The sequence below is a fragment of the Arvicola amphibius genome, chromosome 10 (genome assembly GCF_903992535.2).
Source record: "Arvicola amphibius chromosome 10, mArvAmp1.2, whole genome shotgun sequence".
NCBI lineage: Eukaryota > Metazoa > Chordata > Mammalia > Rodentia > Cricetidae > Arvicola > Arvicola amphibius.
The window spans coordinates 2,952,944-3,097,122 of record NC_052056.1 but is presented as its reverse complement, the minus strand read 5'-3'; the positions used below and the strand labels follow the sequence as shown (position 1 = coordinate 3,097,122).

General features: G+C 47.6%; 1 protein-coding gene across 2 annotated transcripts; it reads right to left on the bottom strand.

Moving 5' to 3' along the window:
* Positions 1-28,593: 28,593 nt before the first annotated feature.
* Erg (ETS transcription factor ERG) lies at positions 28,594-124,727 on the bottom strand. 2 transcript variants are annotated; one of them, XM_038346432.1, is made up of 10 exons: positions 124,599-124,727; positions 75,878-76,095; positions 60,294-60,445; positions 50,195-50,398; positions 49,383-49,463; positions 47,399-47,470; positions 39,923-39,991; positions 39,228-39,284; positions 38,558-38,605; positions 28,594-29,902 (listed from the first exon to the last, which is right to left on the bottom strand). In XM_038346432.1, the coding sequence occupies exons 1-10, from the start codon at positions 124,614-124,616 to the stop codon at positions 29,382-29,384; spliced, it is 1,440 nt and encodes a 479-aa protein (XP_038202360.1). In that variant the 5' UTR covers positions 124,617-124,727; the 3' UTR covers positions 28,594-29,381. The 2 variants fall into 2 exon arrangements, with proteins under 2 accessions (XP_038202360.1, XP_038202361.1); XM_038346433.1 differs by lacking the exon at positions 47,399-47,470.
* Positions 124,728-144,179: the final 19,452 nt, after the last annotated feature.

Genomic DNA, 144,179 nt, shown 5'->3' with positions numbered 1-144,179 from the left:
CAGGGATCTTGGATCTTAGCAGAAGCATAGCTATGATTATGGTTATTTTGCATGTTAATGTGTGTGTGGTATGCCATTCACGCGTGTGCTTGTGTTTCCATGTGTGTTGACGTGTTTGTATGAGGGTGTGACCATGTGTTTGTGTGCTGAGGTGTTGGGGGTCTCTCTCTTTGTTTCTGAACCTTGCGGTTGTGTAAGCAGCTCAGTCTCATTCTCAGGTCTGGTAGGTTCTCCATAAAAGGAGAAGTTTTGTGGGACTCCAAAAAAGATGCTCTCCATGGCAACAGCCATCTCTGTAGTCAGTTGGTCCATAGACCAACATTTGAGCTAGGAAAAGGTAATAAGACCCCCTTCCTTACCCATGATCTTATCGTTGGTGTCAGATCATGGCTGGCACCTAGTATGAGCTACAAAACATGGATGGGCACATGATCATGTTGACCTGAGAGAACATTTATTGAGCTCTATATTTTGCCCAGTACACACATGAATCCATTGGCTATCATGCGGAGCTGGCCAGCATTCCCTTACAGAGTAGCATTACCACGCAACGAAGACAGGGCTCTTATCCTCTTCCACTTCCTCTGTTCTCCATTTCCTCACATGAATCCATGATGCTGCTCACAGACCCCATGCTGAGCTCTGCCAAGTAGTCCATGGGAATTTGAAAGCGCCCCCTGCTGGTAGGCATGCTATGCTTATTCCCATTTGCTCATCCGAGGACAGAAGTTTCCCTACATCCTGCATTGCTCCCCAGGGCTTGTCTTTACCTTCTGATGGGCCAGCCTCGGAGTAACTCCAAAGGCCGATGTTGGCAAGTCTTCTGTCCCAGGATAAAACGTTATTTCTAGATGGCATCTCTAAAGATGTCACTCATTAGCCCCCCTCTCACTCCTGATTCTCTAATCCATTCACTTCTGTTTTCCCAGTTTACATCCAAGATACTCAGTTCTAACTTTTCAGTCTAATATTTGTTCAGTTATCAGAAATACATGGGCAGATTTAACCTGGCAGGCCCCACCACCGTAGGAGAACACATTCCCCTTACAATCACCTCTTTATCTTTCACGTTTTCCCCACATCTTAGAGACTGACATGAAGCAGAGCATGGCTTCATATTAAATGATCTCTATAAATCACCCAGGTTGCCTATGGTAACGCTTGCTGTATCCACTGTCACCAGCCTCTGTGTGGCAGCAGCTAAGAAGCTCTGGCCCCACAGGACTTCCGTGTTTGTGGCTAGTTCCCAAAGTATCAGTGCGAACAAGAGGAATGAGGGCCCTCTCGAAACAGGCAGGATGTGGGAAGACTTCAGTGCAGCCTCTCATTGGATAGAATCGGTTACGTGGGCTATAAAATAGTCTATCTGTTTATTCTTCCCAAGTTTATAATAACCACAGGGTTCCTTCACCCTCGTGTGACAAAACGCCCTTCCATTCAATGAAACGCCTGGCAGAGTGTCACCTTTGGGGACTCTGAGCCCCACGAATGCCCAGATGTAAACAGTTATTTCTCCGCAGAACACTTCTGTTATCAAGTAAAGTGAAGCCAGGAACAAGTAAGTGATTCGAGTATTCGTGAGGTCGTTGAGTGTTGATACAATGTTGGCCATTACAGAATTCTGAACATAGACATCACACCACAGCCTGGCCAGTCCCAAGCACCCCAGAGACGAGGAACAGGTGACAGCACTCAATAATAGCCAGTCCCAGGTTTCCAGCCCAGTGTTTGTTTAGTTATCCCAAATGCTTGAGTCGTGAGGGACCATGTTTATGCTGAGTCTGTGCCCTTGTCCTGGGTTACTTTGGTCGAGTGGCATCCACTGGTACAAGTCCCATAGCAAGAGACTGAATGCCAAGGGAGATTAAGAGCCTGCTCAACAGGTTAAAAAAGGAAAGGACAAAGGAACAGCAACCTCAAGTCAATGTGGCTTCCAGGTGGCTGCTCTGATGGGAGCCTTTCTCTTTGCCCAGTTGAGAGGATCTTCAGATCATCTGAAAGCTGAAGCCTGTGGCAGATTAACAGACAGCTCTGCAGAGGGGATGCAAGGGAGCAGAGCATGCTGGTTCAAATAGAGCCAACTTCCCACTCCCTCTGGTGAAACCGGAGCCTGTTTTTCCAGAGATGCAATAAAGTAAATAGTAACAACCTTAATTATGTCGGTGATGATGGTGACGCATCAATAAACTCCAGCGAGCCCTGGCTCGCTTCTGCGGCTGTTTGGGCTTTCCGCTACCCTTGAGGTTTGCTGGAGCAATGTGGCGAGACTGGACTCTAGCCTCTCTGGCTCCAAGAGGAAAGTAAATGATCTTACACTTTATAACATGAATAATCCAGTCAGACAATAAAGGACTCCAGGTATTGGCTGAAACCATCACACAGAAGGGTGTTCTCTCTAATGGCCTCCTCCCAGAACAAGAGTGGTCTAAGGGAAGACATGTATTTCTCTCTTGCTTTACAATGGACTGGGGCATGATCTCCAGCATGACACCAACCTTTCTGCTTTGCAGACTCAGGAGCAAGTTCCTGCCTCCTGTGCCTGCAGCCACATAGGGAACGAGGCACACAGTAAACCCACGACAACACAGAGCAGAACAGACATGAAACCTACCATGAAACATGAGTCCATCATTGTAGGTTGAGTCCATTGGTGTAGGATTAGCCTGCTGCTTTCGGTCTATGGCTGCAGGGTAAGTCTGTGCTATGAGGTAGAACCATATGAGAGGTGGGTCCATTTCTGAGGGGCCTGAGTCCATTACTGGGGAGGATGGGGTGTCATCGTGATATGTGCTCATTGTTATGGGATGAATCCATTGCTGTGACACAAAAGTCCACTGTTGTGGGGTTTGAGTCCATGCTGCCTGTGTTCAACTTTCAAATTTCAGTATCTCTACCTGAAAAGAGACATCATACATATGAGTGCTAGCCTGATGCTCAATCAGCAGGCCGTGGTATCAGCTGTCATCTCTAGGATGCTCTTGACAAGGGCTCATCTTGGTAGCTGCTCCTGTCCTCACTTGGGTCTCTGATCCTATAAGAACTGTGTTGGTCCCCATATACCGTTCCTCTGTTAATGCTGGGATTTCTCTTGCCAGGCTATGACCCTGAGCCATGAAGAGAACTGTGAACAGGACTTCACAGGGTGGAAAAAGACATTTACCTGACTGGAGAGGGTCACTGAAACAGAAGGGCCATGCTCTCTGCAGACAACAGATGGCCTGATCTCATTGCACAGGTTCCTCTTCCTTCCTCAAAGTCAGGTCCCTGGGGAACATGGCCATACCCACTATCATCCCTGAAGAACCTCTCTGAAAACCTTTGCTGAAGATTTCTGAAATTCAACCCATCTCCAAACAATGGGTCCCAGGGCTGTGGAACCTTGGAGACTATCACAAATCAGGAGACACAAGTTACAGATACCCAGGATATGTGTCTTCTCATTGAGGGCGAGGGCACGATTCCTGGATACACACAGCCTGTTTTATGAGCCTGTAGGGGGCACAGCCATGCCTGGTCAGGAAGCAAGACTTCCTTGAGAAGGGTTCTTCCACAGACTGGTCTTCCCTCTCCTTGGCCATCTTGGGAATAGACAGTGTCTGTGAAGATGCCTCAAGGTTCTATCACGAGGCAGAAGCAAGCACCTACGCTTTCCAGACCCTCTTACCCTATGGCCAAAAAGGAAGGAAAACCGAAACTCGAGTGTGATCAATTTGTAAAGAATCAAATCAGATGGCTCAGTCACTAAAGATGGGATTAAAATTCGGTGCTCACAACTCAAGTAAAAAGTCAGGCATGGTGTCATGGATTTGCAGTCTCAGCACCGAGGAGGTGGAGAAGGGAGAGTCACGGGGGCTCACTGGCCAGTCAGCTTAGCTAAGTCTGGTGTCACAAAACAGGGTGGGTGGCACCTGACCATCACCTTTGGCACCCACATGCACATGCACCACGTGCTGCTCACCTGCACATACATACGAACACTCTCATACATATGTAGACACACAGACAGAGGAACAACAATCACACTTTCTTAATGGTAAACAGCAGAAGCAAAGCTAAAGAGACCTTGTACGTGACAAGGAAGAAGAGCAAGCCATGATGGCACCTGACCTCTAACCCCTGACCCCTGACTACCTTTTGTCAGAGCGGGAAGGTCGTGTCTGAAAACCCACAGTTGGGTCCTCAACAGGCACCTCTGTTTCCTGGAATCTGCTAAGAGAACACGGCAGATCAGCCAAGACATTCAACTGAGGTTATTTTTTCTTTTTTTTTTTTTAAAGAAAACACATTCTCCATTTGGGTTGTTTTTGAGGGATTTTTGGAAAGATGTGGTTTAAGGAGGAAAATTGTTCTCGGACAGCTATGGAAATAATGAGTCTCTGCCGTTCCATGAGTTGCTGGCTATGGTTACAGAAGCAGAGTGGGGCAGGATTTGTAAATTACCTGGGGAGCATGGACAGGCTGGATCTAAGAGGCTGGGGCCAAAGAAGCACTGTCCAGTAATTCCCCAGCCAGAACATGCGGCTGGTTGGCTGAGGAAGGTTGGAACGCATGATTTCTGGGGCCTGGCCAGACTTCAAAACGAAAGAGGAGAAGCCACTTCCTTTGACCTGCTGCCCACGTTCCTTGGAGAGGGACACATTCCGGGTCTTCAGTCTCTACCCGTGTAACCCTCAGCAGACAGACAAGCAGGATCTTGGTAAGGTCAACCTAATATTCTCCAGCCAACATCAAAGTGTTGGTCTTGATCTCAAATATGGCTTTGAATTGCAATCCTTTAAAAATGTATATAGTGGCCATCAGCTAACCTGAGAATCCCAGTCCCAATTCCAAGTCAAGGATTATTGTAGTTGATTGACCATGGAATCTCTTTGCTCTTCTGGGGTCACCCTCTCTCTGTTTCAGAAAAGGTAAACTGAGGACATAGTACATGTTCTACATTTGAAGTAAACAGTACAAAAAACCTTCTGCATTATCATCTTTGCCAATCATAAAAAGGGTATTCTTGGGGCATAGATCTCAGGTCAGGTTGACCATTCTCATGTGGTCATTCTTCCTCTCACCGGTCAACCACTCACCTGCAAAGTAGTTGGCTTTAGGATGGATCCTAAAGGTCCTGAGGCAAGTGGACCCCACCCATGAATGTTCAGAGCCTTCCAGCTGTGAGGTGACATTCATGATACCATGGGGAATCAGAGGGGGACTGATGGCAGAGAGGGTGAGTAGCCATGTTGGTCCTAAGGATGGAATAGATTCTAGCAAGAAGAAATAGAGAGTGAAGGAACTCTAGATGGGGAATCCCAGGATGAGGGAGCTGGAGAGAGTAGCAGCCGCAGGGCATCACCCAGGAGACGCAGGACTCCTGGGTGACGCTGGCATTAAGGTTGTTACCGGAAGGTCACACCGGTTCTTTACATGATAGGTGTTTGGATTTTCTGGGTAGATTTTTCTGAGAACCAAAGAAAGTGTGGGAATGGGTCAGAAAAAGCAAAAGTAATCTGCTTTAAGATGTTGATCCGCTGAGCATTAAAAAGATGCCTGACAGATGGGACAGAATCCACGACGAATTAAGGAGAGCTCCAAAGTACAGCAGCTGAGTCACGGAGCCAGCCTAGGTGTCCGACAGAGAACTGGGTAAGGGAAACGTGACTCACACGCTGAAGAATAAAGCTACACCATTTACAGGAAAACAGATGAAACCAGAGATCATTACAGCGAGTGAATCAAGTCACTCTCTGAAAGACTAATCTATTTTATCTTCCGTGTGGTGTTTGAACTTTAGAAAGCCACATAAGACCGCATGTGTCCAGATCAAGGTAGAGGTGAAAGTGTGGGAAAATGAATAAAACCAACCGGAGCAGGAAGTGGAAGAGAAAAGGGTGCAGCAGGTGGGTTGCGAGGACACAGACCGGGGAATAAGGAAGCTGCTTCAAGTATTCTGACATCACGGATAGACAGACAGAGGGACAGCGGCGTGACGGGGGCTCCAAGGAATGTTCAGGCCCCAATACCAGAGGTGGTCTCACTTGAAGGCCGTGTGAGACAAGACTTGTGAAGAAGGAGGAGGTCCTTAGCGGTGGAGGTTATTAGCAAGAGCCACAAGCCCACCCCAAGGCTCCCTGATTCCTAGGCTGGAGGCAGGGAAGGAGGTAGGAACAGGAAACAGCATCTCTTTGATGTAGACCCTGTCCTCAGGTAAGGTGTTGTGGCACCAGGAAGCCTGCTGATGGGGCCACCAGGAATGTACCTGTGGACTGACTGTCAACATCTGTGAGAGGAGGCCTGGGAGGCTGGATTCTTAGTTCTTACAGGGAGGATGGGGGAAACAGGGCATGTGCAGGCTGGGGGACGTGTTCTACCTGTAATACATAGCTGCAAATAAAAAAATCATAATATTTTAAAAGAAGGTACTGTTTAGGTGACAGTGCTCAGAGAGAAGGTGGCTGCCAAGAGGGTCCAGATCCGATACTGGGGTTTAGAAATGACCCACACCTGAAGCAATGGGACCAGGACACAGTGTGGGGCCAGTGCCTCTCAAGGGAGGGAGGGGCAGGGTAAGCTCAGAGCTTTGTCCAGCAGCACCTACAGTCCAATGAGTCCAGTTGAAGGAGAAGCCTCCAGAGCCTGACTTCAGCACTTGGTTCTCAAACATCACTGTGAGTGTAAATCATGCAGGCTGTCCGGAACTCAGACCCCAATATCAGATGAGTCCATGGCTGCCCCTAAGTCAGCCAGCCCTGTAAAAATGAACCCTGATGTCCACCATAGTGTCAACTGATGCAGTTGAGGGGACACGGAGGCCTTTCCCCACTGCTGTGACCTGAGTGTGTCCTCTAAGTGTGCAAATGTCAGGGTCTTGACCTCAATAAAAGGTGTCAGGAGACGGTGACACCTTTAAAAGGCAGGGCCTTGTGGGATGCAATTACATCACTGGGAATTCTGCTACTGAAAGGGATTGGTGTGGTTTTTCTGGAACCATAATTGGCTGCCAGGAGAGGGCTATTGTAAAAGACCAAGCCTTTCCCTTCCCTGCTGTGGCCTTGGCTTCCTCTTCTCACCAAGCTCTCCTGCTCCTGCTCCTGCAAAGAACTTACCTACCACGTTGTAATGCAATGCAGCTGAGAGACTGAATGCTCACCAGAGCTGAGCCCAGGCTATTTAGACCTACAGCTTCCTGTTGTGGGATATTTGTACAACTGTGTGAAGACATGTTGTTGTGATTAGTCTAATAAAAGCTGAGTGGCCAATAGCTAAGCAGGAGAGAAGAGGCAGGACTTCCAGGGAGAGAGAGGAACTGGAAATTAATCTAGTGGGAGGTGCCAACAAGACACTGAGCAAGTGGAACACACAACATGGAAGAGAGGTTAAAAAAAAAAGTCACGTGGTAAGGCATAGATTAATAGAAACAGGCTGATTAAGTTATAAGAACTACTTGGGAACAAACCTACGCTAAAGGCCAAGTTTTCATAATTAATAATAAGTCTCCATGTCATTATCATGGGGTTGGTGGGCGAAGAAAAACTGGCTGCAGCTTCCCAACAAACCTGTTCCCTTCATAAAGATACCAGTCTAAGGTATTTTATTACACTAATGGAAAATTAGCTGACATATCCAGCACCCAGTGAGGGAACTCATAAAATCGTGCCAAGTGTTCACCCCTTTCTTCCCATGTTCTCTACTCTACCCGACTTGATGGGAGCTCGCTGATCTCCAAAGGTTCCACAGCTTGAAGCTGCTGGATTTAGTGCAGGGGTCTAAGGTAGGTCAGGGTCTAGTCATCACAGAGTCCCTGCCCCTCTGTAGAGCCAGCCTTCCTTACAGTCAGTCTGCAGCCCCCAAGGCCCCTGACCAAGGCGGGACCCACACCACAGTTCCTCCTTGGAGAGCACTAGGCACCTTGCTGCCCAGACTGCTAGGGCAGTGGCATCCAAGAACTCCTCAGACAAGAGCAATCTCAGGCGCACCCAGGACCCAGGCTGTATTTTAGTAAAATCTTGCAGCAATTTCCCTCAGGGCACATTAGAATCTAAGAATCTTTGGTCTTTACAGTGTCAATTTGTAGTAACTATGCCACAGCCAACAGGCAGAGAGAGAGAGAGAGAGAGAGAGAGAGAGAGAGAGAGAGAGAGAGAGAGAGAGAGAGAGAGAGAGAGAGAGAGAGAGAGAGAGAGAGAGAGAGCGAGAGAGCACTCACACTCAGTTGCCAGAAGTTTTAGCAGGCAGAGGACTTGCAGGCGTGGCTAAGGACTCAGAATGAGACGCCTCCTCTTCCTGGCTGCCAGGTCTATTCACAGTTCCTGCAAAGTCCAGGTTCTGGAAGATCACAGGTGCTTAGTCACTGGGGGGTTGGGAAGGGGAGGGAGCACACTAAACACCGAGTTGGCCAAGTGCAACTAATTGAAGCCCTCAATTAATCGGATCAGCTTCCGCCTTAAGGAGAAAAGCAAACACTAAGAAGACAAATTAGCACCCGGGATTTCCCCTCTTCCCCCTCGGGTGACATACTGAACACAGTGACTATAAGGGACATAAGGAGCTTTGCACCATCTGAGGAAAAGGGGCTATTAACGCTGGACTGGAAACACCAGGCTTGTTACCCCAGCTCTGGGCTGTCACCCTAGCTGGCTACGTCTGAGCTTATTTCTGGCCTGTGCAGTAGGGATTAAAATAACCATCTATTCAGATAGTCTGGAGGGGAGGAGTTAGGCTGGCTCCCCAGGCTCCAGATTTCCCGGTTAAAACACTGCTTGGGTGTGCTGTGTAGGGGCGGGCTACTGTCGAGTTCCGCCAGCAGAGGGCATGTTTTTCCCGCAGCCTGGATTTGAGGTGAAGGGCTTCTGGGTTTAGAACCACGCTACCCACACAAGAAGGCTTTGGGAGGGGCTGAGCTGGCTCGGCTTTAGGAACACTGGCGCCACCTCCTGGAAGACTGCAGTATTGACGTCTCCTGTGGAAGTACCAACCTGGTCTCCAGCAGGCAGTGTCTTCTGCCCACCTTGAAATCCCAAGGCTCCAACAGTTTCCTTTTCTTTTTAATTTCTTTCCTCTTCTTTCTCTCCCCCATCTTACTTCCTCCACTCACCCTCTCAGTTTTTCCAGACAGGCTAACAAGGAATTCACTATGTACCAGAGGGTGACCTTGAACTCCCAATCCCCCAAGTGCTGGGACCATGGGCATGTACCACCATATCTGCTTTTTTTTTTCCTTTTATATTCTTGTATCTCCTGGGATAGACACAGAGTCTAATGCACACTGGGCTAGTGCCCTAATTCCTCATGTGCCCTAGCCCAGTCTCTGGAAATGGTCCTTTATTGGGGTGTTACACATCTTCTGTTCCTCATGCAAATCCTTCCCCCTCTAACTTCTTTGACCAGTCTCCCCCGACTTTGATCCCAGTTTCTGAGGAGCTGACTCAGGGCAGCCTCTAAAGAGGGTACTTCATGGGTGCTGTACGCTTCCCCTTCCAGAGGGAAGCCCTTCCTGCTGGCACTCTGCACAGGCTGTGTGGCAAAGCGGTCAGGTGCTGACCCCTGAACTGAGGGCCAGCCGTCGCTCTGTCTTCTGTTTGGACATGGTGCCTCAGATGAGTCACAGAGTCACCCTTTGCCTCAGTTTCCCCGCTCATAAGGAAGCTGACTCCACAGGAGCCCCCTGGGATGGTGGGTGCGTCATCTTGTGATGCTATACCCACAGCCTTTGGGTCAGGCTTGGTGTACCAAAGGCTGAGCATGTGCCCTCAGGCTTTTGTTGCCAGTGGCCCTCTCGTGCACTTGCGTTGCTGGGTGTGGCTTTATACAGTAGACAGGCTACATATTATGTTAAGGCAAGAGCTTTCAGGGCAGTCTGAATGAATCGTGCCCCACTCCTGTTTACTCCATTAGATATTCATGTGTGAGCATTCCCCCACTTAAGTTAAGCTGATTGATGAACTCTATCCGTAAAAGAGATAGAGTAATAAATGAGTCGCTATACAGACACAGGGAAATAGATTCTTATGTGACACCCTGAACATCATGGCTCTTTACTCGAGGAGGGTCTCCTATGTACCCACAGACTCAGATGCACAGAGAAATCGGTCTTTTAAAATGTGCAGACATCTGACAGAGAAGGGAAAATGAACCTGCACAGACTGAATGATGCTGGGAGCCCAGTGCCACCCTTTGTGAAGAGTCACAAACTTGTGACCACAGAGAAGGTGCTCTGCACGCTCTTCCTGGGGACCTCAAGGCACAGATCTCTGATGTTACCCAGGGAGCCTGAGGGCAGCACCCAGCCAGTCACCTGCACTGGCTCTTTTCCTCAAAGACCGTCTGTCTGCCCTGTGATTCAATTGGGCAGAAAGGCCCGTAGGTGACGTGGGATGCCCTTCTGTATATGTGCTGCTTTTATTGGTTAATATAAAAAAAGCTATTTCGGGCAGTGACTTAGCAGAGTAAAGCCAGGCAGAAAATCCAAATGGAGATAGAGGGAGAGAAGGTGGGGGTGGGGGGAAGAGATGCCATGTAGCTGCCCAAGAAAAGAGATGTCAGAACAGAGGTAACACCACAACCATGTGATGATGTGTGGATCAGTAGAAATGGGTTAATTTAGAAGAGAGAGCTAGCCAATAAGAAACCCAAGCCACTGGCCAAGCAACTGTAACTGATAATAAGCCTCAGAGTGGTTATTTCATAAGCTGCTGCTGGGACCCAGTGGGCAGAGAGTAACCAGTCCGCTGGGACCACAGGACAGAGAAGAGCCTTCCCTCTACACACAGGGAAAGTCGAATGATGCAGTCTACACAGCACCTGGTCCTGGGAGGCAAGGCTGATGCCATCTGCAGGAGGCATCAGCTCCAATAACCGCCATGTTCTCCTCGCAGCCCAGTGACCAGAAGCGACTCTGCCCAGGCGGGGCTTCTCATCGCTTCTTCTTAGGGTCATTCTCTAAAGAGAAACTGTGTTCGCACTCCTGCCCCACAGGGCGCGAGAGTACTTACACAGTAACACACGGAGCAGATTCTCACAGGCAGGAGCCCAGGGGCACAAGTGTGGGGACACGCGGTGACACACAAAGCAAAGCCCGCGTTCTCATCCGGTCTCAAGGGTCTGTTTCAGGCTCTGCCCAGGCTCACAGGAAAAGCCTAGTATACTCAGAGCAGAGGCGTCCTCTCCACCACACAGCTCTGATCAGAATGAAGGAGAGGCACTAAAACCGCCGGTCAAGCCCTATCAGGCACCCCTCCTAAGTGATAAAATGAGTTTTCTTTTCTGCCAATTTTAGATGAGGAGGCAGGAAGAGGAGGGAGAGAGGAGGGAGGGAGGAAAGGAGGGAGGGAAGGAGGGAGGGAGGGAGGAGAAGTGGGGATAAGGGAGAGGATGAGAGAGGGAGGGAGGTCACTATAGAGAAATAAAAAGTGCACAAGATTAATTTTTTGCAACATTTGATTTTTTCCTTTGGTGCTGTGTTGAGATTTGTGTACTCTTTTGGCCTCTTTGTGTTTTGAGACAGGGACTCATGTAGCCTTTAAATTTTCTATGTCGCTAAGGATGATCTTAATTTTTGATCCTTCTGAGTGCTAGAATTATAGTTGTGCTCCATCATGCCAGGTGTGTGCAGTTCTGGGGACAGAACTTGTCTTCAGACAAGCTAGATAAACAATCTACCAACTGAGCCCTATCCCCAGCCCCTAAGCTGTCTTTGTTTAGAGTAAGGAAGAAGCTTGGGACCTGGGGGCCAGGGGGAGAGGAAAAAAATTGGAGCACAGGCTGTCACCTGGCTCCTTCTGGGACTCATCAGGTAGGCTGAAAGCTTTCTTAGACATGTTTAGGTGCTTGTCAGGTGCCACACAAATTCATGAACCAAGAACGCAAGGGGTAAGGGGTGGGGGACGGAGGAGGGAGGAAGAAAGGGAAGCTGGGCTCCAAGATTGAACATGGATTCGGAAGATGTCAGTGGGCAGCATAGTCTTTGAGCCAGGTCCACACAGTGGGTCTCTGGTGGGTTGTGACAGAGGAGGGGACTCCAAGAGTCTTCAGCAGCATTGACAGATGGTGCACACACTTATCTAAGAGATCTTCAGCAGCATTGACAGATGGTGCACACACTGACCTAAGAGATCTTCAACAGTATTGACAGTACCGTGCACACACTGACCTAAGAGTCTTCAGCAGCATTGACAGTATCGTGCACACACTGACCTAAGAGGCCCAAATCGGAACAGGTCTTTGCCCTGGGGACAGTGGGCATAGCTGATGGAGTCATCTAAAGTTTGTCTTTTTCTGGTACTGGGCAAGGGAATGGAAACAGACAGGATAGGGCATGGGAGCCCTGGGGTGAGGTGTTCCTGGCAGGAGGGTACACTTGGACATGGAGAAACTAGAGTTCCTGAAGCAGGGGTCTGTAGATATGGATTCTGTAGTGTGGATTGCTGAGCCTGGTGTCTGCTGCAGGTGGCCTTGAGACCCCCTCCTTTGTTCCCACAGGTGGCCTTGAGAACACACCCCACCTCCCTTTGCTCCCAGGCTCTGAAGCTAAGTAGGTTTTATGCTTCCTAAACCCCAGGGCCAGCTGAATCCCTGCTCTCACAGATGAAAAGCGCAGGTCCCAGGATTAATTGTACAATACCCAACTTGAGGGAAGTGGAAATGATGTTATAGAGTGATTTTTAAGAAACTGTGTTGAAGTTTTTTTCAAGGTCATGATAATTCCATCTGAGCCAATGAGCTGTGTCCCACCAACCCCATAGCTGGGTCTCTTTGCAAACACACATACAGCGCAGTTGAGAGTCCTAGGGTATGCCATGATATACTGATACACTGTTACAACCAGCCTCTAAAGTACTCCTGTGTGAATTGATTGCCAAGCCTTAAAGCCACCCGCAGCTGAGTTAGAGAAGCTCAGGCTGCAGTGACAGGTGCGTGAAGCTCTGGCGCCACCTAGTGGATCCACAGGATTTATCCCATTTCAGGACCTCCCTCCTACGTAGAGCAGGATTTCCCCAACACACCAGTATTGATTCTTCTGCAGGGGTCTAAAGCAAGATAAACATAAGGAAGGAAGGAGTGTGATCTCCAACCGCCTCCCCAAGACAGCAAGTGAAGTAGGGTTTCAAAGGAATTCAGGATTTACTGCTCAAACACAAGCGCGCGCACACACACACACTCACACTCACAGGGACACGCACCCAGGGAAGTTTTAAGCCAGGCCCCTGAGGGCCACCAGTCCTCTCTGGGGCTTGCTACTTTCCAGCCGTGGATGGAATGTTACATCCCTTCGTCCTTTTGTCTGAAGCTACCTTTTCAAGGTCCCCTTTCCTTAGAGCCTCAGCAAATCTGCACCAGCAGCCCAGAAAGGAAACAAATGGGACCACGGGACCGGCCCAGCTTCTTCCGCTGCAGGGGTGGTTTACATTCCAGCCCTGGCTGCTGGCCTTATCAGGGTGGAAGGAAGGCCCTGGCCCGTCAGACACTCAGCAGCTCTCCTGGGGTGGGGGCAGGGCTCCCAAGACCTTCCTAAAGGAACAGCTTGGAGCAAAGATGACAGTTTACAGAGCCAGCTCGCTGCCCCTCCTGCAGGGAGGGAGAAGCCCTGTCTCCTGTGCTTCCCTAGGGTTCCAGGGAGAGCAGTTCACCTGAGGCAGGCTGGGAAGTCAGCCCCAGAGACTGAAGAGGGAAGAGGACTTAGAAAAGAGGAAAGAAGGAAAGTCTTCGAGCCCTTGCTTCTGTGAGAGAGGAAGTCAGGCCCTGCTGGCTAAGTCTCCCGCCCTCGACCTCTATCAGGGTGCCTCCGGGAGGCCGTGGAGCCTGAGGCCTCACCCATACCTGCTCGATGAAGACTCCTGACAGCTCCTGTGTCACACACCTTACTCTGCCCATTTTATGTAAGCCTTGGGAAAGAGTGAACTTTTATTAACTGGTCGTTGAAGTCAGTAATCTACGGAAGGGAGGCTACACACCATCCTATAGCCCAAGGCACGAAGAAAGAGATGCCCCTTGCCCACACATCTTGCTAATGCCCCTTGAAACAGGCAATACCCTTCACCTTGGCTCTCTCTACGCTTGCCAAAACGTCTCCAAAACTTGGTTTTCATTGAACAAGGTCTCTGCCGTTCTTCATACTAAGCTTGGGAACTTGGCATCCATTAGGTTTAAAAAGGGCTTGGGCCCTGCCTTAGACTAGTAAAATCTGAACAGCCAACAGGACTGTGGCTGGGGTAGTAGTTCCATGTAACTTTTTAAAGCAATGGACATAAAACCTACTGTTCCAGATATTTGTTAATGGTTCCTTTGGGATATAAATCTGCCAAGCACTCCTATCTTCTACTAATTACTTCTCCTCCCTGGGCCCTTAGTTACTCACTCCTGTATCATTTGCATAATCAGTAGATTGGACATGACCAAAACATTTATCAATGCAGAGGAAAATCAAGGAAAATAGGCACAAATTCTCACATTGATATATGATGCACCTCAAGAAAGACATAGAACTTTCTATGACCAGTAGAGAAATGCTCAGAGAATAAGGGGGGAACTATCAGGTTCCCTGGGCAGAGAATCTTCAGAGCGCAGATTCTTCTAGATTCCTGTTGGAGCAGCTGAGACACCATGCTATTGGCCAATGGTTGCCAGCTGGGGTTATCTGCCCCCTAGCAGATACCCAGGAATGTCTGCAGACACTTTCGGTTGACGAGTCTAGGAGTACCCAATGGGAGGCGCTCAGGTGGGAACTAAGGTAGTGCTAGACATCCTAAAGATGGGGTGCAGGCCTGCTGCACCCCAATGGAAGATTATTCAGCTCAGGATGGCAACGAAGCCGAGGTCAAGAAAGCCCACCTAAGGTGAGAATTTGGGTAACGATCTTGACATTGCAAAATTAGTATGACCAAGATGGAAGTTCTCAGAGGAAATGGAGCTGAGGGATGGGGAAAAACGCTGAAGACAACCCTTGAGACCAGGACGCATGTCTGCCTACGTCCAGATCTGGCCTTCCATGGCCTATCCAAGGAACAGTGCCATGATTCAGAGGAGACTTGTGTTCAATTAGGTCACAATAACTGTAAGAGTGTGGATGAACACAAACAATGAAGTAGAGAACAGATCCGGCCATGTGAAACCCTCCAGCTACTGAGATTAATGAGGTGAAGTCAGGGAAAGACTCAAGGGGACCCCAGGATGCGCACAGCCACGCTAGGACCTGTAGGAAGAGCACCCAGGCCGCAATGATGCCTGGGCAAAGAACTTGGGGTGCAGTGGACCTTGGGTGTGAGGAAAGGAAAGAAGCAAGGGGGGCTGTGGAGAGAGGGTGCCACAGGGCCACATCCAGCAGAGCCTTTGCGGCAGAGTGAGTTTATTCTACTGTGATAGGAAGCTTCCGGAATCAAAAGTCCCTGGCAGCTTGCCGGTGGGGAGGGACAACAGAAAAGCCTCCACGTGAGCCTGTGACAGTCCCCATGCATGAAAATACAAAGGGCCTGGGACTGGGCTCTCTTCGTTGGGTCCGCCTGCTGCCAGAGTCACAGAGTCCAGGTAGCATAGCCATCAAGGTCAGACCACTCCTCTGGGATGACTCTTCTAGTGCCAGGGGTGGGGGGGGGGGAGTGGCTTTGATTTCCAAAGAAACAACACGTAGGAGCATGTTTTCAAATGGCACCTCACCTCCAGGCGGGAGGCACAGGGCTCCCACATGCTGCTAAGGACAGCCCCCCACACACACTTCCTCAAATGCTTGTCTCAGTTTCTGAAGCAACCTGAAAGCTCCCTCGTCTTGAAAAGAGAATAAGTGGTTTATGCAGTGAGCCATAAACACAGGCACATGGCTGGGCACAAGGAGTAACCGCTGGCACAGATCCCAGGACTGGATCTGAGCACCCTGCCAGTGTGCAGCCCAGTATCCCTTTCCAGCAGAAAGTGCCCAGCCCCAGATGCCCACCACTGAGGTTGGGAAATGCCATGGACGTTCAGTTTCAGCAACGACCCTGCTGTTACATCAAATGAGCCTGCCCAAGCCTGAAGCCCACGGGGAGGAGGAAATGGAGGTGAGAGATGGGGAAAGAGCAGGCTGTGAAGACATCCTTGGAGGCCCAGGAGGTGCCTCTGACTTCAGTCTAGCCTGGATTTCCAGGAGGTTCAAAGGGAGCCTAGACTCCCAACGCCAAGCTTTGCAATTCAGGGCTGTGCCTCTTTAGTGACCTTGTTTTCTTTCTTTATGTAATTACCAAACAACACACCAGGTTTCTTTTTACACCATTTTTGTACATGTGTGTCACTGTACTTTATTGCTGTCACCCTGACACCCTTCCCCCCTGTTTCTCTCCCCTCCTCCGTGGTCCCTTCCTCCCTCGTCTGCTTTCTTATCACATTCGTTTAATATACATTTAAGTTTAGATTCTAGACATGAGAGAAAAAGCTTTTTCTTCCTTCCTCTCCTGCTACTCTCTCTTGATGCCCTCTCCAGATCCTTATGATCCATCTCTTTAGCTTAAAAAAAGAAAAGAGAAGAGAAGAGAAGAGAAGAAAAGAGAAGAGAAGAGGAGAAGAGAAGATAGAAAAGAAATCGCAGGGATCCACAGGAGAGAGACGCTCCCAGCAATGACCACCAGAGGGCACTGGCGGAGGAAGCAAACCTCTTACCACCCACCCACTCCTTGCCCCCAGGAATGAGGAAACTCTTGGCTTAGATCTGCCCCTAAGAGGAAGTGCAGAAGGTCCCAGAGTGCTTTGCTTCCCGTTGTGCCACTGACCAGAGCTCCTTTGGGCTTTGCTTCTCTGCGGAGATGTTGCCTAACCTCCCTTTGAATCGCATGTGTAAACCATAGAAAAGCAGCTCATACGTAAATCCTACACAGGGAAGCAAGTTTTAAGTGTGTGTGTGTGTGTGTGTGTGTGTGTGTGTATGTGTGTATACACATATTGTTTAGCATTCAGGTATTATGCTGGCCTGCCCGTAGGGTCTTCAATTGTAGCCACTAAGAGCAGTCCTTGGGCACAGGCACTGGTTATTACTCAGGCACCTACACTGGCCAGCCCTAAGGGTCCTGACAGAATATGTCACTGAGCTACATGCACATGCTCTATACCCACTTATAAAAACCAGACCCCTTCCATGTCTCCCTCTCTTGGGCCACTCGCTTCCTTTTCCCTCTCCCCGCAATAAACTTCCGCGTGAGCTCTGTTGTATGGTATAACTTTCTTTCTTGCCCCCACACCACAAAACACACACACACACACACACACACACACACACACACACGCATATATATGCACATACATGCTCCTACATGTATATATACAGACACGTGTGTGTTCCTACACACATATACACACATATACTCCTACATGTATATATGTATATATTATATACGCACATATGTCCATGTGTGCACACATCTCTCCCCTCACCCTCTCTCATCTCTGCTTTCCTATATTCCCCCCCACACACACTTTCTTTCTCCTACTTTCCCTTCCTCCTGAACCCTCTCTTTCTCCCTAGTGGAGCTCAAACAGGACCTTGTGCACACGGACAGAAGTCTTGTCCCTCTCTACCCCATCCAAGTCTCATCTGCACTTTAAAATAACCATTTTTTTTTCTTTCTTTTCTACACTGCCATCGAATGCTCCTTAAAGAATGTCTGGATAGGATGTATCCAGCTGCTTCAGCTCCTGTTGATGGCCCTACAATAGAGAACTGGAACCTGGGATTGTGAACTGAAGAACCCCTCCCTTCCTTTAAAGTTGCTTTTGTTGAGGTATATTATCTCAGAAATGGGAAAAAACAAAACTATAAATGGGACCACTGCTGCGACAAACCTGACCATGGCTTTTACTGTTACTTTGTGAATGGACTGTAGAAGCATTTGATACACTAAGCTAGAAAGTCACTGGATGCTGAAAGCAGAACTTTTCTTGTTAAAGATTTATTTACTTACTGTGGATACAATGCTCTGCCTGCATGTTTGCCTGCATGCTTGAAGAGGGCACCAGATCTCATTATAGATGGCTGTGAGCCACCATGGGTTTGCTGAAAATGGAACTCTTAACCTCTGGAAAAACAGCCAGTGGTCTCAACCTGTGAGCCATCTCTCCAGTGCCCCTGGAAGCAGAATTTAGTTGGTATTCTGGTAGGAGCTTGGGAGACAGGGGTGCTGAGTGCCAGTGAGGGACTGTAGATCAGGCTAGCCTGTGTACGTCTGTGGAGGGCCATCTCGGTCAGCTGATGCAGGAATGCTCAGGCCAATACAGGTAGCACCATTCCCTAGGCTTGAGTTATCAACTGCATAAGAGTTGAAAAAGACTGGGATCCTGAGGCTTTAGAGGAGACAAGAAATCAAGATCTTGACTTTATCATGAATTGGGGTAGAGTCCATTGGTGTGATATTTGGCTAAGAATCTGGCATCATTTTGACTGTGTCCTGAGACTTTCTGTGGGGTTAAGTTTGAAGGTCATGGACTGGCTTGTTTGAGGAAATCTCAGGAAGTGCGAGCATTCAGGCTGAGAAAGTTGCTGTGATACCAGCACCTCTGAAGTAAAAACTCCTGTACTGTCCTGGGGCGACAGGAAGGCTGTCCTGGGGGTAAGGTCCAACCCATCAGAAGTTCCACCCTGAAGGGATCTGAACTCATTTTAGGAAAGTCCAGTCTGATGGATTCCATGTTCCTCAAAAGCAACTGCCTGGGAAAATGTCTCCTTGGGGTCAGCACACAGAAGTTGTGGTCCAAGGGGGCCGGGCTACAGCACAAAGTACAGTGGCGGTGTACTGAGCACGGTCTGAAAAGATGCAAGACTGAGAACCATGTGGGACAGCTGAGGGTGGGCACTATATGCCCCGAGAGGTCACTGTGTGACCAAAAACAACTGAGGGTGGACACTGTGTGAACAGAACAGCTGAGGGTGGGCACTGTGTGCCCCGAGTGGGCACTGTGTGCCCTGAGAAGCCACTGTGTGAACGGAACAGCTGAGGGTGGGCACTATGTACCCCGAGAGGCCACTGGGTAAACCTGTAATAGTGAAGCTTCAGGTGCAGCAGAGACGCCAGGATCCTGGAGATGCCAAGAGCAAGGGACACCATCAAGGAAAACTGCTACAGGGGTGCAATAGAGCCACCAAAGCCAAAGGCAGGGCTGAGAGCTACAAGAGACAGGGGTGCAGGAGTGGAACAGCCCAAGACCTTTGGAGCCCAGAGCATGACATCGCAAGCCCCAAACGCTGGGCACAGATCCCTGGTGGGTTGGGGTTTTGTTTTAATCTCGCTGTTCCCGAGCCTCGACACTTCCCTTTTGGAAGACGACTGTTTACTCTGTACCGTTGCATGTTTGGACTTTTAAGTATCAGAATTTTTAAAGACTGCGGGACATTTTAAAGTTGGACTGCACTTTCCATTTTGAGACCACGGAGACCTTGAGAACGAGAAAGAAAGGTTGTGCCTTAAAAGTGATGTGCTTGTGAGTCAAGCTGACTTGGGTGGAGCTGTGGTGGTTAGTTTTTGACTGTCAGCTTGATACAGTCTAAAATGCCCCAGGAAGAGAGCGCCCACGAGGGACTGCCTAGGTCGGATCGGTCTGTAGGCATGTCTGTGGAGGACTGTCCTAACATGGGAAGATACAGGGCACTGTAGGTGGCACCATTCTCTAGATTTCAGTCCTGGAATTCGTCAAGAGTAGAAAGAGCAAGCCAAGCATTAGGAATGCACACTCGGATTCTTTTCTCTCTGCTCTCGGCTGCAGATGTGCTTTGGTTAGCTGCTTCAAGTTCCTTCCCTGGTTTCCCTGCAATGCTGGTTTGTAGCCTGGAAGCATGACTCAAACACACCAATTCTCCCTCAAAGCTGCTTTCTTCTGAGTATTTAATTCCAGCAGTGGAAATGAAGCTAAGACACCCAGGGTAGCCTTGAACTTCTGATCCTCCCACCCCTACCTCTCAGTTTCCTGGGATTACAGGCGTCTACCTTAGTGCTCTAATGTACCCTCTTTTTAAATACCCTATGACTGACACAATCAAAGGGACAAAGGCAGTCTGAGGAGAACTGTCACACTGGTCACTCTGAGACCCAGGCCATTGCTGCACAAGGCACTATTGCTCCTTGCTAGCCGTGTTTCCACGGGAGCGCTCCTGTAGCGCCCACGCCGGTTCTCTCCCACACCAGTCCCCACTCTCTCCTACAGGAGAAGGTGAGACCTACATGGAAATGCCCATCTGCTCTCTGTGTTCCGGGAGCCACCGTCTGCCCTGTCTTAACCAAGCACAGCAATGAGAATCACGTTCTTTTATTAGCGTGGTGTTTGTCCATTGTCTGTGCAACTCCTGAATACCGATGGGTAAAGCGATGCCTGCCCTAGAGGCAGGACCTCAGGTGTGAGCTGGCTTCCATCTCTGACAGCAGACAGCAGATTGGTGAGAACACCAAGTCACCAGCCTGGGAGGGCAGGATCATCTTCCCTGTCACAGGCCATAAACCCAGCCACTGGCGCTGCAGGAGCCCCAAGCTTCCAGCGCATGCGCTCTGCAGCAGAGGCTTCCAGTGCCTGAGCCACAAGCTTCTAGTGCATACGCTCTGCAGCAGGGGCCTCGCGTGTCGCCGGCACCAGCAGCCGCTCTCTCTCTCCAGCATGAAGACTAAAGGGAGGGATGAGGAAATGGGAGGACTGTGTTTTCTTTCCTGTCGATAGCCTACCACCAGGCAGGCTTCTGAGCAGAATTCCAAGATACGGGTTATGACACCCTGGACAGGCCATACCTCTGATGGTCTAAAGACACTCTGCAATTCTGAGTCCTGGAAAGTGTTCACGTAAGGTAGGCTGATTTCTAACCTTGTCTCGGAGCTTCAAGTTTACGTACCAAAGATAAAAAGTGAGAATATTTCTGTGTTATTGTGCAAGTTCAATTAAATTAAAAGGCTCATTTGTATATATATATATATATATATATATATATATATATATATATATATAACCATTTCTCAGCTAATAACATAAAAAAGAGTAGCAATTGGTTCAGAGGAAGGAAATGATATTCATGAAGAAGTTCTTTTCTGAGGCCTGGCAGTGGTGGTGCACGTCTTTAATCCCAGCACTCAGGAGGCAGAGGCAGGAGGATCTCTGTAAGCTCAAGGCAAGGTCTGCCGAGTGAGTTCTAAGACAGCCAAGGCGACACAGAGAAACCCTGTCTCAAAAAGCCAAGCCAAACCAAACCAACCAACCAAACAAAAAACAACAGCAACAAAAGAAGTTCCTTTCTGGGCCCAGAACCTGCACTCATGTATTCTGTAGGCTGGACATCAGCCTTCCCGTGGCACCAGCAGCCTGTTCCCATGTTGATGCGGCACCTTCAACCACAACCTCCCTAACACCATGGCCTGGGAACCTCATCCTTCAGCCTTAGCCTGCAATCATAGCCTGCCATGCTGACTTGAGAGTCATGGCCTGCAACCAAGGACCATAGCCTTAGCCTGGAACTATGGCTTGGAGCTGTGTTCTAAGAACCACGGCCTGGAACCTGGTCTGGAGTTAAGGCCTGCAACCATGGCATGGACTCATGGCCTATCCACCAACCTGGAACCACAGAGAAGGAGTGATTGACTTTCTCCTTCCCCTTTATCTGTAACGGGAAAAAACTTAGACGTTACCACTCTCCCTCTTCCAGCCTTTTCCACGGCATCCCTACCAAGAAAGAAAGAAACTAAAACTTACTTAAAATTGTTTCTACCAGGGCCAGGGAAATGACCCAATGGCTGAAATGCCCACTGTGTGCAAGACCTGAGTTCGTATTCTCAGCAGCCCTGGAAATTTGATGGCCACGGTGAGAGTATCTGTAACTCACAGGGTGGGTAAAAGAGACAGAGAGGATCATGGCCGTGCAGGCTAGCCAAGCTCTAGGTTCAATGAAAGGCGAGCTCTAGGTTCAATGAGTAGCCTGTCTCAAAACGTTAAGGTGGGGAAGAGATTGAGACACACATCTTGACATCAGTATCTGGCCTCCACGTGTACCTGAACAAGTACACACACACACACACACACACACACACACAGACAAACACATACACATGTACACAACACACACATGCACACACACTCTCATATAACACACAGACACATTCATGCAATACAGACACACATGTATACAACACATAGATACATGCACACACTCATACAATGCACATATGTGCACACATATGCGCATATAACACATACAGGTATATAACATACATATGCACACACTCACATAACATATATAAGCACACATACTTATACAACACACACATGCATACACTTATACAATACACAGACACACTCATACAACACAGACACACACATGTATACAATACATAGATATATACACACGCACTCATACAATGCACATATGCACACAGTTATATAACATACATATGCACACACTCACATAATACGTACTCAAGCACACATATTCATACAAAACACACATGCATACACACTCATACAACACACAGGCACACCCTCACACACACACAGCCATCAACCTCCCCCAGCTTGGCTAGTCAAGACACTACAAGATGGCTTCACAAGCTCCAACCCACGTCCCTCTCTTTCTTATCCTCTAACTCCGGGGCCCACGTGGAGAGGCAGCCTTGGCTCACAGCCAGCCTCCTCTGCCAACTGAGGTGGAAATGCTTAGTCTGGAGACGGGTTGAGGGTCCCCGTGGCGGGCTGACACTCTTAGGCAAGCCGTGTCTAATGCTGAGCAGGCTGTGACCAACAACCCCCCAGCACGCGCTGTCATGCATGGGTGCTGCAGGAGGCAGGCTTCCTGCTGAGCAGGAAAGGGCCCAGCAGTCCATAAACCGGCTGCTTCTGTATTTGCCTGGGCCTCGCAGCTCTGAACAGTCAGAGATGCTCTTCATGTCTTCATCTCAGGCAAGAGGCCTGGGGTCACCTGGGAATGTTCCTGAGCCTCTACTACCTTCCTGACCTTCTGGTCCAGCCTTGCACACAGCTGTGTCAATCCTGAGTGAGTGGTGGACACCTGTGATCTTATTCGCAGGATGACCCTGGCGTTGGCTTTTAGGTCAGTATGAAGCCGATCAGGGTGAAAGTTGGGTAGCAACCGTGTTAGTTTTGCCTCTGACCTTGGGAGATCCAGGTAAATGGCGTAAGTGGTGTTAAATAGTTGTCCTGTAGAAGACCATCACAGAAATCTACTACAGTCAAAACTGCAGAGAAAAGCTCTTGGAGACACGCACACACCCTTGATATAGCACCTATAACACAACCCATCCACCTAAGACGCAGGCAATGTGGAGGAAGAAAGACCGTGAGAGCCAGATGACCAGGGTGTGTGCTGCGAGGCTGTGTCTCCTGAATACTACAGGATGCTCACCCATGAAGTCCTCAATAACATGGCTGCCTAAACAAAACCCACTCAGTGACCACACCAGCTGACATGCCAGTATGGATGGGGGAAATCTTACAAGACCCCACCTGTAGATGAACAGCTACAGGCAATTCACGGCTGCTGAGAGAGGGGGATTGGTCTTCTCCAGCAACCAGCCCCAATGGGTTATCTAATTCCGAGTTGTCAGCCTTAAACGTGTGTGTAGTGTGAAGCGGCGGGGCTGCGTCCCGCCACCCGCCGCTGGCTAGCTTTACACCTGAAATAATTACACGGAAACTGTATTCTTTTAAAACACTGCCTGGCCCATAGTTTCAGCCTCTTATTGGCTAATTCTCACATCTTCCTTTAACCCATATTTAGTAATCTGGGTAGCACCACGAGGTGTGCCTTACCAGGAGAGATCTTAACCTGTGTCCATCTCGGAGAGGAGCAGCATGGAGACTCACTATGGCGAATGCCTGAAGCGTCTCTCCAACTCTACTTCCTTGTTCCCACAATTCTGTTCTGTCTACTCCACCTACCTAATTTTCTGTTCTTAAAGGGCCAAGGCAGTTTTCTTTATTAATTAACCAATGAAAGAAACATAGACAGATAACTCTCCTCCATCACGTGTGTACATATGCACAACACTAAATGGACTCAGCATAGTGTGTGTATGTGTGCGTGTGTGCATGTGTGTGTGTGTGTGCGTGCGTGCATGTGTGTGTGTGTGCGTGCGTGCATGTGTGTGTGTGTGCGCGTGCGTGCATGTGTGTGTGTGTGCGTGCGTGCATGTGTGTGTGTGCGTGCGTGCGTGCATGCGTGTGTGTGTGTGACTAAAGAATGCAAGATCAGGAGGAGGCAAATGGAGAAAGACATGAGGGGGTTGAGACAGTGGATATAATAGAAATGAAGCAAACACAGTACTCATGAAATTCTAAAAAACATTAAACACAATAAATGCAAAGGCAAGTCTCATAGGAACAGTTGGAAGAGACAAGAAGACAATACAATGTTTAGTGTTTCTTCTTTTGCTCTGGTAAAATGCTCTAACCAAATGCAGCTTACAGAGTAAAGGTCTTATTTGACTCACCCTTACAGGGTACAATCCCTCATCAATGAGCAAAGTCAGACCAGGAACTCAAAGCAGGAACCTGAAGTTAGGATCACTCATCACTTAACGCATCATTAGCTCCAATCAGGGGATTCATTCATAACCAGCGCAACAGAAACCCGGGAAGAGGCTGCCTGCTGGCTTGCTTGCAGCTCATGCTAGCTACCTTCCTTACACAGCCCAGGACGACCTGCCCAGGGAATGGAGACACCCACAGTGGTCTGAGCCCTCCTACGTCAATTAACAATCAAGACAACCTCTCACAGATGTGCCCACAGGCAACCCCTCATTTAGACTCTTTCCTCCAGGGGCTCTCGCTGTGTCAAGTTGGAGGTCAAAACCAACTTGCAGAGGAGTTGGAGAGATGGCTTAGGGGTTCAGAGCACTCACTGCTCTTGCAGAGGGCTGAGGCTCAGCTCCTAGCATTCAGATGATAGCTAAGGACTGCATGCTGGTCCAGGGAATGGAAAACCCTCTTCTAGCCTCCATGGGCTCTGCACACACGCGATGCACACACATACATAGCCTCCACGGACACTGTACACATGTGATGCACACACATACATAGCCTCCACGGGCACTGCACACACACGATGCACACACATATATAGCCTCTACGGGCACTGCACACATGTGATGCACACACATACATAGCCTCCACGGACACTGCACACATGTAATGCACACACATACATAGCCTCCACAGGCACCGCACACACGCGATGCACACACATACATAGCCTCCATGGGCACTGCACACATGTGATGCATACATACATAGCCTCTACAGGCACTGCACACACATGATGCACACACATGCATGCAGACAAACACTCATATACATAATATAAACCTATTTTTAAAGCTAACTAACTAGGACCCATGGATTGTATATCTTCGGTGCTGGCTCTAATTCCTGTCACCACTGTCATCGCCCTGACCCTGGTCCACACACTGCTTTTTGGTCCTACCTCTAGCTGTCTGTGACTTGGATGGTATCGTAGCACACTTCTAATGTAGCCTAGAGCCTCGTGCACGCTAAGCCCGTGATCCATCACCAGGCTGCAGCTCCAGTCAACACAAACAGCGCCAGGGAGGATTTATTGGGTCTTACGGCTTCAGTCCAACGTGGGAGGATGAAGTGGCCAGGAAAGCGGCTATTACATGGCTTGCAATGATCTCCTTACATGGCAGCCAGAAGACGCAGAGAACTGGACTAAAACCCTCACTCTGTTACCCACGTCTGCCAGTCAGCCGCTGTGTTCTATAGTATGTATCTAAGCTGGCATTTATGAAACTTACCTTGCTCTTGGCCCAGCTGCAGGGTTAGTTTGACCTACAGGACACAAGTGTTTTGCTGGTTATCCATCACCTCCCCAGTTGGCAGACCACAGTCTCTGCAGATACAGCCCCTGCCTCTGAGGGCAGCTGCTTGGGATCTAGCTCCCAGGGGCTGGTGAGCCAGCCGCCAGCCGCCGAGAGGGAAATAAGATGGCAAAGCATGCCATCCGGAACCTTCTAATTTGCAACATCTGACCAGAGATGGTGGTGAGGTGTGGTGTGATATGGTATGGCTGGTGTGGCGTGGCGTGGCGTGGCATGGCGTGATAGAATCAGCAGGGTCAAGTCCTGACTGAAATCTGGAGATTGTATTCAGTACAAAGTGCCAAAGATCACTGGCACATCTTGCCAGCAGGAGCAGTTCATGCAAGGGCCACATCGAGCAAGAGGCAGAGACAATGAGGGGAGGAGGGTAGGTCAACACTCAGGAAAAGACCTTGGACTCCAATTAGCACAGACCCAGACCTTAACCTTGACCATTAGTTCAAGATGCCTGAAGCTTTACTTAAGCGAGAAAACCAGCACCACTAGGTTGTCTCAAAACAGCCCAGCTGTTCAGGCTAGTCCTTGGGCTGGCTAAGAACCCAGGTGGGTGGAGGATGGGGACCTGAGGGATCTAACTAAAAACATCGGTTAGGATGGAATCTGACAGCCATGGTTCGCTTCCATGATTTCCCTCACAATGCAGTCTTGAAAGTGGGAATTGAGTGATTATCCAAACGAACTTGTACATTATACAAAGAATGTAGGTGTGCCCCAGCTCTGCACTGCAAGATCAAATCACCCGTCGTCCCCCCCCAAAACCATGCGGTCACCCCCCAGCCTCCAGTGCCAATGCTTGGCTGTCATTAGTCCCAAGGAGATGCAGGCCATGTGTGGCGTCTCCCAAGCTGCTCAGGATGACTGATGTCTGGACTCCTCTCAATCCCAGTAATGAGGGGCGTCTGAAGCTTTGGTAATCATATCCTACTGAGTTCATAGACCGTTGCCAAAATATCCACAGTGCAGGGCTTTGGCAAGCGCAGAAACACAGCGAAGGGGATTACAAAGTGTGAACTGAGTCCTGAAACTCCTAAGACGTGAAACGGCTTATAAGATGAAGCCAAAAAACTGACTCAGGCTTAGAAGGGGCCTGGCCAGCCGTTCCGAGCAGGTGGCTTGAGTCACAGGGTCACATACTCTATACTGCTACACCTCAGTCCAGGAGGACAGCATTTGTAACATGAAGAAGGCAAGCCCTGGGAAACTGATGATCCATCATAGAAAACACAGTGTGTGCTAAGGAGAACGGGGATGGTCACCCCAAGAATGAGGATTCCCAAACGGAAACTTTCCAGGGATTCTGGAGTGTTTAAGTCAGAACCCAAGTTGAGATGGGGAGTCTTCGGAATGAGAAGCCAAGTGGCAAGCTCGGAAGCTTGTATGTATGTATGTATGTATGTGTGTATGTGTGGGGGTGGGGGCGTGCACATTTATGCACACATGTACATATATGTATGCACAAAGATGTCAGAGTATAAGTAATCTCAGGCTTTAGTCCTCAAGTACCTTACAAAGCTTTTTTGAAACCAGGTCTCTTGTTGGCCTGGAAGCTCACAAAGCAGGTAGGCTCGCTGGCCAGTGCGTTCCGGATCTGCACATCTCTGGCTGCCACCCTGCCATAACTGGGATTATCCCGGTGGGCCTGCACACCTGACCGTTTACACAGGCTTCCATGTTCACTCCCAGGTCCTCACACTTGCAAGGCCAGCGCTTTAGCCAGCCAGCCATCTGCTGGGCCCTCCCTCGACACTTTGCAACAAGAGACTCCAGCTGTCCATGACTCATTTACCAATCACGAGGACAGAATGTGGCTTAACAATGGCTTGTTCATCACTCAACAAAAGCCGTACGATCGCGACAGTCATCCGGTGACCATGGCCAGTGCAGAACTGGAATTACTCAATGACAACCTCAGCCGAAGAGGCTCAAGGGACAGTCACAGAGGCCCCAAGGGGAAACCTTTGCTCTTTCTGCTGTCGAATCTGATGAGAATGAGAAAGAGCGGGCTCTTAGGAGGCAAGAGGTCCACGCTGCTTGTGTGTGCAACACGCTGTCTGCATTACTCATATCTGATTTTGTTCTTGGGCACATACTCGTGAGATTCAGCTCATGTTTCTGCTGGCAACTGTTCATCGGTAAGGAACTGCAAAATGAGACCACTGCCATTCTGGTTCGCCATGAGAGGCCAAGCTCGTTTTTATTACATACATTCTGCATCTAAGAACTAGTAACTTCATATTGTAAACAATTAAGCATTGCAGAGTTAAAATTCAAGGCCACATCATATATCATTGATTGTCTCCTCTTTTGTGTGTGGTGTGTCTTTGGCTGGCCGAGGTCAACTCGTAGTGTATAAATGCATAAGTTATATAATTATTATATAAAAAGAAAAAAAATCCCATTGGTTTGTAGACTTCGTTCTAACGAACGCACAGCGTTCGCGACTCACTAAGGAAAACTGGAGCCCACCTACCCATAATGCCTGCTTGGTCTCTGACTGTGGTGGCCACGAAGGTCACCTCTCAGCTGCTCCCATGAAGGACAAAGCCTCCAGCGTGCAGAGGTCCCAATCTTTTTTGAATATTAGACAATTCCAGTTACAAAGAAATGTTTGGTTCTGAATACTACCGCTCCCAGCTTTCCATCAAACTGTGTCCTTTCTCACAACATGACAGCATCAAACTTCGCAACTCACGCTCTTTGGTCCCAAGACATCCTAAATTCAGCTTTGATGGCTTGAGTGACTGCCTTCTATTCCTTTTCTCCTCTTCACCCTCTTCTTCCTCCTTCTTCCTCTTCTTCCTCCTCCACTCCCTCCCCAGTCCCCTCCTCCTCCACTTTTTCCTCCTCATTTCAGCCTTTCCTCTAAAATCACATACTCACACGCCCTATACACATCCCCCATCCACCATGAGGCTCACAGTTCCCATGATACTGAAAGGAGCTGAGACTTTGGGTCATCTTCACAGTTTAACAGAGCTGGTAGCCACTCCCCCTATCAAATGGAAAGAATATAATTTCAAAACAGCAAATGCCAGCCAAAAAAAAAAAAAAAAAAATCCACAATGTGGTTTGTGGAGGGGCCGCCATCTTTCCTGTCTTCTTATTTGGTTTTGATATGTTTCTATTTTTAAACACAGGTAGTTCCCCTTCAAATGACATTCTAAATGGTATGTTAGGCCAAGACTGTGTTACTGTTATCTCTATTGCTTTCACTGAATCCTGGTTGGTACAAGCAAGGCCTCACACTCTACGGCTTGTCCGCTACTGAAGGCCACTTTCTTTGGCAGTTGTCCTTACCGTGCCATGCTTCTCTACAATACAATGTCTTTGACAGGGTGGCCCACAGGTTATATGTCCATGTCCATTACAGTTTGAGCTTCCTCTACTTCTGCAGTAATACTTGGGTGATGCCCACCCTCCCCTGTGAGTCTTTGGTTTCCAGCTTCCTTCCCCAGCTCTGGTCAACCTTTCTCATTCCTCATGAGGCACTTCCGATTTGTGTTCTCTGGGTTTGTGGTGACTGCTAGGTGATTTACGCTGTTGGGAAAGGCCTCCATCTGGTCTCTAGTAGTACGTACCCAGGTGAGACGGCATATGGCTGGCGGGGAGCCTAGTGTTCGGGTAGATGCCCCCGGTCGGTGAATTCCAATACGGGTTTGGGGCGGCAAAGAAACTAGATGAGGTGACTGGGAGGGCGGGAGGGTGGGGAGCCACAAAGTTCATCTTCTGGGGGTGGGCATGATAGGAGCCCATGTACGGGAGGTCGGAAGGGTACTTGTACAGAGAAGACTCCGGAGGGTGGGGCTGGAGGGCCTGCGCAATGCCATGGAAGTCAAACTTGTAGGCGTAGCGTTTCCCGTGCACCTTGGTCATGATGTTCTTGTCATAGTAGTAGCGGAGGGCGCGGCTGAGCTTATCGTAGTTCATGTTGGGCTTGCTCTTCCGCTCCCCCCAGCGCCGCGCCACCTCGTCAGGGTCCGTCATCTTGAACTCCCCATTGGTGCCTTCCCAGGTGATGCAGTTGGAATTGGAGCTGTCAGACAAGAGCTCCAGCAGGAACTGCCACAGCTGGATCTGGCCACTACCTAAGGATGGGGAGGACACAAAGCCCGTGAGAACCAAGCGCAGGAGAACCAGTCCCTAACCCCCGCCCCAGATCCCTGCTCCTGGGATGGCACACTGTTTTTATCTCTTGGCTGCTCACTTCCCCCAGAGCAAGCCTTGGCTAGACAGGAGCTGGTCCACGCCCAGATATTCCAGGTCACACTGATGAAGGAGGACTACAGGACACCCCAATGCTGCATGCTCCTTAGGGACCATGTTGGCACACGAGGGCTCAGCTTGAAGGAGCCTGGAAGCTTCTTCAGCATTCCTCCTGAGGGTGATCCCCTGAGGAACCTTGCCTGGAGTGCCCTCATCTCTGTCTCTACTTCTAAGAGACTCGCCCTTGTATGGCCCTCCCCGATCAGTCTCAGATTGACCTCATAGATCCATGTTTTCCACACAAAATAGAGAACACACAGAGGGCAAAGTTCAGGTAGGCTCCTTCCACTTGGGACATCTTTCAAAGAGCAGCCCAGTCCCGCTTGTTTCAGGGGGAGTGAATGAGCTACTTTTTCCCATTTTTGTGAGGCAGAAAAGGCTATGGATGGCAATGACGGCCCAACACCATTTATATTGGCTGGGTCAAACAAAATAACAAAAGTCAGGCTTAGGAAATGAACGTCGACAAGTTCATGGAAAACCAAACGGAGAATTGAAGCAAACAGCGGTGTTTCTAACATAACATCTGGCCGGTTCTGTCAGAAGTGTCCCTAGCACAGAATTAACCTACTCAGAATGAGGAAGTGTAGAAAAAGAACTGGTTCTGTTCCAAGCCAGGCATGGGCCAAGTGCACCAGGGCAGAAATCCATGGGCCATGTGTGCCACACTGTTGTGTCACGGTGCTTCCAAAAGACGACTGTGTGTGTGTGTGGGGGGGGTGTATGTGTGGGTGTCTGTGAGTGTGGATATATGTGACTGTACATGTGTGTGCTTGTTCATGTGTGTGTGTGTGTGTGTGTTTATATGTGTGCTTGTATATGTGCGTGTAGAAGCAAGAAAAAGACCTTTGGTAGTATTGTCCCATTTTTTTAGACAGGCTGTCTTGTTAGCTAGGAGTTTACCCTTTAGTCTAGGCTGCCTGGCCAGTGAGTCCCAAAGATCCCCTACCTGCAAACCCACACCGCTGGGATTACTGGCGTCCACAGCCACACCGAGGTTTCTGGTATTTTGGTTGCCTTTCTTTCTTTCCCACAGGTTCCGGAGCTCAAACCCAGTTCCTCGGGTTTGCAGGGCAAGCACTTGGCTGACTGAATCCTCTCTCTGAGCCTCTGTGTCTTCAGTCAGTGAAAATCTAAACATATCGCTCTAGCCACTATGTTACACTGCTCCAGGGGATCTCTGGATGTGCAAAGGGACCTGGGATGTCCTGAACGGGGCCTGTGCTCCCACCTTCTGCTTTGTCCCTTGGCTGCCCATTTCTCCCACTTGCCCTGGCTGGGTAAGAGCCTAGGCATACCCAGACATCCCAGGCCAGACAGACAGACAGAACTATAGGACACTCTGGTTCTGTCTATTGTTTGTGTCCCATTGCTGCTTAGTGAAAGTTATGTTGGGTACAAGGAGAAACAAAATTAACTAGCAAAGATTTTAGTTTTAAAAGTGAGTGGGAGGCATATATATTCCCTGCCTTCAGGGCAGCACACTGCCTTGGGCTCATTACCAGAGATATTATCTTTTATGATATGGTAAGTAATATGAATAGATGTGATCAATGATTAGAGCAGCTTGGACTATCATCCATTCAGGGAACTGATGGGATGTAAAATTCAATTATGAATTCGCTTTCTCTGCAGCCTTCCCACTAGCCCCTCCCACCCCCGCAGCACACTGTCCAGCCCTTGTCTCCACGCAGGCTCCGTGGAAATGGAGGCCTGTGGATCCACCCACGGAGGCAGCAGCATCATGAGAAAGGTCAGCCTCTTTGGACTGTACCCTGGGAAGGGTTGTTTTCAGTCAAGCGACACATTTGAGATGTATTAACAGCTTGTAGCTTGTCAGAATGGAAGCCTGTGCTGCTCCAGAGCCGCACAAACTGTTCTCAATCAAGGGCCGCTGCCTCCGACATCTCATTAATATGCATGGAAAAATATAAAAGATAGAACAAGAGAACCATATGGTTTTGGTATATATATTGTAACTAAAGGATTAAAACTTGAAAAAAGAATTTCACGGATGACCTGGGAATAGGAGAAGCTGTGGGCTTGGGGTTTAGCAGTCTAACATATGCCTCACTCTCAACATGGACAGTTGCTGGGAAATAAATATTTAGTGTCAACTTCCTCCCACAGGGAGGGGGCCACTCTACAGATTTCGTGCAAATGCACAGACCAAATTAACACTTGGTATCTGTTCAAACGTTGGCATCGTCTTTGGGAATTTATCCCTCACCCACTTTCCTTATGAGCATGTGTAAGAGGGAAGGACGGGGGGGAAAAGAGTCTGTCTCCCTTGTTTCTGAAGAGACAGAAAACATGCAAGCCCTACATGCATGGCTAGAAGCTCATGCAAGCCCTATGTGCATGCCTGGAAGCTCATGCAAGTCCTACATGCATGGCTGGAAGCTCATGAAAGCCCTACATGCATGGCTGGAAGCTCATGAAAGCCCTACATGCATGGCTGGAAGCTCATGCAAGCCCTACATGCATGCCTGGAAGCTCATGCAAGCCCTACATGCATGGCTGGAAACCCATAAAATCCCTCCATGCATGGCTGGAAACTCATGCAAGCCCTACATGCATGGCTGGAAGCCCATGCAAGCCCTACATGCATGGCTGGAAGCTCATGCAAGCTGATATGCATGACTGAAAGCTCAAAACGCAGAGGACTGATGCGCTCACATTGCCCTAGGCTCTTTGCTTTACTCCTTAGCTAAAAAGACACAGGGCTCAGGACTGAGGACAAGCCTGCCAAGCCTTCCCAGAAGAGCTCAAGGAGCAAAATCCCCTGGCCTCCAAACTGGAAAAGGAAACTGGCTGTAAAAGTCAACAACCGCTTAGGTGACCCTATAAATAGCAGCAGTTCCTGAAGCCCTAAGTTGTTTAGGCCACACATGTTCCCACTGAGCAAGAACTCTCAAGGAGACGACGGGGGTAGGGTGCTGAGAAATCCATCACAGGTGAAGTTATTAAATAGCGATTACTGCCTGAACTGTAATGGTCATAATATGACGAGGTGCATTGCAGGATGTAGAGAAGGACTCTGACAGGAAGTGTAACGAGGATTCGGGGAAGTCTAAATGTGAATTGGCCTAACCACTCACTGGCCAAACCAGTATTTCGGAAAGACAAGACTGTGGTTGGGGAGACAGCTCAGTGCTCAAGAGGTTGCCATGCAAATGTGAGGAGTGGAGCTCAGATGCTCAGAACCCACGCAAGCACCAGCTAGGGGCAGCCCCGTCTGTAATTCCAGCATCCCTTCTCGCTGTCTGGGAGGAAGCAGCCAAATGCAGCTGGGCACTCAGGAACACCACACTGGCTGGAGGTTGGCCTGGGTTTGTTCTCGGGGCTCGACTTCATTCTGAAGTTAACTATATAAATCCTCACATGGGACAGTGTGTTGAATCCCTGCACAATCATGTTTAGCTCACAGGCGACCTGAGAAAACAGGGGTGCACACAGGTGGCCTGACGTTTATGCCCAGTGCCAGCAGAGGCTAAACTTCAGGCTGCTGCTCTTTGTCCTCCATGGAGCAAGGCTCTCTAGCCAGGTGTCTAAGCCTCCCAAGTCCTTCCTAGGCTGCCCTCCCTTGAGCCTCACCTGAAAGCCACAGGTTCCCACTTCCTAACAAGTGACGAAACTTTTCTGAAGTGGCTGTCCCTTCAAGGAGCTGAATGCATCATCATTCCCACCAATTCAGAATGCCTGGACAGAATCCAAGAAGAGTTCTTCCACAGAAAGGGGCTTGGACTCCATCCCAGGAACTCGGTGCTCGACAATTCTAACGGAATCTAGAGCGGCTGGTGACTCATCACTGACTCGTGAGGTGGGAATGCTCGGGCACACCTTTCTCAGCAGGAGACATCGTATTCCAAGCACACATCAGTGCATATTCGGAGTGGAGATATGGGGATGTGCACACACTGATGCCATCTGTGCTTTCATATGTATGAGAAGCCATTGAGAGATGACTCAGCAGCTGAAGGAATAGGGGCGGCTCACAGCCACCTGTAACTCCAGTTCCTGGAGAGACCCAACACCCTCTTCTGGCCACTGCGGGTGCCTTTATGAACATGGTACCCATAAACTTATATGCTATATACATTTACACTTTAAAAAAATCATATTGCATGGCAAAATCTTTCCATTGAAAATGGACAGAAAGATTTTAAGAAGGTTCCACGTGCTACTCAGAAAAAAAATATGTGTGTTCCCTTTCTGTTGGGTGGAATATTCTGTACACACACACACACACACACACACACACACACACACTCACACACGTCCAGTTTATCCATAGTACATTTTAGTTCGGAAGTGCCTTTGTTTAACTTTGGGAGAACCATCTAAAGTTAAGAATACAGTATTGAAGTTCCCCACTGCTAATGTGTCAGGACCTGTGTGGTCATTGATGGTTTTAATGCTTGCTTTATGAAATTAGAGACTCCAACACTTTGTGTACGCACGTTTACAGCTGATGAATTACTCATCAGTTCATTCTTTTTCTCGTCTAATTAGTTTAGTTTGAAGCTTATTTTGTCTGGTGCAAGGATAGCTACATTTGCCTGCTCTTTTACATGTCCTGTGTGCTTGGCAGTTTGCTTCCCATCCTTTGATATTAAGTCCTGGGGCATCTTTACTAGGTAAGTGTGTTTCTTGGGGAAAACATATGGTTGGTTATTGTTTCTTAATTTAGTCCATTAGTCGGCATCCTTTTAAATGTGCTGAGATCGTATGTGTCTAAGATAAGCATACAATGGGGTTTGTTACCTCCTATAAATGTGCTAGGTGGTGTTTTATTTCTGAATTATTGGATCTCTTTTCCTGACAGCATATTAGTCTTGAGGGTTTAATGAGAAGACTTACATAGGAATTGTTTTTAATTTTTAAGATTAAATTTGGGTGGGGGAGCAATATTGAGGACTGAACTTGAAGCTGCCCAGATAACAGGTAAGTGTTCTAAGACATCTTCTATGTCTTAGTTACTAGCATGTCTGTGTATTAGTAGAACACGTGAGCTACACATTCGACACACATCCCCAGCTAATTTATCAGAGAATAGAAAGAAATATTCAAACAAGAAGCATTTTTACTAACAGAAGATGGGGATATTCTGGTGTCAAAGGTCATGTGAATCAACTGGCTCAGAGCCTGGATGTGTATGATGGGAAGTCTCCTTCCTTATAAACTAATTGTATCTTACAGTCAATTGACTACCAATCAATCAAAGGCTGGATCCTGCCATTGCCCCAGGTTCAGCAGGAATGGTCTCAGCATAGGAAATGTGGTCCTTGACACTGGACCCTGGGGCCATGGACCTGTGATGCCTCAGGATGTTGCTCCTAGGACCAGGGTGGGTTTCTGTCTCCTGGCTCTGACTTGGTACCCTTGTTTACAGAGAGCATCCTAGGCTGCAGCTCTCAGGAAGAGAAGGGGGCACTCGGGAAGCAGGCACTTAGCTTAGGAACAAAATATTACCTATGGCTCCATTTTTTAAACAAGCTGGGCAGTCCCTTTGTGTTGGGACAATGAGGGCACGATGGGCATTTAGGCCATGGGCATGAGCAGAAAGGCTGGCATGGTCTTCTTGCCTAAGGCAGCTAGCCCCTCTCTTCCTCCTCCTTCCTCTTCCTCTTCTTGTTCTTATGCCTCATCCTCTTCCCCTTTCTTCCTCATCCTCCTCTTCCTTCTCTTCCCTATCCTCCAAGACCTAACAGCTGCACAACTAAATCAAAGTGTTTCCTTTCTGACCCACAGCTCATATTTTTCAAAGACCCCTTCAAGCTCGTCTTCCGGAAGTGTCGGGGAAGAAAACAAAGTCAGACTTTGGAGACCCTCAGGTTCCAGACTGAGCCTCCTTCCTGTTTGGTTGTGACCCAGGGAAAGTTCTTTGGGATTCCAAGGCTTCTGACTGCTCTTATAGGATGGAGATAACAAAAGCTGGAGGGGAACCACAGGTGTGGTCAGTCCCTGTGAGGTGAGCACTACGCGGAGCGGGAGCCAGGTGCCCAGCTCACAGCGTGTTGGTGTTCGCAGAGCCTGGGCCCTCCAGGCGTGTCTACTGTCTGATCTATCCTGAACTGTGCTGCCAGACCAGCTTTGCTGAAGCTTACTTAACTCCACCTCCAAACACAGCCGTGCAAAGTCTTCATGTGTGAGTACACGTGCATTCATGGGAGTGAGTGCGGGAGCACACATCCGGACGCATGTGTGGAAGTGAGAGAAACCTTGGGAGTCTGTTTGTCCTGCCTTCCACCTTGTTTGCGGCATCTCTTCTTCACAGCCATGTATGCCAAGCTGTTCTGGGAGCCCCTGGGGATTCTCCCATCTTGGCTTCCCCTCTTGCAACAGGAGGACTAGAAACGTACAAGATTCATACATATCTGAATTTGTGTGGTGCTGTGCTGGGGACTGCGGACCCTCAGACCCTGAATTTTCTATGACCCCTTGTCTGCTGGAGCAAACAGCTTGTTTTCCTGTGCTTGCAGCAGCTCTGGGCATGAGTCCCTCATGAGTTCCTGACGGCAGGGGAGTGGTTTCTGGTGGGCTTGCAGCTGAAAAATCTGGAGAACATGGGTGTGCCCATTAGTCAAGAAAAGCCTTATATAAGCTGCCCTAGACCACAATAAAACTGGCATTCTTGTTTCAAGAGTGATCCATGGCTCTGTGTGCTTTTTAATCTCCAGACCCTTGCTTGATCGCGGTTCCCGGTGGTGCAGGCGCCACAGTGCTAGGATTCAAAATCAGTCCTCACACCTGCGTGGTAAGCACTGTGTCCACTGAATGATATTCCTTCTGCCTCACGGCCACTGTGGTCATTAGAACAGTTACGAGACAGTTGCTGGAAGGAAGGTAAGGAGGGAGAGCTTGCAAGTCCTGGCCTCTAAGTGACTGGTCACAGAATAGACAATGGGCTGGGATTTCATGGGCTAGAGAGTGCTGTATCTACCTGTGCCCACCTCTCTACTGACTGACAGCGCCCTGAGGCCAACTGTATCTTTCCATCTCAGGGATGAACTGATAAGCAAACAAGGCGCTGGTCACCCAGTTTATGTACTGGGCTGATATGATGAAGAAAATAACCTCCTCTATTTGCAGAGCTGCTTAGGACATATTTACGGAATTCATCAACATTAATCAGAATTTCACGGCAGACTCCGTTGTTCAGTGATGATGGTATTTCATGTTCTCAGAGTATAGATTCTCTTGTGGGGATGTGTGCAATGGCGGCATTCGAATTACTGTGTTTTCCAACCCTGTTTAGCTTACAGCTTGTGAAACAGAGATTCCTGCCTGCACTTGATGTGGCTGTGACATCCTGGCATCGGATTTACAGCTGAGAATACGAAGCAGATGCCGCAGAACCCTGGAGTTTGTGCCAGCACAGCTGGGTCTGGTCTGAATACAAACAAACAGAACAAGCTCGCTGGCACCGAATTGTGAGGACAGGTGATGGTCCTCTGCCAGGGATCACGGGGAGTCTGTTCTTCCTGCATCGAAGCTCAGAGACACAGCCTCACGATGACCACAGTTGGAATCTGACGGTTGTGAGATTATCATTTTAAAATGCCAGTTATTGGGTTTGGTTGGTGACAGGTTAGATTATGTCCCCTTAAATCCATGTATTGAAATATGAATTTAAGGAGATCTGAAAGTGACCTGTTTTAGAGGCAATGATTCCACGGAGGTTATCAGACTAAGGCCACTAAAGAGACCCATACTCCAGAACGATGAGGCCCTTACTCCAGAATGACTGGTGTCTTTTGAAAAAGGAAAAGCTGCAAACTGAAGTGATCTCTGAGTCTGATCTGATGAGGCCGAGACAGATAGATCCTTAAGGCTCACTGAACAGCTGAGTTAGCCTACCTGCAGAACTGCAGGCTGGTAAGAGAGCCTGAATTAAAAAAACAAAAAAAAAATAGGTGGTGTGATATTAACTATGGATTGATACTCTAACACCCAAGGTTATACCTTAGTTTCCATATACATGTATGATCACAGTCACATGGGCACGGACACACACACACACAAACACACACACACGGGGTGCGGTGTGGACATAGAAGCATAGAGAGGAAAGACAATAAAAAGAAACACAGGGAGATGATGCCATCCAGAAGCCAGGGTGGAAGGCCCCGAGTGGAAAGCTCCCAGCCACCAGCCTCTGTTTCCCAGCCTCCAGAGCTACGTGTACGCACTGGTGCTATTAAGCCATCCACAAGCTGTGTTACTTTGTTGCAAACATTATAAGTATAGAGAAATATTATAAGTTCAACTAGGTTATAAACTTCCTTGGTGAAGCTAAAAATTCTTAATTCATAACCTGATCCATTTTTTTTTTCACGCAGACAAATAGAATAGCTCAGTGAGATGCAACTTGAAGCCCAGCTCCCTCTGTTGGAGAAGTCTGCCGCCAGCACAAGTTCTCCTTCAGGTATTGTCCCAGTCCTAAAGGAGAAGATCGTTAAGTGACAACTCACCGGGATTCGCCAGGCGGCTACTGGTGGGTCCCAGAATCTGGTAAGGATCTGTGACAGAGGGAAACAAGTCAGACCCTGGAGACAGAGCGGGGGGCCTGGTAAAACGCCACGTCAGGCTGACGACTGTGTTTGCAGAGGTGAGACTGCTCCCTACCCCCAGATCCCTGCCTCTACCTCCTATGTGACATAAGCGGTCACACCGGAGATCAGGGGAGCTTCTTACTGGAGGCATCATAGTTGTAGAGGTCCCAGATTCCCACCACCAACCGACAGCCCACACAATGCCAGGGTCGAAGTCGGGCAAGGCTGGGCCTGGGCCACAAGGGCCAGGTTGTTCGAGGTTGGTATTTCACTCACTTCTGTGTTGGCACCAACTGGCACAGGCACTGTGACGCACACCAGGGAACGTCAGAGCAACAGAACCCATAGATCCCAGGGCACAGCCTCCAGCAACAGGAATGGTTTGCTCCCATTTGCAGGCTTCAGAGATGTCTTAGTAGAATCTCAGGATTTTAGCAAAGTCCTCCCAACTGCGAAACTAACGGTCTAGATAGACTGTGTTTTAGGTACATGGAGTTATGAAGTCCATTTAAAAAGGGACACCCTTTAGGACTCCCGGCTGAGCCTGTAACCTTTTCTTAGGGTTCCCAAGATGGTTTCTGGAACACACCTAACTGAGGACGTTGGTCTTCAGTTTTGGGCACTGTGGAAGGAGATGGCTGAGCAGCTGAAAGAAACCAAGAATAAAAAAAAAAAAAAAGACAATTAGCAACAACTCAGACGGGGCTGCACGTCTTTGATGGCTTTCACTTTCTGACCAATTAACTGCCAGCTTAGTAATCCTACTCTACAACTAGGAGCATTTGTGGTAAGAAGAACTGCCCCCTCTAATGAAATTAAATACAAACATTTTAAAGCGTTTCCCACGATTTAAACAATCTACTGCAGCCATTACTTCTAAACATCATGAAAAGAAACTTGAGCTGGCTTACAAAAGAGAATGAAATTAACTACAGTGTAAATATAAATAGATTCGGGGAACATGCCAGGGATGAAATGGAGCCAAGCAGAGCCGCGGCAAAGGGAAGCAGCCGCTAGCTCATCAGTGGTCCAGCATCCCTCGAAACCCACACTTGTGCACAGCGACAGCCACAGTTCTGCTCCCTTCTTCTCGTTATGAAAGCAGGTTACATCTCAAACAAAGGAGTCGTCATGCTTAGAGACTGCGTGTGCTTTGTTGCCAATGGAAGGACCCCTCCCTATGCTGGAAAGACCGCAGATCAACCACTGAGGTTATCATTTACCCTGGCTACAGTCACCCCTGCCTTCTGGCATGCAGTTCGAGGCAGTGGGGTGAGCCTGTACCTTTGGATTGAGGGGCGGGGTGGCCATGGCCAGTCCAGGCTGTTCTCCTAGGAGGCTCATAAGGTAAATCTGTAAGAAAGAGACAGATGTATGAACTAAAAGAAAAACAAACAAAAAACAAATAGCTATTTTTATAGCAGATTTGTTTCTTAGAGTAAATACTGAATAAAAATTCAAACATAATAAAAATAAGTGTAGGTTTTACCTATAAATTGCACCTTGTGTATTTTATATAGTTGTATATTTTACTATCTAAAATTCTCATTTCCATATAGCTGAAAACTACCATTGGTAGATTCTTCTAGACTTTGTTTTCTGGTGTGTGTGTGTGTGTGTGTGTGTGTGTGTGTGTGTGTTACATGTATTATACACTGCAGTGCACATGCATGTAGAGCTAGAAAGGCCAGCCTTAGAATTGTCCTCACGTGCCATTCACTTTTTTTTAAAACAGCTTTTGACATTGGGTCATGGGGGCTCATCTAGGGATTGCTGCTTTAGTTAAGCTGAAAAGCACATGTCACCAGGTGCAGATCTCAGCTCTCTACACGGAAACTGGAATCAGACTCAGGTCCCCAGGCTTGCATAGCAAACGCTTTCCTGGCTGAGCATCTCCCAGGCCTCTCCTGCTCACGGCCTACAGCCTTTTCCTATGATCAGACTCAGCACCATAGGACTGCTTCTCTCACAGTCTGACATGTTACAGGACTCATCGGAATCTACACTTCCATCATCTTCAGAACCCAGAGCCCATGATTGGCAAGAGCCCATTGGTTCTTGCCTGGGATCACCCCAAACCCACAACTGGCAGGAGCCCATTGGTTCTTGCCTTGGATCACCCGAAAGCCCACGACTGGCACGTATCTATTGGTTCTTGCCTGGGAGCACCCAAATCCCATGACAGGCACGTATCCATTGGTTCTTGCCTGGGATCACCCCAAATCCCATGACTGGCATGTATCCATTGGGTCTTGCCCAGGATCACCCCAAATCCACCCAGCAACCTTCATGCTCCTGTTTTCCATCCTCTTCTTGGAAACAAGAACGGCCTTCTTATCCTCCTGTGAGCTGCTTCCCCAGGCTCCCTCCACTTCCCCTTGATAATCTTAGCCATTAATATTGTCAGTCTTAACTGGCTTGGTTATTTATCTAGGCAAAAGGCCTCTCTTTTTTGTTTTCTAAGAGAATTTAATATCTCTCTAAGATGAATTGCATGAAACAAATTCAGGACTGAAATGATTGTCCTACAGCATAATTAACAATAACCCTGAGCATAAGTGTGTGCCAATTCTTTGTTAACTGTTTAAACATAGTATTACTTGTGCCATGAGCCTTCATTGCACACCACATTTGCAAATTTAATAACTACAGTTCTGTGTTCTCAGAGAAGGATCTGCCACTGAGCATCAAGCGTAAGTCACTGCAGTTTTCTTTCAGAACCAGATCCCAGAAGCATGGCTGTGCTCGCTCCTACTAACCATGCATATAGGATGCCCATTTCTGCATGCACTTATACTGCAGGGCTGTTTCAAAACTGCCATCCAGGTGTGGTGGGACAGACCTGTGAGCCCAGCACTTGGGAAGCAGAGGATCAGCTCAGAGCCTTCCTCCGTTGCATAGAAAGTTAGAAGCCAACCTGGGTTACATGACACGCTACCTCCAAAACCAAACTAGATCTGGGTGTGATGGCTCATGTCTATGATCCTGGCACTTGGGAGGCTCAGGCAGGAGGATTGCCGTAAGTTCTAGACCAGTCTGGGCTCTGGGGTAAGACCCTCTCTCAGAACAAAAGCAAAATTGTAAATGAAATTAAAAACAAAACTTCCTTGTTTGGTTGGTGGGTCTCGGTACAATGTCAAGTGCCAGTGTAGGCCACTGAAAGCCACGGCCCCACCCCTCAGCCGGCTTGCTTCTGCCAGACAACAGGGACTGCACGGAATTCTCACTTGGAGGACAGAGTGGTGCCATTACTCTGGGTGTCTCTTTAAGTAAATCATTTAAGCTTACTTAAACCTGGCAATCTGCTGGATCAGCTTTCAAAGAACCCCACTGTGCTACAGAGTGTGCACCCATTCCTATGTTCATACCCCGAAGAGGACAACATGAAACCCGACACAGAAAGCCTTAATTCAGTCAGCCTGTTTGGCTGCAGGCATTGCGACTGGTGTGGCCTGTGAAATTCTACCCTCCTGGGCTTTGCAGAGTGAGACAGTTTCCTTTTGGAAACCCTGCTGCTGCTCGCTCTCCTCTCAGGAGCACTTCTGCATTCTGGGACCCTCAGCTTCTCTAGAGTTGGGACAACTTGTGGGAATGAAATCTGTAGCTGCCATCAATTTATAGCTAAATCTCGTCTTACATCTCTGGAAACATTCTGAAAATAGATTCTCAACCTGTTGCAGTTTTCTTCCTAAAACGAAAAATTAAGGTGGGACATGGGGGCTGGATTCAGTTGAGAGGCCTCCGTAGGCAAAGGTGCTCACTTCCAAGCCTTGTTTTCGGACTGGATCCCCAGAACCTGCACTGTGAAGGAGAGATTCAACCCAGCTACGCTGTACCCTAACTTCCACCTGTGTGCCATGCACGCACCCCACCAAAACACCTCAAAATAAATACAACATAGTAATAGTTATTTTTTTAAAAGCTGGTTAACCAGAGTATTATGACAGAAATCATCCTAGAAAGAAAGCAAACTTCCTCCCCAGTTCAGAGGCAGAAAGACACACAAACAGAGGCCTGTTCACCTAGTGGAAACAGTAGTATCACAGAAGTGTGTCCTAAATCCTTGCTTCTCAAAGTGTGATCCATGGATCATCAACCACAGACACACCTGAGCGTTAGGGATGCAGGCTCCAACCCTGGACTTACAGAGCACAGCCAGAAACCTGATAAGGTCCCAGCCCAGGCATATGCACCCTGAAATTTCTCACTGTAAGAATTCTTATAAAATTCACCATTCTCAAATTGACGACTTCAGGAATGCTAGCCTGATTGTGCAGCTGTAACTACAACTATACAAGAGACTGGCACGGAAGGTTCTAGAGGGACTAGAGAGAAGGTTCTCTAGGGCCTGGGCTGGAAGAACACAGGTAGGAGTACCAGAGAGCCGCGAGTTTGTCAAATGTACCCAGAAAAGCGCTGCTCGTGAAGCGGGGTTGGAAAAACACCAGCCACCGCTGTAGAACTCATATGGGGAAGTTTCTTATTCATAAAATCCTTTGAAAGATGAATAGCCATGTCCACCCGTCCCTCGGAAATAACAACCACCAGGCAGAGTTCATCTTCCAGCCAAGAATTTGAGGTGTCTGCATGGACAAGCAATTACCATGTTCACAAACACACTGCTCTGGTAGATACGCTGGTCTTGTTTGCTTTCACGAGAGTCTATGCCAATATTTCCTTATCAGCTACTGGTCACACGCTGTGACACTCAGCCTCCTCCCGTGGGAGATGACCTCGGGAAATGCTGACCTTGGAAATTTCTGGGGATGGGGAACAATCAGGATGGTGGCAGAGCCAGCACCTCATACCCCTACCCCTGACTGCTTAGAAGACCATTACCCATGAGCCTTTGCTGCTCAGCCTAATAGAAGAGCACAGGGGTTTTAATAAAAACTAAATTACTTTACATTTAAATTTGATGAGAAGTCTAATGCCCATACCACTTTCTTTTGAGTTGTCTTCTTCAAAGTAGTTGGCTCACACACTTGTGCATAGGAAGTAACTTTCTGGCACAATTCACTCTGCTGTGGCAGCTATTGAAAATGATCGAAGAGCCTGAACCTATTAAAGCAATCCCATGGGCAGTCTGGGGTAGCCATGGAAGCATGGTGTATGCTATGATCCATATGAAAACAGCAACGTGAAGATACAAAGGGGGTGCTTGTCTGGTGGAGACCCTCACACACAGGAACTTTGTGTGTTTGGGGGAAGCTGGGATCTGTTTCTAATTCTGAATGAGGTTCTTTCTACCACATTCTTCTTAGGACATCGGAGAACCATTCCAGCATCCTGCCTCCCTTCCCAGTGAGGGGTAAGTTCTACTAAGTTGCTTTCTCCCTTGGCTCAGATCACTGGAGGGGCTTGCCAGCTCCTGTGGCCTCCACAGGGACACTTTGCATTTTAAAGGACCAAGACTTGGCTCTTAGAACAGTCTCCCTCATTCTGCAGAATCTATACCAGGTCTACAAGATGTCTCTGGTGATCTCTTGGAGGAAGGAAGGGCATGGGAAGGAATGGTTGTGCCTCGTCTCATGCATTTGAAGCTAATGAGGAAGACAAGAGTTACTTGCTAGAACGGATCTATACAGATCTGAAAAATAGGAGTTTTAGATTCAGCCTTGGGGTAATTAACCTGCATCTTCTTCTTCATCCAGATCTTTCTAAATTCTTCCTCACCTCTATTTCAGACACACAGAGACTGTATTTATGGATGACGACTGTGGGCTTTTAACTATGCTTACAAATTTCTGCAGCTGTAGAGAAACACAGGACAAGCAAAGAAGGCAATAAGCCAACTGCTAAGGCCTGAAGTTCACATAGCACCTGACAGAGGGGTGCAGCAGCTGTGGGCTCACCTAGCTCGGTCATGCTCAGCAGCACCAAATTTCAGGGTTCTATGGAGGAAGGCCCCCAAAGGCACTAGCTTCAAGGTCATAGTCCACACAATGCTGTGTGTGGTGGTTACACACTCCAAATGATTTTGGTAACACCCTGGGTGTGTATCATACTATAGAGTTACCATGAGGATGAAGGAGGAAAGGAAGAGCCTGCATGCTATCTTCCATGTAATAGACCAGATTTCCCATGACCAACCCATGAAAGAACAGGGTAGGTTACACTGCCTACGAAGATTCTGTCACTAGTGCCTGTCTCCAATTTTGACACTTTAACCCGAGACCCCAAGGGTCTGTGGCTTCCAAAGAAGTAGACTTAGAGAGAGAAAAACTGTGTATAGAGGAGTTGGGAGAAGGGTTTGGGGTGACTGTAACTACAGAACCTGAGAAGCCCAGACATTGTGAAAGACTGATCACCCAACCACAGAGCTAAGGATGTTGCCAGCATCCTAGCAGGGAACCAATCCAGGTGCTTATTCAACAAAGATGGGTGGGGGAAGCTGCGGTCTCGATCTGGAACTGCGGAGAGCAAAGTAACAAGCACAGAAGAGATGGCTAAGACACAAAAGAGGGAGAGAGGATGGAGCCCACAGGCCACGATGTATGGCCACACAGCTCTTGAATAAATAACCCTTTGCAGAAGTTTGACCATAAAAAAGAGAGGAAATAAGGAAGGGAGGAAGGATAGAGGGCACAGTGGAGGTGGTAACTTAGAAGTAGGTGACTTGGCTCAGAAGGAAAGGAGATTGGGTGGAGAGGAAGAATTTGGCAGCGGGATTCAGGGCATAGGAGGTGTGGGTGGAGACATCCTGCCAAAAGGATGAAAATGCCATTTAATTTGATCTCATGAAACACAGAAGTCTTGCAGTTTTCTGTTTTTGTTTTGTTTTGCAGGGAATCTGGAGAAACGGCTCTAGAGTAGAAAAGTTTGGAAGAGAGTGGACTGACGACCTAGAAGCCTGGCTTGCTCTGAGGCGTCCACCAGCTTCTGTCCCTAGTGCTGAATTAGAGAACTGGGGTGGATGTGGACACACAAGGGGCAGCCCCCTTGCCCCACCCTGCTGCTTCTGTCTGCTGGGTCCTTCCTTCTGTGCCTTGCGGGGTGTGTGTCTTTCCCCACAGGCTGATTCTGTCAGCTGGGTTTGTTACTTGCTGTACCCCTACCTTTTCATTTTTTTAAAAACTGGTTCAGAAAATGAACCTAGACGTAACACCACCACCCTACAAACAAGGGAGCGACAGGGCCCCTCGTCCTGTCTCGCCAACCAGCTTACCACAGTGGCTCACAAAGCCTGGCCTTGAAATCCAGCCAGCAGCATTCCTGAGGTGGCTTTAAACAAACATATCTTTTAAATTGGCTAATGGATCTTAAAGGGCAAATGTCCTGCAGGGAGCGTTTCTTTATTTATTTTTAACTAAATGTGTAGAAGCATTTTTTGAAAGAGCCCGGAATCATTCATGTGCATTTCTACCCTCCCTTGGGTATACCACAAGATTCACTGGTAGGCATCAAGTCCAGGAAGTCCTGGAGCAGGAGAAAGGGCATCTGCTCTGTGCTCTCAGTGCTCTTGGCAGGATTCTTTGGGGCTGTTTGAGTCAAACAGACACTGGGTCTGATCCATTACTTCAGTGACCTCTCACGTGACAGGGGACATTGGCTGTGCATTTTCAGGAGGTTTCTGGGAACAGAGAGATAAGCTTTCTCTCCCAGACCAGAGAAGAGAAAATCACTAGCCTGACATTGCCATGGCAGCTACAGAGAAGGACCAAGCTACAAAAGAGCTCCAGGAAGTGTTCCTATTGCTACCATTCACCCAGCTCCCAGCCCTGGTCTAGCTTCCTCCCTCGAAAGAAAAAGCTTCTGAGCCTGGAGACCAGGCCAGCTAGACTCATGCAGGCTGGACATGCCAAGAATCAAGGAGAAGCAGTCTGGCTGGGGAAGACATGTATGCTGGACCAGGGCAGGAGTATGGGAAATTCACTGTGCTTTCTAGGACTAGGATTCCCTCAGTGTTGAGGAATTCTAGCCTACAGGGTAGTCCTGGCCCCTATGAGGGGGTGGTGTTTAAGAGGAATATATCCCCAGTTCACAGTGTTCTCTCCCTGGCCAGTCCCCTGAAGGCTTCCTGGTTGTGTTCATGTGGGCCTACTCCCAGGCCTCCAGATTCTAGGCAGTGCCTTAGTAGCCTGCTCTAGCAGTTCACCTGAAACCCTGACCATTCTTGGCTATCTCTGGCTCCAGGTAACACCATTAAAACATCTTGTAGAACATTGTGCTAAACCTCCCTACCAGCGGAATGTGCAAGCAAGCCTTCTGAAGACAGACAGTTGTTGGAGCCTGGTTCAGTTTTCCGTTTCCAGAGGCTAACTATGTGATTGACATTAAACAAATGTTCATTTTTACATGAACAGTAAGTAAATAAATTCCTTAATTAAATCATCAATAAAACCCATAAAGTGTAACTCTGATGTTAGTATTCAATGCTGGATGCTTCTCCACTGGGGGAAAAATGGGCGCTGAGAATCCCTGATTTTGGAACTGCTCTTCTCTCACAAGGGACAGGTTGTACATCAATCCTTCCCTTAACGTGATAGAGCAAGTGTTCCTATTTTAGGTGTTGGCCTAAATACTCAAAGCTATTACATAAGTCCCTTATCTGTTTCTGCCTCCACAGCTTGGCCCCTCTACTGTGGTCTCTGAATGCAGCAGCTGAGGCATCAACAGGGACAGAGAAAAGGCTGGCACAATGCACTTCATTCTGGATCTAGGACACGCTCCTGGGTCACGGGCGGAGGTCCTGGATCTAAGCTGAACATCTGGGACTCTCTCTCTCAATGACGGAATCACCCGGGGGCATTAGCGTACCTGGCCTAGTTGTAATTCTTTGCGTAGCTTCGGGATATACTGAAGTATTTGGGAAAATAAAAGCTGCACCCCCTGCAGACAAAAGGAAAGACAACGTGTGAAGGTCCTTCGAGGTGACTGTCAACCTGAGCATCAGTGCCAACCTTCCTTTCCCTGCACTCTTGGGGAGGCCTTGCAACATCAGTAAGAGCTTTTGGCGAACAGGAGCCCCGGGTCGGACTCGGACCCTGGATGTGGACTTGAGTCTCCCATGTGTATGAAATACTATGCTTTGTTTATTATTCTTTTTTATTTCTTTGTGGGCTTCTTGATGGAGCCCCACTGTGTCCCCACCAGCAATCTTCTTATTTTATTAAATTTTATTTTATTTTTAATTTTTTTTTCCGAGACAGGGTTTCTATGTAGCTTTGGAACCTGCCCTGGAACTCGCTCTGTAGACCAGCCTGGCCTTGAACTCACAGAGATCAACTTGTCTCTGTCTCCCAAGTGCTGGGGTTAAAGGCATGCACCACCACCACCGCCTGGCCTCACAAAATATCTTAATAGGTCTTGGAAAGCAGATCTTGAAAGGAATTATACATTTTTTTTTAGTAAGACTCTATGGAATGTATTCAGAATTAATCAGTATCTCTATTCAAATACATGATTCTCCTTATTTTCCTTAATCAACAGCCATCTTCCCCAAATGAGGAAATTTCCCCTTAGGCATTAAGTCCTTTGGAAATTTATCATCTTTGTCTTTGGAGTGCCTCTAGGTACAGCTAAAATAAAATTAATGAATTCTGAAGTTTTGTGGAATATTCAGTCACTGTTAAAGAATTTCTAAATGATCACGCCATGAGTCTGTGTGTGGCTCAAAGGTGTTTCCTACGAGGGGATGATTCTTTGCTAATTTTGGCCACAGGTCATTAGCAGGTTGATAGGTTCTCTGCAGACTGAGAAGAAACAACTTAAAGCACTTCACAGTACTTTTCGGTGGCCGAAGATTAAGACAAACCAATTATCTACTATGAATACAAACTGAGGCTCAGTTCATGTGAGATTGGACACTTGAAACTAGAAGGAGCATAAGTGGTAAGCTGTTGCCTTGCTCAGTCGGGGAGACCCGTGATAGTGCCTGCTTGCTTGCTTACAAGGAGACAGAGGTTTCCTGGCTCTTACTGCTCTCAGCCCTAGCTCAGCGCTGGTAGAGCATGGTAGGGAGTGGTTCTACGCTAATCCAGGAGGTGAGCAGCAAGTGGCCACGCACCCCCTGGGACACCATCAGGAGGGGGAGCTGGATCTGTACATGGAACATGAGTAACACATTTATCCAGAGAACCCCAAGTGTACTGAGAGCAGGAAGGGAGGTTAGTCAGGACAAGGGCCATTGTAAGCCCTGCTCGGCTCCAGCATGCAACAGACACAAGTGTAGACCCTGTAGTTAGAGACAGAAAGGAAGGCGGTGAATCGGGGGCCAGTTTTATATTCTCCAATATTGTAGCAGGGTTTCCCTTGGGATAAGGTTAAGGGTTTGCAAAGTATATGAAACATTCCTTCCATGGCCCTCTGCAAACATATAAATCTGTGCAGAAGATCAAATCGAGGCAAGTCCAATAGGCCAAACCTGTCTGAGAAACACCAAGGAATCCTAGAAAGCACCGCTTTAGAATGAAAACAGAGACTAAAAGATCTGGGGGTAGGGTTATAGCAGGGAGCTTTGCATCTCCATAGGCAATGGGACTGGTGGATTGGGACTCAAAGTGGCACATGTAGGAGGATTTGTACAATTGGTCCAAAAGCAAAACAAACAATCAAAACGAAAATCCTTTCATGGCTAAGGGGCTGTAGTGGAAGAAATGGCTGAAGTGTTCACATACCCAACACCCCCTCTCTTCACCTATGTGTCTGACTTCTAACTCTAACCTGTGGATTTCACTCGAAAGCATGCACCTGTGGACAGGGCCCTACGCTTTTCCTGGGGGTGGGAGAGGGCTAGCATTACCTGTGTTTCTAGCATGCATTAACCGTGGAGAGTTTTGTAAAGCCTTATCAACGTCATCGGAAGTCAAATGTGGAAGGGGAGCTACAAAACAAAACACAGAGCAACATTGAGATGAGAAGAGGGAGGACGACCTTTCTTAAAAATAAACGGAATCAAAGAGGAAAGAAAAGAAAACATACCTCCCCACCCTCACCTTGGAGTGCTGGAAACATCTAAACCCTGCGATACTGGTTAAGGCATTAAATATGAAAGGGGGCAACTTCACACGGGAGAAACAGGCATGGGATGCCAGGCAAAGCCACCAAGGAGACACCCTACACACTTGTATTGGGATCCTCTGGGGCTGTGTTCAGAGCTGTAGGCACTAGGGCATGCAGCATTTTTCAGACATATGCCGATACTGGCCGACAGGAACCTATGCTCTCAAGTGAACAACCTCCCATTTGGTGTTCAGGTTGGATGCAGAAGGGGTTTCACACAGCTCTAAGCAAGGTAACTACCCACAATCCCACCCAGGAGGAGGCTTGGCTGCCTTCCAGCTTCGAACATCATAGACTCTGTGGAGGGTGTGGTTACTTCTCTACAACATTCCATTTTCCTCGGAGGAGGGAGAAGGCTGCGGCCCTGTCTCCAGAAGAGTCTTCACTGTTGTCTACATCAGGAAGCGCTAAGCTCTACTGTGTGGTTTACTCAGGTCAGACATGGGCGCTCAGTGAGAGCAAGAGGATGCTGGGGGCCACCCTGTCTGAACCTCCTGAAGTTGGGCCTACGACCATGGCAACAAGCGTGGCTACTGGGGGCAGGCAGCTTACTCTCTCTGAGGTAGTGGAGATGCGAGAGAAGGATGTCGGCGTTGTAGCTCGGAGTGAGCCGCTGGAAATCATCTTTTGTCATCTTGCACAGCTCCTTCCCGTCAATATTCTGGAATAACAAGACGTCCACGTCTAGGAGGCCGTATTCTTTCACTGCCCATTCCAGCCACTGCCGGACGTGGTCTGTGCTCCATAGAGTAGGATCTGAAAGGGAACAGGGACAGACTCAGTCAGCAGCTACAGGCTAACTACTACAGCAGAGTGCACGCCAGTCACAGCTCTGGAGCAGCCTCCCTCCTGGACCGGTCCAGAAGCACCAGCCTGTGGCCAAGCTCAGTAAGTCACAGCAGGAGAAACAACATCCTGGGCAAAAGAGAGCCAGATGCACTGATCTCCACCCTCAAGTGAAGCATCCTCCAAGTTGAAGAGAATTAGCTCTGCCACTGCTGTGGCTCAGACTCCTGTAGATATTTGGGTTCCGTTTCAGTTACTATCACTTTTACTTATTAATTTAAAAATGTATAAAATTAAAACGTATCCCTTGAAAAATTACTGATGTGCTTATATAAAAGATTAGAGTTATAAAAACATCATCAAGAGCGTGCTAATTACAGATCACAAAAGGATGTAAATAGGGCTGGGGAGAATGCTCGGTCTATAAAGTATCTGCTTTGCAAGCAAAGAGAGGGAGGAGGGATTATACAAGCAAATGGGGGGGGGATGGTCAAGATCATGATGGGGAAATCCACAGAGAAAGCAGACCCGAGCTCCTGGGAGCTCATGGACTCTAGACCAATAGCTGGAGAGCCTGCGTGGGAGTGCATGGGACTGAACTGGACCTTCGCATTTGGGTAACAGTTGTGTCTGTTTGAGGGGCCCCTGGCAGTGGGGACCAGGATCTATCACTGGCACATGAGTTGGCTTTTTGGAGCCCATTCCCTATGGTGGGATGCCTTGCTCACTCTTGATGCAGGGGGAAGGGGCTTCGTCCTGCCTCAACTTAATGTGCCAGGCTTTGTTGACTCTCCATGGGAGACCTTACCCTTTAGGGAGGAGCAGATGGGGGGATGAAGGGGAGCAGGAGGAGGTAAAGGAAGGGGAACTGTGGTTGGTATGTAAAATGAATAAAAAGTTTTTTTAAAAAAGAGCACTGGGCAGCTACGGAAATAACTAACAATGTTTGCCGGCTGCAATAAGGAAAAGTACACAGAAGGCATTCTGCTGCCTCCCGGGATTACGTGGATACCTTCCTAAGGAGTTCCGCCATCATCCTGGGATACTAATGTATGGTTGTCAATGGAAAGGAAAATAAAATTCTGTATTTAAAACAATGAAGACCTGTGTTCAATTCAAAGAACTGCACACATACACACACACACATACACACTCAAGAATAAATTAATAACTATATTTGTACAAGCTACTAAACAGGGAATTTAAAATAAGGCATAGGGGACTCAAAACACTCTTATAGTGAATGTGACTCAGCTGTCAGTAGGTTTATTCAAAGAGACAGGGAATGGAAATGGGGGCTGGAGAAGAAGAAGAGGGATTCAGATGGGGCGTTAAGATGCGGGTAGAAATGGAGGAGGAGGATGAAGAATGGACGTGGGAGATGCAGATGGAGGATGGAGAAGAGGAGTGGGCAGGGATGCTGAGGTCAGATGGAGGAGAAGCCCGAGCACCTTGGTAAGGCCAAGCTTTACACTGTGGAATTTTAGAGTCATTAGGAATTTCTGAGGCGTGCGAAGGCGTCTTTAAGTACAGCAAGCACAGAGAACTCAGTGATGAAAATGGAAGGCCCTCTTGGGAGTCAGCGCATGCGTGTTTGGGCTCTTACCGGGGGGTAAGCACTGCCTCCTCTGGAGTTACTCTTATTTTCCTGTGACTAATTAAGTGAACTATCGCAGAGAGGAGGCAAAAAGTCAATGAGATAATGTGTGTGGAAACACTTGGCCAACAGTAACAACCCGGAGAGGAAAAAGCACCCACACAAGAGGGTTTGCGGAGTCAACTCTGCTAAAATGAAATAATGAATTCAATTTCCAGGGCTGCCTCTTCCTGTGTACAGAAGAGCTTGATTTATCTTTTATTTTAAGAGCCTTTTGGAGGTGCTTCTGTTGAATAAATCATAAGCCAACGAAGATAAGACACTGTGTGTTCAGCCTCCTCCTGAGAAGCTGATCTGTAGGGAAACAGCCATGTTGTGTCAATATGGTTCCAAGAACAGCAAAGGGGCGAGGGGCCAGAGACCCTCCTGCCTTTTCTGTATCTTATACCACATGATTAATAGCCCATAGGTTTAAAAATTCTATTTCAGCCAACTGGATCCTAAAACATATAAGTACACCACCATATAGAGTTCCCAATTATGTTATTCTTAATGCCTATGTGTGGAAGAGACACACGTGAGCAGGGTGGGAAAAAGTCATGAAGACTCTGTGTCTGGGGAGATGAGTCAGTGGGTAAAGACACTTGCTGCCCAGCCTGACAACTTGAGTGTGATCCTCAGGACCCACATGGTGATGGGCGAGAAATGACACACCCAAGTGTCCTCTGACTTCACACACTAGCTATGGAGAGCCCCCATCTGCCTACACAATAAATAAATTAACATGCAATTTTAAAAAACCAGAAAACCCTCTTCTAGTTCCATAAAACAAGATTCTGATCCAGTTGAGTTCATCGGTTGCCAGGAAAATATGAATGGATAGTGGCTGAAATTAGGGAAAAGGGTACTGTGCTGTCAATACCAGACTACACCATCATTGTACACAAGCCCTAGCATGGGCCAACATTTCCAGTTCCAAAGCCCTTCTAGAGGGTACGATTCAACATGAACTGAACTGATGGAGAATACCTGCAAGATGCCTCCACAGCAGAAGAGTAACTCTTGGCTATGAAAAATGTGGACTATATAATAAAATGCACCCCCAAAGCCACATCGAAGGCCTGTTGTAAAACAGGCCTGGGGCAAGTGAGCCAACCTGTATCTAAGACTACCTAGGGACTCAACATTTGGCCTCCAGATGAGGGCAGAACCCTGTTTACAAAGCAGGCCCAGCAGAGAGCAGGAATTTCAGAAGTGCTCAATACCACAAACTGAAATTTGACCCCAAGCAAAGGACTTCCTCAAAGCTGTTTTTGAAACTTTCAAATTTATAATTGATGGCCTGCGGCTTACGTTAATCTACCCTCTTGGCATTTGCCTTTAATTCTATTCAGCTTGGCTAGAGAGCAAGGTCTACTACAACACTGATCTTTAACACTCTGCCTTGTTAGCCTTTGAGATGGCAGACACCAAGGTGATATTTGTAAATGTCCCTTTGCGTCCCTAAAAGCACGTTACCTGCTGGCTGCAGAGTTCTAGAACTCACGTCCACACGTACATGCGCACACACGCGCGCACACATACACACACACACACACACAATTCTGTCTTTGACTTACCAATTACTGAGAAAGGTAAATCAGACTCACACACTGAAATGGATTTGTCTGTTTCCCTCATTGTTGTTTATTAATTTTGAGGCTACGTTACTAGGTACATGTGTTTATCATCATTATGCCTTTTCTATGAATTCAATATTACATAATAAACCTCTGTCATCCCTAATAGGGCTTTTTGCCTAAAATCTTATTTGTCAATGTTTTATTTTAATTTTTTTAGATTCTTGTTAGCTTTTGATTAATATGTCTCATTCTAGCTGTTTATTATCAATTATTTCAGTGTGTGTGAAATATTTTATCAATATACATAATTGCTTGGGTGAGCTATTTCATTGCACCCTCTGGGTTTCATACTTCCCGTTGTTCTTGCTTTGCTAGCTCTGTTTTCACCTCCTTCCTGGGATCTAATTTAATTCATTTTATTCATTATTATTTTATGTGCATGGATGCTCCTCCCCACATGCCATGTGCCATGTGTGTGCAGTGCCAGTGGAGACCAGAAGAGGGCATAAGATCCCCTGGAGTTAAGAGGTACAGGCAGCTGTGAGCTGCCATGTGGTGCTGGGAATAGAACTTAAGTCATCTGCAAGAGCAGCCCGTGCTCTTGACCACTGTGAGCCGTTGCTTTAACCCAAAGGTGATCTATTTTGTTTTTTTATGTTCATCACCTCTCCTACTGCCATTTGGCCATTCCCACGCTATTTCTCTTATTTCTTGATATTATTTAAAATAAATTTCAAGTTTTATCATCAAAGTTCTCTTTTTTCTCAAACAACAAAAGCAAAGCTTCATTTCCAATCCCTTCTTTTAGACGATAGCACCTGCCACTCCACCTGCTCCCACTCCCCACCTAGGAGGCTTTGATGGCTACTGACCTGGGACGAGAGTCCCAATGAAGGGTCGTCTATGTCGGGCTGGCCCATGAGTGTATGGATGAGAAATTGCATTAATTATGCTGACTGATCTGAGAAGTCCCAGCCCCCTGCAGGCAGCACCATTCCCTAGGCAGCGTTCCTGAACTGTATACAAGTGGAGGAAGGGTGCTGAGAATAAGCAAGCAAATAAGACTGCTATATGCATGCAATTCTCTCTGCTCCTGACTGTGGACGCGGTGCAAACATGCTACATGTATACAGTTCTCTCTGCTCCTGATTGTGGGAGTGATGTAAGCATGCTACATGTATGCAGTTCTCTCTGCTCCTGACTGTAGACATGATGTAAGCATGCTACACACATGCAGTACTCTCTGCTCCTCACTGTAGACGTGATGTAAGCATGCTACACGCATGCTGTACTCTCTGCTCCTCACTGTAGACGTGATGTAAGCATGCTACACGCATGCAGTACTCTCTGCTCCTGACTGTGGGCATGATGTGAGCATGCTACATCATGAGTCTCTTGAGTCACTTTTGCCACAGCAGCATAGGTGAAACCAGGACAGAGATGTGTCTGTTGCTCTGTGCCCATCTCTCTCTAGATTTATACTGATCCGGCTTTTGGTTAAGGCCCATTTTTAAAACGTTTTTCCTGAAGGGAGGGACAGTTATCAACAGACTCCCTTCTGCTTGGAAATCTAATTCCACCCTCAATTTACATAATAAATGAGAGTAATTATGTACACCCTTCTGTGTATTCTCACGAGGAGTCTCTTCTTCACTTTGAACTATTGGAAAGGGTCATTGCAGAACCTCACCAACTCAGCAATTATGCCATCCCCTAGCTCTTCTGGGTGTTTCCGCTGGTTTCATATGGGATCAAGAGCTTGCATGGGAGTCACACAACACCGGGCTAGAATTCTGGTTTTTCATGACACTGGCTGGAGCACCTAGGTCAACTCTCTTGGTGTTGTAAGTTTTGTTTCTTCAGTAGAGTGAGAGCAATGGATATTCCCTGCATCATATCTTGGCAGAGTCTCCACCATTTCTAGAAATGCTGTGTCTGTGTGCTTGACAATCAATCCTGCATAGACAGCAGATGTCAAGTTGACATCTTGTATACAAATATAGTAAGTGTCACTTGACAGTCATGTGTATACAGTAGGTGTCAGGTTGACAAACAAGTGTATACATATATAGTAGGTGTTAGCTTGACAATCGTGTGTATACAGTAGGTGTCAGGTTGACAAACAAGTGTATACATATATAGTAGGTGTTAGCTTGACAATCATGTGTATACAGTAGGTGTCAGGTTGACAACCATGTACACAGCAGGTGTCAGCCTGACAACCATGTACACAGCAGTTGTCAGCCTGACAATCATGTATACAGTAGGTGTCAGCCTGACAATCATGTATACAGCAGTTGTCAGCCTGACAACCATGTACACAGTAGGTGGCAGGTGCCATCCATTTTCTTTCCTAACATTCCAGTCTTACATATGACCCCCACGATTCCCTCAGCCACCAGCAGCTGATAACTTTACAGATAAAGTGGTTTCAGTTCTCACTTGTCTGGTGGTTTTAGTTGGGAGAAACATGACCTAATGGGCAAGGTCACCAGGAGATCCTGGCGGGGTGACAGTGACAGAGAAAGACCAAGCGCTGATTATAGGGGTCTACCAATGGGTTCTCTGCAGACCCGGGCCCCACTCAACTGTGTGGGTGCCTCTGGAACAGCGTCTTCGTCTCTCTGAGTATTTATCTTCTCATGGTTCATGGGAGACACTGAACTGTGATTTCCAATCACCACGCAACTCCCATGATCCCCTGGTTCCTGCTTAGTAAGTGACAAGTATTGCCAAGTCAACATGTGGCCTTTCCTGTCCCTACCTGCAGCTCTGTGCTTAGGACACCATGGGTGCTGGGCACAATTTACCATCTGGTCACACACAGCCTCGTAAGTAACAGACCTGGGTCGAGGAAAACGTGTGGTCGAGGTATCGGAGCCTTGGGGGGGAATCTAATCCGTGCCACCTATCTGCTTCCTGGTGCGGCTCAGCAGCGCCATTCTAGGGAGGGTCATGTCAGTCCCTTATCACTCTGAGAAGTCACGGAAGAGTCCCGGGAACCTGCTGCTGCCCTCCCCGGGCTGACTCTGTGTCACTAACTCAGCCTTTCCACGACAGTCAGAAGACCCAGGCTGCTGAAGGGCTGAGCCACAAGTGCAGCCGGAGGCGGTCAGGTCTGCGGGCCCCAAGAACACTGCTTCTGGAGTCTGAGCTGAGATAAGCGTTACTTTTCCTATGAAACAACTTCTTAATTGTTTCCCCCAAATTGCAGTTTTTATCTTGACTACCAGGAGCTCGAAGCCACACTAGGGGCTTAACCACAGTGTCTTGGCCGGACCTGCCATCAGCGTGACTTCATTCTTCTCTCGTGCACTTTAGTCTTCCATGTGTATTGTGATCACACCGCACTGAACCTGAATTTTGATTTCGGGTCACACATCCTGTAGTCAATAGTTTACAGCTCATAAAGCACCGCAGATATGTTTTAGAAATAGATCCATTGTCTCTATTTATATAAACGTATCCATGTCTTATATAAGCATATAGACTGAAAAAAAAAACTGTGATAATGATTGGTCAGGTGTCATAAGAATAACAATTGCTAGAGAGTTAAGCACATAGGTGGGGGGCACTGAAAAGAGGTCTTGAAGGATGCGCAGAGTTCATTACCACAGCCGCACACACAGCACAGGCCCAGGCACTGAAGATGCAGCGTACAGACAGCAGTGTGCCTCGGGGTAGCGTGTGACTGAGGAGGAGCTAAGGAAGCACAGGCTGAGGTAAAGGCAGAGGCTGCAAAGGGGCCCTGATGGCTATAAAGGAAACTTTCACAACCTCTCTTTTGCACTGACCCCCTTTGCTTGGATATTCTAGAACACACGTCAGAGTCATTAATTTGAGCTCTGTACATTCTCCAGTCACCCGCCTGGGTGGGTCGTGCTATCTGAGCGCTCTCTGACCTCTCCCAAGAGACTGGCAGGAGTAACAGATGCTCAGGGGACATTTCCTGGGTGATCCGACATGGGTGGGCTTGGTAAGATACCGAGCAGGGGCTTTGCAGCCTGAGTGTTTGGAAACGGAGAAGAAAGAGTGCAGTCTTGTAGGCGCCTTTGTCCATGGTGATGGAACACAGGAAAAGGTTAGAGAATGCCGAGCAAAGGAAGAGATGGGTGTGGCCACTCAGGCTCTGAGATACTCATATCAAAGGGTTTGAGCTGATTGTTTGAAAAACAAAACTAAAATGTGGGCAGAAAAAGAGATTGGTCTGAACATTTTAGCACCTATTTTAGGGAAGAAACAAAAAGAAATGCTATAAACCGCTAAAACCAGAGGTCCTATTACACTGGTTCAGCATTTTGCAACTTTTAAGAATGTCATGAAGGCCGTGACCATGCCCCGCTCTGTAGTAACCCACACCATTAGCACACCCTGGCATGCACCACCAATAATGAAATAGCAGCCTCGGTTCCACATGCTTCTAAGAAGCACAGAGGTAAGCCAGGTGGCTGTGGTGGCGCACACCTTTAATCCCAGCACTTGGGAGGCAGAGGCAGGTGGATCTCTGAGTTAAAGGCCAGCCTGGTCTACAGAGTGAGTTCCAGGACAGTCAGGGCTGTTACACAGAGAAACCCTGTCTCAAGAAAATACAAAAAAACAAAAACAAAAAAAGAATCATAGAGGCACACCCATCACACAGAGGACACAGCCTTGGTGCAGGAGATTGTGAGATGCATGATGCTTACATTACACAGAGTACCTGCTCTCTGTGTGCACTGGGAATCCACTGTTTCTCCACACAGATCCATGGCCACAGCCTTGGAAACACCTGGAAATCAGACTTCTGAGTTAAACCTACTAGATTCGGGCTGTTGTTAGGAACCAAGGAGAGGAGACAGCTCTGGTTTGGGGCTTTGTGCCATCTGTCACAATGGAAATCTGAGCTGACACCAAATAAAGCTGAGGAAATATATTTTCCCAGACTAGGGGGCAAAGAACAATCCTTCTGGGTTTCAGTCAACACATCACCTGAGCCGCTCAGCACTTTATTATAAGTGGGCTTTGGTGTGATGATTTTTGCTAGTGCAGGTGTTTAAGAAGGCTTAAAATGGGTGAGTCTAAGCTAGTATGCCTTCTAGAGGAGTGCAGTGAAAGTGTTTGCTACTAAGTGTCTCAGTGTATAATGAACCAATTGGTATGCAGTCTCATAACAAGTAGAGGAATGCACACGTTCACGTTTACATGGATACCATGTGTACCACATGTTCACACGGATATCATGTGCACCACATGTTTACATGGATACCATGTGTACCACATGTTCACACAGTTATCATGAGTACCACATGTTTACAATGATACCATTTGTACCACATGCACACATGGATATGTGTACCATGTGTTTACATGGGTATCATGTATACCACATGTTTACATGGATACCATGTGTATCACACATGAGTCTCCTTCTATGTTAAATTCTTCATTTTGGCCACACACCTCATCCCTTTACTCTTAAAGTTGAGTCTATCCTGCCTTTGTGTATGTCTATCTCTGTCTCTCTCTCCCCCACCCCCATGCTCTGTCTGATATGAATGTCAGCTGGCAGTGACGGAAAGAGCAAATGCCTGACAACAATTAAGGTTTCAGCTCACACCGTTGGGTACCAGGCACTACATCTAACCAGCAGGAGCTCCAGGAACCAGACACTTAGGTCTGGAGATTTCAATGTGTGCAGAGCTCTCCACACGCCGAGTGCCTGAGTGAGGCATCTAGAAAACCTGTATTGCTGCTGTAGGGATGGATACAACAGCTTCTGCTACTGCTAGTGTGTGTGTGTGTGTGTGTGTGTGTGTGTGTGTGTCCCCGTCTGTGGACGTGTGAACACACATACCTGGAGCTTGACCAATAACTGAAAGATTCGCAACTTGCAAAACCATCCACAGCTCACTGTCGTACCAACACCATTAACTGAATAACTGCCTACGCTGGCATGAAGCAACCCGAGGAGGGCACAGCTGAAAGCAGCTTTCTTCAGAATGAAGAAACAGCCCACTGCTCTGTGCAAGCCGGACGCCATCTGCAGAAGCACCTTTTGGTCTGTCGGGCCATCACTGAACGAGTGCCTCTGAACGAGACCTGCTGACACTCATGGAAAGTCCACCGAGCTGATTCCTCACCCCACGTTCCTCTGTGGAAAGGCCTAAGTCAGGCCCCTTCTCGCTCAAAAAGACTTTGCTAACATCGAAGCACCCTGATGACACCTCAGAAATATGAGATAGCCCAAAGTGACACCACGCGTCATGATTCCACAAGGATAAAATGGACGCAGGCAGATCTCGGCTCAGCCTGGTCCTCCATCTTACATGGCTAGAACTTGGTTTGCCTCGGGTGAAGAAATGAAGTGGGAAGCCAGAGGCAGGGGTGGCTGGGGTGGGCTCCCCTTGGGTTTCTACATCCTCTTGTGTGTGCCCAGCCACGGAAACTCTATCCTTCCACCCACTCTCAGTCTCTGGTATAGCAGGCACTCACGGAGAACAAGGAGACAGACTGACACGGGGCTGAGTGACATGGGGTGAAGCAGAGAGCAGACCCAAGCAGGAATGGAGGCTGTATCATCCCTGACAGAGATCTGTAAACCACAGGAATGGCCCATCTTTCCTGGGAGGAGGGATTGTTAACCAGAGTGAGACTCCAAGACTCTGACCTGCGGGGACGATCACTCTGCGCTCGCTTGTGGTCATGTTGGGGGGCGGCATGTGCTTCTCCTCCATGTAGCTGCTATAGCTCATCCCCACGGGATCAGGGCTGTCCACCATCTTCCCGCCTTTGGTCACGCTGCATGCGTCAGGAGAGTTCCTGTGGGAGAAGAAGACAGGTTCTGCTGTCAGCAGGGTACCCAGAGGGCAGGGCTCGGGGCTCGTGACTCATGGAGGGGTCCAAGGACAGGCGAGGTGGGAAAGACCATGAAAGCATTACAACTTGGGAAGCTGAGGCAGGAGGATCTCTGTGACTTCGAGGCCAGCCTGGCCTACAAGAGCTAATTCCAGGACAGGATCCAAACCTATAGAGAAACCCTGTCTTGAAAAAACAAACAAACAAACAAAAAAGGTCAGAATATTATGGCACCCCAAATTCACACACTGAAGCTCTAAGCCCCATGCAATGGTATACGTGGGTAACCAGATTTATCTCAGGTCAGGACGGTAGAGCCAATGACAAAAGGATGAGAAGTTGGTGAGGAACTGGGGCGCTGTCTCAGTGGGCGAATCGCTTATCAAACATAAAGACTGGAGCTGGACCTGAGGATCCACTAAAAAGCCCAGCATGCAGTGTGTGCACCCATGGTCCCAGCGCTGCCCAGCCAGTCCGACCTGTCGGTGAGCTCCATGCTTCAGGAGGAGACCTTGTCTCAGAGAATAAAGTGGAAGTGACGGAGAACCACACCAGGCACTGAACTCTGGCCTCCACGGGCAAGCGCATGAATGTGTATACCTGCACACACACATGCATACACACACGCATGAGACAAACAAACAGGAACAAAGAGAAAGAGAGACTTTCCCCATTGTTTCACTCCCTCCATGTGAGGATGCAGCCACCCCTGACCCAAAGAGAACGCCCTTGGGTCAGTGGACATGGCGCTCTCTGGCACCTGACCTTGGCTGCCCCATCTTCAGAACCATGAGTAAAGTGTTCCTGTTGTCTAAGCAGCCTGCACTGCCGCCTGCGACCATGCTGGGGCCCACGCTCTGGAGAAACACGGAGCCCATACGTGGGAAGCCAAGCTGCTGTCTGGCTTCTATTTTGCTAACCAACTCTTTCTGAAACTGTCGTGTCCAGACTCCCTCTGTGACAGCTGACTGGGAACACTCAGGGAACAGCGAGCTGGTGTTCATTCTTGCAGAGTGACAGCAAACAGGGCTAGCGGCAGAGAGACACCAGGGCCCGGACTGCTCAGCCATGCTTTCCTGGGGTGATGCTTCTTTGGAAACCTCAGGGAAAATCTGCTCTTGGGTTCCCATCCCTGTGCCAAACACAGGATCTGGGGGACTAAAGACTGATGGTGATGGGGGTCAGGGCGCAGTGGGGAAGCTGGAGAAGGTAGGGGACCGAGGTGAGGAGGTGCTGAAGAGTGGCCTGAGAGAACCAGAAAGTGACCTGAAGATAGCACTGCATATGAGAAGAGCTGTCCCCACTGACCCTGGGGATAGGCCACAGGGACCATCAGGAAGGCAGTCACTGTCTTTGCAAAAAGATTAACATGCCTTTCCCAGGAAAAGTGTCCGTGTGTGTGTGTGTGTGTGTGTGTGTGTGTGTGTATGAGTTTGTGTGTGTGTGTAGTGTGTGTGTGTGTGTGTGTGTGTGTGTGTTTAAGTGATATTTGAGAGCTATAGGAATCAGGCCTTACAGGTAAACAGCAAGTAAGAAAACCAGATTTAGAAGCTAAAGAGACAGTTCAGCAGTTAAGGGCACATGCTGCTCTTGCAGAGACCCCAAACTCAATTCCCAACACCCACATGGTAGCTCAGGAGATCCAAAGCCCTCTTTTGACTGCTAAAGGCACTAGGTATGCACATACATACATGTATGCAGAACATACATATACATAAAACAAAATAAATATTTTCTAAAACAGAAGAAATCTACCTTCATCAGGGAACAAAGAGATATATGGCCGTTTTCTCAGATGGTTATCCCACAGGCGATGGCTACCCAGGGATGAAGGCTAGCCCAGGGATGAAGGCTAGCCCAGGGATGAAGGCTAGCCCAGGGATGATTGCTCCCCTACAGAGGAAGGATGATGGCTAGCCCAGGGATGATGGCTAGCCCAGGGGTGATGGCTAGCCTACAGATGGCTAACCCTGAATCACCTCAGCAATGATATCTCTACATTCTGGTTATATTAACTAAAGTAGAATTTAGGAAGCGCTTCTGAAGCTCTACCCAGCACATGGATTCGCTGTGGCTTGGTTTCCATTTTCCATATTCCTGGAAATCTTAGGCACCCCAAGGACTCCTGACTTTTAATGTTCGATCCAGTGTTGAAGACTTTGATTCCGCCTCTATAGGACCTTTGTCTCTGCCAACGCTTGTTAGCTGCATCTTTGGAAGGTAACTTGCAGAGTCACCAAACTTCAGGCTTACAATGGACTTGAGCTTTGAGTTTGAGAAGGGCAAAAGCACCTAAGGCAGGCAGGTGTGCAGGGCTACTTTCTGAGCAAGACAGAGCTGACATGGAGTCGTGAAATTCATTTCTCATCCAGAGGCCTTGACAAAACTGTCAACAGGAAGGCCTGGCCAAGGATCCATTGCCCACGGACTCTGAAATACAGATTTCTTCTCGGCATTACTTGCCAATGCATCCAGAACCACAGAGGAGCTCAGTGCTGGCACCAAGGAGACAGCGACAAGCTATCTGTGCAGGTCACACCAGGGTTACACACCGAGTTCCTACCAAGACCCGGGGAAAGACAGCCTGTCATCTTATAAAGTTCTCACGGCTGTGGCAACATGAAGGTAATTTAAATAATAACCGTCCACGTTCCCACAGATCAGTGCCTGTGTGCTTCCAGTGCTGTCGACACAGCCATGATTTCTGCTTGATGTTATAATATTTTCCTGGCTGCAAACGATTATCTCTGCGAGACTCATCCTAATATCAAACCACACAGTATCTTTGCTGGAGACTGAGTTTCCTAATCCTTTGGAAAAAATCCGTCAACCTAGTGTTATATGAATGGTTTGGTATGTTTGTCTCAAAGATGCTTGGGGAGCGAAGTTAAGGGTTTGAAGGGAATTTTTTTGACAGGAGATGGTACCCAGGGCACAGGAGCAATATTAGAGATGACGGTAGAGTCTCTGCTCGTCCATCTACTGCAACTTATTGAGTGCCTACTGTATACGAGGCACTGACACCAGAACGGTGAAGGCCAGAACGAGGTGGCACTGGGGTTTAACCACCTCTTTGTCTATCGCCACATAAGTGTGTGTGTGCGTAGACACACGAGTGCCACTGTGTGCTCACAGAGGCCAGAGCACAACACCGCGGGTGCTGCTCATCACCTACTTCCCTATTTGAGATAAGGTCTCCGAGTGTTTACCATTGTGTAGATCATGCTAGCTGGCCCCGGAGTTTCTTAGGAATCTCATATCTGATCTTCCTACAGTGCTTTAGAACAGTAGAACAACACACACTCGTGGGCACACACACTCATACACACACACACACCACACACACACACACACACACACACACACTCTGCCCCATCTGGTTCTACATGCATTCTGGGAGTCTGAACTCCAATCCTCACATTTGTGTGACAAGTACTTACCTACTGAGCCACATCCTCAACCCTCCTCTAAGTCTTGATAGTTTAATTTTCCTGTCTGAGGACAAGAACTCCATACACGGATTTTGGGAGTTTTTCTACCAAATGAAGCAGACCCCCCTCACCAAATATGGGTATAATAAGCTGTCATGTTGCATTATGCCAGTATGTGCCCAAACTATATATAACTATTTAAAGTACAGTCAAAGCCAGGGGTAGTAGATGTTGAAACAGAAGGATCATGAGTTTGAGGCTAGCCTGGGCTACAGGGTGAGTTTGAGGCCAGCCTGGGCTATGTAGTGAGACTCTGTCTCTATACAAGCAAGCAAACACAACATGGGCGCCTTTAGTAAAGCTACTCTGCATTCAATTTATAACTGGCAGGCATAATTCATGTTAATAACAAGTTTCTAATCCCATCTTTCATCATAAAAAAGACCAAAATGAAACCGTCAGACCCATTTCCAAAACTTATATCTCTAGAATAATAGATAAAATATATAATGTCTCACCCTATTACATTTAGTTATTAAAAGAAGAAGAAGGGATGAGCCATGATTTTGACCGTTATTCTTTTTTCAATAACGAAGAAACTCTTAACTCTGAGAGGAAAGATCCTCCTGCAAGGTTCAATGCCCAGCACAGCTTTCCAGCAAACACTGAATAGGTAGAGTAATTCTCATTATCATCTTGCCTTGTCAGCTCTTAGAGCTTGCCATAGGAAGACCTGGCACCGACGTGTGGGGCCCAGCCTGATGGCAGCCGGTCCTCACAGGAGCTCAACAGATGTCTCCTAAATCTTACAGAGTAGAGAGCACACAAGAGATGAGGTGGGGTGGAGAGGGGGCTTAGAGGGCAGGAGCAGCACTGGCTGCTCTTCTCTAGACCTGGCTTTCATTCCCAACATACGCATGGCTTCTCACAGCCATCTGTAACCCCAGTCCTGGGAGATCTGATGTCCACTAGCTTCCTTGGATACTGGGAATATAAGCAGTGCACAGACATATACACAGTGCAAAACACCTATACACATAAAATAAGATTGGAGACAGGGGTAGAGGTTACCAGGAGCGACAAGCTAGAATGTCAGGCACAGTGGCCTGAACTCACCATGCTTCTTCACCTGCAGAGAACAATGATCAGAGTGAAGGGAAAAGGTTCTGCTTTGAAAGACAAACACCCTAATTTGAGGTAAACTCCCGGGGCTGCATGTTATTGTAGTTTAAAAGTCTACAGTGCAGCCCTGGCATGCTATTCTAGCTAGGGATCTAACTACTCCCTGGCATAGCCCATGCACACACACACACACAGACACACATAGAGACACACACACACAGAGAGACACACATACAGACACACACACACAAAGACACACATAGAGACACACACAGACACACACACATACAGATACACACACACACACACACACACACACACACACACGAACAAGGGCCAGAAGAAAGGAAACCTTTTTCAAAGTCATCAATTGAGATATTACTTTATTTAAGAAAAAGAAATCTTATCAGGATCAGAAACAGGACAGCATTCTTTTAAACACCTCACGGAGCCTGGAGAGGTGGCGCAGCAGTTAGGAACACTGGCTGCACTTCCAGAAGACCCGAGTTTGGGTTTTCAACACCCACATCAGTCAGATTATAACAACATGTAAGTTCAGTCCCAAGGGATCTGACACCCTCTTCTGGCCTCCACGGGTGCCCCCCCCAAAGCATAGACTTGTACAGACACACATACACGTAAATTAAAAAAAAAACCCACAATCTCACAGTTCTCTAAGCGAGCTCATTCTGTCCCCATCGTAGTAAGCCACACTGTCACAGATAAATCGTGGAGTGATGGGACGGCTCGCCCAAAGCTACATGACCAGTCCTGAAAGAACTAGCATCCAAATTCTGGCAGCCAAGGTCCTGAACTCAAGCTCTTTAGCAGCTACAACATCACTGGTTCATTCGCCCAAGCAAGACGTGGTCGGGTGATCTCTCAAAAGACTCCCTTTCCTCAGTACTGAATATTTTCCCAAGAGTCTCCTCCTCGGAGTGGAGCTGGCTAGGGAGGGCACGCTATTGTGTTGACTGCATTGGGGGTGCCCACATGGAAGGAAGGCAGAGCTTCCGGGAGAGCTCTGAAGAAGGCAGCGCCCATGTGGACATACATATGATGTTGACATTTGATTGGAAGGGTCACTTGACTCTGCAGTTCAAGGCCACAGGTTCTTCCCTGGAAGATTCAGGGGCTGCACTGCAGGGTGCACGTTCCTCAGAGATGGTGGACAAAAGGAACCCAGAGCAGAGAGCCCCAGGCCAAGAGAGCTGAAAGGGCATGACCTGACTCAGATCGTCGACCAGTGAAGAGACGGTTGAGGACCAGGACAGACAACAGGCCGCTGGGAAATGGCGTATGGCCCAAGAAGAAAGCCTCTCTCAGTTGTTACCATACGTCCTTTTTTTATTTCTTAAGAGAGGGTAATAACCCTGGAAAAACCTACTAAGAAATATAAGATGAGGTCTTTCGGTCTTTGGGAAACAAAATAAACTCGGCGTCTGCAGTCTGTTTTCTGACGTGGTGTCTACTTACGGCAGGGCAGGTTCCATCATGGAATAAGCCACAGTAAGTGGCAGAGCCCTGGCCATTAGCCCGACGAGTGTGGCTGCTGTCCATGCTGTGTGTCACCTGTCACCACCCTGGTGGCTGTGATGGCCCTCACTTCTCTAGGGTGTTACCGGGTGCAAACGCGGGGTTCACCCTCCCTTTAGAAGAGTGAGAGGAGACTCTCAGCCCTGCACAAAGCCCAAGGTCAGTCAAGGTGGAACTTGGGAAACCCAGGCACCTTCGTTTGGGGTAGGTAGAGCCTGCCCGCCAAACCTGTCAAACACCTGGATGTCCTTCAAGGCCGGTTCTCCGTCCCCTAGCTCTCTCATTCCCTGCACAGAAAGGTGAGTCTTCAGGGCCTTACTCTTTGTCCTACACTGGGACATTCCTAGCTGTCCTTTCAAATGTCCTTGCTGCTATGACAGGATTCTCCTTCCCAGAGACAAACCCAAGCAGCTAGATCCAACCTGCCGCTGACCTTGACCTACAGGGAGAGCACACTCCCCTGGGCAGATCACCTCATCCCCACACCTACAAATGTGCCTACAGCATTCTATAGCAAGTACTGCCTCAGGAGCAGGGAGACATCAGTATCGCTGTCCTCAGGGGGCCACACTGAGGAGGCTAAGGCCCCTTACTTGAATTTCATATTCCAGGATGATCACATGTTACGGCTGGCGAGATAGCGCAGTCAGTAAAATTCTCGCCTTTACTAAGATGGTGATCTGAGCTTGATCCTCAGAACCAAGTGAAAAACCAGCCTAGGGAAGCTGGAGACAGGGGATCCCTGGAACTCAGTGGTCAGGCAGCCTAGCCTCCTGGGTGAACTCCAGGCCAGTGAGAGACCCTGAGGAATGACGGCCAGGTCGTCATCTTGCTTCTATGTGTGCTACAGAAAAGGGGTACCTACACACACACGCACACACATACACACACACGCACACACATACACACACACGCACACACACATGCACATACACACATACACACACACATACACACACGCACGCACGCACACACACAAACACACATGCGCACACACACACGCACACACACACGCACATACACACACGCAAACACACACACGCACACACACACACACACGTGTGCGCATACACACACAGACCATACACACACACACACTCACGTTAATAAAGATGCATGGAGGTGCAGCATCCTAAGAGAGGAAAGTCATTTCCATGGCCACCCCCAACCCACGTGGGGCTGGCTGAGATGAGTTCTCCAGGCCTGGGTCCCACCAGAGTATAACTCAATCTAACCCCCAGAGCCCCTGCCCTGCGTTAATTAGCCAAACCACCCTTCCCAGGTTTCACAGCGGGAATGGAAGCAACTCCCCACAAAAGGTATTTTTAGGACCCCAGACAAGGAGGGGATTGTCTGGCCAGCTCCGGGGTAATTTGTGGGTCTGTTTTATTTCTGAATCAGACGCAGTGGAAAAGCTGCTTCAGACCCCACGGCCCAAGCGGCGGGTGGGGCCCGGCGTGACTCATGTGTAGCTCGGGCTCAAACTGAAACCGTGCACGCTTGTCTTCACAGCTGAGGGTTATTTTTACTCTGGCTAAATATTCTCTTACACCTGGAATCTCTCCCTCTTCCCAGCAACCCTGGTCCTCCCCTTCTCTGAAGCAGTCAAAGGCAAAATTAATTAAATGCTAACTCGACAACAGTTAGTTCTTTGTCTCCACGATGGGGCCTGACATTTCCCCGGAGAAGTTTAATTATTTAAATACATGTTTCTATTTATAGCCAAAAATGGCTATCAGCAGGACAGGACAGTGCCTCATTTGGGTCTTGAGGACTAGAGGGAAATTCAAATTTTGTGGAGGGATTGAGGTTTAGGATTAGATTATGACTTCTATGGTTCCTCAGCGAAGACTGGACACAGCATCTCTGCTACATGTGAGTTTCTTCAGCTTTCTTTGAGAGATATTTTCCAGAGAGAAAAAAAAAACCACTGAGTCATCATTCTGGGGCTCTCAGGGTGTGTTGTTTGCATGTGTGCATGTGTGAGAATATCTATGTGTGTATTCATGTGTGAGTGTGTGTATGTCTGTGTGTATGCATGCGTGAGTGTGTATGTCATGTGTGTGCATGTGTCTGTGTGACAGAGAGAGATATATGGTGTGCTTGTTTCTCTGTGTGTGCATGTATGTGTGTGGTGTGCGTGTGTCTATGTGTGTATTCATGTGTATGTGTGGTGTATGGTATGTGTGTGTATATTCATGTGTGTGTGATGTGTCTGTATGTATGTGCATTTCATGTGCGTGTGAAGTATATTGTATGTTATGTGTGTGGTATATGTACTGCGTGTGTGTGTGTTTGATTCTGTGTAGTACACATATGTGCACACATGAGGAAGCCAGAGGTTGATGTCAGATGTCACTTCTTGGTATACTTCCAGCTTGTTTTTTGAGACGGGGTCCCTCGCTAGAACTGACAGATTGCCAATCAGTCCAGGAGAGCTTGCCAAGGAAACCCAGGGAGGATATACCTGTCTCTGCCCCCACCAAGGGTGAGATTAGAGGCATGTGCCACACTGCCAGGCCCAGCTTTAACATGGATGCTAGGGATCCAGGCACAGGTCCTCATGCTCGTACAGCAAGCTCTACCGAGCTATAAGTGCATCCCCAAGCTTTGGATTTTTGTGTTTCAAAATATGTCAATTCTGATCAACTGATGACTTCACTTTCACTGTAGAAAATGCCAGGGTCAGGCCCTTTCTCCCCAGCAGCAGCCCTTCAGCAACCCTGGGGAGGACTGCAGCCTTGTGTCCCTTCTTTTACAAAGTGGTCTGCATGTGTTTGACCTTCAAAGGGAGTAACAATGGCAGGACACTGAGGAGAAACAAGGAAGGGGAGCGAGACAGGAAATGACAGACCTTCTGTGCCCTCCCTAACCTTGTCCTCTGTGTACCACATCTCCCTTTTGCAGCATGGGGTCCACACGAGTAAAAGGAGCCACTGCTAACAGGTCCCTCTGTGGCAGGTGCGGGTGGGTCCCCACTGAATTCTGACGGAGTTGTGTGAACTCTGGAAGGACTCCAGGACACAAGGACAGAGCCCTCAGGACGGAGCACTCCCCTCAGGGTGGGATTGGTGTCTTTATACACGAAGACTCCAGGGTTGGGGGATGGCTCACTGGATAAAGTGTTTGTCACGCAAGAGTTCAGAGCCCTAGCAGCCACATAAAAGCTAGGTGGATGCTGCCTATAATGCCAGAGCTTGTGGGGCGCAGAGACAGGGTGTCTCCAGAGAGCCTAAATAGCCAGATTAGCCAGATGAGCTCGTTAAAAAGCTCCGGGACCAGTGAGACACCCAGCCTTGGTAAGAGTAACGTGAAGAGAAGAGCAACTGAGTAGGCTATGTGAGGTCAACCTGTGGTGCTCACATCACGACTGCAGACAGGCATTCGAAGCTAGCAGGAGAGAGATGGTGGGGAGAGAGAGAGAGAGAAAGAGAGAGAGAGAGAGAGAGAGAGAGCGCAACAAAGAGAAGAGACAGAGATAGACAAGGAGAGGGAGACAGACGGAGATTCGGAGAGATAGAGCTAGACAAAGACAAAGACAGAGAGAGACAGAGACAGAGACAACACATAGACAGGGACAGACAGAGACAGAGAGGCAGAGAGGGATGGACAGAGAGACACAGAGAGGCAGAGACATTGAGAAACAGTGACACAGAGACAGAGACATATGGAGATGCAGAGAGACAGATACATAGAGACATAAAAGAGACAGAAACAGACAAAGACAGAGAGAGGCAGGCAGAGACAGAGAGAGAACAGAGTTCGCTCCTCAGTCATGCGAGGCTGCAGCAGGAAGCTTCCCTCAGTGAGCAGGAAGCAGGTGTCCACCAGACACCAAATCTGCCGGTGCCCTGGTGCGGGTTTCTCACCCTCTGGAAATACGAGGAACACACTCGTGTTGTTTATAAGCCAGGCAGTCCTGGGTATTTTTGTCATAGAAACCCAAGCTGACTAAGACACTCACCATTACTGTTAGGAAAAACCACTCATTTGAAAGTCTCCAAGCACTGTGCCAGCCACAGCCTGGAGGGCAGCCGAGCTTAATTAGGAGGCAACTTGCTTGCCAGTTCAAGTCAGAGCCCCGAGGCAGAAAGGAGCAAATGCAATTAGTCCAGGGAATGTCACTGACCCCAAATAATGCCGAAGGCTCCCCACGTACAAGAAAGCATATGTACAGCAAACCCAAGTGAGAAAAAAAAAGCAAATGGGAAAAGAGGCCTGTGAGCTGCTTCACACATTCAAGCCGAGTTCGCTACACAAAGAAAGAGAGTGCTTGGCCCTGAAGAGCTGCGTTAGGGATCATGTGCAACAGGTACACAGAACCATTTCTAACAGTGGCAGACAAAGCATGAGGAGCGAGCCCCAACACAGGACTTTAGCGTTCTGTTTCTAGTGCAGTGAAGATCACCGAGGGCCATCAGGAAGAGTGGCGCAGTTCCCATGAAAGACCCTGTGGGGTTGGCGCAAAGGTGAGAGACAGACGTAGAACAGCAACTCTGACCAGATCAGGTCAAGCACAGACGTGAAATCAGAGAGGGGAGAGGAGGGGGCACACACTACTGTGCTACCATTCCCTGGAGAAGACCTTGCCATCCCTGCCAGCAAAGGAAATGTCCAGCTAAGTGGGGAGGCTCGGAGGGAATGAGGAGGAATGTGCATACGTGTACAATACATGCACACACAATGCACACATTCATGTGTGCATGCACAGCACACACACACACACACACAACACACACACAGATATACATACCACATACACAGTGTTTTTCAGACATTGCCAGCCTCCACCTGTAGGTAAAAATCCCTTGGGCTGGAATGGGTGAAGGCTCACAGCACCAACTGAGGCAGGAGTGTCCGCCATGTTTACCTGGTATTTGTTGGAGCCCAGTCACAGTGAGAAAGAGGTCACTGAAGAGGAGCCTGGGCTGTGAACCCGAGTTGCTTTCTAGCTCTTGTTTGCCCAGTGTGCTTGATGACAGCCTCTACCCTTGCTTCCTTTCTTCCTCACCCTGTCCACTCCAGTAGCAGACAGCTTAGCTCCTGTCCCCGCGAATGCGTATCCTGACATGTCTGTCCCTGCCCCTGCCGCTCTGCTGCTCTGCAGAGACCCAGGACAACACACCCCAGTGTCCTACAAGAGCACCCACTCTCAGGCTCAGCCCAGGAGCCAGCAGAGCAGTGGAGTCCGGATAAACTCACAGCGCTCCTTCGCTGGCAAGCTTCCGGGCTGACTGCGATAAAGCCAGGGTCCTCACAGGTACCCTCTGCAAACTTCTCTGGTTACTCCTCTTCCTGGTCCCTACATGTCCAGCACGACAGCCTTCTTGTGGGTTCAGGATAATCACGGGGCCTTTGCAGGGCACCCACTTATCCTAGGATGTCCTCCCGCTGTTTAACCAAGAGATCTTCTCCTCTGCTATTGGGTATTTAACCAAATGCTACCCTGTTGTCCAAGGTAGAGGCAGGGGGATCAAGAGTTCAAGGTCCTCCCTAGCCACGCTGCACCTTTAAGGATAGCCTTTGGATACATGAGTCCCTGTGTCAAATTTTAAAAAGCTACTTTAAAATACATCAAAAACGTCTTGCTATTGACCACAGGCAGGAGTGAGGTAGGTCCCAGGTGACACTGAGAGCCAAGGCCCAGGGAACTTCATCGCCTACCTTCCACACCCCACCAGGCATAGGATCCTTGTGGTGAATTAAGAGAGATGCTGGCCCCTATGGGTGGGAGGACATCCCTCCTAAAAGAGATGCTGACCCCTGTGGGTGGAGGACAGCCCTCCTAAGAGAGATGCTGACCCCTGTGGGTGGAGGACAGCCCTCCTAAGCACAGACCTTTCTACCTGATGAGCTGACCTAGTTCCTTGACTCTGCACCCAGATACTGGGTTGTCTCTCCCCTCCATCAGTGGTACCCCAGAGTGGTGCTTCTCAGCTCCCAGAATGCCAGGATGAGGGCAGTGTTCCTTGTTGCCATGCAGATTTAACCCACATTTCTTCTGATTCCAGAGCCTGGAGATCTAAATACACTGAGTTCTTGTCCGCAGGTCCTGACTCAGGACCTCATTTTGAGAAGCATCACCCCAAGGAGACCCTCATCTGATGGAATCAATGAGTTCCTGGCTCCATGAAGTTTGGGGACAGGCCTGGGAGTAGGGCACCTAGCATGGGAGCCCAGCTCATGAAATTCCAGTTGCTTTGGGACCTTAAGCAGGCAGCCAAGAATTGCCATCAAGGAAATGTGATATATCTACACACACATATACACACATATGGAATATTTTTCAGCCATAAAATGGGCAAAGTTATATAACTCACAGAAAAGGAAGATAATTGGAGATAATCATATTAAGTGAATTAAGTCTGTCTCAGAAAGACAAATTTCATGGTTTCTGTCATTTATGGTTGTTATATTTTTTTACTGATACATTAAATCATATATTAACACATGACCTGAAAGTGTAAGTACCACCGTCTCGATTGATGAAAGAGAGAGGAGAGCCAAGGAAAGAGATGAGGGGTTATCTCAGGTGTTTGTTTAATATATAATACGAGTTTGTACAGATATTTAAAATAAAAGAAGAGTTGCCACTGCGGGTGGCAGGCAAAAAGGCACTACCAAAGGTAGCTGTTTGATCTGGATGCCCGGGCCAGGGGAGCAGAGGGCTGGGGAAGCAGCCTACTGGGCGGAGCCCACCACCTGGCAGTGGAAGGCAGTTGGTGTGGCCATGCCTTAGGGAACACTAGCTCTGGCCCGTGCAGCCAGCCTACAGTGAGTCATGGATACCCCGCTGCAAACGGAGCTGTTGGCGGCTGGCAGCTGGGAGAGCCTGGCGCCCCCGGGGACTCTGTGTACAGCACGAGCAGCTGGTTTCAGTTTTGCACACTGCCAGCCTCCGATTGTGGGAACCCCAGGGTGTTTCCTGTGAGGGAGGTCTGAGTGAAGAAAGGAGGGAGACAGAATTATCACCAAACCCTGAAGCTGGGAGGGGATGGCCACTGTGTACAGGACAACTTGAAATTAGCTTCTGTCTGCAAGAATCCTGCATGGACAAGCCAGACCCTCAAGGACTTCCCTGCTGTCTCGTGCAGCAGCGGCAGCAGCAGCAGCAGCAGCAGCAGCAGCAGCTCCCTTCTCTCTGCCGTCCCTTCATTACGTTTTATAAAAATAATTTGAACAGCAACAGTGCTCACCCTGTGTCTTATTTCAGGAGCTTAGGGGCCTGAGGTCTAGCAGTATTCCACCATTCTGTCTCTCTCTCCTTTCTCCTCTCCTCCCTCTCCTCCTCCCTCCCTTCCCCTCCTCCTCTCCGTCCTTCCTCTTCCTCCTCTGCTGGCTCCTATGCAGTCATGGAAAGACAGGCATAGACGGAGAAAGTCACAGCTAAGAGTTCTGCCTTGTGAGGCTGGAGACGCCTCGCTCTGGCAAGGACAAGGCTACACAATGCACTCCACTCATTAAGTCACTTAGAGCGGCAGGGCCCATGCGGGTCCTCGGCCAAATGCCACAGCCAGAGTCCATCTTTTGAACATGGCTTCAAAAGGCATATCACTGCAGGAAGACCTACCCCATGGAAGCCCAGATCAGAGACAGTTGGGAGAAGCCACTGGGCTAGGGACAAGGAGAGGGGCCAAGTCTTTGGCAGACCTGAAGGGAATCGACATAGCCAATCACTGAGTCCTCCTGTTGCCCCTTGTCTGCGGGTGGGGATGAAAGCAGACACACAGAAACGGCCACCTTCTCGGAGAGCAGGCGCCACCCACCTCCCACGCTGCCCCAGCAGCCATACAGCTAACAGCTCCTTGGAAGTTCTGTGATTGACGCCCAAGTTAACACAACACTGGCAGCTGGTGCAGTGGTCTCCAGCACGCATGAAACACAACACTTTAAACATAGCTAGCATGGAGACACACATGTGACAAAGAGACCCTCTGAGCGCATTGAGCCCAGCACTTTTGGTTGCCAGCCCAATTCTGAGTCCTTCTGAGCTGCATGTCTGGGCGTCCTTCTGAGCTGCATGTCTGGGCTAGCCAGCCAATGCCCGCTCGGCGGTTTCCTCATCCATCAGAGGGGAACATGCCGTCCCCCTAGTGCTGATTAGAGGGTCATTGATTTATTGGTGATAAAGGAGCTTTGTGTTCATGAAACACAAGGAAATGGGAACTGTTCTTAGGACCTGTGTATAACGGAGATCATAGGGGATTTAAAAGAAATCATCCTGCCTGTGTCTCTGGGTTTAACAGTCATTCCCTTGGGTATATATAGGATACCATAATGGAAATTAACGCTACCTACCTCTCTCTGCCTGCCTGCTCTCTCTCTCTCTCTCTCTCTCTCTCTCTCTCTCTCTCTCTCTCTCTCGGGAAGGGGGGTGCCACAGCACATTAAGGAATTCTAAGGACAACTGTGTCAATCTGCACCTTACAGCTTCTATTTATTTATTTATTTATTTATTTATTTATTTATTTATTTATTTTTGAGATCTGTCTTCTCATGGTTTGACACTGTTTACATCAGGCTAGCCAGCCCCCAGAGTTCCCCGAGAGTCTCCAGCCTCTGCTTCCCATCTTGTTGCTAGGGTAGTGCTATTACAGACAAATGCTACTTACTATCCATAGTTTTGCGTAGGTTCAGGGGATTCATGTGGCAAATGCTTCACCTGAGCAATCTCCCTGTCCCTTCTGCTACTTTTCAAACTTCTGTGTACTGGAATGCTTTGGATTGCTCGGGATGGTTTGATAAAACATTCTAGGTGTCAGCTACATTCTCATAACAAACTCAAGAAACAGCAACTACGTGAGACTTGAGAAGCTTATATTGAGAAAAAAAGCATCATGCATTAAGTACATTAAAAGGGAACAGCGAAAGTGGAGATAGCGGGCTAAGTCTGAGTGTGCATACAAGGGGACCCACAAGCAAAATCGTGTAGTTTGGGCAGATGCTCCACTGCCTGGCCACTAGCTGACACTGTCTCCATAGAAACACAAGAGAGCAGTCTTTTCCAGGCGATAAAGCCTCAGGAATGAACTCTGCCATGTGAACAAGCCCCCACTCCCACTCAGCCCTCACACCTGGGACACAGAATTGAGCAGCAGTCTTCAAAGAAAGTTCTTGGTAAATGCACTACCAGTTTTGCAGCCTCTGTCCTCAGCCCAACCACCTGAGAGAATGTTTTCCTAGAAGTGCCCCGTGTTGCCCGTTAGTGGCCTCACTCTCTGAGAGTCCTTGAGCAGAGCAAAGAAGCTACACATCTCAGCAGGGAGAAGAATCGAGGTTTGGGAGAGGCAAGGCCAGCATTGCTTACCTGGAACCATTCACCTGGCTAGGGTTGCATTCCATCTTGATGGTGACCCTGGCTGGGGGTTGAGACAGCCAGTCCTGCTGAGGGACTCGAGGACTCATCTTGGATGACTGACCATAGTCACTGGACGAGGATGCAGTCATCTCTGTCTTAGCCAGGTGTGGTGTTCCGTAGGCACACTCAAATAGTGACTGGTCCTCACTCACAACCGATAAGGCCTCCTGGATGGTGAAGAAACAGAAAAGGAGATTCACAACATCCCAAAGGACATGGTGTCACAGAACCATTTCCAACATTTAAGGGACCATATTTTACATAGTTTCAAAGGCCTGCCTTCCTACTTTCTACTTAAGAAAGTAGAAAACAAAACAAAATACCTTTGTTTTCTTCACTGCACACTGTAAAAGTTGGAGCTGCCCAGCCTAGAAGTGCTTAGCTGCAGTTCTAAAGCATCCTAGCCTTGACTGTGCAGGGCAGACAGTACCAACTTCAATCGCAACACAAGGAACTTGAATTTCAAAGGTCTTAGAAGACATCCAATTGCATCTGTCATTATTTGACAAATGCAATCTATAATTCAAGCAGACAGGTCGCAGAATGGTCACAAAGATTAGAAAAAGAACTGTGAAGGCTGACACCTAGGCATCTGGTGGAACCCCATGTTCCAGGAGACTCTGAGAAACAGGTCCTCAAAAGAGTAAAGGGAGACACGACACCAAAGGACAGCCAGACAGAGACACGGCTTTTTCCACTCTGTGTTATTAGTTAAATAGGGTTTCAAACAACGCTTGCATGATGGTGAACATCTGGATGGTAAATGAAGCAAAAAATAAAAAAGCTGTGAATTACCCAGATGCCTCCAAATACCATGATGTTTGAATGCTCAAGATCCATAAAGAGCTGGCTGGTGTTTGCTCACTCTCTGTCCTCTGACAGTTTCATTATTTTGTGAGAAGAATATAGAAACTTGTCCCAATGGGGGCATTTTTTTTTTCTGTGCTTAAGCAAGGGGTAAGCCTATGGTTGTGTTTAAGAGTCCATGAGCAAATCATCAAAGGCAAATTTTACTTAGAAGTTTCAGCTGCTTGACTGATACATTGTATGGCTATTACATGCACTGCTTGAATGATACATTGTATGGCTATTACATGCACTGCTTGAATGATACATTGTATGGCTACTACATGCACTGCTTGAATGATACATTGTATGGCTACTACATGCAGTACTTATGAAACAATCCAACTCTCTAGAACAGGAGAAAAGCCCATCCATGAGACAACTCATGACTGTGTCTGTTTCTCTGCTCAGCATGGTCATCAACAAATGAGAAAGCCACTGGCCCCATGCGCCTGTGCACTCGTGTCTGTGCGTACACATGTGGAGGTCACGTTGATTGACTGTGCACTCCCGTCTGTGCGTACACATGTGGAGGTCACGTTGATGGACTGTGCACTCATGTCTGTGCGTACACATGTGGAGGTCACGTTGATGGACTGTGCACTCGTGTCTGTGCGTACACATGTGGAGGTCACGTTGATGGACTGTGCACTCGTGTCTGTGCGTACACATGTAGAGGTCATGTTAATGGACTGTGCACTCGTGTCTGTGCGTACACATGTGGAGGTCACGTTGATGGACTGTGCACTCGTGTCTGTGCGTACACATGTGGAGGTCACGTTGATGGACTGTGCACTCGTGTCTGTGCGTACACATGTGGAGGTCATGTTAATGGACTGTGCACTCGTGTCTGTGCGTACACATGTGGAGGTCACGTTGATGGATGGTATGTTTCTAAATTGTCCTCCGTCTCATTTTGGAGGACCGTAACTCTTCTTGAACCTGGAGCTGGGTAGTTTGATCTCCTAGTGAGCACCGTGAGTGATCCTGTGTCGCCGCCCAATGCAATGATTACAGGCGCATGCTGTCATGCCTGGGTTTTACCTGGGTGCTAGGATCCTATTGGCCACTTATCCATCTCCCCAGCTCTGGATAATTTTTAAAATCTAACTTGGGACCCAGAGAGAAGGTGGGGGAAAGTCATAGAATCCTTTCTCATCATGACCCAGAACTGTCAGCGCTGAGCTAACGTGAATGAGCTAGCCATGGCAAGCCAGGGGTTTGTGGAGGTGCAAATGTGTGTCACTGTTCGCCGACTCCGGGTTGCACGGGGAAACACGCTTAGACGGCCACTCCAGTCTCACGCTCTAGGGAGACCTTACAGTGAGTAAGGCGGCTCACCATCAGGAGCAGGGCTTTCCACAGCACCCTGCTGAAGATGAAGTCCTCTCTCCCTCCCCAGACAAATCAGAACCACGCCTTTTCATGAAGCACACCGCCCCCTACACTCTTCCTTCTTCTGTGGGCATTTCACCAGCTCATCTCGTCCTCTGAGGACCAAGTATCTCCCTGTTTCCCACATGCACAGGCTTCTTTGGCTGACCGTGCTGAGCCAATACAAAAGAAATAGGAACTCTCGGCCCACCTCTCAATGGGGTCGCAGGTATCTGTGCATACATACATACATACAAGTTTAGCCTTGGCCTCAGCCTGTGACAGCTCCACTACACTTAGGGAAAGAGCACGGCTGGAGTTTCAACAGGAACTGAAGCATGGGTTGTGTCAGCCAGAGAGCCAGAAGCAGGCACAAGGCAGGGTGGGCATCTTAACTAAGTGACACATTCAAATCCATACACTGGTTGTGAAGTTGCAGCCCCAGAAGATGGGGCTGTTGGCAGCATCCTGAATGTCAGAGCATGAATTATCTTTCCTGGTCTCATTGGATGTATGAACAGAGCTGTGGGGTCTAATAGGTGCCCCAAAGTCTAATAAAGTCCAATAGATGTACTGAAGCTTATTTTTCTGGGCATGTTCCCCTTCCTATGGTCATGTAGATGGTTTACACACTCAGAACAGAAAACAGGGCTGGCAGCTGCTCCTGCTCCTTGTCAGGCATGAGGATCCAAGCAAGGTTTGTGGAGAATAACATACTGTGTAATGTTAGCTTTGGCTCTTTGATGAGAAGACACATGAATAAATATGTGATTTATTATCAGAAACTGGCAAAAACAGGTTACACAGGAGGGATTGACTAAATGTAAGGTTGTATTTTTAAAAATTATAAGTCTTGAATAGCAACAAAAATAGTAACTTTAAATTTTTTATTCTCACGATAAAGTAGGATATTCTCATAAACAAAGCCATGGGGAAAATAAACGTGGTTCAGGATTGCTGGGGGAGGAACAAACTATCCCAGCTAAAATGAGGCCTAAAAGTGTGTGTGTGCTTGGGAAGGAAGCTTTTCACATCTGGCAAAGTATAATTTCACACATGGTCTTCTAAAGAAAGAAATCAAAGCTAATTGAGATGGATTTAAGTGGGGAAAGCCTTAAAATGTTAGCGATAAGACAGGCACACATCCTTTCTTCCTCTCCAGACGTTCTTCTGCAAGTCAGAGCTGCATAAAAGTGGGGATGGGGACAGAACACACACACCTGGATGCTTTGTTCATGGCAGAGGAAGAATTTTAAACAAAATGGAAGGTTTGGGACAAATGCTTCAGAGCTGGTAAAATGTGGACTCCATTCTAAACAGAAGTCCAAAAGTGCTCCCCAAATCACTCACTCAAACACACACACACAAACACACACCACAGCATAACACACACATGCATGCACACGCATATATGCACACACATGCACACATGCATGCACACACATCAACACACACCATAACACACATGCACACATACAACACATGCACATACGTGCACTACATACAATAATGCACACACACATACACACACACCATACACAGACACATACCGAATACATACACTCTTACATACACACATCATACACACAGACACCCACATGCATACCACACATACATATCTCCCACACAACACATGGAGATAAAGAAAGCTGAGGGGTATATTCTGAGTCATTGAACTTAGTTGCTAGATGACAAGCCGGTCACAGACCCAAACATTACTTTGTTCCCAGTTCAACTACACACATAGGTCTCACCATTCCCCTTTCAAGTCAGAATAAGACAAAGCCCTGAGTATCCAGCAGCTTCCCTGCCTGCAGTCTGAACACTTCAAACAGAGGAGAGCCCTGAGATTGATGGGAAGACACCAGGAAGGAGAACTGGGTGGGACCCAGGGCACGGGAGGTCTCTATCCTCCAGCCTGGGGAGAATTTTTTACCTTGGCCTTTAATGTCCCTGCTTCCTGGATGCCCTCCTGTGTTGGCTGGCCACCTTGCCTGCCCACTGCCCTGCCTGCTACCTGCCCAGAGGTCTGTCTGCAGGGCCTTAGATAGTATGGATATGGCTATTTCTTTGCAACCTTTAGTGAGTCCCAGGCTTTGAAAGAGGCCAGGGTTGCTTTTTAACCCAACAACATTCAAAACCAGTCAAAATCTGGCAGAAATGCGGCCTAATAATTTAATATTCCCGCCTCTGCATTGCTATAAAAAGGCCTGCACTGGAGATCAGTGTGTGCCAGCATGTGGGGGTGTCTGTTCTGTTGCTCCAGGAAAGTTGGGGTAGCCTGATGCGGCTAGTGGCTGCCTCCCAAGGCCATTTTTATGACCTTAAAAGAGGCACATAAATTCTAACTAAGCTGCCCCCAGGGAAAAGAAAGGCAGGGCTGTGCTGACACACAGTGTTTATTATCTTATTTGAGTACTGACAGTATCAACAACAGGGCCATCTTTATTTTGCTCCTGGTCCTGGGATAGCAATCAAGGAACAGTTCAGAAAAGGGAAAGATCAGCTGGATTATGTTTTTATACTGAATCAGAACTAGTAAGTTCAAGAAACTGAATTTGGATGCTAAAAATCTTCCAAAATAGTTCCCATTAAAAAGAGAGAAGTCAAAACTTTACACTTCACTTGTTTACCGATGTTTCCAGAAAAAGGCTTCCAGTTGATGTGAAGAGAGGAGCTGCATGAGGATGGACGAGACCCATGTCTGGATCCTCACGACACACGTGAAAAGCCAGGTGCCATGGTTCACACCCCAGCTTTGGGCATGGGAGCGTCCCTGGGGATCACTGACTAAGTGACACAGCCAAAGAAGACTGCACTGACTTCTGACACACACACGCACACGCACACACACACACTCACATGCACGCACACACACGCACACACACACGCACATGCACACGCGCACATGCACACGCACACGCGCACACGCACACACACACGCACGCACACACTCACATACACACACGCACGCACGCACACACACGCACACACGCGCACACACACATGCACACACACGCGCACACACACGCACGCACGCGCACACACACACTCACACACACACGCACACACGTGCACACGCACACACACATGCACACACATGCACACACACGCACACGCACACACACACTCACACGCACACACGCACACACACACGCACAAGCACACACACACACACGCACGCACACATACACACATATATGAACCACATATACACGTACCACACACATTCACCACACACATGCACCACATACACATTTACCACACATACCACACACACATGTATCACACACATATGCACCACACATGCACACACATGCACCACACACATACACATGTACCACACACACACCACACAAGTTTACTACACACACATGTACCACACACACATGTACCACACAATGTACCACATACACATACACACATACACATGTACCACACACATTTCCTACATACACACATTCCCCACACATTTCCCACATACACATGCACCACACACACATACACACATACACATGTACCACACACACCACACACATGTTTACTACATATACATGTACCACATACACGTACCACACACACACATGCACCAGACAATGTACTACATACACATGTACCACACACATGCACCACACACACATACACACAGACACATGTACCACACACATTTCCCACATACACACATTCCCCACACATTTCCCACATACACATGCACCACACACACACACGCACCCCCCCACACACACACGTACCACATACACACACAGATGCATCACACACACATGCACCACATAAACACATGCACCACACACACACATGCACCCCCCCCCACACGCACCACAGAGAGAAAAGGACAGACTGATTGGCACACAGACATACAGATTTCATGAACCCCAATATTAGAGTCATTTCACTGAAAGGGCAGTCAGGGCCTCAGCGTGAATTTGTTTCTGATCTGCGATCCTCAAGGCCCACAGAAAGACTCCACAGTTCATGCAGAGAATCCACCACACTTAAGTTTCCTTGAGAAATCTAGGAATGATGGAGTTCCAACAGGCAGAAAATCTCACAGAACAATCATCTCTGCCACGGGGTGGGGGTGGGGAGCTGAGAGGAGTGGGAAAATGACCATCCCTGCCTTTTGAAAACTAGGAAGACAGCCAGCTGTCAACTTCTGAGGAAGCAGATTCCAAAATCAGTCCTCAGTGTCCTCAAAGATTATGGGAAACTATGATTTTATAATGAAGCCCACCTAGCACAGGGAACCATCAACCCAGGAAGCCAGTCTCATCCTCACCAATAGTAGCCTGATGTCCAAGGCTCATCCCATAATATTCCAATATAGAATAATTTCTTAAATTCCTCTCACACAAACTAAGCAGCCGCCTTCTGCCGCTGTTAATGAAAGGTCATTATTTGACCACGTTCACAGACACCAGATCCATCAATGAACAAAATAGAGCTACATCGCGGAACATGACACATGCAATAGACTCTTGAATTTACACTCTCTGCTTGAAGTTACAGCATTTCCCAGTACCAGCTCTAAGAGCCGGCTATACGTCAGAGTCGGCAGCGTGTCCAAAACTTCTACCATCACTCTTTCTGTGCAGAAGGGACGTGAGACAGCACTGTCTTTAATCACGGGTGACATCTTTGAGTTATGGGACATAATTACACAACTTTTACAAGAGTCCCATAAGCTCAGGCACCATTCTTGCCCATAGACGGAAATGAGGTTTTGGAAAGAGATGGCATTCGCCGCGAGGGTGGCGTAGAAGGGGCCTGTACACACACGAGTGGACTTATTCCCAGAGCCGAGCACTGTCCTCATTCTAGCCGTCATCAGAAGCAGGGAGGTGAGCACGGCAGGGTCCTCAAATGCGCTGCTTTAAATATTTTAAGTCTCTTTACTATTCATGCATGAACGTGTGTGCTCCTATGTACAAAACATGTGGGCAGGTTCAAAGAACAACTTGTGGAAGTTGGTTCTCTTCCTGTCGTGTGAGTCTCTGAGATGAAGCTTAGGTTGCCGGTCTTGGTGGCAAACACCTTACCCATGGGGCCATCACATCATCTTCAAGCCCTGTGTTGAAGTTAAGAAATAGAACCACCTAGAAAGGGGAAAGCTGGGAGACAGCAGGGAGTAAGGAGGAAGAAGAGGACGCATGCCTAGGATCCCACAGCGGGAGGGAGTGAGCAGAGTCTCTTGGAAGGAATCCCCCACTGCATACTCTTCCAAAAGTCCATGGGGTTAACAGCAACAGGTCCTAATGCATTACTTATTTCATAAGTGATAGTTTAGGTCAAGAAGCCTTTTCTGCTCTTGGCTGATCTGATTATTCAAAGCCAAGGATCCTGTGGCACATGTCGGGCTGCATTCACTGCAGATGGATGTCTGCCTCTGCGAACAAATCATACATGGAAAATGAGGGCGTATGGGGATAGCACTTATAAATATGTAGGAGCCTGGGCCAGGGGGAGAACATTAGTGGGTGTCGGTGCACCTAGTGATACTGCAAACCCAAATATTAGGGCCAACAGCCCTAGCATTTATGTCTTCTTCTTTCCACGGCCAAGCATGGACCGTAGATGCTTTTGGAAAATTTAATCCCGTGTTATATCTATGGGGGAAGCAACATAAGCAAAACAGACAACACACTTGTGCACAGCCCCAATGTGGCCAACAGCATCAAGACTTTAGTTCTGTAGGGAATGTCATTTCAATGTATGTGTGTGTGTGTCCCTGTGTATACATGCACGCATGCACATGTATGTGTGTGCATGTGGAGGTTCACTTCAGGTGTCATGCTTTAGGTCCATCCATGCTTATGTTGGTGGGCTTTTTTCCCTTTGAGCTAGGTCACTGGCCTGGGACTTGCCACCTAGAGTAAGCTGACAATGCAGCCAACACCAGGAATGTGCTGGTCTCTGCCTCCCCAGCACTGGGGTTAAGTTCTCGTCATCATGCCTAGCATGACTTACACAAGTTCTGGGGATGGAACTTGGTGCCTCATGCAAGAAGCAAGCACCCTATGGGAAGGGCTGTCTCCCCATGTCGACCCCCATATCCCTTCTGAATTTTTAAATTCAGACATAGTGAACCTCTGATTGCCTGTGCATCTTGTCATTATAAACACACAATACAAATGAATCCCTGTATGACAGAAGATGCCAGTGAGGCTGGGCACGGTCTTTTGTGTCCCCCTGATATTGTTTCTTCCCTCCTTGCCTCTTCAGAGAAGAATCATGTGTTCAGCACAGCATCTTGCTTTGTGTTCACGTTTTTTTAATTTAACATATTGCTATTTTAGTCCTCCAAATATATAAATATTTGGATTAGCTTCAAAGGGAAGATGTATGTAGGCGAACTAAGTCCATCTAAAGAGTGTTTTCTTCCAGCATGGCGTTACTCCAGCATCCAACAATTTACAGCTTGTAATACTGACCCAGTACTAAGGAAATGAGACCCAGGACTGCTACAGAAACACGCACACATGCACACATACATACATAATACATATATACATATGTACATATGTACATATGTACATACATGAGGGCTTACACAGCAATGTACATATACACATGTATACAGGTACATGTATTAACAAATATAAGGGAATATAAAGCTGTACTATTTTCATTAACAGACCAGACACTCCCCAGATGGTCACTAAGTAAGATGTCAGTTCACTGATACAGAGAGTCTGAATTCTTCCATTTTCACCACCGCTGACTCCTTCCTCATTCTAGAAGGCATTTTCCCTTCATCTGCCTGATTCTTCAGAATAGAATGCCCCCAACCAGTTCTGTTTTGTTTTGAGGTCAATGGATTTCAATTCACATTTGATCTGGGTCTCTTGTCCTATACCGCTAACCCTAGCAATGGGAAATCTGCAGCAGGAGAACAGTGAATTTAAGTCTCTAGTCTGGGCTACATAAAAAGACCTTAACTAAACAAGTAAGCAAAGAAACCATTTTCAGCCACCAAGACTGCCATCCCCCAATGTGCTTCTAGCATCCAAACAAACTTTTTGATATTACCGACTAGTGGATGCCCATACTACATATAACATAGTCAGGGCACGGTATTCAAGTCCAGTCCATCACCATGCTCTTGGTGGGGTTCACACACGTCTGTCATGGCCAAGGAAGGGAGAATGTGCCTTATGAGATAAGTGATTGTGGAGTCTGGAGCTGGCATTGCCTTCTCGTTTTATCACGGGTTCATGAATGTGCAACGTTGCTCTAACCTCATGTAGTAGGTTCAGCCTATGAAATCTAAACCCTAGAGGCCTATGGAGAAAACCAGGCTTTAGAGAAAACAAACTTTTCCAAAGCAAGGAAGGGAAAAAGCACCAATCAGAAAGCAGAGAGCCTGAACAGGTGGAAAACTGGAACTTTAGAGAAGGGTAAACACAACACAGGAGAGACTCCAGAGGATCCTGAGAAATTAAGAAATCCAATCACTATAATGTGGAAGTCATCTCTCTTTGCTTGCTTGTGGCATACAGGTGCTTTCAGATACATGGGGAATAGGAGGAGCCAGGGACCGGCTTGGCAAAGGTCAGGTTGGAGGGCTCACACACATTTAACCTGATTATCCAATGCACACATGTACAGACATGTCACTCGGTACTCAATTATCAAGCACAATTTTCTAAGTCTTACAGAAAAGTTAAACAAAATGCTAACCAAAATACGTACACAGAAGCATTTCCATAAAGAAGAAAGAAGCCACGCTGTCTGTGGGGAACTGTCTGTGGGGAAATGGGGTCAATGGATGACAATACAGTAAGTGAATGAAGTCATGGCAAGAAAAACAAATACCTTATGTTTTCTCTCAGTTGTGGTCTGAGATTTTACATGCATAGATAGATAAAAAAACTGTATGTGTCTCTGTGTGTGTGTGTGTGTGTGTGTGTGTCTGTGTGTGTGTGTGTGTGCGTGTGTGGCATGAAAGCAGAAATGAACAGGGGATGAAGGAACCTAATGGGAGGGTGAGTAAAGGAAGGGCTTGGGGTTCCTTAAATATACAATACATATGGATATAAAAAGTTGAAAGGTAAAAAACAAAACAGTAAAATGAATAGGCCACCCTCTCTTTAACCATGGATGTGTTTGATATTAATCAGTCCTCCCCACTCCCACCCATGAGTGTGAAGAATTGAGCTGCTGCTTCAGCTCTGCCTGCCCACGGGCTGTCTGGACTCTTCCCATCCCACGCTTGGTGCTTTGCTTCTCTGACCCCTGCCAGCAGATCACACAGAATAGCCATGCAGAAGTCTCTACTTTTGTCTGGTTTCTAGAAGTTCCCTTTAGATGAGAAGATGGTGTTCGCTTGGTTTTTATTTTGTTTGGAGACTGGATCTCACACAGTCTTGGCAGACTCACTATATGGCAGAGAAAGGATGACCATCCACTCCTGATCCTCCTGCCTCTGCTTCTCACGTGATAGGATTACAGACATGTGTCACCATGACCATTCCTTATGAACTACTCAAGAATTTCACACATGCTTATAATGTGTTTTGATCAAATCCACCCCTCCAGCCTCTCCCCCATCCTCATTACTTCTCTTTCCCCCAGTGATGTGCTCTGTTTTTAAACCTTGCAGCATTGGGGTGTAAGACCATCTACTGAAGCAGGCATGACTCTAGGGGACCACACCCTGTATGTAAACCAACTCTCCAGGGAGTTTCCTGCATGCCAGGCAAGCACTCTACCAATGGAGTCACACCGCTAGCCCTGCTGCTTGGTTTCTTTTTCTTTTAGGTCCCAACAGCTAAACTTAGGCGATATCTGGAGAAGCAGCAGAAAACAGGAGGTGGCTTTACAGAACAAAGAAGTCCTGGTCCTGGGTTGGGGAGGAACACCCCAGTTTACAGCTAGGTATGCCCCCACTTTCTGTGAATTCTCAAATCTCAAATTCCTCCCTCAAAAATCTCCATGCTCGGGCTTGCTGGGAGTTGGTTCAAAATACAACCCAGGAACACAGCCTCTCAGATGGTTACAAGGCATCCTCCCGGGAGATACTAGCACACTCAAATTCACAGAGCCCAGCGCTGTCTTCTCTGAGTCTCGGTTCTTCAACTGCAAACGTGATGCAGGTCACAGCCACCCAGCTCTCGGCGGGCCAAACAAGCTACTGTGTGTAAAAGTTTTATGAGTCTGAATATATGCAAATTATTATCAGGCTTGAGAAAGTTGACATTATTGGATCAAAGTCCTCAAGAGCTGGAGGCAGAATCTCTAGACATATTATTCTAATAAGCTGGATGCCTGGAAGGTTACACAGCCCCCTGCATTAGTCACTTCTTGGGAAGCACTGAATTTTAAATCATCCATCTGTCTAATGAGGGCAGAAGGAATACAGGCTCCCCAGCCTCTATGAGAGCACACTGAGCCCCGTGTGGTTTAGCTTTTGTGGCCCCTAGTCCCATTCTCTCATGGGTTCTCAATTATAACTCCTCGCTGATATGGACTCAATAGAAGCTTCGTCCAAAAGGGAGGGAGCTTGGTAACAAGTCAAAGGCCAGGGGGTATGGCTCAGAGGTAAAGCACTCAGGAAGATTCCACCCCCAATTCCAGCAAAGAAAAAAAAAAAAACACCAACACATCTACACTGGCACATGGCATGCAGTTGACACTCTTCAAACTCCTGAGATATGTGATTCATGATCCCACCATGACCCCATCCCGCCATGACCCAATGACACCATGACCTCATCCCATCCTTCTGATCTCTGAGGCTTGCACAGTTGGATAAGTGAGATTGAGAGAGTGAAAACACCCGCAGGCCAGCAGGCAGAGTCTTCTGCTCCCATATTCTGTTACAGCAGTCCTTCTATGACGGGATAAATGGGCCAGCATTCTTCTGGTCTTCAGAGGGAGTCCATGCTTGGCCTCCACAGAAACCACGTATGCTAAAAATATAACACATTACACATCTGGAACGGTCTCCTTCACGAATCTCTGACACATGGGTTCATTGTTTTCCATAGAATTCCAAGAATTTTATTCATGAGAAAATTCTGGCACAATGGAGAACCTTGGCAGGAGGGAGATGGAAGCAACAGATGTCCTGGCCTCCTCCCACGATTCTGTCTCTAGCTCAGCTAACGTCCTTTGGGTATCTATCTCCTGCCTTCAAACAGCCAATCTAAAATTTTCCACAGGAGGAAGGCTGTATGAGAGCCTTGAGGACTTAGAGAAAGGATGTAGCTTCCTGAAATGGCGGTCACTGATGTGCAGGTGTTAGGACAGTCACAACAGGAAGAGCCACGAGCACAGGGCACTACATAGAGATTCAGGGTCCCTCAAGTCCTGGACTCTAACCTTCTGGGCCTTCTCATCGAGGGCTTGTCTACCAGTGTTTGCTCAGGCCCTGTCCCATGTCCCCCAAAACCTCTTTATTAACCGGTAGCATCCTCTCCCTGCCACATGATGTGGATAAGGTCTCCTTCTCCATGTGTGAACATACATGGGGTAAGATACACATTTATTGCAGATGAAATGGCTAAAAAGTTTCTGCAAATTAGGGTTAGAAGATAACACTTGGTTCTTATGTGCTGCTTCAGATTTTAATTTCCTATGTCTCTATAGCTACCTTTATGCTAATAGCAAGAAGCCATATTGTGGACCGCGGTGATAGCTCTGTGGGTGGAGCACTTGCTACAGAGGAATCAGGACTGAGTTCCATCTCAACGTTCACTCAGAAGCTGAGTCTGGCAATGGATGCTTGAAAGCCCTACATCTAGCACACGAAGGCAAGAAAAGAATACCAGGGGCTCACCTGGCCAACCTGTCATGACGCCTTTGGGTTCACTGAAACACAGTCTCAAAAGCTGTGGAGACTACCTAAGGAAGATTCCAGTACTGACCTCTGAACTCCACATATGCATGAACAGGGCAGAATTCACACACACACACACACACACACACACACACACACGCAAACTATACAAATACACACAATTTTTAATTGCAGAAATAAGTTAGGTTTGTTCCCTAGAGCTGGCTCTGTATTTCCAACTGTGGCTGAGCCCCTATCCGCTGTGAGGGAACACAAGCTGTTTTATATGTAAAAGTCATCATTCATAACAAACATGGTTCTAGTGAAAAATCACTTAGAACCTAGCAGAAGAGCCTACAGGTATAGTAGCTACTGTTTTCATGGGGTTCCAATCCCCTTTCTCTTATTACTTTCTTCCAATAATTAGAGGTACAGGCCACACACAGCATAAGGCAGACACAAAAGTGAACCATTTTTTCTTTACAGACACCCACCATGGAAGCAGCATTGATCCTCACTGTGAGGGTCTAGCCCCTGCCAAGCTGGCGTTTCCTCTGGGTGAACGGCGACGCCTCCTTCTCTGGGGCCAGCAGGCTAAGCCTGTACTTTGCAGATTTTCCAGCACATAAATCTTCCCTGATTGCTACAGAGGAAGGGGACTAGGCAGCCAGGGTGTCAAGGCCTTTGTGCAGGCTCCAGGCTGAGCTCATGTTTTTCCCATGACGTATCACCGTGCACCCCATTGGGATGGTATACTTTTAATACCCCCAACAAAGGGGTTGCCAGCAAGACTGGGCTTTTATAAGTCTGGGAGCACTGACATCAACCCCCCATACAGTTGGGTTATAAATCCTAACCGCTCACACATCCATCCCACTCAACAGGGGGTCTCCCTGGCTCTCTGTAAGTAGATTTCCTTTGGAAGACCCAAATGCTCTTGAAATATCTGAAGATTCGTTTGCATCCAAATCATGCTGAGCTCCATACTAGCTAGGAGGCGTGGCCTCTCCATGCAGCCTCTGCAGGAGTCTCCGACTGCACCCTTACTGGGCACCTTGTCACTTCCTGAAGGAGGAAGAGTCACCACAGAGTCACAGCTGTCTCTAACCTTGTCACCTCTTTCTGGGGAACAGGTAGTTTTAAGGCGCACAGCTGTTGGGAAGTCCCACGCAGACCGTGAGCGTGGAGATGAGAGTGGGTGAGGTGGAGGGTGGGTGCCTACAGCCTCAGAGCCTACTTCCATTCTGAGTGGAGGCCTCTCAAAGTGGCCCATCCACCCAACACTCACAACCAACCTCATGCATTGCCAGGGGGCTGCATCCAAGAGCAGCTTCCTTAAAAGGGAAGATAACTCACATTCCCCCTTGTTCAGTGCAGCCAGCTCGACCCATCTCCACTTACTTGTGAACACAGACTCACTACAAAATGACTGGGGAAATTTTTAAATATGCAAATACTGCACCCTGGGAAATCAGGGAGTCATGCAGGCCACTGTCAGATCTTAGAACTGAGCTTCTGACCTGAAGACAACAAGGAGGCTGAGCCGGCATCAGCATTGCTCCCCTCACAAGGTCCGGTAGGGCGGTGGCTGCAGAGCTGCCGGCTGCCATAGGCCCTGGAGTTTAATTATCTAATTTGACATTGTACCCATGTCCTCATACCCACGCTGTTCTTCCGCAGAATTTACCCGAGCTGCCTTTATCCAGTGAAAATATGCAATGTTTATCTACGACCTAACAATGCTCACTCCTTTACCACTCAAGCCAATGTCTCCACATTCCTAGTCTGCTTTCAAGCCCAAGACTGTGAGTCTGAGTGTCAGGGATAGACGGTAGCTGGCCTCACAGGAACATGCCTTCAGTCAGGCAGTTCTCCAGGTCTTTCAACGTTAATGAACAGCAAACTAATGATACTTACAATACCCCAAATTGGTACTGAGTAATAATATATATAAAACCCCAAATCTGTACCGAAGTGTATAGTCCCATCTTCTTGATTGAAAGCATACACTTTTAGCTTCTTTGCTGGCAATGTACAGTCTTATTTTCTTTCCTGAGAGCAGGCAGTCTTTTCTTGACTTTCATCCGGTAAGCAATAGTATAAGGAGGTTTCGCACGACATTAACATGGCGCTGGATCTTGCCAACAGTGGAGAGCTGTGCACAATGAGCCATTTCATCTAAGGGGCTCTCCATCTGAGCTTTGCTACCTAAGAGAAACCCCAGGCCGCACCCACCCTCAGATAACCAGGAATGGCTGTACTTAACAGTTTATAACTTCAATGACTCTTCAGATCCTGCTCTCTCCCCTAACCTACAGTCTGGTTCTGCCCCTGTCCCACCAAGATGAGCAGCAAGCCTTGGCTCTGCATTCCCCGTTACTCCCTCGTTAGCTGCTCAGGAGCAGTGAGCTAGTCTGGCTACTCCCTGCTTCTGACTCTAAGGCTTCCACACTGCCTCTCTGGTTACCTTGTCTCTCACTCCCCTACCCTCCTCTTTCTCTCCTGCTTCTCTCTACTTCAGCTTCCCAGCACCCCCTGGGTCACTTTCCTGCAGGGAGGTCAGCTTGTGTATGTAAAGGAGGAGAATTAAGTCAGTGAAGGAGCAGAAGTGGTGTCCTCCAGGCTGAGGCAAAGGCCCGGTGTCAGAGAGGGAGAAGCAGAAGAGACCCTATAGCTGCCCTGGCCAAAAGCCAGAGACTATCTCCTTTGAGTTGGGTTAATATCTTTCACCTCATAAGGACTCCACACAGAAAACTCTATCTTTTAAGTTTTATTATTTTCAAACGAGATAAAAATCAGAACATGCGCGGCTTGCCTGCCATGTGCACACCAAAAAGCCATGCCTAATAAAGCATCACTGCCAGCCCACCCCACATGTTTCAGAAACCTCCATCTGCCCTTCCACACAGGACCTTCGGGAACTTTTATCCTGAAAGCCTGCGACTATTTTTTTTTTAAAGACTCGGCATATATGGAAATCACTGCATGGAGACTACCCTCACCTGTCCCTTAAGAAAGGCAGTCAGGGGGACCTGAGCTGTGACAACAGAAAGGAGGGACCACACCGGAGAATACCCTGCGCCAGCTACTGCCAACTGTAGGACAGTGTGGTGGAAGAACGGGTCCTGGGAAAACGTCAGACCTGTAAATCCTCTCCATTCTCATGGGCACACACACACGGATGCGAATTTCTGGGCTTGAGCAACCATGTAAATTGCCAGCTATTTCCTGTTTAAACAAAAGCATCGACGTGCTTGAGGAAAGGGCTTTTAGGACCGTTCCCCCCATTCGCAGCTGTGCCAGCCTGTGGAGAATTCTAGTTCTTAGAACACCCATGGAGATCGGTTGTTCTTCATTCAGGAAGGGGAGCATCTCTTCTGCCCTCCAGATTTTCTTCGAGTTGGCAGGCTAAGTCTCACAGCCTCCTCTGAACCCAGTGTCAATGCCTGGGCAGTCTGGGCACATCTGAGGTGCCTAGAAACACAGTCACTGGCTGAGTGATTGGAGAGACATTCCTTGTCTCAGAGCTCTGGAAGCTGAAATTTAAGGCCAAAGTGTTAGCCAAATTGGCGCCTCTTGATGCCTCTCTTCTTGGCTTGGAAATGAACCACTCCTATGTCTTCATGGTTCTCCCCCTGCACATGCCTGGCTCTGTGTCTAAATGGCTTTTCATGAGAACCCCATTCACAGTGGAATAGATACCACCCTAAAGAGCTCATTTGAGTCGGGCAGTGGTGGCGCACGCCTTTAATCCCAACACTTGGGAGACAGAGGCAGGTGGATCTCTGTGAGTTCGAGGCCAGACTGGTCTACAAGAGCTAGTTCCAGGACAGGCTCCAAAGCTAGAGAGAAACCTTGTATCCAAAAACCACACACAAAAAAAGAGCTCATTTGAATTTGATGACCTCTATCATGACTCTTCCAAAAAGGTTACATTCTGAGATATTGAGGGTGAGGACAAATGGTCGTGGAGATAGTTCAACCATGACAGCCAATGGCTTGAGAGAGACAGAGAATGTACCCCCTGGTTCACTGTCGGGAGGGCCTCTACACAGCACAAAACTAGGCACGACATTACAGCTATCCAAGCGTGGTCCAGATGCACGCTGGGATTCCCAGGGCCCTCCAGGGACTGAGCAACCCCACAGTGTCTCCTGACACCTGCTTGCCTTTCCTGTGCCTATCTTCTCACAGATGCTCAAGGGCGTTTTCCAGAGGATACCTGCTGCTTCAGAGTAAAACGGACCAGGGAAACCCCTGTGAGCACACAGGAACCCACTGCCACTTTCGGTTGAGCACTGAAGAGGTTTGTCAAACAGATAACTAATATACTTTTCTCTCTAAACATTTATTAAATAAAGCAATTTTTTGAAAGCACACTGTGTGTGCTAACGTACGCTTATCACTGTTACTTGTAGGTAAATTTGTAAGTAGGTGTTTCAAATTTCCTGGCCCCCTCTCTAATTTCGTGAGTGTTCATAGACATAACTGACATACTTAACTATACTTTATACCTCTGACTTTTAGGAGCATAAAAGGATCCTAAGACCAAATGTTTGAGACCCACAGTTTAGAGGATTAGTCATGGCTGAGACAGTCTGCACTGCCTAAGGTGATCCATGGTCTACAGCAAGACAAGGTCTTCTGAGCAGACCTCAGTAGTTGAGTGCTAGGAAATGGGAATCCCAGGGCTAGCTCTTGGTGTGTCCACTAAATCATGACTTCATAACTTAAAATATAACATTCTCTAATACCCCCCCTAAAACCTAGTACTAGACAGAACGCTGCTGTTCAACTCAGTGAGCTGTAGACACAGCCAAAGGTGTATGGCACCAATGCCCTAGGAAATTCTTAACACAATCAAAACCAACCACCGTGTCGAATGCAGCAAACAACACAAGAGCTGGCTGCCGGACCTAATTGAGCAATTAGGATGTGGGCAGCAGTCCGTAAGAATTGAGAGTATGACTTTTGGTGTCACCCTCTCCCTGCAGGTGATCCGAAGTGTGTGGGAAAATAGCCCCTTTTCTGTTTTACCCCACTGGCATGTGAGGGCTACTCGTTTCTGCAGCTAAGTCTGTCATGTCCCAACTATCGATATAACAAAGGGAGGGATGCAGTAATGTGTGCAACAGACACGTTCACAGTGCTGTGCCAACTTCTCTCATTTCGCTCCACGATTAACATCTAGAAGCTGGGGAGTGAAGTGCTGACTACGCAGGCGTCAGGGCCTGAGTTCAATACCCAGCACCCACGTAAAAAAGTAGGGTGTGGTGACGCGCTGGGGAGGCAGAGAAGCAAACATCAGTGGTCCCTGCCATGTGTAAGGCACCTTAAGAACGTTCAGCTCCTTGCATGGAGGCTTGGCAGACACACCGTCACAAACACTCATCATCACTGTGCGCATGAGCGAGGCGCTCAAGCTGAGGACAGCCTGATCTGATGTGAAATGAATATGTAAATGTGGACATAATTCACAGAGCTTTGCTTTCTCCTTGACTACTGTACTATTTTATTTTCTCCCCCTTCTTTCCCCTAGGGCGATACTAACTCATAACAACCATATTTTGTGACACCCTAAGTTACTTTTCACTTTGGTTTTCGAACAAAGCGCTGTGTAATAGATGCAACCGTGCAGACAGCTCTTCACTCGGATCATAAAGCCCAGACTGTATGGGCTGCCGGCTGCCAGTCATGAGCTGACGGTGGAGGACAAAAGACAGCATCCCCATTGCCTCCTGGGCACTGCTCGCACAGTGTGTGCTTACACACACAGCCCCGTTTGTCTCCAATACACTCTCCACACACTGAGCGTTCACACTCGTTGGTTTTCTATACCCTTGCCTAAGGAATTTGTCTAGTCACTTGGGTTATTTGCATTGCAATGCCTCTTATTTGTGCAGGGTGTTACACACTCCCACGGTTTCAGGGTCTGACCAGGGCCACTCAACAAATTCTATTTCTTTTTTCAAGAGTTTATGGAGATTGCTATATAGGAACAACATAAAAAAAAATAATTCACATTATGACTCTAAGTGAGAAACAAACCAAAAATGGCTAAAATGGAAGAAGTCCTGCACATTTTTCATAAGACTGACCGTGAGACAGAAGAGGGCTGGAGAGGGCCCAGGTGACTGAGTGTTCTGTGTCTTGCTGTAGAATCTGAAGCTGAGTTGTCTAAGCCTCCTTCCCCTACGTAGACACCATGACACTGTCCCTGGTTTATATATGCCTTATTGCTTAGTCTACCATAGAGGCTATGATGAAGGACACATGCAACATGGTAGAGATGGTATTAAACATATTCATTCACAAGCAGGATAAATGAGATGACAGGAGCCTGTGATAAAAAGGGACAAACGCTCCAATTGCTTGATATATATTAAAATAAGGAAATCCAAAGAAGGACTTCTAGGCTTGGGAATGCTCAGCTGGATGCTCAGATTACGCTATAAAAGCAGGAGAACCTGGGTTTGATTACCCAGAACTCACACACAAAAGACGGGCATCATGGAGTTCCCTTGTAGGCAAAGATCTCGGCTGCCATGCTCTTAGGCCAACACCTAAAGAATAACGACAAAGGCCGTCTTCTGAACTGGGCTGGGGGTGGGGGGACATATCGCATGACTGATTCCTTCTCTCCCAAACAGGAGGGTGTGTAGAACTATGGGGTGAAAGAACACCCTCTAAGTAGGTCTCTGTCCTCATGACAGTCTCCATCCTTCCTGTGGAGAAGACCTGTGCCCACCTCAGTCATCAGAAAACAACCGTGTGCAGAACTCATTGGGAAGCCCGAATCTCCAGATTCTAGTGGCATTCAGCATGCAAGCTTCCTTTTCTACTTTCCCATGTAAACCGGCCCCACACTCCTACTGGCACCAACCCTAACCACAAACAGACGATATAATGACTCAGTGGCCACACTTTCATGGACTTGCTCTAAGTAAGAAAACAAGTTTTCTCCCATGGCTTAATTTTATGAGCTTAATTTCCTCCTATCTGAACTTGACCATTAAAATCAAAAGTCTGAGAATGTTTAAGAGGAAAGAGTGAACAGGATTCACTTAACCACCTATTCATTAGCGATAGAAGCAATTCCTTTTCTAGTCACACGTGGAACCAAACAGCATCTCGCTGCGGAATACAGGGGTTGACTAGAAAGCTGATCTGCCTTCAGATTTTCGAGGTGTGACTACACCTCAGACCTCACCCATCTGTAGAAGGGCAATCAGATGAAGGGATGGAGGGATGCATGGATGGAGGGATGGATGGATGGATGGATGGATGGATGGATGACATACGCAGCCTTAAGATAACATGTAAAATATCACCTTCCAGTAGTCTGGAGAATGGATGTTCCACAGCCTGGACTATAGGTAAAACCCTACACTTAACAGGTGCTGTGTAACCATTATCCAAACTGAGCCCCTCGGCCCCCACACAGCATACAGAATGTCTTATGATCACCACACAAAGCTGCAGGCTAAGTCCTCAGTGCTTGCTCACGTCTGTGATATATTAAATGCTCTACTTCTCCCACGGGAGCACATCAAAACAGCAATAAGTCAGGCTGGACCCTGAGAGACGGTGCCAGCACTGGGGGCCGTGGCTGGAATCACCATTGTGTAGAGTGACCCCAGTTCTAGGATGTGGAAGCCCTGAGAGTAGAGAGGGAAAGAGGGAAGAGTAGAGTTCGCATGGTGACCATGACCTTAGATGGAGGGAATTGAACGAGGACCAGCCATGTGCTCTGACCTCTGGCCTGCACACTCTCGGTTCACCTCCTGTGCATTCAGGGGACATCATGTCCAACTTTCCTGTTTCCATGAAGGACCTGCATCTGGCAGCCTGTGTTCACACTTGCCTGAGTCTGGCAGCCTGTGTTCACACTTGCCTGAGTCTGGCAGGCATATCACACTTGTCTGTGGGTCTTGTACATACTGTCTTTGGTAAGGTCTTCTGTAGCCTCTTCTTGGCTCCAGTGTTTACCTCAACTCCCTGCTACAGCTAGTTCACCCCAGAACCTGCACTCCATACCTTCCTACTGCTAAACAAGAATAGTACCTTCTCATAATACAAAGCAGTATAGAGTAAAATACTAGGGACGGGGTCTCCCATTACCGTGATATCATGCTGGGGCAGGGTCTCCCATTACCATGATATCATGCTGGGGCGGGGTCTCCCATTAACGTGATATCATGCTGGGGCGGGGTCTCCCATTACCGTGATATCATGCTGGGGCGGGGTCTCCCATTACCGTGATATCATGCTCTTTTTACTTTATGACAGTCCTATACAGTCTGTGGAAACCATGCTTGGAACTGTGTGAAGTCTTCACTTCTTTCAGCCAAGCATCATGAATGGTTGCCTCTCTCAAGGCACGGGGCAGCAGCTCTGAGTCCCGGCCGGGACAACAAGAACAAACAGTGGTCCCTTTGCCGGGTGCTGCTAAGCCACACTGTGTAGGGTCAGGTGAAGGCAGCATATGCTCAACTGGCATTTGCAAATCATGCCATATTTATCAGTAGAGTGCTCCACCATAAGCAGAGGATCACAACTACTCGGGAAGTAACCAAAGACGTGACACGCGTGCTCAAAGACAAGTAAACCCACATCTTATGGACATGCGAAAAGGACACAGGAATTCCTGGAGGCTAACGCTGAGCAATAAAATAAACCAAGACAGTTCTAGGTTATGACAAAAAGGATAAAATAAATATATGCAAATGTCTCTAGTGATCAACTTCACAACAGAGTTAAATAAATCAGTCAGGGTAAGAGACTCTCTCTCTCTCTCTCTCTCTCTCTCTCTCTCTGTGTGTGTGTGTGTGTGTGTGTGTGTAAGGAGTGTTTATGTATGCCTATGAAAGTCAGAGGCTCACTTTGTGTGTCTTCCTCAATCACATCTCCCTTTTATTTTTCAGACAGGTTCTCCTGGGGCCTAAACTCACTGACTGGATAGACTGGCCAGCCACACCACCCGGCCCTAGGAATCTTCTTGTACTCATCTCCCTAGTGTTGGGAAAATGGGTTTGCACCACCACTCCTGGCTTCTTAGGTCCTAGGGGCATGAACTCAGGTCCTCACATTTGGCCCAGAGAAAGCTCTTCTTTAGAAAAAAAATACAAAATAGCAAGTACAGAAGAATGAGGGGGACGTACTGCTGCCACCGCAAGGTCTACTGAGTAGTCCCAAAGTCAGCTGGGCCACATCAAAGAGACAAATCACCAGTCTGTCTGTCTACAAATCCTTTCAAAGCTTCCTTACGAAAGTTAGAATTTAAACCTTTCTCTGACATGTGGGTGCAGTTAGTCACGTACTAACTAATGTAGAGAGAGCGAAGCAGCAATTTTGGCACACGACACCTCAACCAAGTCCTCTAGGTCAACACACCCACCAACCCCAGACTGGCACCTGGACCCTCTGACAGGACACAGGGTGGACACATCCCCTCCGAGACCTCTTCCTAGGCCTCTCTCGCTCTGTGCAGAGATGTCAAAGCCCACAGGAGACATCACAGAGACCAGGAGCCACAACAAGGAAATATAACGTCTCGACCAGAGAAAGGACGGCAGTGGGAAACGGGACTAAGCCTGTTGTCTCTTCAGAAAGTGGCCACTGTCATAGCTATGCAGCCAGGATCCCGGCCCTTGCTACTGAGAAGGTTCTTATAGGCCTAGGGGAAAGGGCAGCTGTCTCAGGCCCTGGGAACCCCTCCTCTTCCTGAAGGGAAACATCAGCCTCCGTTCAGTGAACTCAACTTCACTTCTGGTGTACTAATTTTGCAATGCAAACTTGGATTCGCCAGAGACCTGCAGAACAAGCTTTGAGCTTCCAACTGCATGGCCTCTGTTAACTCCAACCACAGCAGATGGATCCACATGTGTGTTCACCCACGGACCGTCTATAGTTGCCTGTGCCTGGAACCCTTAGCCCTGCCGAGGCTTCTCTAGCCTAGATTTTCCAGGCCCTGGTTCACCCTCGGAGGCCCTTCCCTGCTCTGTCAGGCTGCTTGCCTTGTATATCGAACACAGGCCTAGAACTGAGCTTGGAAAGAAGTTTCCACGGCTCAGAGTGGTTGCAACCCCTGTGCTTCTGAAGGATGAGTTTCCAGAGACACAAACTCCAATCCTGTCTTTGCGCTCCTCAGCCTGAGCAGAGAGTCAGTCTCCACTTCAGGAGAAAGGCTTTGGAGTGGAAGCCGAGGAGCACATTCATTTGTGTTTTTCTGAGTGTGAGTGTGTGTGTATGTGTGTGTTGTGTGTGTGAGAGAGTGTGTGTGTGAGTGTGTGTTATGTGTGTGTGTGTGAGAGAGAGGGGGGGGAGAGAGAGACAGAGACAGAGAGAAAGAGAGAGAGAGAGAGAGAGAGAGAGAGAGAGAGAGAGAGGAGGGCAGAGCTTTGCTTTGAGAGGCATCCCCATCCCTCAGGAGCTACCCACCTTCTGTTTGCTTTTTGAGACGGCAGCTTTTACTAACCTGAACTCCTCAGCTAGGTTAATTCAGCTGACCCCATGGATCCTCCCTTAACTACCAACCCAGAACTGGGATCACAAACCCTGGGATTAAATTCACGTCCTTTTGCCTGCAAGTGGGGAACATGCCCTGGGTGCCAGTGGAATCTGTTCAGCCGCTCTTACAGGCAACCATGTCATAGAGAGAGGGGAAGAGAATTAGAGTCCAGATATGAGACACTGTTGAGCTAGCATCTGTTAAGCCCTTTAAGGGTCTATTCTGAAGCTTGGAGAGCTTCATTCTAAGGAATTATATCCTGTTATCTCTCTACCATTCATATTGTAGATTGAGCAGAAACCATATTCAGGGGCTGGGCTGTATTAATGGAACATACATGTATGGCCACATTTGACTACATCTAGGCACCAGGGGCAGGAAGGTATATGCCACAAGCACGTAGTAGGGGTACACGGAAGCCATCCAAAGCTACACAGACACACGAGCACATAGTAGGGGTACACAGAAGCCATCCAAAGCTACATAGACACACGGGCACATAGTAGGGGTACACAGAAGCCATCCAAAGCTACACAGACACATGAGCACATAGTAGGGGTACAGAGACACCATCCAAAGTTACACAGCCACACAATGGTCTCTACTTTCTCCACTTTCCATGCTATTTGGGGGGAAATCATTTCAAAATTATAAGAAGAATAGCATAGTTTTCACAGAGAGTTTTTCTACACCTAGCCTAGCTCTATATGTGTTAGGATTTTAACAAAACCAGGGTTCCATGAGCAAGACCAAAAGATGGTACAGGTTCAGAATTATTAGCCAGGACTCAGGAGACTTAGCTCCCAAGCCCAGTACAGCCCTTGTCTGTGGAAACAAAGTCTGGTTGGAAATAGCCATATCTGTGAACGTCCTCTGCCACCATGACACATGAGAGTAGGTTCAAAGGAGCCCACATGTCCCCAGAGTAGGGAGGACAGCCATTTCTGCACAATGCTCGCCCAGATCACCTTGAAGCTGGGGCCTGGCAACTCCAGGAAGCTGCAGGCTGGCCTCAGCTTTCTGAACCCAGTAAGAAGGGAACGACTGCCACCAGACTTCCAAAGTCCCCAGGGCCGTACAGCCGCAGCAAGGTCACCATGCCAAGGTCACCGTGCCGGGCAAGTCACAGGAGTCCGACAGGTGGCATGCGATGGCACCCAGCCCCCTGGGGGTGTGCTCATCGCTGGGCAGTCCTTTATCTTCTTTCCCAGCTGCTGTTCCTATTTTCTCTGTATCACTGTGATCAGCCACGCAAGTCTCCTCGACAGCTGTTCTCGGTGTCAAAGACACTGTCCTTATTTACACAGCAGACAGCGGTGGGGTGGTGCCGACTCCAGCCTAATCCTGTGTGAATGTGAGAAACTGACTCAAATCTGGAATGGTTACAAATGTGGGGAGTAAGAATCAGGAGAAGAAAAAAATGTTTTTCAAAGCCACTGCTTAGCGGTGCTACAGTCTTGGGAAACAGTTATATGTAATTATATAATTTAGCAATCATCTTAAAGTTCATCATGTTCTCCTCTATCAGATGTTAGAACTTAAATAAGAATATGTATCATACATATCTATATGTAATATAGCTATAAATATGATATGGATATATATCTATAAATAAGATATCTATATATGTATCAATATAGTTATAGAGTTTTATATATACATATGTGCATGTATCATATGTGTGTGTGTGTGTGTGTGTGTGAGAGAGAGAGAGAGAGAGAGAGAGAGAGAGAGAGAGAGGAAGTTGAATTAATGTGCCAACTGATTTTTTTCCCTCAGCCTGCATGGGTAGTGATGAAGAGACTGGTTCAAAGTTTACTCACAAGGACATCTATCACGTAAGAAACCTTTACTTCCCAGAAATCGTAGTGTAGTCTGGGAGTGGCAATTGTGGCTGACTCGTGAGTCACCCACGGGGTAACTGTTAAGGGTGAGACACACTGGGACGTGACTCCAAAAACAAAGAAGACCACGTCTGAGAACTTCTGTGGGCTCTCTCCGCTCACCCTCTTCAAAGCACTTCCAGCTTGTGCATCCCCGAGAAGAACTATCAGGAGGGAAATGGAGATTTTCCTAACAGAGAAGCCAAGAAGTAAGAGAGGGCAAGGAGACACAAGTACCCTGATGCCATTCTCCCCGGTGACTGGCGACCACAGGTTTTCTTGTACCGCCAAGTCTACAGCCCGAAGTTCCCTTATCTGCCCTTGAGTGGCGGCATATCAGTGTATCCCTAGAGGGACCAGAGCGACTGGTCATCACAGAGCCAGGCAGCACAATGATTCAGTCCTCCACCCTTCCTCACCCTCTCCCTCCTTCTTCCTCTGACTATCACAAGCCATTGCTGGACTTAAACTTTCCTTGAGCAGGGCTGGGGAGATGGCTCTATGGGAAAAGTACTTGCTTGCCAGACGTGGGAACCTGAGCTTGGTTCCCAGCACCCACACAAAGAGCTGGGCATGGCTGTCTCACACCGGGTCTTTCTGGCTGTTTGGGGCTTACTTAGCCTTTCTCAAGTGAATGAAGCATAGAATGATAAAGTAGGACCCTTGGTATACCTTTCTGGACTTCATGTATGTGCGTACATGCGCACGTGCACACACACACACACACACACACATAGACATGCATCATGCACACATATCCACACATATATACATGTTGCATGCACACATGTACATACACAAAAACATACCATCTCCTCAAACCACATAATACTTGTGAGACACACACATCATTTCCCTGATCACGTCACTGATAATGTCTCTTGGCCAAATAAGAATCCAACATATTTTGTTCAGGAAAAAAATGGATAGATCTATCAAGGAAACATGAAGACCGCATGGGGCCTTTGTAATAGTTAGCAATACTATGAGCACAACATGGCAGGCCCCATGACAAGTGCCTGTAGGGACGAACGCACATGCACATGGCAATGTTTTAAAGGAGGAGCCACATCAACACCAATTTTAAAGACAAAGGAACGGAGGCCCCGCAAACTGAGATGCCTGGAGCTGAATTCAGCAAGGCCTGAGTTCCAGCGCAGCTGCCTGGGTCCAGAGCAATTGAGGGGAATCACTGAGACTCACCACTGAGAGAGCTGTGAAGCCACATCACAGCACAGGAAGCCCGAGACCTCGAAAGCCAGCCAGACCAGACTCAAGTAGATCTGGGACATAGAGTATAACCCTCTACATTCTTCTCTCCAGCCTCCTGCCAAAGGCACCTCCCGTCAGATGGTTCCCCACACCTACGGTGTCTTCCCCAGTATGGAGAGGGTTTGGTGTTTAACATCATATGTGACCACAACCAAACGGGATGGGGGGGGGCTTTTATTGGGGTGCTCAGCCCTTGTGTTTCCTCTGTGAGCCAGGTTAAGAAGAGGAAAGCTGTCCTTAGACCCCAGGGTTGTCCCTGCCCTAGGGCTTTGGTACTTGGTACTCCATGGGCAAGCCCTGTTCCTTTGCTTGTTTGCCTACCAACCTACCCTGGCCACCTTGATTGCACCACAGATGGGGCACCTAAGCCGCATCCTACGGCTCTGTCCCAAAGCCTCTGGCCGCCTGGTGTATTGCCTCTTGATACATCTGGGTTCTGTGTGCAACACCCTCTCCACTGCTGCCTTCTCCATCTCTATGGGACTGGGGACCTGGTATCCACCTGTATGGCCTCATCTGGTGGAAATATGGAATACCACTGTTGACTAAGTCAATGAGTCGATTCCTACACATCGTACCCTGGAACGGACTGCCATGTTCCTGGAAGAATTTCTTGAAACAACCTAAAGAAATGAGGTGATTTATTCTCAAGTAAAGAGAACTCAGCCTGTTCTTAGGCCAACACGTCATCACCCCATACTGAAGTCTCTGAGATTAAACACAAACCTGGGTGTTCACAGGAATTCACTGTGTGCGCAGCCCACAGTGGGTTGTCTGGAGCCATGGTCCCTGAAGGCTACTTCCTCTGAGCCCCATCTCCCATTTACAGCAAGGGCACATAAGATGACGTGTAAGCCTCTCCCTGCCCAGGTGGGGTCCTCAGAAATGAAACTGATCACAGCATGACTGTGTGAAAACCTTCAAACCAACAACAGCCAAGGTGTGGTGCCATGGCTCAGGACAGGAGCCCCCAGCACGGGAAGGGGCTACCATCCCCGCAGAAGTTTGTCACCGACACGTTGGCTCAAGTGTTCCGATTGTCCCTGCTGTTTACGAGCCTTGGCCTTCTCGGCAGGGCTGAAATGTGTCCTCCTAAAGATGTCCCTGAGATAGGACATCGCTCTGCATTGTTTCTGTGCACACCAGCGCTTCTGTCCCGGAGCGATCCACCCTCCTTTTAACGGCTGATGACAGCTCCAATGGCCGGGCAGAAATCAGTTGAAGGAAAGGGAAGTCTTGTCGGAAATGAGATTAATCTTGTAACGAGTGTTCAGCCCTGATAACCCATCTGGGCAGAGGGATGCTCAAACTGGAGTGCAATTAACCTTCACCCGGCAAGTTCTGCCCAACCGCTATAAATATTAAAGAGACAGAGCCCTTCCCCACTCCGTGTAGACTAAACAACCAGATTTGAATTCCACGTCAACGGCCCCTTCACAGATGTGCACCAACAACCATGTTCAGGAAAAATAAAAGGAGACAACAGTGGAGCCCTGATGACCACACTGGTGACCTCTGCCCTTAGGTTCAATAAGCTGAGGTCACAACCATAAAACCCCACTGAGGTGTTTTGAAGTAAAAGCCCCAGCTTTGGGAGAACATGGCGCGGCTGTTTGAGGACTGTGTCTACCACTGGAAGGCACCTGGAGGCTTTCCCCTTCCCTCTGCAGATCAGTAGACACTTACGCAATAGTCTCGCTCTACATTCCTGCCTGTGGGCCACAGAAGTTTGCATGAGCCATGTAGCCAGTGGTCCCAGAAGACAGAGCTCTGCTCCTTTTCATCTCTGAGAAGTTACTGGCATCACAAACAGCAAACCTGTGAGCTCATCTTTATCAGCGCACACTGTAAGGATGCAGCTCACCAAGGGGGCCCCTGGAAAGCACCGAAAGGTTAGGGCATCTACTGGGAAAGCTGGCAGCTAAAAATAACCTCTGTGAGCCGAGAACAGGGGCTGCAGGTGTTTATCTTATCACCCAGGCAGCCGCCTTTCTCTGGTACTTGCTTATACTGTGCCTCTGGGCCGTGCCTGTGCATACACACAGATGACACACAGGTAAACAGGTAGCATGGATAATGCTCGTGATTGCCACGAGTGGATCTAGGGTACCTGCCGTATCCAGGATTTAGACAATTAAAAAGGACAAGCTATCTAGAAATACATATACAAAACCATACAGGGGGGTGATGATCCATGTTACCAGCTCGTCTGAGCAGGACCACAACTTATATCTTAATTTCAAAATAAAGGAAATCTGAAAGCGTTCACTTAGCACGTAGTAAATGTGTCTACCCCTAGGGTTTTAATCCAGCTGTCCTAACTTGGCTCTTAGATAGCATGTTAGCTCTTTTTTTTTTTTTTTTTTTTTTTGGTTTTTCGAGACAGGGTTTCTCTGTGGCTTTGGAGCCTGTCCTGGAACTAGCTCTTGTAGACCAGGCTGGTCTCGAACTCACAGAGATCCGCCTGCCTCTGCCTCCCGAGTGCTGGGATTAAAGGCCCACCACCCGGCGAGCACGTTAGCTCTTACCTCCACTCCGAATCCAGTGGGTCAGCCCTGGTCCCCAGGCCTCGTGGACATGGACGTGCTTGCACACAGCATGTGCATGGTTACCTCACCCGTGTTTAGGGTACAGGCCAGCCCAAACCAGGATGTGAATATGGCATTGCACAGGGGTGAGCCACAGAGAGGAGTATTGCTGTAGACTGGGAGAAGGCACTCTGGAAACAGGAGTTGGCTCTGCAAACTCATATTATGTGCTTAAATGCACCTATCTGCCTTTTGGAGAGAGGAATCCATTCCTATGGAAGCTTTGAAAGATTTTAATCCCACATCCCAGGGACTGGTCTGCCACGAAGTTACAAGTGTCCCTTGGTGACACAGCTAGATTGACAGTAGCCCGTGAGATGGGAATGTTCTCATCTCTGCTCTCGGGCACGTGAATTAAGCAAGAGCAAACAGACAATATGGCACATGTAACACAAACCCCCGAACTTTCTCTGTGTAGCCTTGGCTGTCCTGAAACTTGCTCTGTAGACCAGGCTTGAACTCACAGAGATCCACCTGCCTCTGCTTCCCTAGTGCTGGAATTAAAGGTGTGTGCCGCCACCACCTAGCCCACAGCCTGTTTCTTAATCTTCCAGAGTCCTCATTATTCATAGAAAGATGAGGTTTTGAAGTAGAAACTAAGCTACTTCTGAAAACATAGCATCTGAATGTCACAGGCAGCTCTAGACTCAAATCTCCGTATGTGTGATATCAAAGCACATATCAAAGACGCAGAAGCAAGAATGAAGAGATAATGCCTGGTCATTTGCATGTGTGCCCATTTTTATGAGTTCGATCTTTGGGCTGAGGGCATTAAACACAAAGTCATTTTGTAAAGAAAGTCACAAACAATCACATTTTCATCAGAAGTGAATAGCACCTATGACTCATCTCCCTTGGTGGGCGGGGCAGAGAAGAAGGATGACTGACAGCTGAAGCAGCAAAGCCTGGGTGCATCTGCAGAGCCCCGGGTCTGTCTTACACTGCTCCTGTCATTGCTAAGTCAAGTGATAAGGGAAACCGCAGCATCACACCGGGTATCTTGTGAAACTGAACCAGCTGCTGGGTAAACGCTTCGCCATACAGTGATTTCGTTTTGAGTATCACACAAGATTTAATGCTGCAGGGGTGGCCAGGCATACTACCAAGTTTCATTTTCCTTCCTAATAAAATGAATCACATTCCTACCTTCTGGATTGCTGTTCACACAGAAGTGATGGGTATGAGGCCCCTGGCATTCTTATTATACATGACAGGGACCTCAATGACCTGAGCCTCTTCCGAAGCAGACTGTGTGCAGCTGGGCCTCCACGACCTCCATCACCTCCTTCTCATTCATGATGGTTGAACAAATCCTGAATTTATAGGTGTTCCTACAAATCTATGTCCACTTGTGATCTCAAAGTGGGGTCTTGCCGATGTAACGAGAGGCTGCAATGAGGTCACACTAATTTAAACTTGGTTCTAGATTCCGTGAGAGCATCCTTACTCGAGGCAGAACAGTACACAGACAGAGTCAGTTATCAGAATGAAGGGGGCAGTGAGCATCCTAAGCAGGCAACTGAAGCCAGAGAAGAGGCATGGGGTCTGCTCCCTTCAGAGCCTCTGTGAGAAGCCTGTCCTGCCGGTGCCACTGGGACATCTGTCCTCCCTACCTGGAAGGATAGAAGTGTGATGTTTGAAGGTCAGTGGGAGTGGGGGAATTTGTCACAGTTGCCCTGGAAGACTGATATCCTAATATGGCTACTGTTTGTAACAATAACAAAGCCCTTTTCCAGTTTTGGGCATCACATGACCTGACATCTGCCTTAGAGTCTTAGTCAAACTTCCCTCAGTGCTGGGTTTATGCCAAGAGTTGAGTTCCTCCCTGGTTATAGCAACCAGAGAGCCATGATTTCTCAGGAGAATGTATATTTTTGTGGGTACACTTTTTCATGTCAATTCCTGGGCCTGACTATAGCTTCCTTCAGTTCTCTGCTTAGGAGAGCCTCGCCCTATACTAGTGGAGGATGCATTCAGTTCATGTGCCAGTGGGCATCACAGGGAGAAAATGGTATAAGCATCTTTAGATTCCTGAAATCTCTATTTCTTTTTAAGCTATGTTAAGATCTCCCATGTTCATGGATTGGTAGGATTAATATAGTAAAAATGACCATCTTATCAAAAGCAATCAAAAGATTTAATGCAGTCCCCATCAAAATTCTAACAATTCTTTATTGAAAGAACAATATTCAACTTCATACAGAAAAACAAAAAAAAAAACAGATAGTAAAAGCTATCATGTATAATAAAAGAATTACCAGAGGCATCACAATCCCTGATTTCAAGCTCTACTGAAGAGCTATAGTAATAAAAACAACATGGTATTGACATAAAAACAGACAGGTGGATCAATGGAATCGAATCAAAGAACTAGACATAAATTCATGCACCTATGGACACTTGATCTTTGACAACAAAGAAAAGAAAAGCATCTTCAACAAATGATGCTGGCATAACTGGATGTCAGTGTGTAGAAGAATGCAAATAGATCTATATCTGTCACCTTACACAATACTCAAGTCCAAGTGGATCAAAGACCTCTACATAAATCCAGTTACACTGAACCTGATGGAAGAGAGAGTGGGGAACGGCCTTGAACTCATGGCACAGGAGACAACTTCCTGAACAGAACACCAGCAGCACAGCCGCTAAGATCAACAATTAATAAATGGGACCTCATGAAATTGAAAGCTTCTGTAAGGCAAAGGAAACTGTCAAAAGGACGAAAACAACAGTCTACAGAATGGGAAAAGATCTTCATCAACCCACATCTGACAGAAAGCTGAACTCTAAAATATACAAAGAACTAAGGAAACTAGACACCAAAAAACTAAATAATCCAACTTAAAAATGGGGTATAAATATAAACAGAGAATTCTCAACAGAAGAATCTCAAATGGCAGAGAAACACTTAAAGAAATGCTCATCACCCTTAGGCATCAGGGAAATGCAAATCAAAACAACTCTGTGATTCCATCTTACACCTGTCAGAATGGCTAAACTCAAAAACACAAATGACAGCTTATACTGGAGAGGATGTGGAGCAAGGAGAACACTCCTCCATTGCTGGTGGGAATAAAAACTTGCACAGCCGCTTTGGAAATCAATATGGCGGTTTCTCAGAAAATTGGAAATCAATCTATCTCAAGACTCAGTAATACCATTCTTGGGCATATACCCAAAGGATACTCTCAATCATACCATAAGGACTCTTGCTCAACTGTGTTCATAGAAGCTTTATTTGTACTAACCAGAACCTGGAAATAACTTAGATGCCTCTCAGCTGAAGAATGGATAAATAAAATGTGGTACATTTACACAGTGGAGTATTACTCAGCTGTTAAAAGTAATGATATCAGGAAAGGCAAATGGATGGAACTAGAAAAAAACAACAACAATCCGAGTGAGGTAGCCCAGAAAGACATACGTGGTGTGTACTCATTCATATTTGGACATTATCTGTAAAGTAAAGGCTAACCATGGTACATGGTTCAACCTACAGACACAGAGAGGCTAGGTAACAAGGAGTGCCCAAGGGCGGGGGACACATGCATCTCCCTGGGGAAGGGAAATAAAGATTTTTTGGTTGGGCAGGTGGGCATGGGAAATGAGAGATCAGACTGGGGGTTAACTGAGGGGAACAGTGCTGAGAGATGAGTGGCAAGAGGGGGGGGGCTTTACGCAGCCAGGCAGCCCCTGATACAAGGGAAGCTCCCACGAGTCTACAAGGATGACCCAGGTTAAGACTTCTGGCGGCAGCAACAGTGAATGCACAGCCTGAGCTGGCCATCCCCTGGGGTCGAATTGGTCACTATCCCAGTTGTCATTGACTGATGGAGGCAGATTCAGAGACCCAAGGCCAGGTATTGGGCCATGCTCAGGGAATCCTGCTAGGGGTGTGTGAAGGAAATGAGAGGGTCAGGAACATCTCAGGAAGACCCACAGAAACCACCAGACTCAAGGGAACTCACAGAGTCTGAACCAACAACAAGAGACTGACATAGCTCCTCTGCATATATGTGACAGTTGTGTAGCTTGTTCTCCACGTGGGACTCCCAGCAGTGGGAGCAGGGCTATCCCTGGTGCTGTGGCTGGCTCTTGAGAACCTATTCCTCATGCTGGACTGCCTTGCCCAGGCTGAATACAGAGGGAGGTGCTTGGTCTTATGGCAACTTGATATGCCAAGCTGCGCTGAGGGCCATGGGAGGCCTGCCTCTTTCTGACAGAGTAGGGGTGGGTGGAGAGAGGAGAGAGAGAATGGGAGGAGAGGATGGAGGGGAGGCTGAGGTTGGGATTAAAATTAATTAATTAATTAAAAAAACTATGTAAAAAGTTAAAATGAAATGACAAAAGGAAGTTAAAATATAATTTCCTTAGTATGTTTTCCAAGCAGTAATTGCAAGCAGATTACTCCATGATTATCCCATGCAAGCCTGTTCCTCCAGCAAAATCCTACTTCTCTCTTAATTACCCAAGAACAATGAGTGTACAGATCCAAAACACAATTAGCTCAGGACACAATGGGCTCTCGGTGGCCAGTCAAGTTTCTTCCAACATTTTGATTCCCAAGTAAAAGTCATTTCCTTTCCCTTGAATCCTACAAACTAGAACTTGCTTTAGCTAGTTTCTCTCAGAGGAGAGACTTCACGTGCGTTGGATCACTTCTTCACAGGAAACGTTTACATGTGTAGGGAGGCCACGAGGAGATGAATTCCCAAACAATCAACTGAAGCACACTCATAAAAGTAAAATAAACCTTAAATAGATCCATTGCCTCAACGGTGTAGCCACCGGGCAGCGATTCTTTCCTACAAGTAGATGAGCCCCACCCTGCTCATACAGGTGACACTGACTGAGACAGACATGGAAGTGGGCAGGGGAGACTTATGGGAAAGAAGGGGTTCGGTGGGAGCTAGAAAAGACTATGGAAAGAAGGATGTGGTCAAAGTCATCAGATGTGCATGAAATTATCAAACAATGAATAAATTTTAAAAATCTCACCTTTCAGGAAACCTAGAAAAAGAGTCCTTGGGACTTGTCTGTATTTTTCTCTGAAAATTACATGTGAATAACTTCCTGGTGTCTAAGCACAAATATCTAGCCAGGATCACAGACTACCTCAAGTCTCATGGACGATCACAGTTTCACCATTTTCTTCTTCATTCATTTTTTTTTTATCATTTTTTTTACACGCATATGTGTGTCTGTGTCGGAGTCTGTCTGGATGTATGTAACACGTGTGCAGGTGACCATGGAAACCAGAAGATGGTGTTTCAGTGGTGCTTCCCCTAGAGCTGGAGCTACAGGCACTCGATGCTGTGCCGAGAACTGAACTCGGGTTCTCTGGAAAAGCAGCCATCGCTCTTACAGTCAAACGACCTCCCGAAGACTCTGCTTCCACCGTTTTCTACATAACAGTTGAAGCCGTAAAACCTACCTAATTACTTGTGCATTTTCACATTCCAGTAAGTAATCCAGTTTATTAAATTCAAGATTTAATAAACCAGTTATTCCCTGTTATTGAAATTAACCTAGATTAAGAAGCAGATTATTCTGTAGTGAATGCAGAAACATATCTACTAATAAGTAGATACTTACTAGATGACATCTTAGTAGATTGCATCACATAGCATAAAGACCACAGTGGCGTCACCCGCCAGGTTCCAACTGATGGGAAAACTTTTGCAGTGAATGGAGACCAGCACATGAGACTAAGATTAAATTACAGAGTGGCTGAAATTCTGAAGGCGTGACTACAGTCACAGAAGATGTGAATGGTTTCCATCACGGCACACTGGGTAAAACTTCTCATTAACTCAGGTCCAGCAAGACTAAAGGGCTATGGCAGGGGGACGGTGGGAGGAGTCTTCACTCACTGAAAGCAAAAGGCTACAAGGCAAGTGTCCCGGAAGGAGGTGCTGCCCAGAGCGGCTCAGGAGCTGCCTTTCTGCTTCTGATTCTCCAGCAGGAATCTCCAATTCACAGCCCAGAGGAGACTGTATACACTCAACCCAACCGGGCTCTTCATGGTCCTGTGATTAGTATGCCAGCAAAAACATTCACACAGATCCTTGGAAAGGTATTCTCCCATCCCAAAAGGGACCTAAAAATGGCCAACAGGTAAAGAGAAAGAAAGATTTCAGCCTAACTAACGTTTGCAGGAATTAAAAACCACAGCTACAATGAGATGTCATTTCACACCAGTTCTGATGCCTGATACCAAAGACAAGACACGGTGAGGGTGGGAATGCTGGCTGTGGGGTTCTCAGATACATTAAAGATGACTACCACGTGCTCCACCAGTCCCTGCATAGACACCCGAGGGAATTCAGTCCCTACCCAGTACGGATACCCACAGCCTCCAGTCACTGCAACTGTGTTCACCTAAACGTGATATGGAAACAACCTCAGGGGGTAAGAGATGGGAGAGCTGGTGCCGTGTATAGATGATATTCATCTTCGAAAAGTTAGATTCTGGACTGGGGATGTGGTTCAGCCCTGGGTTCAGTGCTCAATGTTTTGTAAACCACACGTGGCAACACACACTCTCTCTCTCTCTCTCTCTCTCTCTCTCTCTCTCTCTCTCTCTCTCTCTCTCTCTCTCTCTCTGTCAGCACTTGAGATGAAAGGAGAAGGATCAGACGTTCAATGCCATCACTAGCGTCATAGGTAATCCCAGGCTAGCCTGAGCTACATGAAATGCTTATCAAATGGTGGTGGGGGTGTGTGTGTGATTTTCTACCATTTGTCCAAATGTGGAGGAATCTAGAGGACAACACGCTAAGCAAAAGAGGTACAGAAGGAAAACCACTGCATGATCTTGCTTAGGGTAGAGTCGACAACGGCTAAACACAGAAATCAAAGGGAAATGGTGGGATGAAGGCCAAAGGGTAGGAAGCGTCTAGGATGCAGGATGATCAAGTCCAGGGGGCATCACACTACCCACCATACAGAGACACCCTCGCTATACGGTGCTTGGCTTTGGGACGTCGCTCACAGTAAATCTGGGGTCCTCGTGGCCCCTCGTCGTGCACACTGGATACACACAGGAGATAGCAGAGATACTAACTCGCCTGAGTACATAACTTATCAACATCTGAATGTGTCTGAAGACTCACGTCATACACCTTAAACATGATCAAAAGTCAAAGTGAAAGGCAAGTCAGCACCTAAGTCACTTTTGAAGAAAAGCGTGAATTCTTTTGAAGGACAAAAACACATTAAAGATGCATATCCACTTAGAAAAGGAACTAAAATGGTTTTGATTTCCCACAATGTGGAAAAAGAATGGATTTTTTTTTTTTTTTATGGTTGTGCTGTCACCATTGGCATTACCTTGTTGGCCCGCAGGCTCACACGCTCACCACTGGAGCAGCCATCCGCTCGCTCACTGGATGGACGCGTTGGGTGCGCCCCTCACCAGGAATCAGCACAGTGAAGTGTCATAATCGTGAGGCCTCGGAGCAGAGCACTGAGTCCTCTCCTGAGGGCTTCTTATCACGCCTGGCGTGACACAGATTTATGTGTGTGCATGTGTGAGCATGTGTGTAAAAGAGACATACTCCTGACTGACTGAAGGACTGACTTTAAGACACGTGAGGCAAGTGCTCCGTTAAGCCACGTCCCCAGCCCTCCTATCTGTAACTATTTCGGCACAGGATCAGCATTGCCCGGTGTCCTGAACTCACACTGTAGCCCAGGCAGGTCTTGGAGCCTGTGATCCTCTTGCCTTGGTCTCCTAAGAAGCCATGATTATAGCCAGGAACCAGAAGGCCTCTCACACGGTTTTAATCACAGAAGCTGCCCAAGCGTGATAATTTAGTAGGCCCTGCTCACTTCCTCTCAAGAAGGTCCCAGTACTGGCAACTGAGGAAGCAGCATCTTTTTCAGCTCTAGGGCTGCTCCAGAGACTGGCTGTCTCTCCTTGTAGAATGGCACCACCTCTCCTCGGCCCGACAGAGAACACCCAGGGACGAAGGCTGGGGAAGGGTACAGGCCTTTCTCATGCCCATCTTGATTTTCCTTTGACTGTGGTTTCCTGGGATCATAAAAATGGAGCTGAGTCCAACCGCTCAAAGGTGGGCCCCTGTTGGAGTCACCAGACGGCCACATGGCTACGTCTCTCTCCTCTCACAATTTGGCCCTTTACACAAAACTCTAAATGTCCAGAGTCCACTGGGTTCAAACACAAACATGAGAATTAATTACAACCTGGAAAGTTCATTTATGTATTTCAGAAAAGCACATAGCTAGTAAGCTTAAATCATAATAGCAAAGCTGTGTATGATGGAGCATAATCCAAACGGTTTGGGGAGAACTGACGGATCACAAATGTAAGGCTAGCCTGAGATACACAGCGAGACCCTGCCTCAAAAGGTGGCTTGTGGTGGGAGGGCACACACGGCTCCCAGAGGACCCACGACCACCTCTAACTCTGACAGCAGGTGGTTTGTGACTGCCTGGAACTCCAGCCCCAGGGGATTAATATCCTTTGGCCTCTGCAGATGCATGCTTGCGTGCACACGTGCGCGCGCGCACACACACACACACACACACACACACAATTTGTTAAGTTGCAAAACACGGAGACTAGGGTGAATACCCAAAGAGCTCACCCTTGCACACCTAGGCACCCTGTTGTTCAGAGCTCACGGACACAGCAAGCTTTTAAACACAGTCACAGGACCGCAAGGCAGGTGTCACTGCTCTGTAGAAACAGATGAGGGAATCAAGCCTCAGGGAGTGGATATAGCTCAATAAATAGAGAGCTTGCCTCCCACGCTCTAAGTTATGGGTTCAATCCCCAGCCCTGGAAAAAAAAAAAAACAAAAGAAGACAGAAGGAAAATACAACACAAGGCTTATATTTCTAAAGGAGTCTATGAAAAAAGGAAGTGAGTAGTAAATCATTGTTTTAAAAATGAGTTTCATTTCTTAAATGTTGTATCTGCAATATGGAGAACACAAACCCTGTAACACTGGAAAAGAATCAAGCATCAGTAGACCCTTGATGGAGTGATATGAAGTGTCTTAAAATTTCTGTTCTGAATTTTAATTTTCTAAGCCTCTACATAGTTGTTTTGAAATGGAATAAAAAAAGAATATTTTTAGCGCTGTTGTCATTTAACTGATATTATTCAACAGATCTTTTGAGCCTCCAAAACCATCCTCGTTTGTGTGGGTAGTCTTCCGAAGGGAGCCCAACAGGTAAGACTCTCCATTCACCCCAGAATCACACAGCCACAATTTATGGTCTCCTACAAACCACCTAGACCCTGAGGTCAGCCAGGCTGCTTTGTAAACCTGCAGAGGCGCCATCTGTAGGGATCCATGCTGGGAGAGAGCCCGTGGGGTTTCACTACCAGGCAACAAAGCCATGTACAGACACTCCTGCATCACAGTGCAGCGGACGGGACTGTCTCCACTCACATGGGATGCTGAGATTCTAGACTTCGTGGTCTCCAACAAGATTAGCACAGAAGTTTAAAGAGGGGCTGTGTAGCAGGTGGGGGGAGTGACTCTTGGGGCCATTTCATTCCAGTTCTTTTTCACTTCAAACACAAAATACCTAAGTATACCGAGTGGCTGTGTAGACAGAAATCACTGGGGGTACCAACAGGTTAGCAAGCACCCACTCGCAACACTGGGTTGGTGGTCTACCCACACCTAACTGCTTTCCCAGGCAACTCTAGTCTCTGTTTCCATGGGGCAGTCATCTCTTATGGACCCTGCGTCTACAGGAGCAGAGGACCCTATGCACTGGTGTCCTTCACACTGCATTGCAAAGCTTGAAGGAGATGTTTGCCTGGGGAGGCTGCTCAGGGCGTGATTATTTCTGACCTCTGCCGGAGGCTTGGTGGGAGCAGCAGGTTGCCCTGTTTTGAGCCTGTAAACACCATTCTCTGGGGCTTTGCCAGGGCTAGAGCTGAGGGCTCTAGGACACTATTTATTTTGTTTAGTTTATTGTTTGTTGACTTGATATATTTTCCCCCTACAAAAGGACGGGTGGCTAAGGACGTATCCTGTAGATGGGTAATGGATGGCCCTCTATTGTTCAGGGTTGGTGCTTTGTGGTTTTATTTGCTTTGCTTCAAAGGGCCTAAACAATGCATTCCTGGGAATTTAACAGCTAGTGTAAATGCGGCACAGAACAAACTGTGAACTGAAAAATTCTGGATCCAAATCTTGTGATTTCATCCTGACTAAGAGAAAAAGCTCTTCAATGTCTTTAGAAGGAACAACGCTAGAAGATATCTTTCATCAGATCTCGGGAAGGACGACTAGGATCATAAATCTCTTTCTGTGACTCAGAAAGCCTGGAGAGACCTGCCCACCCACACCCAGGACACGGCACAATCTGTGAGTGAGATAACACCAAGATAAAGAGGCAGACACGAAAGGCATCAAGGCATGGCAGCTTCACGTGCCATAAAACACAGACTCCTCCCTTGGAAACCCGGAGGCCTCCGTCCCAAGGAGGAAGGAGCAGCATGCGGGCAGGAAGCTTCCATGAGGAGCCCTTCCTGCGCCTGCGCCTCTGGCTGGCCTGGCTATCAGGGCAGGAAGTGAGTGTAGGAAGTATCTGTCTACAAACCATTTATCCTCAAGGTGATTGCTGTAGCAGCAATTTTACTGTTTACCAAAGCAGTAAACACAAGGTCTAAAAAAAGATGTTTTCCATCATCAGAGAACAAGGCTTAAAAAAATATATGTGTTCTTTTCTCATAACCACCATCTTTAAAAAAAAAAAAACACAAAAAAAACGGGTTGCCATAGGCTTACGCTTCAATAGCAAGCCAGTCAAAGGGGCAGAGGTAGGGTTAGCGTCAGACAGGCAACATCCTCTCAGGGCTATGAAGCAGCAAAGTGGATTTTACTTTTCTTTTAGAAGCTTCACAGTTCATCCTACTTGCCTGAAAAGAGGCCAAGTCTCCAAAACTGTCTGTGTTAATTCACATTGGTGGAAAGAATAACTCCCAGAGTCAGGTCACCCTGAAATTCACTTGTATTTGACCTTAAACAATGTTTTTAATTTTCTGGGACTGTGACTATGTTTTAGTTCTAAGCATCCACACAATGGAAGAGGCGTTGTAGAAGTCAAAGCCATTCATGCTGGAGAGTTCTAGAGAGAAAGAGAAGAACAAGGCGCAGAGTTCTAGGGAGAGATAGAGGGAGGGATGGAGAGAGGGAGGGAGGGAAGAGGATTGGGGTGTGGATCAGGGAGGGAGGGAGAATGAGGGCCCTGCTCTGAAGAAAGCTGGGAAAGCTTGCCATCAGGCATCTCCCTAGCAGTGAAGCAGGTCACCTCCAGCAGGCAGTGCTGGGAACTGGAAACTGGTGTTTATGTCCCAAGCTTTTATTTCATAACACAGAGAAAACAGCTACTTGGAGAAAAGGGTTAAAGAAGCTGGATTCACTGGTGGGCAATCTTATTTATTTGCTGTTGCTCATCTCAAATGGGAGCCGGGTTGGGTGGGTGGAAGTGGCCTCTACCCACTGAGGAGCGAAGCCCCCATGCGCTACCCAGAGTTCTAAGCGCCTTACACCCCATCTACCTTACAGTAACACAAGTGGGAACGATGGGTCCACCAGGTGAAGAACACCAGGTGGAACAGACTATGTCTGACTTGTCATAGACCAGGAACAGTAGGGACAGCAGGATTAAAATCCCTGCTGGGAGCCCTCTGTCTAGGCGCATAGATATCACCTGCCCAGGTCTCAGGAGGCCCTGCTCTGAACCACCTTGAGAGTCCTGAGATCTAAAGAGCCACCAAACCCCAGAGAGGATGGCTCCACAGCCATCTTCTCTCCTCCCACCCCTAAAGAACAAAGGCCAGGGAGGCCAACTTCCTGCTGAAGTTCCTGCTGAAGTTCTGACTACCCCCTCCAGGGCGTCCCCTCTCTGTGGCTCTTCTAGGACTGAGTCTGTGCCTGCCATCTCCTGCAGGAATGATAAAAACCAATGCTTTTCCACGGGCTCTATCACAACGCTGGTGCAAACAGAGTATCTAGTGTCTCTCTGGCACAGCCAATTGCGGGTTGTGGTGTCTTGGGCAGCCTTCATGTTATTGCTGGCTGCCATACCTCCCAAGGAGAGAGCCATGCAACGTGAAACCACATGTTCTTAAAGCAACATCTTAAGAAACCTGCCTTGGATTGAGACATGAACTCACCCATGTTGACAAATTCTGAAATTTTGTTTCAACAAATGCACTATCAAGTATGGCCCCAGCTCATGCCCACATGGACTGTATTAACTGGACTTGCGGCTATTGACAAAATGACCAGGAGGGAGATGGGTGGGGGCGCCGCCCGGAGCAGGTGGGGGAGGGAGTGATGGAGGAATATGCTCGGTATGCGTTGTATAAATGTAGGAAGCTATCAAAGAATAAACATCATTTAAAAATGCCCAATGGGATGCAAGAAGGACTAGGGTCATTTGAATCAATTGATTTGGGTATTCATGCGGAGGCGTGAAGGGCTCCCTTCAGAGCTGAACCCATTATAGTCCTTATCAGATAGGGGAAAGGAACAGGAAAGGGCTTCGTGTGTCATCTGCAATTTCGTAACAGCAAAAGTCATAGTAAATCGTAGACATGGATGTTTTAAACATAAGATTGTGTAGGGCTGGGGTGACAGACAGCTCAGGGCACACAGTACCCGCTATTTAGGCATGAGGACCCATGTTCAAATCCCCAGCACTCATGCAACTGCTGGACCCAGCAGTGGAGTGGGGAAGACAGGCCAGGCGGTGTAGCTGACGTGGTGTATCTGAGGAAGACAGCTAGCACTGACTCCGGTCGCCACACAAACACGCACATGGTTGCACGTAGACTCATGCGTACACGCCCACTCACACACGTACAACCTGGAGCATCTCTGCTTGATGTCCCCATCCTATTTTCCAGAACTAAGCACGCATTGTTTGTACCCACAGCGTTTGAAGTAACAGCCCTTGTTGATGTTATGGTTGGATTCTGATGTGGCACTTTGAAACATAAATAATTTCACTGGGCTTTGGCACGCCTTCTCAGAAACCCTCAGCACTTATCTGCGTGAGGCAGCACGGCACCTGCTCCTCCCTCCCAGGGCTGAGTTCCACGAACACCCTGCCGAAAGACGCCGCGGGGCCTAGCGGAAAGCTCTGACCTGACTGCTCATGACTGACGCCCAAGGCACAGCAAGGAAGTTGATACTTGGGGTGAGGACGTGTAAGCCAGTCACCAGCAGACCTGGAATCAGGCATCTCTGCCCCTTGGATACTGCCAAATAAGGAAAGAATTCTTAGGACAGAGCGGAGCTGAGTGGCGGCGTGCCTGCCTCGCACGAACAAAGCCCTGGGTTCCATCCCCGGGACCTCAGAAAATAAATCACATTTGGCATACATTCCTTTAAGCCGGGCACGCTGGTTGGTTCGCACCTGGAATCCTGACAGTATGGAGGCTGAAGCAGGAGGATTGCCATGAGGTCTGGGCTAGCCTAGACTACAGAGTGAGACCATCTCAAAGACTCGGAAGGTAAAACAGCAGCCAAGAACCATCCCTGTCACCACGCAGATGCAGAGGAGCCAACGGGTCACTCTCAAATGTTCCAGCGGTTTATGGTACAGCTGCCCCGTGTGGCAGGACGGCCGCTTGAGGGTTTTTGTTTTTCACGTAAGGAACGGATGACGGAGTAGATAGTTTACGAGAACTCTCGTTACCCAGTCAGTGTCTGAGCGCGTCTCTGCAGAGAAACCTAATGCTGGGGATGCAGGGAGCAGTTGTCATAATGAGACCGCTGGGGACACCAAGAAAGGAGACTGACTGGTCTGCATCCTTCACGAAGTTTCTACCCTTATCTGTGAACAAGCACTCTGAGGCCATGTACCTGTTTACTTAACACAAGGCCTGCCAGGCAGCTCTGGGGATAGTGTCAGTCTCGATCACAAACGTGAAGTGTTCTATGTGCCTTTAAACACAAAGTCCGCTTAGTTCATTCATCTCAGTAGGAGAGAGATCCCTAAAAAGAAATATGACCTTACAATTACCACATGACTTTCTCTCTTCTCCTTAGTAATCATAATGAATTGTAGCTAACACATATTGTTTCAATACTTGCCGGCCACTACTGACAACGCTGGTTGAAGTCGTGTGTACGTGAATGCCGAGAACAAGGTCCTGGGACTTCGTGAGAATACAGACACGAATGCACAAAGCCAAGCAGTAGGGAGAAGGGGTCAGAAACAGAAGGAACAGTGCGGGACTGTAGATGGAAGGCTGAGCCCACCGCCAGCCTCAACCAAGGGCAACGGGAGATGCACTTGGAAAACACACAAACGGGGAGCTCATTATGAAAGAGGAAACACGGGTCACAGTAGACAACAGACGGGTTCATACAGAAAGGAACAATATGCTAAAACTATCACAAATTCAAATCAAAATGAGAAAAAGTGAGCTTCCATTCTTCCCAGACCAATTGACAAACATTAGATCAGAATATCTGAGTGGTCGTGAGTCAATCCCCCTAGGAGTAAGCTGGCAATGTCTATGAAATTGACACAGTATTTTAATTTCACAAAGATATTAAAGATGTGCACAGCTGCTGGCCCAAAAGTTTCTTTCCTAAGCAACAACACTCACAAAATGCTTTTTTCTAGACATGAGAGAGAGCGTGTGCAGCCGTGCATGTATAAAACTTTGAAGGAAGGCTATTCCCCAAAGCAGAACAGTGGTTGTAAAATGATAATATCTATTTTATATTTTAAAAAGCATAAAAAATCATGCTTACTAAAAGCATGTAGTGATGTGGTGGTGAATTGTGTGTAAATTATCGAGAGCAAAAAGCAGAAGAGTGAACTGTGTAAAGAAACAGGCACACTCAATCAGAACGACCACACCCGAGGTCCGTGGCACACGCAATCAGAACGACCACACCAGAGGTCCGTGGCCACGGCGGCCTGCTGGGAGGTGGAGAATCTCAACTGACTTTGCAACCTCCTTGCACTTTTCTTATAGTGAAAAACATCTTGCACGCTACGACCGTAAATCGTACAAAGCAAAATTACGTTCCCCCCCTAAAAGCTCGTGGAGAAAATTGGATAGTGAAGGATCCCAGCTAACAGAAAAAAACAAGACACGATTCAGGCCTCCCGCTATCACCAGACACGCAGTCTTGGGTTGCAGCACAGGCGAAGGCAGCAAGCTGACCACCGCCACCTGAGCCACCGGCTTCCTCCACCTTTCCTGCTGCAGCTGGATGCCATCTGCAGCTCCCACCTTCTCCCTAGCCCTGATACTCTGCCACAGGCTCGGAGGCTACGATAGAAGCTGGAAGAGACCCTGCCCTGTGCGCTGTGTCTGTGAAACCACCCAGGCAGCGTCCGTGGCTGTGGGCTTTACTCCTGAAGCTGGCTTGTGTGGAACACGGAGGAAAAGCGGCATCAGAAAGAATGGCGGTTCACGCTGAAAGGGGACAATAACCTGAGTCCCGCGGCGTCTGCCATTTCCTGAGTGCCGGCTCACGCCAGTGTGAGGAAGGGTCACCACCATGATGGTGAGAAAGCTGGCATCACACGCCCGAGCCCCCAAATGCGAGTGTGTCTGTGGCCACAGGATGTAAGAGCTGGCCTCTGGGGTGATCTGATAGTGTCCCCAGGGCAGGGCAGGGCAGGAAGCAGCGTCCTTCAGCCCATGGAAGCAGAAGCCTCTATAGCAACTGGACAAGGCCCACCATGGCGGCGTGAAAGCACACCGTGTCAAGACCACCTCTGCAAATTTCCTCTGCTGAGGCTGCCTCATAAACCCCGGTAGGCCTCTGCAGAGCCCCGTGAGCACCAGCGGCTCAATCAGTGCCTCTCAGCTGAAGGAACTCAGACGCTCCGGACGAGCAACACTTTCCTGAAGGCTTCGTTTGATTTTCAAGACTTACTTTATTTTGTGTGTACGCTTTTCTAAGAAACATTGAATGTGTACGAGTGTGCTTGGGAATATGTTTTTAAAAATCACGGTCTGTTTTTTTTAGCAAAACAAACAAACAACAACAACAATGAGTTTAAAGGAGACAGAGATGATGAGGGGATCATTTTGTTCTGGAATATTCACAGACAGGGGGAGTCCTGCAGGGAGAGCGGCTGTGTGTTCAATGAGAGGGGAGATTACAGGGCCACCATTCGGGGTGAGTGGTGGACATAGGCACACACACACAGATAGACACACACAGCTTTCATGTATGTGCTATACCACAGAGAATCTGAGAATACTCCCGAGTGCACACAGTAAGTATCTTGGAGATGCTGCTGTCTTTTCAAGGCACCTAGGCCAGAGCAGAAGCAGGAATGGGGTGGGGGTGGGGGAGCGGCTCTGGGATGTGGCAGTTATGCAGAACAATAACACCTGGCACCTGGAGTTCCTCCCACTGTCGCAGAATCCCCCACTAAGCAGGGAGGAGGGAGACCATGCCTATTCCCCTGATGCCAGCCGGGGACACAGCTGTAGCTAAGTTGCTTAGCAGCATCCATTAAAGCCCGTGCAGAGATTGCTTTTCCCTGTCATCCCCAGTTTCTGAGCGCCCTGGGCCTCCTTAGTAACTTTCCAACCACCCAGAGCCTGCGCGCCTTGGGCCTTCTTAGGAAATTTCCACATCCTGTCTGACTCCTGAGCTACTTCCACTCAAGGTGCCGTTTGAACATGCTCCTTCCATGTCCTTCCATGTGCATACACATACACACATGCACGCATGTACTTACACACAAAAACACACACATGCACACACACAGACACACACACAAAGATACACACACGCAAAGACACACACACACACGCAAAGACAGACACATAAAGACACACACACGCACACACAGACACATACACACACGCAGAGACACACAGACACACAAAGACACACGCACACACACGCGCACACATACACACATGCAAACACACACACATGCAAAGACATACATGTACACGCACACACTTAAAAGATTCAATTCTAGACTTAAGGCTTTCAACCTAGGGACTCACAATCTCCAATTGTTCAGAATTAGAATGTTTTTCTATTGGAACCCTATTCAGTCTGCCCCCACCCCAGTGTTTTTAAATGCAGGACACTATAGTCTTCTTTAAGCTATGCAAATGGCAATGGGTATTACAAATAAAGTCAGAATAATCTCTGGAGGACTGAATTAGACCCCTAGCTGATGTGCACAGGTTTACATGAGGAACAGCGGCCTCCGGGGTCAGTCATCCCTCAGTATTGTAAGAAGCCCTCAGAGCCATCTTCCAAATGCTTGCACACAGAGATGGTGGCTCGTTTGCCAACATGTTTTTATTAGGGCCCTCAGCCTGATCCTGAAGCCCACGAATGTGCAGAGAGAAACCTAAAATACCTTCACCTTTCCCCCACTGAAACGCCGTGTTCTGGAGCCCGGTAAGACTACCAGCATAGTTGGCTGAAGGAAAGGAACCACAAACAAGGTGCCTGCGAATGAAAGGGCTCATCGATCTGTTTACCGAAACACCTGAAACTCCAAGCATATTTGCAATGGGAAAATGCCCCTGTGGGGACTGCTCAACTTCAGAGAGCCTGTTTCCCTCTGCTAATCTGAGGCTTGAGCTAGCGGGGTTAAAGCTGCAGTCAGCAGACTCAAGGCCTCTTTTCCCCACTCCATAAACAAAGCCATGGAACCACCTCACTACTTAAACCAGAGAATCTTCACCAAAGTTACCTCGCAGGGGAGACCCCTCTAACAGGGCCTTAAAGAATCCCCTGGAAGTCGTTTCTATCACGGGGAGACATACGATGTCATACAGCACAGAATTTATCCAGGTACAGAGTCCTACACAGCCGCAAGCGATTGTCTCCGAATGTATTCAAGAGTCAAAAATGCCTTCAAACTTCAGAAGCAACTTCTTCATAAACAGGGATCGCAAAGGAAACAGCGTAACACACTGGAGTGTTTGTCGAAATGTACTCCGCTTCCTACACTGCTGTCTGTGCCTTAAAGCATTGGCTTGGGAAGCGGGGAAGAACCCACATAAGTGTCTGCTCAAAATATCTAAGATTTACAAAGAATACTTGATTCAATTGCTTTGAAATAGGGATAGAATTAAGAGTCTAAAGTAGAAACCAAAAAGGCAGAATTTGGGGTTATCAAAATCCAGTCATTTCTACTCACTTAACCCAATGTTAAAATTCCCTCTAGGTCACAGTATTGCAGCTGGCCCTAATCCTTGAAGCCAGAGAAGGTGAAGCTATAAGGCTTTTGGCATGAGCCTTCCTACATGATAGAATAAATCCTGAGGTTGAAAATTATACGGAACTCTGAAACACAGTTTACCTGATACATAACACGACAGATATTAACCAAAGAGGGTTTTCTAACGCCTCATCTCGGCTGTGGGCAAACCTAGACTTTCATGAGTTTTCAAGCTAAGCAGTAGTGGACAGACAAGTCTTGTCCCATCTCTGTGTGACACCAAGCTATATACATAACAAACAACACACTCTTTGGCTCACTTTGTCAATACAGGCTGCTAGTTTTCCCTATTGCTACAAATGTCATCAACGCCTGGCTGCCTGGAAGGTCGTTTAACAGAACCGCCACCTCAGACTCCCACTGCCTCCACCGACTTCTGTGCCGGTTTCAGCTGTCTGTAGCAACCAGCCCGTACTTAATTCACCGCCTGTGCAGATTTGTCTCCGTGTTAAACCCTACCAGCTTCCTCCCAGAAACATTTACAAGAAAACACACAGAAACAAACACAACAGAGGAGAGACCCACACACCACACGACTAGGAAGAAAGCTTGCAGCGCACAGAGGGGCAGGTGTTTTATTTGTGATAAACACGTAAACCAGCACACCCAATTACCACCATTTGAGACGGCTCAGTCCTCTCAGCATGGAGGCGTCCCACAATTCAAGTCAACCTCTGTCCATCCTGCTAACAACAACCACCGAGGTTCTCCCCACTTCCACAGGGACATGCCGGCACGCCTGTTGGTGAGGAGTCCCAGAAGTGCATCCGAACATTCGCCATGGACAAAGCCCATCGCTGTGACCCTGCCCTCCAGCCTCCGTGACGGTTGCTTCGCATCAGACCCACATCCAGACACCGTTAGGAACAGGTAAAGAATCTGAAAATTCAGGAGTGCTCCATATGCCTCCAACAAGAGTAATCCATGGCGCTCAACAGAGAATTTAGAAACCCCAATTTTTTTTCTGAGTTTGAAGTTTTTAAGCCTTGCGGATGGTCGGAGTAGGAAAAAGGAAATTTACTAGGCAGCGCAAAGGAAATCTCGTTGTCCTCTATTGTGGTAGGGGGGGGGTGTTGCCCAACCCTAACTTATCTGCCTTGATAAAGGAAGCCAAGCGCAAGAAGAACAAGGTTTGTCAAATGTAGAGGAACCCTCTCCTTACCTTAATCGTGCTGGCCATATTGCAATCAAGTTTATTGATCGTTAATAAATGTTAATAATAATTATTGCTTCTCTCTGACCAGAAAGTAGTTTTGATGAGGTTGTTTAGAGCGGATGAGATTGTGCTAAGTCTGGGAAATGAAGTCAACCAATGGCAGGAAGAGGTTTCTATTGGTCCTGGCTGCCCAGCCCAAAGAAACAGGATATTTGGGAGTGGAGAGATAAGAGACCCTGAAAACAATGTTGTTTTTCTTGATGATATGCAGCCAGGAGAATTTTTTTTAATTAAAAAAAAAAGGCATCAATTGGCTCGGGCTGGGGCCGTCACAGCAGGTGTGACCTGTGTGGCTCTGGGTGACAGGCTGCACCAGACCAAAGCAGGATACAGATGTGATGGGGCTCTGCATGGCTGCACAGGGGAGGTGGAAGGCACCTACCTCACAGCCTGGGTGCCAGTACTGCAAGCCCCTCCTCCCCAGGACTCCACCACCAGCTAGGACAGAGGGCTGAAGCTGACCAGGACTATTCCATGCGACTACATGGTCATATTTAATAAGGCAATTTGCTGGCCAGTGATCAAAAAGCCTCCATTTATTCAGTGTCTCTAATGAATGTTCCAGAACTGCTTCACGAAGTCTCTTTCCAAACACAATAAGCCATTATTATTTGCTCCCCAAGAAATGAGTCGAAAGTACAGACACTGGAATCAAGGTAACCAAGAAAACTAAAGAAAAAAATACAAATATCAAAATCTTATTTTCAAGCACTTATTTAAGGAGCTGGGGAGATGGCTCAGCCAGTAAACTGCTCCCAGTGTAAACATGAGGACCTCCGCTCAGTCCCCAGAACCCAGAGAGGAAAAAGCTGGGTGCAGGGTCACAGACCTTCATGGGGAGTCAGAGACAAGGGATCCCTGGAGCACACTGGCAGGCCAGCCTATGCCAATCAGCTGGTTCCAGACAAGCCTCTGAGGAGTAAGATCCAGGCTTGACTGTTGGCCTCTACATGCACACTAGCCTGAGCAAACTGTGTGCCTATATACAGGAGTACACGCTATTTATACAGGTGTACACGCCCTTTATACAGGCGTACACGCCCTTTATGCAGGCGTACATATTTTTTATACAGGCGTACACACTCTATACAGGCATACACACTATATAGGCATATACAATCTTTATATAGGTGTACACACTCTATATAGGCGTACACACTCTTTATGCAGGTGTACACGCTCTTTATATAGGCATACATGCTCTTTATATAGGCGTACACACTATACAGGCATACACACTACATATGCTTATGCATACACCCCTCCCCCAAACATCTAGATTCTACATTCTAGAACATATGCCCCACTGATGGACATCCGTGCTGCCAACCATGGATGTCAATAGAACTCTGAGTTACCCAGAGAGGAGGCCATGGGTCCTCATGAAGTGAACAAAACCCAAGCTGCAGGTTCAAGGCCACAGTTTTCTTTCCCCGAAGGAAGCAGAGCTGACACAGGCCTGAACATTCCTTAGAGGATTTCAGGCCTTTAATTACTCATTTTCAGGAAATTACTTGTTCTATGGACGAAACAAAAGTTTGCTTTGAATTGAATCACATGAAAGTTAGACCAGTAAAGGGTACGGTCTCACGGGGAACCAAGGAAACAAAGGACCAGAGCCTGAGTCACAAGCAGTTCTTGGTTACTGGGACAGACAGGTGGGGAACTGAATTCATTCAGACTTTGGGCCTGAGCTGCCAGGATTCGACACACCACTCCCTTTCTCTGGTTTTCCCCCTCATACGTCTCCGTCCCTGTGTGTTAAATCATAAAAAGAAGCTGGTTTTGCCAGTAGGATTTGCTGAAGGAGGCAGAGGCAGGAGGATCACCAGTTCGAGGCCAGCCTGGGCTACACATATTTTTTAAAAAGATACAGAAAGAAGGAGAAAGAAAAATTAGGAGATGGAAGAGAGGGGATGGGACCCCGTGGTCCAACACCTGCCTAGCAGGTGCAGAGACCCTGGGTTCAAACCCCAATGGTGCAAAAATACAGGGAGAAGGAAGGAAAAGAGAACAGGGCAGAAGAGGGAAGGAGCAGGAAAGGGGAAAGGAGGTAGCGACCATGAGGTGGGAAGTTAAAAGCAAGAAAGAAAAATGCATATGAACACTAATTCCAGTTTAATTCCTGTAAAAGTCTCCTGGCTCACAGGTTCTCAGCACCTACATTTTGAGGGAATGTCAATTTCCGGAGCTTTTTATCTCTGAACAATGAGTAAGAGGGCAGACTGATTAAAACTGTGTTTCCCCTAAAATCCTCCAAGTTCTGAGCTGTTTCATCCTGGCAGCTTCCCACCAGCGCTGAGAAAAAGAAACAAAGTAAGTAAGGAGCAATGTCCGGGTGCTCCACATGCCCGAGCCTTTCTACGCTCCCATGAAGCAGCTGTCTTCTCAAAATGTTTGCTGCTTCCTTCAGTGCGAGGGAAGGTCCCCGCGTGGATTTACTGAGCATGGGCTTTTACAGGGATGACTTCTTTGCAATAAAATAGCCATAGATGGTCTTGTCTCCTGCACTCACCGGGGTTAACACAGCACGCGACTGTGTCCTGTGGCAGGGGCAGCAAGCTCCCTCCCAAGGTCTAACTACCCTCACGACCTGCCTAAGACACCATGGTGCTTATCTGACCCAAATCAACTGTCAAGAGGAAAAATTTTAACTTTGATTTTGAAATAATTTCAACCTTACAGGAAAATTACAATGCAGAGAGACCCCCTCACACACCCCAGTCTTCTGTACGCCCCACCATTTGCCCAGCCCTCCGTCATTAATGCACAACACACACATCCTTTATTTGATAAAATACTCCTTTATTAGAGCCTGAATTCTTTGCTTGGAAAATTATAAAAACAAACCAGACACTATAATTATTTGACATAATTTCTAAAGATTCTACCCATACCTCTCACAGTGCCTAATTTGGAACTTCAACAAAAGTCTAAGCAGTGATCAGATGGCATAATTATTTGGGGATCACCACATTTTAAAATGGCAACCCCCTCTGTTAAATGTTCCTCATTTCAAATGACAAAATGCTTAGCAGATTTTTACTTTCAAAGAGAGTCGGTCCTGATACCAAGAGAAGCAGAACAACCCTCAATCCGGGTCATCCCAGAATATCCATCACAAGAGCTTTGCCCATAAGCTTACTTGACTATTGGTAGCACAAACAGCACCTGTGAATTAGAACGCCGAGGCCGCTTCCTGAAGCTTAACCCTGGTGTTATCTGAAATGGGGGAAGCTCACTTCATCTTTCCCCGACCCCAAGTCTGAATTTTCATGCGACCTTGGCTCCCAGCCACTCAGCAGTTGCAGAACTGGCTGTCTTTTCCCCAAGATATTACTTTGTGGGGGACGCTGTCACCAGACAGTTCAAGTTAGAGAGCAATCTGGCAGCTTTTGGGGGTCATTCCATCATATGTCTGACAGGGCCAGGTCACTTTTTTCCCTTGTTAAAACACAGGAACACTCTACGGGACCCACTGGCCCCATCGCAGTCACGGACAGCAACAACTGTGGATGATTGGTGGGTTCAGTCCGTTCCTAGTTCTTTGCCATGAGCCCATCACTCACAAAGTCAGTTCCCTTTGATGAGTCTGTTCGCAGTGTGCTCCGAAGCAAAAAGTAAAATACAAAATTGCACAAGTGTACCACAACCACACATGAAATCCATCGTTGATTTGTCCCCAAGGCATGTCTCTGATTCTGTGAGGGTCTCACCCTTGTTTCCTCATGTGTGTAGTATGTGGGTCCACTCATCCTAAAGTGTCTTGGTGGGGGACAGCAAGGCTCTGCAAATCAGTCATAGCCATAGCAAAAGAAGAATGGACTACCTTGTACCAGGGGCACGGCTGCAGAATCATGGCCTCTGAGTTAATTATTCCTATTTCAGGCATCTATAAAATGGAATACCCACCATCATAAAAAATATGGCAGGAATGGGTTGGGGATGGTTTGGTGGGTAACAGCACACACTGCTCAAACATGAGGTCCTGGGTTCGGATCCCCAGTACCCACATAAGAAGCAGGGCATGGCCATGACCACCTGTCAGTAGAGCCTGAGGATCTGCTGTGCATCTCAGGTTCAATGAGAGACCCTGTCTGGGGGGATAACGTACAGGACAAGAGAAGAGGGACCTCCACGCACGTGTATAAGCACACATGCAGATTCTCTAGGAAAACCAGGTAGAGGATGAATATGATGATATGGATGAATACTGATATGGAAAACTGCTGCCTGGTAAACCAAAAATCAGCATGTAAAATTTTCACAGATGCATTTTGTTCTATAAAAGGGAAGAAGTAACTAGAAGCAGTGACAAGCTCTGAGTTACAAGGCCAGGGCAGAGAATCTTCCTTTGACTCCTTCCCCCGTCTTCTTTGTCTTATTTATATTTTCAGGATACTTGCAATCGGCACTACTAAACTTTTATATTGAAGGCGAGTGAGTCATACATAACTTACTGCTGTGCGAATCCCCGAGGAATGCATCACATCCTGTACACGCACAACACAGGCTCTGGGTGTCAGGCTCTTCGTGCATCTGTATCAAAACGCCTAATTCTGTTGGGGCTGGGGAGACGGCTCAGTAGCTGAGAGCACTTGCTGCTCTCACAGAGGGCCTGAGTTTGGTTCCCACCCCCATGTCAGGCTGCTCACAAGTGTCTGTAACTCCAGCTTCAGGGGTCTGATACCCTCTTCTGGCCTCCTTGGGCACCTGTATGCATTACATGTTCTCTCTCTCTCTCTCTCTCTCTCTCTCTCTCTCTCTCTCTCTCTCACACACACACACACACACACACACACACACACACACACACACACACCAATGTTTCTTTTTAAATGTCTACACACACAAAAAAATCATTTTTTTAAAAAAATTAAATTTTTGTACAAAAGTCCAGAAGATTTTGTGTTATGGTGCCCATCCATCAACACTTCATCCTGCTGGCATCAATGACACACCAGTCTCACACCAGAAACTCCTGTGGGCACCAACAAAGTCAGGATGACAGGGCTCTGACCCACCACTGAGCTTAGCGTTCAGGAAGCCCATGCCAAGGTAGTCAGATCACACACACACACACACACACACACACACACACACACACACACACGCGCGCGCGCGCGCACACACGCACACACGCACGCACACACACACACGCACCCACGCACACACACACACATACACACACACATACACACACACGCACACACGCACGCACCCACGCACACACACACACATACACATACACACACACACGCACGCACCCACGCACACACACACACACACGCACACACACACACACACACACACGCACGCACCCACACACACACACACACACACACACATGCACCCACGCACACACACACACACACACCTGCAAGGGCAAGGCCTGGAGCTCACCCAGCTTCTTAAGGCCAAAACGAACGCTCTACATTGTTCGTCTGGTGACACATGAATCTTAAACTGCGAACTGTTTGGATCATTCCCAAGATCCCTGCAAGAAGGATGTCTCAAGAACCTTTGCCAGGGACGTGCCTGAGACTGGAGATAAGGATCGGCCATCTGGAGCTGCCCCCACAATGGAAAACTCCACTCTGCTGTGGAACTTTCCCATCTACGTCAGTGAGAGGATCTGCCTGAGAACGGGGCAGGGTGTTGAGGTGCCGTCCCAGTCACCACCAGCCGAAGACGCTGTCTACAGTGTGCAGCGTGCTTAGGCTTTACCCTGTTGGGCAAAGTTCTGTGGGAGTATATGTGTGAGTGTGTAGGTGTATGTCTGTGCATATGTCTGTATGTATGTATCTGTGTGCACATGAGTGTATGTCTGTGTGCATGTGTACATATACATCTATGTGTGTATGAGTGTGGATATCTATGCATGTGTCTGTGCATATGTATGTATATATACATATATGCCTGTGTGTATATGTGTGCATGAGTATGTACATGTGTGTGTGTGTGTGTGACGGAGTGCCTATGAATGTGTCTATGTTTGTAGTCACCATATCCTCCAGCAGACCATTAAGAAACAATTAAATTACCATGTAAGTAACTACTGCTTAACATTTTCTCTGAATTAATACAGTCTCCAGACTCTTGGTCGAGTCTAACTGAATTAAAACAAGGGCATTGTTATCACACACTAAATCCTCAACTTTCAACACCCATGCTGCAATTTCCTTCACTGTGAGGTGGGCATTGGTCCGGCTCTGCGGGCTCAAATGAAGCAACAATTCCAAGAAGCTCGACTTCCTCTGCATCCAGCATGTTCTCAAGTTTGTGCAAACCTTGCTTGTCCTCATCCCTGGATGCCTGGAATGTTAGCACCATCCTCGTGGACTCTAAATCTGTTCACGTATTACTCTTGATTTTTTTTTTTAAAGAAAGAGGTGTAATTATTCTGACACAATAGTTTAGCCAAAAGCAGCTCTTAAATTTTCTAAGTGCATTACCGGTGTCTCTATACACAATGAACCTCAAGGTTGTTTGACATATGACTGGGTACATATGAGCACACACGTTATTTGGAGACACTGTCTTGCTAACAGTTACCTAGAAGCTTGGTCTGCCCCAAGGACACACTGTCGAATTGTACATCATACTGGTGGGGACCATGATGCAGCTCTGTCCTTGTTGGAATCAGTCTCCCATCATGGCACTGTCCTTGTTGGTGCCCTTAGCTGTGACATTATCTTGGGCTACCGAGATAACTTGGATTTTTTTTATCACATTCAGAATCTTAGATGGTCATTAAAAGTGTATTGTCTCCCTTACCACACATCATCATTTATTGATCTGCATTTGTAGGCTGTTTCTTTTAGGGCCAAGGAAATGGCTCTGTGGGTAAAGGCACCTGCTAAGCAAGCTGGGCAGGCTGAGTCCCTGGAACCTGACTAAAGGTAGGAAGAAACAATCCAGCTCACAAGGGTGTCCCTTCACCTCTACAGGTACACGGACAACACGCTCCCAAACACTCCTCAACTCCCACCCCCACAAATACAATGTTAAAATTAAATCATTTTTATAGCAAAAAGTAGAGACACTGTCTTAAAGAATGACAGCCAATGCTTATGCAATACTGTCACTCAAACACGGAGGTTTGAAGAGACATCTGTGTGCAAAAGTTGCTTCTCTTGCGTGTTTTTTTTTTTTTTTTTTTTTTTTAAAGACTGAGATGTCCCGGCTTTACTCTCCCGGCTCTACACTGATGTCCCTTAAGATAGGACATTGTTTACTAATGTAGTTCCATCACAAGCGGAATCATAAATGAAGCCGGCACAGGAAAACTATGGGATTCGTTTACGTTTTCTCACCAAGCGACCCACAGACTTAAGGGAACCAGCGGCCAGGTTTGAAGTCAAGGGCACTCAACAGTCAGGGTTGGTTTGGAGCAGTTCCTGCTCCACATCCCCAGGCTGCACCCTACCTCCCTGTGCTGTACCTTTCCGTGTGACCTCATCTCCCACCGCACAAAGGCGAAACCCCAAGGTGCACTTTTTAATCTACTTGGCCATTTCTCTTCCAGCTGACCCATCTGTTTCTGTGACAGAGTCTCTCGGTGAAACTGAGGCTTGAAGATTAACCTAGACTGAGTACTTGAATCCCAGGGATCCTCCTGTTCCCTCACCCCACCACCCATGGTACGGACATTGCCGGTTTTTAATGTCAATGCTGTGGACTGGAACTCAGGTTCCCATGAGCCATCATCTTCCCAGACCTTTTCTGATATACTTGAAATGAGAATCTAAGAGAAAAGCCACAATTTTCCCATATTGCATGTCCCCGTAGATAATATCCTAGCCTTCATGTATAGTTACGGAAATAGCTCTGCCTGGAAAGCTGCAGGAAACAGCCCCCAGCTACCGCCCCAGAGAGGCTCGGAGAGACGCTGCTTTGTCTGTCAGCTCCAGCCTTGGAGTAGGTATCCCTTTGAACTGCTGGAATCTTTGACACTAGAGGGCACTACATGTCCCTCTAAAAGGCCAGAAAAGAGCAAACCAGTATGCCTAGGGCTTGCCTTGAAATTCCTGGAATTGTTGTTATTATCCCACAAAGATGTCTTGGTTTTATTCACCAAGAAGAAAACCCAACATTCATAAAGTTTAAGAAGTAAAAATCTTGACTTGCACATTATTTATAGAACAAAAGGAAATAAATGTGAGCAGAAGGAACACATGTCCACCTGTCTACAATGGGCTGGACCCCGGGCCCTGTACGTCTCCTCTACGATACCAAGGGAAGTCGAGCCTGGATGAGTCTACTTCACAAGGTAGATGTGGCCTTGGTTAGTTGGAGCTGGACTAAACCTGCAGCGTATTAGAGTGTCTGTTGCCTGTGCACGGGATGCTCATCTTATCCCGGCCTGAGGCAGGTCTTTGCACAGCTGAAAAATGTGAACCAATAAGAATTATATCATAATATGCTCAGTGTAAAAGGGAGATGCAGTTTGTTATATCTAGTCTTAAAAATGGCACTGTGACATAGTGGGTTAGGCTTACAACACACATTCTATGCAATTACGTGTGTGTGTGTGTGTGTGTGTGTGTGTATGTGTGATTAGAGAGAGAGTGAAAGAAGTTTTAAAACTAAGCACAATCCAAGCACAATCCAGACATGGTAGTTCACACCTATAACCCCAAAACTCAAGAGAGGGGAGAAGAAAATTATGAGTTTAAGGTCAGCCTCAGCTATGTAGTGAGTTTGAGGCCAGCATAGACTCCACAATACCCTGTTTCAAATTTCAAAACAAACAAAAAGCATTCTGAACAACTAAATATGGTAGTTTTCCTGAAAATGACAGTAATACACAATCCCATTGATCCTGAGGTCAGGAAAACACTAAAGGTGTCATGAGGTCCTCGGCAGTGCCCCCCAAACATGAAGTGACCTCTGTAGCTTCCCTTGTCTTTGCTTGTACTTAAAATAACTGGAGTATTCCTGTTTCTGTTTCTACTCGGGTTTATATACTGAGGGCTGTTTGTCTGGGTCTGGGCTGTGGCTGGAGTGTTGTGGACAGGCTCTGTCGAAGGGGTCCAGGTGCAGCTCTTACCATGTGTTCTCCACCCTACCAGCCAGCAGAGCCCAAGGCTGCTTTTGCTGCTCAGAGTGGGGTAGCTCAGGTAGGGGTTTCTTCCCTCTTCTGTTGCTGCTCCAGGGAAACTGACATGGCTTGTGGGTGTGAACAGCATCACAGAGCAGATAAGAGCTGGGCACTGCCGCTGAGTGTCACGGTACCGTCAAGAACCACAGCCAGCAAGACGCAGCACCACCAGCTTGGGATTCCCGCAGCTGAGGCTGAGAAAAGAGTCCAGAGCTACCTCTCAGCTCCACGAATGAGGGCTGTACAGCCATGCTACAGAGATAGACCTTCAAGTCTGCCCACAGCACAAGAGCCGCGGACAATGTCCTCATCCCAGAGGCTGGGACTCAGCCCTACATGTTCAGTGACTCCAAACTATTTATTATTCAACTCATGTATGCCAGTTTTCTCTTGCATACCAATGGATTTACCTGCAGGTACTTTCACATCAGGAGTCTGTCATTGCGCGTCCCTGCCAGCCCCCACAGAGTCTCAACGCCACACCTCGACAGCTCCCAAACAGCCTGTGCTGCAGAATGGATGCTTGATGGAGTCAAACATGCACCCAGATCTCAGGAGCCTCGGGGAAGGGCAATGTGGTAGCCAGCATCTGTCTAGTCAGGACAGGCTGCTCAAGAACACGGCCCCAGGGCAAAGCACCCTGGTCAGAGGAAGGCTTAACAAGGCAGACACGGTTCACCCTTCAGACGCTGTGGCCACCCCTCCCTCACTTCTGTATAGAACTTGTCCATCATCTTCACCTCGTGGCTGGCTTCCATCTGAGCATACCCTAGGCTAAGACTTTCACTGAAAAATAAGAGGACATCTGGAATTAAGTGGTAACTCATCCATGCTCTTCCCGACACCCTCCCCATCCCCCCACACAGAAAGAGAGAGAGAGAGAGAAAGAGAAGCCCCCTGTTCCATCACGCCCCCAGCACAATCCTCTTTTTCATCTGGACCACTCAATTGCAGATCTCCAGATGCTGGGTCACTCTGAGGGGGTCTTTTTGAGCAACTGTTCCAAGTAAAGCATTTGGAAGGAAGAATTTCTTATGGACTCTGGGGGCTTCCAATTCTCTATCACATGAAGCCCGACTTCTCAGGGTCCAAACCAAACTCAGTTGCAAGTAGACGTACAACATGCATGACAGAAGTATGTGCACAGTCCTCTACCTCTTCTGCTTTATGTGTGCCATGATGAGCTTACGGTAGATTCATCTGGATGTCTGTGGAAACCACCACTCCCATCAGTCATTGCTTAGCATTTGCAACTTTCCAAAGTAACTTGGCCTAAGCGTGCATCCAGCTACACTGTTTCGATATAACGGCTGGTTCCACGTGTCCTTAGAGACCAAAACCATGGTGCATTCATTGCCCTTCTGGGCACCTGCCATGTCACCATGGTAACTGCATTTCCTAAGATGGTCCAACACAACTGTTCACCCCGAGCCCTTCCGAAAGCTGGCATTGATTTTGCTCCATTAAATGGTGGGGGCCAGATACCCACCCCTCACATCTGGGTTGGCCCATGTCTATGACAGAGGTTCAGTTACCAGTCTTCCAAAGCTACCTCTGTCTGTTTCCTCGGCAACGGACATTCATGAACTTCAGCCTCCATAGTAGGAGAAATCTCTGTCCACATGGAGAGCTAGGGGGTGGGTGTTCTTATCATCAGTCCTGAGTGACTGCTCACACCAGACCCCAGGGTAAGTGAAGGCAGCTTCCAGGGGGCTCCAGCCTCACTTGTCTGCAATCCTCTGAACAACAATGAGTGAGGACTTCCCTCTGCCATCAGCTCCTGAAGGAGATAAGCCATGAAGTGATCATTGTGGTCTTGTGTGATTTGTTGCAGCCAGAGGTGTTTAGAACATGAGACAATGTCTGGCTCCAAAGACATCTGCCAGGTTGTTATAGCACAAGGAACCTTCCTATGAGATTACTGCCTAGGAATCTTTATTGACATTAGCTGCATGCTGAGCCCTGGGCCAGGATGTGAAGGCACAGAAAGCAAGGAAAACTGTTCTTACACAAACAGAGGGAAAGGTTACCTATCAGTTGGAGAGAAAATATGCCAAAATCATAGCAGCATTTTGACTCAAGAGAGAAGAGACAGAAGTGACCATAATTAATTCTTTCCATTGTCACTAATACTTCCATCCATCGATGACATAGGTACCCCAGGGTTACACCCTTATTGTCCTCAGCCCTTACCCAGAACCACCACATCTCCAGGGGCTGGGTTATTGGCTGCTCATCCTCTAGAAACATCAGGTTACCTTTCCCACCAAAGAGAGGAGGGAAACCCTCACGCCCCTTCCCATGATACCCACAGAGGCAGGGTGTGCTAAGAGAGCAGTCTGAGAAGGCGTGATGATCCAGAAGAGCTCCAAGTGGAGAAAGGACATTGTGTGCTCTAAAACACAAGGGACTCTCTTCCTTGCTTGGTCTCAAAGGTTTTCAGGGTGTTGTAGGGGCTCCATTGGCAACTGTACTGTACTGAGAGGCATCTGGGAAAATCTAATGGTGAGCCTAGCTTTATTGTGGGCAAAGACAGTGTGTTCAAGTACCCACAACAGGTCCCCGTTTCTTCAAACCTCAGGCTTGTATATTCCTTCTTCAAAGAAAACAGGAGACATGCATCGATTGTGACAAAAACTCTCCCCAATCTGGAGGTTTCTGGAAAGAAGATAAATTGTCCTTTGTTTCTCTTGAGCAAGTTTGTTCAGCTGGCCTCAAATTCCTGAACTCAAGTGATCATCCTGCCTCGGGCTCCTATGTAGCCCTGACTATGGATGCATGCTACCTCAAGGGCCCAGATCAGTGCTACTCAAACAAGTGCTAACCTCAGCTCGGGTTCTAGAGAGTCAGGTAGGGTACCTGAATCTCACCTCCCTGGCTGAGCCAGGGTTTGAAATATTTGGTTCCATGGGACTCAACACGGCTTTCACGGGGACTGGAAAGCATTACAGAGCCTCACGCACCACTCTCTTTTATGGAATGCGTGCACAGGGGAATTCTTGCGACTTTACTATTTTCTTTAATAGCTAGAAAACGGGGAGGCTCACAAAGAAATTTTTCAACCGTCTTTAGTGACCCTTAACCTAGAAGGTTTTGCCTAATCTGTAAATTAGAGTTAAAAGTATTTCTATACCTTTGGAGTAGGGAGCCCTTTGTCCTTAAAAGGACAGAAAGACTATTAACAACAAGGCCATACATACACAGCGCTCCTTTGTTGGTTACTGCAAACCGAAACCAGATGTGCGGCACCAGCCGCTACCTTGGAGCGACCCAGGGAGGCTCAGCGCTAATCTGGCCATTCTTAATAACTCAAAACTGTCAGCCTTAAACCATCTAATTTTTTTTCTCACTTACAAATGCAAACAAGAGTTGACAGCCCACATCAGACTCGGTTTCCCTCTCACTGCAGAGAGATAGATTCGGCCTGATAGGAGTGGCAATAAAGGCCCTTTCCAGGAAGCTATGCCCCCAGCATCTGATTAGGACGGCGTACCGGTGATTATCACCTTTAATGAACCACGATTTGGAAGAAGTTGTACCGAAAATCAGACGTCCCTGCCATGACCTCGCCCCAGACGGAGCTCCTTGGATTGTCAGACTGCGGGTGAACGTAAGAAAACACCGGAGGTCTCCCCTAAGGTCCTAATGACCCCAGGAATGTGTCTCTGGCAATAAAACCACTTAATACACAATCATTTCCCTGAATTTCAGTGGAATAAACACAAGTGAAAGAGATGAACTAATATATTAGAAGTGGCTCAAGATTGCCCTAAAGAAAAAAAATCAATTAGGGGCTGATTTTTAACACCCCCATCATTATCACTTCTATATGCTAAAATAAAGTCAAATGGAACATTTCTTTGCATACTGGATATTATATTTTACTTCAGACGCATGTAAAATATAGACAGATGCACAGATAAACACTGGGGTTTATTATTAGTGTATGCATGCGTGTGGGGTCAGAAGACAACTTTGTGGACATGGTTCTTTCTTTCCACCTAGGCAATGAGTCCAGAGGGTTGAACTCAGGTTGCTAAGCTTGCACAGCCCGCACTCCCACCAGCTGAAGCATCTCAGGTTCCTGATTGGGCTTTCATGCCCACATGGACACAGCAATTACACAGGCAACCTACACGTGGGCTTCCTATTCCTACCCTGAAACAAGATGTGTGTACGTTTTGTGTGTATGTGTGTGCACGTGTGTGTGCATGTGGTTGTATGAGTATGGGTGTGTGAGCGTACACGTGCGCTTGTGTGTCAGTGCGCATGTGTATGCACGCACATGTGTGTGTGTGTGTGTGTGTGATAGGTAAGACATAACTGTGTTATCCTAACTGGGGGTGTGTGTGGAGCTAACAGGTAGACCCAGCAAGCAGTGTTATCCTCATTCATCTGATTAAGTGTGGGTAGAGAGGTAAAAGCTGAGGTTTCCTGTGTCTCGCAGAACAACTAATTCTACTGATCAAAACTGGCTGTAATTCTTTCCAGTCACAGTGAGAGGTAACATGTTCTCAAGTTGACTCAGCAATGTAAAACCAGGAAAGAATGGACAAGGCAAACACCAAGAAGCTCATCCTCGAGACCGTGACAGGCTCCCCAATCTCGCCACATGCAGCATTGGCACTGGGTCGTTCTCTGTTGTGGGGACTACAGTGCATGCTGGATGCAGTAGCTTCTTGGCTTCTCCCTACAGGGCATCAGTTGTACCTCCCTTATTCACGGTTACAAACCAATCCTGGCCTTAGTTTTGCCAGGTGTCTCTGCAGGTGAAAGCAGAATTGATCTGACTGATATCTACAGGCAGAGGGTGACTGGATTTAGACAGACAATATGATTACTGTGTGTTGGGAGGGGAAGATTGGTGGAGGTACAGAGGGGATAGTCATGGGGATATTGGGGATGAATGCAAGGGGTGTGTGTGGGGGGGTGAGGGAGTGGGGAGGCATGGGGAGAGATGGGAGACCTGAGGATATGGAGTTATGGATGAGGGGCATGTGTGTATGGAAGAGAGGTGTGAGGTAGAGAGTTGTGGGGTGAGTGAATTGTGGGGTGTGGAGTGAAGGGAGGGGTGTGGGTGGAGTGGGTTGTGTATGTGTGAGGGAGTATGAAGGGGTGAGAAGATTCTACACACATATACTTGATTTTATATGAGCATGCACACGTGTGTGCACACGTGCGTGCACACACACACACAGCCACCCCTGCCTGCTGCCACATTATCCCTCTGGAAGCAGAAGCCCACATAAATACTTCCTACTACAGATTGTCTTGGTAATCGTCTTCTACCACAATAGAAAGCAGTACCTGGTGCACTCACCAAGAGCTCCACCTAAAGCCGGAATAAATCCGCCGTCCCTGACGTTGCTCTCGTCACGAGATTTGATCACAACAGCACACTGCACAATGCTAAGAGCAGTGAAATCCGCTGGGCCTGAAGAGCGTGCACTGTCTGCTCTTCAGGCAGGAGAGTGGCAAGTTCTAGGCCAGTCAAGACCACTTGGTGAGACCCTGCCTCAAAGTCCAAAGCAAGAACAGAGCCGGGAACGTGGCTCACGCCCCACCTTCAGTCGGGGACGTGGCTCACGCCCCACCTTCAGTCGGGAACGTGGCTCACGCCCCACCTTCAGTGGGGAACGTGGCTCACGCCCCACCTTCAGTCGGGAATGTGGCTCACGCCCCACCTTCAGTGGGGAACGTGGCTCACGCCCCACCTTCAGTCGGGAACGTGGCTCACACCCCACCTTCAGTCGACGACGCTGTGAAATGAACAGATGGGAGGAACGGGGCTATCCGAGCAAAGTGCATAGCGGATATTACAAGCTATGTGAGAATTTAAAGTTATCCTGTGCACGCATGCATACGAGGGAAATGGTCTGAAAATGTGCACTGTGTTTCATAGGCCCGGATCGTGGGATGAATGCTGTTTTTAAGTCAAGTGTTTCGGGAAAGCTGGAATATGGCTAACAAGTCTTTGTAAATAAAATTGGGAAAAGCTGGGGATAATTCATATCTGGAGAAAACATATTAAAATGCTGAGAAAATTAGATAAAATATACAAACTATTACTAATCAGTGTGAGGATGTATATTCTTGTATTTTGTACATTAATATATGCATTAAAATTAATCAGCAGGCAGGTGGTAGAAGCACATGCCTTTAATCCTAGCAGACAGAGGCAGGAGAATCTCTGTGAGTTAGAGGCCAGTCTGGTCTACAAGAGCTAGTTCCAGGACAGGCTCTAAAGCTACAGAGAAACCCTGTTTCGAAAAAAAAAAAATTAATCAGCTATCATTTAGACCTTACAGAGTAGCAAATATATATTACTAGCGCTCGAGACTAATGTTTATTGAGATCTGTCTTCTTAAATATACTGTTATAAAGCAGAAGGTGAGATTCGTGAGGAAAGTGAAGCTTGAGCTGGGTATCAAAGAGAGAAGATCTGCTCGGACAGTAGGGGACGCCACAAAATTCACCAACAAAATGGACTCAGAAACCTTAGGTAAAGAATTCAGTCCAACATGAAAGGAGCCAGGGAGCCCCGAGTGGGGCTGCCCAGAGAGATAAGCCAGAGTGAGGGAACACTGACATCTACGGACAGACGTTTGCTGCTGGGTCAGAGGGATTCAAAGGAAGAGATGGGCAATAATCTGCCTGGAGAACGCTCCGTGGCTACCGTCATTGTTTGTGCTTTGACGCAAGCAAGCTTGCTTCAGAAATATAGAAGAGGTAGAATGGAGTGGCGTGCACTCAGAGGACATGATGCAGATGAACCCATCCCTACCCCATGGCGGGGTGAGCCTCAGACTCAGGAAGCTAGGAAAACACAAAGAAAGGAAAAGGACAATGAGAAATAACCCTATAGAAAATGAGTCTATGGTAAAGATTATGAACGAAGCCAAATCTGGGCTGCAGAGACAGTGTGTGTGTGTGTGTGTAGGTGTTGGTGGTTGTGCGTGTGTACATGTGCGTGTGTGTGTGTGTGTGTGTGTGTGTGTGTGTGTGCGTGCGTGAGTGTGGCATGGGGATTGCAGTAGCCCTTGCTGTACAAGCATGAGAACATGAGTTCAAATCCCCAGCATCCGTGTGAAAGGCCAGATGTGTGCGCACAGCTGTAACCCCAGTGCTTTAGGAGGTGGGGGGACTGGATTGCTGGGGCTTACTGGCCCCCAGCCCAGCTCCAGTGTAAATGAGATCGTGTCATAGGAACACAGCTGGGAGCGACAAGGGAGGTCTCCTAGTGTCTTCTGGCCTTGGCATTTGTATGCATTGACACACTCGCCTGCAAATACGTCCACACATACACAGCACACACACACAAACACACACAGACACACACACACTCCCCAAATCTGTTTACAAGAATATTTATAAACCACTGCTGAGTGCATTTAAAGAGTGAGGATGAAAATAACCAAAGTCGAAACTTAGAAAAGGTTATCACTAGTCCTGTAAATATCAGAAAAATGAGCATGCGCATATTTTACTCTACTCTCTATCCACAAATGTAAAAGTCCAAATAAAATAAGCACACTTTCATTTTCTTGGAGACAGTTTCTCACTTAGTAGCCCAGGCTGGCCTGGAACTCACAATCCTTCCCAACTTGGCCTATATTTCTTAGAAAGTAAAATTTATTGATTTCTTGTAAGTAAAAAGACACTAACCCCCACATATAGTCTCTCTCTGTGTCTCTCACTTTCTCTCTCTCTCTCTCTCTCTCGTTCTCTCTTATACACACACAGATACACACAGATACACACTTTTAAATATCAGATCTTTCTTAATTTTAATGTAATTAATCTATCCTTAGTCTTCTTTGCAGCCAGTGTTCAGTCTATAAAACCCAAGCTCCTGTAGCTACTACAGACCCTGAGTGACCTTGGGCTCTCCTGAAGGAATATGGCAACAGAAAGAGGGTAAGTAAAAAAGAAAGAAAAGACGTTCATTGATTCATCTGAAAACCCTAAAGTCCAGCTGAAGAATAACTGGTACCAGACTTATCCAACTTGTCCAGATAACCGAAAAGGAAGTAAGTTTGATATAGAGACAGAGCCATAACACTGTACTGTTTGGTTAAAAAGAAATTACAGGCCACCCTCACAGGTGAATGTAGGCATAGAAATCCCAAAGTCATAGAATATCAAACCCAACACTATATAAACATATATTTATAATACATATAAATACATATATAATAAATATATATTAGTAAAATAGACAGATAGAAAAATATATCCTGTGGACAAGTTGGGTTTATCAAAGAATAAAAAGTTGTCTGAATAAATGCATGATAAATTGGAATATAGACATTGGAAATAAAATTTAAATAGTTTTAAATAAAAGAAGTATAAGTAATAAAAGTCAGCTCTCTGTGATGCTAGAGAAAAATTCTTGGCGCTAGAGAGATGGCTTAGTGGTTCAGAGTAGGGACTACTCTTGCAAAGGACCTGGGTTCAGATCCCGACACCTGAGTTGGCAGCTCAAGTTGCTATTGACAGCAACTTGAGCTGTCAACAGCCTGCTCTGGCCTCTGAGAGCACCTGCATCCATGTGTACATACCACCACTTCAATACATACATTCACGGGATTTAAAAATAGAAATAAATCTTTGAAAAAAAGAAAATTTGATTTTTTAAAATGGTGTGTGTGTGTGTGTGTGTGTGCGCGCGCGCGCGCGCACGCGCACACACATGCATGTGGGCCGGCACATGCGTGGAGGTCAGAGGGCAACTTTCATGATCGATTCTCTTTCCATCTTTTTGAGGAAGGATCTCTCTTTCTGATCCTGCTGCCTCGGGCTAACTTCCCTGGGTGCTTACAGGTGATTCTTCTGCCTGTCTCTCACCTTACTGCAGGAATTCTGGTATTACAGATGGGAACCACTGTATCTGGCTTTTTAATTTTTTTACGTGGGTTCTGGGGACTGAAATCAGTTCAAAAGGCTGGGGCAGTTAATGTGTTTCACACTACACCATCCCTTTGGAGTATAAAATCATGATGTCCATAAAATTCAGATATCTCAGGCTGGAAAGGTGGCTTGGTGAGAAAAGATTCTTGCTGTACAAGTCTGTCTACCCGAGTTCAATTCCTGGGACTCGAGGTAGCAGGAGAAAGCAGATTCCCCAGCCGTCCCTCTGCCCTCCACATGCATGTGCATTCTCTCTCTCTCTCTCTCTCTCTCTCTCTCTCTCTCTCTCTGGCCCTATCGCACTCTCCCTCTCTCTCTTGCACACACACTATAAGATAAACTAATAATCGAATAATAATAAATAATATGAAATATAAATTTTGAGTATCTCTGTGTAAACTCACAATCACCCTTCCTGCCAGCTGAAGTCCCCATCGTGCAGGGTCGTAGCTGTTCTTACTGGTAGTGTCTACAGACAATCACTCCCAAATAGAGGATTTTCTATTACAGGAAGATGCTCTAAATTTGAACCTAGGAGGGCACCAGTAATTTTTCACTGCATGTTCCCAGCAAATGATTGTGCTGCCAGGAAAAACGATGCTTTGAAGACACGGTATAATCACAGGCTGTTTCAAATATAAATTTAGGCAAAAAGCAGTTAATAAAATCAAAAGATGTAAGATTTGTACCTTTATTCAAATGCAAGAAGAGATTTATGTCTGAAGCAATGGTTTTTTTTTTTTACAAAATATGCATTTCCCCTCTTCCTATCATATCTAGAAATTTATTAATAAGAGGTTTTGTTTGATTTACTAACACAGGAAAAGATGGAATGTATCAGTACCACAAGCAGACATATCATAAATTCAAATCTACGCACCACCCTGTTCTATTATTTACAGTATGACAAATGGCTGTGCAAAATCCAAGCCAGTTCACGGGTTTACGCTGCAAACTGGTTCAGCCATAACTGCTCTACCGGCCAGGTTTGAAACACTCTATTTTTAATTAACAACTGACAGCATGGCCAATATATGAAAATACCTCCTTTTGAGCAAGCAATTATCTGCATATAGCTTCGTGATGCAGTATGAAAGCTGAACTCAAAATAATTCCTGGTTATTTATCAAAGTTCAGTGCAGGTCTTGTCTCATATATCAACTTCATCCTAGACAAAGGCAAAAACACATTCTTGTTTATTTCATTATTTCTCATGCCAGACTTGATGACTGACCTGTTAGTTTCCCGGGACTTAAAACCTGAGCAATCCTGCTGCATCTGTCTAGTCAGACACTAGAGGACGGAAACACAACAACAAGACCTAAGCTCCATTAGACAATTTCTGTGGGCCATGAAACTACTATTCCTTATAGACCAGGACAATTATTTCTCCTGTGGCTCTGAAAAAAAATGTTTATAAAAGCAATCAGTGGGGCTGGAGGGACAGCCTAGAGATGATAGACTGCTCCCACAGAGGATGTGAGTTCATCCCCAGGACCCTTGTCAAGATGCTC

Coding starts and splice junctions, on each gene's coding strand:
- Erg (XM_038346432.1), bottom strand. Junction 60,446..75,877: donor AGCCAGGTGAATGGTTCCAG/GTAAGCAATGCT, acceptor CTTCTCCCACAG/GAACTCTCCTGACGCATGCA. Junction 38,606..39,227: donor AGACCAACGTCCTCAGTTAG/GTGTGTTCCAGA, acceptor CCTCTGTCACAG/ATCCTTACCAGATTCTGGGA.